The sequence below is a fragment of the Peromyscus eremicus genome, chromosome 7 (genome assembly GCF_949786415.1).
Source record: "Peromyscus eremicus chromosome 7, PerEre_H2_v1, whole genome shotgun sequence".
Lineage (NCBI taxonomy): Eukaryota > Metazoa > Chordata > Mammalia > Rodentia > Cricetidae > Peromyscus > Peromyscus eremicus.
Window position 1 is genome coordinate 91,061,478 of NC_081422.1, and position 135,321 is coordinate 91,196,798.

General features: G+C 47.7%; 1 protein-coding gene across 6 annotated transcripts; it reads right to left on the reverse strand.

Moving 5' to 3' along the window:
• Nucleotides 1-26,345: 26,345 nt before the first annotated feature.
• Nucleotides 26,346-93,070, reverse strand: Pxylp1 (2-phosphoxylose phosphatase 1). Of its 6 annotated transcripts, none has more exons than XM_059268406.1 (7): nucleotides 92,947-93,059; nucleotides 85,180-85,315; nucleotides 57,603-57,734; nucleotides 40,468-40,626; nucleotides 39,592-39,718; nucleotides 30,581-30,720; nucleotides 26,346-27,633 (listed from the first exon to the last, which is right to left on the reverse strand). In XM_059268406.1, the coding sequence occupies exons 3-7, from the start codon at nucleotides 57,679-57,681 to the stop codon at nucleotides 26,696-26,698; spliced, it is 1,443 nt and encodes a 480-aa protein (XP_059124389.1). In that variant the 5' UTR covers nucleotides 57,682-57,734; nucleotides 85,180-85,315; nucleotides 92,947-93,059; the 3' UTR covers nucleotides 26,346-26,695. The 6 variants fall into 6 exon arrangements, with proteins under 6 accessions (XP_059124389.1, XP_059124390.1, XP_059124388.1 ...); XM_059268407.1 differs by lacking the exons at nucleotides 85,180-85,315; nucleotides 92,947-93,059 and adding exons at nucleotides 69,051-69,154; nucleotides 69,266-69,462; XM_059268405.1 differs by lacking the exon at nucleotides 85,180-85,315 and having other exon boundaries at nucleotides 92,947-93,070.
• Nucleotides 93,071-135,321: the final 42,251 nt, after the last annotated feature.

Here is a 135,321-nt window from a genome sequence, read left to right on the forward strand (position 1 = left end):
AGTAAGCTAAGTACCATGCAAGAAGGATGAAGTGCATGCAAAGGACTGGCACTGTGATGACTGGGGTCCTGCATGCAAAGGACCCATGATGACTGGAGTCCTGCATGCAAAGGACTGGGACCCATGATGACTGGGGTCCTGCATGCAAAGGACTGGGACCCATGATGACTGGGGGCCTGCAAACCACAAGACATTGACCCTGCCTGAAAAGGTAGCTCATTCCCATGTGAAGAAAAGGTATGTGAGTCCCTAGAAGATGGGGACAGACAGAGGGACTGTTTTCTTGTGGGACACACATCCTTGGCAGGAAGGAAGGAGGCAGGGAGGGTGGGTGAGTGAGGGAGGGACTTACAGTTGGGGTATACCTCCATATTCTCATTTTGGGGATACCTGAGAGCAAGCCTTCATGTCTCTCAGTTATTGGGAATCTCTTCAGCACTGTAGTCCCCAAGGGACTGTCTGTCTAAGGGTTTCTCCTGAAGCATAGCCTGGAACAGCACTTCCTAACCCTTTTACACATTCAGTTATGTGATAGCCCCATTTTAAGAAGCCACGGCTCTGAATGCAAGACAGGAAATGTTGCTTGGTTTTCAAGAAAAGAATTATGGTCTGTTCTGGTGCTGAGGAAATGGCTGGGATGGACTTCCTGAGAGATCTAAGTATGTGTGTCTATTCTACCTCGCGGTGGTAGATGCCAAGCAGAGACAGGCAAAGAGAAATAGGAAAGCAGTTCTGAACTACCATGCCTATGAGCAACATCCCACTCAGAGTTTCTAGGCCTAGCCAACATGACTCCATGTCATAAGCCTCATTTTCCTCTTCCTCGACCCTAAGCCCAACTCCTTTTAGGAGCCAGATCGCACACAATTCTGTATCTAAATAAGACTTCACTAGACACCTGGCTGTACCCTATCATTGGAGTCCTCAGAGGCCCGTGGAGGCATGGGAAATAGAGACAAGTTTCTTACTGTGTAGAACTCCCTCTGAGCTGCATTCATGTGATTCTCATTTTGAGAATGTCCAGAAATAAGATGGTATTTCAGCACTTCCCGACCATAGGCTGGTTGTGTTTTGTTGGTGTTGTGTAGAACATCCACTCTGGTCCAAATTGTTCCTGGTCTGATGATTTTTCTGTGCTTCAAGTGCAATTGACAACTTGAACTATGAATTTCCTCCACCATCACATTTGCCATGGAAATAGTAGCAGTGGTCGCTGAATTTTCAGTAAAAATCTTTTTTATTACTATCAAATTAATGTTTTTGAAACTTCAATACAGAATAGATATGAGCGAGCCAACTTCTCTGACTTTCCTTTCCACATTCCCGCCACCACCCGGGACTCCTCCAGATGCCTGGGCCTTAGGGATGGCAGCAGACCCTCCATCCTTACTGAGGCAAACATCACAGAGCACTTGGTATATCTTATAGCCCCTCCCAAGCTCTGCAAATGTAGCAAAGTAGAAAGTATAAGCCCAACGTAAAGGATAGGTAGGCCAGATTGTAGAGAGCAGAGGAGGCCTTAGGTGAGTGACGTCCTGAGTGAACATGTATTTTGACATGGGTACAGCCATGTCTAGGACTCCAAGGCCTTGAACTCATGGTACACTTGGCAAACCTAGTTCCTTATATGAGCTAGGCTCTTATATGGCAAAGCTCTCCTCGGGAGTCCAGGGATGGGTGTTTACGGACAACTGATGGATGTGTGCAAAGACTAGCAACTGCACCTTCCTCCTCTCCCCTGAGCTTCTGGTCACTGCTGTTTGAGAACCCCACCTGATCCCAACTTTACTGTACAAGTGTCTGTCCTTTCTCATTCTCTCAAGGCCTCTGGCCAGGGTTCCAGGACCTAAGCTGCACAGGGCATGGCACTGGATAAGACACATACCAACATCAATCACAGCCCATGCCCAGCAAGGAGGGTATGGGGCTGAGAGAGAGAGAGAAGTGACAGGGGACTAGAGTGGCTGAGGCAGATGCCAGGGGAGCCGGGACAGGAGGAAGAATTTGCAAGCTTACACAAAAGGAGAAACAAAATTTGAGGAGTGTGGTGTAAGAGACAGAGCCAACATGGGAGGGAGTAAGAATTTGAATGGCAAGGGATTCCATGTTTTTTTCAAGAGACAATAAAAAATTTAACCAAGCAGGGGGATTTTCCACTAGGAAGAGGAAAAAAACAAAACTGTTGTTGGTTGGTTTTGCTCTTTTGGGGGGCCCACCGCACAGCTCCCAAATAAATCACACATTGAGGCTTATTCTTACTTATGAATGCCCGGCCTTAGCTTGGCTTATTTCTAGCTAGCTTTTCTTAAATTATCCCAATCTACCTTTTGCCTCTGGGCTTTTTCCTTTTCTTGCTTCTGTTATCTTACTTTCACTCTTACTCAGTGGCTGGCTATGTGGCTGGGTGGCTGGGTGGCTGGCCCCTTGCATCCTCCTCTCCTTCTCTTGCTCTTTCCTCATCTCCTCCCAGATTTCTCCTTCTATCAATTCTTTCTACCTGCCAGCCCTGCCTATCCTTTATCCTGCCTTGCCATTGGCTGTTCAGTTCTTTATTAGACCATCAGGTATTTTAGACAGGCACGGTAACACAGTTTCACAGAGTTAAACAAATGCAACCTAAACAAAAGTAACACACCTTAAAATAATATTCTACTACACAAAACAAACAAACAACAAAAAACCAAGAAGAAGCAATAATGAGACGCCAAGCCTCTGAGCTGCCCAAGTCAGCCATGAACCTACAGGGAAGCCTAGGGACAGCCAGCGGACATGGATGACTTCTCTGATGCTCACCTTCTTCCCAAAGGCTCACAGGCTACCAACCTCTGACAGTAAGCTGAATTATTTTCCATTTATTTGTCAGACGTCAAGAAGTATGGTGACTCATCTGAACTCACCCACTGAAGACTCCAGGGGCTCTTACTCAGGCCTTCCCGCAAGAATCCGCTCTGGGCAAGGTCACATGATCACTGGGCAGATGAGTGGTTTCCTGACCAGGCCAGAGTTTCTTGGAACTTTCTCTGGATACCCACACTCATAAGAGAAAAAGATGTAACCATTGCCACTGTGCCAGCATCCTATGACTCTCTTGTGGCCAAAGAGTACTCTAGCTGCTCCCAAACCATCAACATACACACACACACACACACACACACACACACACACACACACACACATACACACACACACGCTCAGATGCACAATCACCTGTAGTAGGTGTGTGCTTTGATGCTGAGCTGGGCCCTGTGGGGGCAAGGCAGTGTATGAAAGAGAGCAGACAACAGCGTTGGAAGATAATAATAGACGTCGTTGCCTTTTCAGACACCATAACATCAACACATTTGGGCTAGCCTGCTCTCCCTGACTTTGTTCAGTGACTACCTGGAGTGAAATGGATTCTCCTTGTGGGAACCAATGACAGTCTTTGTCTGTCACCCAGAACTCAGCTGCCAGTACATGATTATCTCTGTCACTATTGCTTGGACATACACACCAGTATAAAAGCAAAATGGACCTTAGGTTTCATGTCATAAGCAGTTAATCAAGTTGAGGTGGGGATAATTGTGAGCAAAAATTCAAAGAGACGCTGCCTCCAAGAGAGACTGGTTATAGCTGAAGGTACCCACTTCCTTCTTCTCTTCATCCTTACAAGAATCTGGGGACACAGGAAAGCACGTTGGTTGGCAAGCAGGGTAGGTCGGGGTGGATAAGGCATTAGGAACCCGAACGAGGGAGAGCATGGCCTTCTCAGGTCCTCGGGTTCCAAAGGCTGGGTGATTTCAAAGAACTATAGGAGGAGTTAGAAAAGGGGCAGAGAGAGGGCATGGACATCCAGGTGCAGGCATCCTGGCCAGGAAAGTGGCTCCACTCTATTGGGAAGGCTGTACTAACTTCCCAGACCCCATCTTCAAATTCCCAGCATTCGGAACTAGAGGCTCCAGGCTGAGGCCAAGGCATTCCGAGGCCTGGTAGTCAGGAGCGCTGGTCAGCTGAAGTGGCAGCCAGTGACTCAGCCCTGATGGGAAGACCACATCCCCTCCCTGGGGCCACGGGTACACTCAGCCCTGCGCCCCAGAGGAAGGAACTCTGGCAGGCAGTCCCAGCAGCCTATTCTCCATGATAAACACAGCACAGCCTCTGGAATGTTTGTCCAGCTAGCCTTTCTAATTAAAAAAAAAATCCACAATGAAAAGTATCAAAGATATTAAAAAAAAAATGGCCTCTGTATTGAATAAGATCAGGACTTTTCCTTGTCAGTATTTCCTTAGCAGTACATTTAGGAGCTATTTCCATGCTATTAACTAAAGGTACCAGTGTGTGATTTAAAGTGTATGGGAGGATATTAACCAGATCTATGCAAATACTGTACCCTTCTATTTTCAATTAGCATATGATAACGGTACCGAACAGTGGGCTTCACGGTGACATCTTCATATGTGTGTATGACGTATGTTAACGTATTTCCCTTCCCTGTTCTGTCATGTCTGTCCTCCCACTGGTCTCCTTCCTCTTCTGAAATAGCCTCTCTTCTAGTTCCATGTCTTAAGAAAGTCTATATTCGGCATGTGAGGGAAAACACTAACTTTGTCTTTCTGAGTCTGGCCTGTTTCGCTTAACAGGATGATGTCCATTTTCCTCAAATAGAGAGGGCAATTAGCGCTTCACATATGTATTGCTAAGTTTTGTTTTGTTTTGTTTTTTGTCAACTCAATACAAGCTAGAGTCATCTGAAAAGAAGGCACCCAATTGTGAAAACGCCTCCATCACGTTGGCCTGTAGACACAGCTGTGGGGCATATTTTTGATTAATGATTGATGTGGGTGTGCCTAGCCATCTCTGTGTAGGTGGCCCTGGGTTGAGGAAGAGAGCAAGTGGAGAGAGGCATGAGAGAAAAAGCAAGCCAGGCAGCAGCATTCCTCCAGGGCCGCTGCCTTGCCTTCTCCTGATTGAGGACTGTAAGCTATGAACAGGCATAGACCCCATTCTTCCCCAAGCTGCATTTGATCATAGTGTTTTCTCACAGCAATAGGAAGCAGACTAGAGCTGCAGATCTACTTCTGCCTCCACAAACCCCCACCCCCACCCCCGCTCCAGACTCTGGCCCCCTTATGTCTCTTTACATGGCAGTAGTACCTAGAGTTTTTGTATTCTGCTCTAGAAATATGTAGTCGTTTGTGCTTTGTCTATAGCTTGATTCTTTAAATCGGAGCAACCAGCATGTCTGACATGCTGGTTAGGGACATATTCTTCCCTGCAGAGGCAAGTAGAGCTCCTCAGTGAAGGATATGCAGCCATGTGTCATAGGGAACAGAGGAAGTCCTGAGGGAATGTGTATAATTGACATGAGCATGGCCATGTCAAGGACCTCATAACCTCAGACCCATGGGTATTGCCAAACTCATGGGTACTGGATCAAATTCAGAGGACTGGTAAAGCCTCCTTCCGGTCTGAGTATGAATATTGACAGTGTGAGCAGACACTACCAACGTAGCTTCCTCTTCTTAGATGACTACAGTCTGAGATTCCTACAGAGACCTCCTACCGAGATGAGTTAAGCTTGCCTCCTTCCTGTTCCACTGTATACCATAAACCTGCCTCAACTCACTTGCATATAACAAACCTGCCTCCTCGACTCCGATGTCCAAAATAAATATGCTGAGAGTCTGGGCTGCAGTGGGCGCCCTGCATCAGAGCAAGCGCCATGTCCCCAATCCCAGCATTCCTGTGGCTGTGCCTCATGTCTGTTCTTTCTTCCTTCCTCGTCACCACAGTTAGTTCAATCCCTGAAGCTGTGCAGAGCACCGCAAAATGTCAGTGTTACTAAATTCCTGCTGCTTGGAGGGCTGGGAATGTAGCTCAGTGACAGAGCAAGTGCTTAGCACACTTTAGAGCCTCGTGTTTTAATATGTGTACGTGTGTATATGTGGGCATGCATATGAATATGGGTGACTATGGAGGCCAGAGGCATCAGATACCCCTAGAGCTGGAGTCATAGGCAGATGTGGGTTCTGGGAACCAAACTTGAGTTAGAGAGAGAGAGAGAGAGAGAGAGAGAGAGAGAGAGAGAGAGAGAGCGAGCTAACTGAGCTAACTACACTGGACACTGGTAGACAGATTTAAGGCTGGGACGGAATAATTAATTGGTTACTTTTCCTCAACACATTGAAGGTATTTTTTTTAATCCCTGTCATTGAGTGGCTTGAAGAGGAGGACAAAAATCAAGACCTTTGTGTGTCTAGCTATACTTTACTGTGTGCTAAGCAGTATGCTGAAATCCTAATAAAAACTGTTCTTGCCTTCCAAGAGATCCAAAAATCAGACAGTGTGTGAAGAACAATATCCCAGGATGGCGGGGTCCCCACTCGTGTTCACTGTTGCATTTTTAGTATTTAGACTAGTCAACTATTGAATGCAATGCCAGCGTTAGGCATGACGGCAGGGTGGGGGAGGGGCACGCATAGGGACTCTGAGGAGGAGGTTTGAAGGACACCGATGTCAGTCAGGAGGCAAGGCTTCTGAAGAAGAAGTTGGGCTGAATATGAAGACTGAGGAGGAGTAGACCATGAAAGAAGCAGGGAAAGGGGGCTGAGGTGGGCTGGAAAACAGGGCAGGATGATGAGGATGATGGGAATAGCCACAGATTTGGTGTGCCAGGCTAAGCAGCCTAGATTCAATCCAGGGTGACCGAGAGTCTGAAGGGTATCAGCACAGGAGTATCATGGTCGGATCTTGTCTTGGAGACATCCCTGTACCTGCAGGGTTTGGGGGTGCTCATAGTTCAGCTATGGGGCTAAGGCCAACTCTGTGGAAGGGATGTGATAACCCAACAGCTAAGGTGCAGAGATTGGAGGGAAGGCCTAGATCCAGAAGACATTGAGACACAGAATCTGCATTCCTTGGTAGTGATTTTCTAAATTGATTTTAAGAGATGAGCAAAGAGTCCAAGGTAAATCCCTGATTTAGCAGATAGGGGTGAAGGCTTCATTCATTAGAATAGAGACTTTTTGTAGAATAGAGATTGTTAAAAATCTATTGGGTGGGCCAGAGTAGAATGTCTATGCTGAACATACATGAAGCCCTAGGTTGGATTCCTAAAACCTCCCTGCAAAAGAGGATGAGTTCAGCAAGGGTGGCAGTGGGGTTGTTCTAAGCACCCTTCCAGACTTGATTTTCATGTAGGTATCCCAGGGGAGGTGTCTTTCATCAGGTGGGTTTATTTATAGATCAAGCAGTTTCTGCAGGTAAACAAAGCAGTTATATGCAAGTGCATGAAGAAACCACCTTCAATGATGGATATGTGTAGGGCAGTCAGTGAAGGAGATGAGGAGGTGACCTGGGAGAAAAGGTGTCACTGTTTGGCCTGGGAGCAGGGGTGTATGAGTGTACATATATATGAACAAATGAATGAATGAACGAATGAATGAGATGATAGTGTGGAGAACTCTCATATAGCCGATATACAGTTTTCCCTACCATATAAATTCCCTTGATTACTTTTATTAGGTGGGAAATTTGCTTGACAAACCAATGCCAATGCATTATTTCTAGGCTTAAGCCTGAGCTTCAGTCTGTTTCCTTAATTTTAATTCAATTTCCTTTTTCTGTTCTACGAAAGTATCATGTGGTGACGTGCATGGAGCTGTCACTCTCCTTCAGGTTCCTTTGGGCTCAGATAGTTTTTCTCTACTCCCCTTGTTTTTGATGACCCAGACCAATGATGCTCAACCTGTGGGTCATGACTCCTTTGATTCCCGGCACCCACAGGGCAACTCACAATCATCTGTAACTTCGGTTCCAGGGGATCCAACCCCATCTTCTGGTCTCTGCAGGTATCAGGCATGCATGCAGTACATAGATATACATGCAGGCAAAACACTCATACACATAAAACTATTTTTAAAAAATATTTAAGTGGACCTAAGTGTGCATACCTTTAAAGCACTGTATGGCAAGATCCTAGCATGCAGGTCAGTTGGCTTTACTTCTGATCTGGAGGTCCTCTTGGTCCATCTATCTGCAAGCCTAGATAGATGTTGTTCAGGATCCCACTTGGTGGAAACTCAGGCCTCTCTATTTCATGCTAGTACCACGTGTGTGCCTGGCTTAACCACACAGTCAGGAGGAAGTGGCCTTCACCTTCCCCAAGAGGAAAGTATCATAGGAAGTATTTGAGAAGTAATGGTAGAGGGATCTTTTCATTATTTAACACAAAGTCCTGCTGTGTTCCCCAAAGAGCATTCACTCCTGCCAACCCCAAGTGTCCTTACAAAGACTCTGTCCGACCAAACATCACATGGCTACAGAAAGGAGCCAGGCAGAGCTCCACACTAAGACAGTGGTAAAGAGGATTATTCATTTTAAAAACTGGAACTCGTCGGGCAGTGGTGGCGCACGCCTTTAATCCCAGCACTCGGGAGGCAGAGCCAGGCGGATCTCTGTGAGTTCGAGGCCAGCCTGGGCTACCAAGTAAGTTCCAGGAAAAGGCGCAAAGCTACACAGAGAAACCCTGTCTCGAAAAACAAAAAAAAAAACAAAACAAAAACAAAAAAAAAAAAAACTGGAACTCCAACAAGAATAACTGTCGTAGGAGTCATGAAACACAGTACTTGCATTGTTTTGTAATAAAATTTTATAATTTAATAAAAAAATCATCGCACCCTGATAAGATAAGAACCTATCCCCCAACTTCAGTTTCCTTCAGTGGCTGGTCCTCCCCCTCTCCCCACAGTCCCCGGTCTCTTCACAGATAAACTGTTTCTCCCTCACTCTCGTCTCCTTATTGGCTGGACTTTGAAGTCCAGCGCCATGTAAACATTAACTTGCTTCTTAAATAAAACCACAAAGAGCAAACTGTAATCCGAGCAAATCCCAACATTTCCCACGAGCTCTGAGGAGTCTGACTTCTCTCCCAGGAGGTCTCAACTTCACAGAATTTATTTTGAAACAGTCCTCACCTATTTGTCACCAAAGTGCTTTGCAAACAATAGTTACTAGGGATGATTTATGGTGGTGCCACCCGCCATTTCCTTTTAAAAGTAGTTTAGTCCAAAGATTGTCGACTTAAAGAGAAAGCATGCTAAATGGCAGTACAAATAGTTTAAAAAAAAAACAAAAAGGAGAAAAAAAAAAAAAAAACCACCAGCCAAAGTGTGAAATTCATACGTGAAACAGACCGAACACTAGAACCTTAGCCATCCTTCTGGAATGACCCGTGCCGTCTACAGTGGCGCCCAATCTCTTCTGCTGGTCCCAAGCCAGTGACTACCCATATCACCAACAGTCATTTGCTTGTTTTTTTTGTTTTGTTTTGTTTTTTAGTACAGTTGTGATCATGAATCCGAATTCACTTGGCAAACTCTTCAATTCATCCCAGCACATGCTTTAGCATTATAATCTGTGGGAAACTGATCTCAAAGGGGAGGGTTTTTCCCTGTGTTTTCTACAGAGATGCTTTTTAGACTTTGTCATACATTATTTTGATTGCCCCCGTCCATGAGATAGTATGAAATTAGAGTGAATTTTCCGAACATGGGCACTTTAATATAAATTGCTATCTGGGTTGTTGAGGAAGCAATCTCAGCCTTGAGATTTTAGCTGTAAATATTATGTTTTCTTTTTTTTTGAGACAGGGTTTCTCTGTCCTGGAATTCACTCTGTAGACCAGGTTGGCCTCGAACTCACAGAGATCTGCCTGCCTCTGCCTCCTGAGTGCTGGGATTAAAGGCATGCGCCACCACCACCTGGCATGATAAGTTTCCATGACTCCCTTCTGCACCCAGCGTCCATCCTATTCAAAGTTGACTTGCTGGACCTGAATTGTGTAGCTGTTTGATCAAAAATATATGAAAGACTGATACTAAAAGGGAAAAAAACACATCAGATTTCCTTTATCTTCTTTTTTTTCTCCTGCACTGAGTTATTTTTCCTTGACGCATGATTAAACACACAGAACATTTGCCGAATTACTATGTGGTTAATCTTTCTCAATAGCCGGAAACTCAGTGAATTTCCTCAGCACACCGTTTCTGATTAGCTGACCTTTTCTAAATGCCAAATGGAACAGTTGTAGTCAATCCTCTCGCCTCCACCACCAGTTCCCGTTTATCCCCCAAACTCCTGTGTGCTGACCCGAAACAAAATCTTGTTATCTGACTTCCTTTTGAGAACTGGCACGGACACAGAACAAATGGACACAGAACAAATGGCTATCAGAGTTGGGAAGTTTTGGCTATATCTTGAAATATGATCACCACCGTTTACACATATGCACTAAAGAGTATATTTTGTTGTCATTCTGCTATTATTTTTATCTCTTATCGTTTTGCCAAGTGTTATTAGCATTAATTGTTCTGGGTATTAGTGATAACACACCTGACTGGTTTTGAAAACAAGACGGCCATCAACATGTCTTCCTGAACAGCTTTAGTGTTCTTTCTTTTCACATCCGTCCTTCCTTCCGCCCCTTCTTCTTTCTCTCCCAAACGTTTTTTGAGCACCAGTGCGTCAGACAAGCACCGCTCCAGATGCTGATGAATTGATAAACTCTTGGACTCTATGAAGCTTAGGCTATTGATGTAAAAATCTTTCCTTCTCGCCCGTTCTAAAACTCATTTAGAGAAAAGACGCTATTGGCATTTCTGGAAAAGACAGCCAACACGGACAGCTTTTCCTGAGCTACAGCGATGTCACCAACCTCGATCTGTTGTCGCACATCATCTTCTGGGACTCTGGCTATGGCAACGTTCTTCTTTTCTCCAAGAACCAGATCTGGGGAAGTTATTCTTCCTCCTTAGTATCTACAGCCTCAGGTAGGAGTGTTTGGATGGACAGCGATGGGACGAGACCCAGGAAAGCCAGAGAAGCTTTCTAGAAAACTCAAGTGCCACTCTCATCTGATGTAGCTGCCTGAGGCCCCGGCTGCAGAGCCCCAGCAGAAACCACAAATGCACAGGAAATTGAGGAAAATCAGATAAAGGTAAACCATTACATGACACATGTACGGAAGGGAAACAGTTAAGAATTAACTCGAATTAACTTAAGGTTACAAGAATGAGTGGCGCAATGGTTTAGTTAATAAGAAGCTGGGCACGAGGAGCAAGTGACACAGTGTTCTCAGGGCTACCGAGGTGCAGGTGGTTAAACAGAGAGACCTATCGCCAAGATAAATCCCCGTGGAAACCAGGAGTGCACATGGCATGATGGGTGGGGAAGGATTTGTTTGTACGTCCATCTACCCATATGTACATCTGAGCATATACCTTTGCAGATTCATTTGCCAAATGCTTGCTGAATACCACTGCTCCAGGTGATAGCATTGGGGATGCTAAAGCAATTGGAAATGCATGCCTTTATGGAACTTAAAACTCATCAGCATGCTGAGTGCTTGTTGAAAAGTCAGGTGGAATATGGGTAGGGATTATGATAAAAAGGTGGCGCTGAAATCTGATGGCTGTGACTAGCTTCTATGGACTACCAAAGCTGAGTGGAATGAGCTGTCTCCCACTCCTTCATCTTTTTCCTAGTCTGTACACTTCCACATTTTAGGTTCATGACCCCACGTTACCCTTGACTGTCTGCACTTGTCTGTGAATGAGCTTCTTGAAATGCTGATTTCCTCACTGTTTTGATCTCTACGAATCCAGTTTACAGCCATAGGTTTACTCAACATTTACTCAATGTTCTCTGCCTAATTGATACCCATAAATTCATAAGACTCCCCTGAAATCCCTAACCTCACCCTGGGGAATTAGGCTCACCTGCTAGGCTGTGGTAGCCTATTTAGAATGCCTAGAGAGTAGTCAATGGACAGAGGTGAGCAAATGCGAATTTGAGATGTGTTAAATACCTAGAGCTCATGTCAGGCTACAGTACAGGCCAGAGGTGTAAACAGGAAACCTGCTGCTTCTAAAAGACTCAGAGTGGGCCAGGCTATGGCGCCTGCCTTTAATCCCAGCACATGGGAGGCAGAGGCAGGCAGATCTCTGAGTTCAAGGCCAGCCTGGTCTACAGAGTGAATTCCAGGACAGCAGGACTACACAGAGAAACCTAGTCTCAACAGACAAAAAGACTCAGAGAGAATTCAGGCTAGATTATGACTTAGAAATAGTTTGCTGGTGAGAGTAAGGGACTCTTTGTAAATAAAAACAGAGAAAAGAGCATTTAATTCAGTTAAGTAGGAATAGAATAGATAACTACTCAGAAGAGCTAAGGGGCAGATTTATCATTATGTATTAGCTAGCTTTCCGTTGCTATGACAAAATACCCAAGGAAATCAACTTAAAGGAGGAAGGAATGGCATTGGCTCCTGATCTCGGCAGTTCCAGTCTGGGTCACTTCCTCCATCGTTTGTGGGCCTGTCTGGAAGCAGACCGTCACAGTAGGGAACACATGGTGGAGTCGGTACTCCTCCTCACGGTAGTCAGGACGTAGAAGGAGAAAGGGAAGTGGCCAGAATCCTACCACATGCTCAAGGGCATGCCCCGATAACCAGCTTCTTCCAGTTAGACCCCCGCTTCCTAAAAGCTCCAGTCGCTCTGGGACCCCGTCTTCAACACATGAGCCTCTGGGGCACATTTAAAATTCAAACCATAATATCCCCAGTGCTGTGCAGACTGAGAGAGGAATGGCTGTTCTTCTGGCCTGTGTGGGATGAATATCCCACAGACTAGACGTGTGGTGTGACTTCCTTGGCTCCCAGATTTTTGTTTGTTTTTGATCACATACTGTAATCTAGAAGTATTGACGAGAAACTGATAAGTGAGACACAAGCCATTTCCTTTTGGATCTCACAACTACAAGCTCATGAAAAACAAATCAAAACACCAGGTTGGGAGTTTCTGACAAAGGATTCCTTGGGACCTCAGAGCAGGGTAAAAACCCAGTGTTTTCCAGGAAACTAAGGGAAAACACTACCAATGAAAATGAATTCGGAGAACAAGAGTCTTTCCAAGTTGGGAGTGAGCGGGTGAGAGGGCATTTGGCTCTTCTTAGTGGAAAAAAAAAAGGCTCAGGCTAGTCTGCCGTGAATGTTTCAGTCTGGTTGGCAAACATCACTCTCATTGTTAACCAGCGAATTCCTACAGCTAGGATTACAGGCATGTGCCACCGTGCTTGGCTTTGTGTTGGCATTCTTTTAAAGGAAGTAGAGGACCCAGTAGCTACTGGCTTTCTCTGTGGTTCATGTAGTTTCCATGGAGTAAGAGAACACCCAGAGAGCATGATTCTGCAGGGAGGGTTGTTATAGAATGAATAGTACCATCCCAAAATGTGTATGTTGGAGCTCTCTTGGTCTTCCTGAATGTGCCTATATTTGGAATAGAGCCTTCAAAGAGATGGCCAAACTAAAATGTTGCTATTAAGGTGGGTCCTAATACAGTAGGAAGGGAGAGAGGATTAATTCTAAGGAGAGAAACATGGAGTTGGCATGTTAGGCCTCATTCCCTTTCCCCCTCTCTCCCTTATACTTCACCTTCCCATTTTCCCCCAGTAACCTTCAGGCCCTCTCATGTAGCTCCCTCTTAGTCCACTCCATTCCCGGTTCTCTTCCTCCAAATGCCCCATTTCAACCTTCAGTTATTCTGCCTTTTTTTTGGGGGGGGGGCCAGAGGATTGGGGGCACAGGGGTGGGAGTTGGGGAGTCGTAAGTGTTGACTTGCTGACTTGTTTTGGAGGAAACTAATGAAAAAAGAAATAAAGAGAACAGGCAAAAGAATCAGAGACACCCCCACTCCCACTGTTAGGAGCCCCACAGATATCCCAGGCTAAACAACCACAGCATGTATACAGAGGGCCCAGTGCAGACCCTTCAGACTCTGTGAGCCCCTATGAGCCCTGCTTAGTTGATTCTGTAGGCCGTGTTCTCCTGGTGTCCCTACCCCTCGGGCTCCTAAAATCCTTCCTCCCCTCTTTAACATGGTTTCCCAACTCTGCCTAATGTTTGGCTGTAGGTCTCTGCATCTGCTCCCATCAGCTGCTGGAGGAAGCCTCTCTGATTGGGCTAGGCATTGATCTATGCGTGTATCAGAATATAGGTAGGAATCATTTCATTTACTTTTCTTTTTGTTTGTTTGTCAGCCATGTTTGGTTCTACCCTAGGTTTCTGAACCACCCAGCTTCCAGTTCCTGGCCATTCAGGCAGGGTCTGACGTGGTCTCCCTCTCGTGGCTTGGGCCTCAAGTCAGACCAGTGGTTGACCACTCTGATACGCTCCAAGCCACCATTGCCCAGGCACATCCTGCAGGCAGGACAGATGTGTGTGGAAGGTTTTGTGGCTGGGTTGATGTCCCAGTCCCCTCACTGGAAGCCTTGCCTGGTTACAGCAGATGTGGCCAGTTCAGGCTCCATATCCTCTATTACTCAGAGTCATTAGGGTCACCCTCATAGGTCCCATGAAGTTCCCACCGCAGTTTCCACATCGCCTAAGCCCTAAATGCCCCCCACATCTATATCATCTCTCCCTGTACTATCTCCCCCTGTCTCTCTCTCCCCCACTTGATCCCTCCTATTCCTGTCCCTGCCTGTCCCAAATCCACATGCAAAATCTATTGTATTTCCCCTTCCCAGAGGCAGCCTCATCCAGCCTTGTCTTATTGTATCTTGTTATGCTGCGTTCGGTTGATATCACGGGGAGACGTATTCTTTTCTGAAGGGAAACAGAGGAACAGAGGATCTGGGAGATAGGAGAGGTGGGTGTGGGGCTGAGAAGAGTAGAGGGAGGGGGAGGATTCGGTCTCATAGTACTGTATGAGAGAAGAATAAATACAAAGAAAAAAGTGGGGGAAACCGCAGCAAACTATTCTGGGGGCCCAAATAGGTTGGAGTCTGAGGAATGACAGGGAGTGGAGGGTCTTAGCAAGGAGACCATCGACCTCCAGAACCCAAGTATTCACCGGTATGAGCTGGACAGGCAGGGCCACAGGAAAACATGGTCAGGAGCCACGGATAATTCCCCAATCGGTACTGTTCACACTTGTTCCTACAGCCTGCAGCCCCAGCGGAAGCTGCAAGAGAACTGTGGAATTCACAGGTGACAGCCTACGGATTATGTCCAGAGGTTCCAGACTGTCACATCTTTCCCGAGGGAGCCTGGCTAGGGATAAAGAGGAGCAGAAACCATGCATCCACAGGCCTGTCTCCTAGAGACGCTTGGAGACCAGCAGGGAATAAGGAATCCACCCTGAGCCGATGGTAGAGCCCTGTCAGGCCGTCCTAACAAAGCCTGGCTTTCTGTGGCTCACAACCGACCCCTGGAGGCTAACACCCAGCGAAGGCCCCAGAGGAACCGCCCTACAGTAAGGCTCTTAACCAAGGGGGGGGGGGGGGCGAGATTTGGGAGGGGGCGCGAAGCTTTCTGGGAAATTCAGCCCTTGTCAAGAGCTTCTGGGAGTTGTAGTTCCTATAGGTCCCTGTACGCAGGCTTGTTTCTGTTTTTCGGGTTGAGGCCTCTATTGCTCCAGAACACTGGAAAAGGGCATGGGTTCTAGTTCCTGGCGGCATCCGACCTGATAGATTCATAGCAGAAAATGTACTTATGATATAAGTAATATAATACTACATATATGTCTTTTAATGGACATGTAATGCGCTACTGTGCTCTGCTTTCCTGCATCATGCCTAACTCACGTTCTCACCTATGTATTTTTAAAAATGTCTTTCTTTATGACTTTCAAGAAGTCTGATATGCAACATGATGGAGAAATGTCAGAAACTTTTTTCTGGTTGTTAGATTTTCTTTTTTTAAATGCAAACACATGTAATTCTTTGTATGACAGAAGTTTCTAGGTTGTCAAAACCCATTATGTAAAAACAATTTGGAGGAAAAAAAACCTTAAGACTTTTCATGGGATGATAATTTTTAATGGCTATATAATGCTTACATTTATTAGTGGCATCTATAATTGTACTATAGATATGAATTTATATAAATAATCAGAAAATACCTATGATTGTCATTATTGAAGCATTTAAAAAGGAAAAATCAGATAATTTAAAGGGTTCTGATGGCATATATACAATTTTTTACTTTGGACATAACATTTTATAACAATCTATGAATTGTTTCTTAAAATCTAGGTGAGTTATGAAAGTTTTATATAGTTACAAGAGGCTTTTAAAAATAAATCTTATAGGATTGATAGATAATTAGGTTAGCTGTAGTTTAAATGTTGTTTATATGATTTCCTACATGATATATTCATGATATGTATATGTGTGTGCCTGCATGAGTTCGTGTGCTCTGTGTGTGTAGGAGCTTCAGGGAGCCAGAAGAAGATGTCAGGTACCTGGGGCTGGAGTTGTGAGCTTCTAGATGCCTTTGAAGTGAGGACAGTGTCCTGTAGTGACAATTCAAAATGCTTTACCAGGCTGGAGTCACATAAAAGTGTTCATACTAACCTTTTGGATACATGTGCACTCCCGTTACGAGACTCATTTCTGGGCAGTGGCATGACTCTTTGCATTCTAAGCAGAGCCACTTTATAAAGAGGGAGTACACATGGATCACACGGAAAGTCCTGCTGTTGTGCTGTAGACGGTGGAGATAACTAAACCGTTTTGTCTTGTCATTTGCCAACCTTTCTGAAAGATCCTAACTCTAAAATCTGCTCTTGTTGGTTGTGTTTTGTATTTTCCTTGACATTCTTTATAGCTGTTATCTGTTGATATTCTACTCCCTAAGAAGAAGAGGAGGGAGGAAGAGGAAGAGGAAGCAAAGCAGAAGCAAAAGCCTCGCCAGTTTCAATGACAAAATGAGTGCATTTACCAGACACCGCGGGAGGCTGAACTTAAAGTCGACCTTTAAAGAGAAAGAAAAGGAAAAGCTTCCAGCCTACAAAGGCACAAAAATGAACCTGGAAACGAAGAGCTCTGCTGGATGCACAAAGAACTGGGAATAGTGCCCAGGGAAACTCAGCCTGATCTTTCTCTTTAGACCTCCCAGATGCTTAAATTTGGCTAGCAAAAGGAACTTTTGACACTGGCTCCCCTACTGGCCACGGACCCACAAGTGGGATCTGATCAATCTGGGAGAAAAAAGCAGTTTCCTGGTGACAAGGGACAATCCAAGCCAAACCCCAAGATGATTTATCAATTGTCTTCAGAGAAAATGATTCCGTGATAAAGGGGGGAATTGTCATAGTCAAAATGGAATTATTTATGCCAATCCTACCCAAAGGAACAGTATCAGTTCCTTTCCTGTTGCTATTATAAAACACCATGGCCAAAGCAACTTAAGAAAGAGAGAGTTTATTGAGACTAAGAAAGAGAGAGTTTATTGAGTTCCAGAGGGATTAGAGTCCATGGTGGCGGGAGGAGGCGTGGCAACAAGAAGCAGGCATGCTAGCAGGAGCAGATAGTTGGGGGCTCACATCTGGAACCAAAGCAGGAAGCAGAGAACCGTGAACTGAAGTGGTAGGAGAATTTTAGCTCTCAAAGCCTGCCCCCAGGGACACACTTCCTCCAGTAAGACTGCACCTCCTAAACCTCCCCAAACAACTCCACCAACTGGGGACCACATGTTCAAATGCCTGAGGCTGGGGGACGTTTCTCATTCAAACCACCACAGGAACTAAAGTCAAAATGCAATAGGAGTAAAGGTAGTCTAAAGAAGGACATGCACGCTCCTCCCGTGGCTGCTGGGTTACTGTGCTAGGAGAAGGAAAAGGCTGAATCCTGCTGCCAGCTAGAGAGTGGGTGTGTGTCCTGCAAGAGACCTCACCAATTCTGACCACTTTCCAGAAGACCTTGTAGGAGACACTGGGACTGAGTGAGGAAGGAGTAAATGATATATGGGACCACATTTCACTGTTGTCTAATTGAGCCAAGTTGTTGGGGGCAGCCAGGGCCCAGGCTCTGATCCTAGCAGCTATTAACAGAGGTTACAGAAAAGAGAATCTTGGGGCTGGAGAGATGGCTCATCAGTTAAGAACACTTGCTGCCCTTGCAGAGGACCTGTGTTTGGTTTCTAGCATCCATATGGTGGCTCATATCACCTGTAACTCCATTCTTCTGGCCTCCGTAGGCCTGTGGATGCTTGTGGTGGACAAACATACACTCAGGCTCACACATGTACATATAAAATAAATCTTTTTTTTTTTAAAGGAACATTATGCATCGTTACATAATACTAGCTTGATGTAGGTAAGAACTAAGAATGTAGTGTCAGAGTCTAGGTGCTGTTTTACAGTAATTCCCCTGCAGCAGCTCTTTCTACCTTACAAATACTGACAACCATCCTGCTGGGACATTGCAGCCAAGATTTCTCACCTGGGAAGTGAATTAACATCAAAGGGCACTCAAAGGGCATGGGACCACACTCATTCCACTCCCCCCCCCTTCTCGGCCTCCTGCCTGGGAATCAGAGCCTCATACTCAAAAGGTGGAAGACTCCCTCATCTGCCAAGTGGGCTCTGATTCTCTTCGGAGACCCCACCATGCTGTCTGTCTCTAGTGCTAGGACCCGATTTCTCCTCAGAATCCCCACCATGCTATTGCCCTCTGTCTGTCTGTCTGTCCGTGGCATTAATAACTTTTCTAATAAACCCCTTAGTTGTCTTAGTGTCACTATTGCTGTGATTAACACCAGAACCAAAGCAACTTGGGGAGAAAAGGGTTTATTTGACTTACACTTCCACATGGCTGTTCACCACTGAAGGAAATCAGGACAGGAACTCAAGCAGGGCAGGATCCTGGAGGCAGGAGCTGATGTAGAGGCCATGGAGGGTGCTGCTTACTGGGTTGCTCCTTGTGGTTTGCTCAGCCTGCTTTCTTATAGAACCCAGGACCACCAACCCAGGGATAACACCACCCACAATGGGCTGGACCCTCCTCCATCAATCACTAATTAAGAAAACTCCCTATAGCTGGATTTTACGGAGGCATTTTCTCAATCAAGTTTCCCTCTTTGCAGATGACTATACCTTGTGTCAAGTTTACATAAAATTAGCCAGTACATTAATCCCCAGAAATCCATGCCAACCTCATCCAAACCTAATAGTTGACTTCTAGAAGTATTCTACTAATGTTGATGTCGGGGTTCGTGGGCACCCCCAAATGTCTTTCATGTTCTTGAACAAGGAACTGAGCAAACAGAGACACACAGTTGGAGCAGCAGAGGTTTATTAAGATACACTTACAAAGCTGGGTGGTGGTGGCACATGCCTTTAATACCAGCACTTGGGAGCAGAGGCAGGCAGATCTCTGTGAGTTCAAGGCCAGCCTTGTCTACAAAGCAAGTTCCAGGACATCCAGGGCTATTACACAGAGAAACCCTGTCTCGAAAAACCGAGGGAGGAAGCAGGAAGGAGGGTTCAGTAGTTCACTGAACACTGCTGCACAAAGAATTGTGACTCTTATGTCAAAGCATGGGCTTTGGGGGTCATTTGCACAACACAGGCTTTTCTGCATATGCTTTTGATGCCATCTAGGGGTGAAGGAACAGGTTCATTTTTCTCTGCAGATTAAAGAATTAAAAGGCTCACTAGTGGTTACACATTTGAAGATAATGATCTCCCCCCCTTCCCTAGGATCCTTCAGTCGCCAATAGGGAAGGGAAGAGTAGGGCCCCAGGAGCCTCTCCCCAGTCCGGGATTGGTTATTGACGTCCAGCCTTGTGTGGGTCTAGGTCAGGCATCCACAGCTGCTGGGGGCCTGTGGTTTCAATGCTCTGTCGTACACAGTACACACTTCACCACCTTTCTCTGTAGCTTCTGGCTCTTGTACCCTTTCCATTTCTTCTTTTGCCCTTAGTGAGGGTATAAATGTCCTCTCCAGGGACTACCACCTCCCTAACTAGGGTTTTTCTTTTTGACTGAGTTTACAGTATCAGACTTGAGTCCCATCAGAGAGCAGTTGGTTGTGCCCACAACAGTCATGCCACAATTGTACCAGTGGGCACAACTTACCCTGTGGGTTAGTATTATAATTCATTGGGTTCACAGCTGAAAAAGACAGCTGATACCTTATAGCATTATGAACGCTAGCCAGCTTCTCACTCAGTTCCAATTTGGTTTCTCTATATCTTCTAAACAGGGTGGATGGTGTCTTCAGCAACAGGATCTTACATCTAGCTCTTCTGGGAAACCAAGAGCAATGACAAAAGCCTGTGGTTTTATTGTTTTTGTTTGTTTATTTTGTATTTTTGAGACAGAGTCTTTCTGGGTAGCCCGGGCTATCCTGAACTTCACTATACAGACCAGGCTGGCTTTGAATTCACAGATTCTTCTCCCTCTGCCTTCCCAGTGCTGGGATTAAAGGAATGCTCCACCATGTCTGGCTAAACCTGTGTTTTTTGTTATTGTTATTGTTATTGTTTTGGTTGTCTATGGGGCCTCCCTAACTAACAAGTTATAAGGAGAGATCCCACACCTAGCACTGAGTTTTTGTTTAAGAGCCCATGGCTTCTGGGAGCAGTGCTATCCAGCTAAGCAAGACACCTCCCTTCTAAGTCTTGTAGGCTTCAATATGGCGTTGTCGTGTACCTTTTTTTTTTTTTTTTGTTTAACTCTCCCTCTCTACCCTTCATCGCCCTGTTCCTCTACCCCCACCCCTGCTTAAACCTCTCTACTCTCCATATTCTCCCCCTCCACTTTCATATTACCTATGTGTCACCCGCCCCTCCCTTAAGACACCCCTCCTCCTTCCTTTCTGTTTTTTGGTTTCTATAGGTACTCCAAGTTAAACATATGGATCTAAAGACTGGAGTCTAGGATCCGTATATGAGAAAGAACATTTAACGTTGTCCTGAGTCTTACCACAGTAAGTGTACTTTCTCTAGTGCCATCCATTTACTTGCAAATTTTGTAATTTTATTTTTTACAGCTGAATAAAATTCCATTGTGTATATGTACCATATTTTGATGGTCTATTCATCTGTTAATGGATATCTAGGCTGATTACACTTTTTAGCTAATGTGAATGGAACAGCAAGAAACACGGATTAGCGAGTATCTTTGCGGTATTATAGTCTTTGGATATATGCCCCAGAGTAGTAGAGCTGGATCTAATGGTAGTTCCAGTTGTGGTGTCTTGAGTAGCCTCCTCACCGATGTCCACAGTGACTACACCAACTTACACCCTCACTATCAGAGAGTACGGGCTCCCCGTTCCTCGTCTTTTCACCGGTATTTATCATCATTTCTTTTCTCCGTGACAGTGAGTCTGACGGATTCTTTTCTGTCTGGAATGCTAAGCCTGCAATAAACCCCTCCTTGTATAAGATGCTTTGGTCATGGTGTTTTATCACTGCAATAGAAAAATAACCAATGGATTGAGAAAGTGGCTTTGTTTGGAACAGCAAGGTGCCTAATAAAGTCCCTGCCTTCTTAGGATCCTCTGAGTGAGCAGTGGGTCAAGGAGCCCCTGTTCTGGCCATGTGACGTCAGTGGGCATCTGAGTTCCTAACAGCACCCTGGACCCATCTGAGAAGATGGAAGCCTTTATTTGCTTAAGTCATGGTGATCAGGTTTGGGTTGCGTGGAACCTAACACAGACCCAAATTGTTCAGCGGTGTTATCAGGTATCCTGTTAAGAACATGGTCCTTTAAATGACGGGACATGGTTGGCAACCCAGCCGACTCTGTGACACTGTGGACAAGTCATCCAGTCAAGCTTTTCTGTAAAATGGGAATGGTCCAATACATTTGTTCTAATGTGTACCTCTAGCGTGACTGGCTTGTTTTAGTTTGTCTTAGGCGTTCTCAGTTGTTAGCACTGAAAAACTGGCCTGTGGAAACTCCTCTATGCCAGCTAAACAGGGACAGTTGGTCAATTTCTTAAAACACAATCTAACCTACTGTCTATGCCAGACCAAAAGTTTATTTGATGCTGCCCCCTAGTGGTTGAGCATACTATCGCTCACTGCAAAGAAGTAGGATTTTCTTTTAAGAAAAACAGCGAGCCAGGAGGGTTGGACTAGTCCCTGACCATTTAGATTTCAATTTGTAACTGTTGTGACTCCATGTTTTATTAATTTACTGACATCCTTCAGCAAATATGACATTGGGTAGGACTGCCACAGAGACCGTAGGGAAAGCCTCTTGTCTTTGGCATCTCAGCCTTCTCCTGGGTATATTGTAGCCCTTGAAACGTGTTGTACCAATCTGTGCTAGATTCAGGACAAATTCTATTTAGAGAAGCACCCACCCGCCTCTACTGGAGAAATAGGGTTTTCCTCAGGCCTGCAAAGACTCCTGGAGACTATGTAGGGAGGCAGGACTCAGTCTGTTGACACATCGGAAGCTAACTCCGAGGGCATCCTCTGCTGAGGGCACTGCAGCTCTGAGGAGTTCTCCTCTTGGTGACACTTTCCTCACCAAGGCGGGTCAGTCTCAGCTGTCGGCCAGCTTCTGTGGCCAGGAGGGCCTGATCATAACTAAGCATTCAGTGGATTCCTCGAGCAGACTCTTCCTACTGAGCTAGCTCCTGGGCAGGCACTAACACAGGATTACAGTCCTAATACTCAGTTCATTAGTCCTGAGCAATGGGGATCCAGGCCAGCACCCCACTAGCCAGTTGAAGCCCAGATGCTTTATTTACACTGTGTGTTTTTGGTTGCATTGTATCTAACACACTAGGGCAAGCCACACAGCCTAGGATGCTGAACCTGTTTTGGGTGGAGGGGTGTTCCTGAAGATTCAGAGATGCATCTCTCCCTACCTTTCCTGCAACAGTTCTTGAGTTCTGGAGAAAGGACTTACCTAAATCTTCTCCAAGTCTAATTCTGTTGTGCCTACAGAGACCTTCAAATAAGTATAGCAGTCTAGTAGTTTTCTTGGTAGGCCATTTATTATTACTAATTATTATCACCAGGCCAGTAGCACAGGCCTGTACTCGGGAGGCTAAGGCGGGAAGACCAATATCAATAATATCAAGGCCTGATAGGGGACTAAAGAGTAAGTTCAAGGCCAGCCTGGGCAACTTACTGAGACCCTCTCTTAAAAAAGAAAAAGGGTTGGGATCTAGCTCAGTGGTAGAGTGCTTTGCCTAGCATGTGTGATGTCCTGGGTTCAATTCCTGGCACTACAACAAACTCCAATAGCCTATAATTAAGATCTTTCATTCTGTTCAAAGTGAAGCTTGACCAAGAGGGCTCAGCCCACTGGTGTGTGGTCACGCCCACTTGCAGCTCCAGCACTGGCACTGAGACAGGAGGACCGAAAATTTGACAGTAGCCTGGCCAGTACACTGAGGCTACATGAGAGAAGGTAGGGAGGAGGAGGGAGGGGAGCAGAGAGAGAGGGAGAGAGAGGGAAGGATGAATGGGGCAAGAGAAGCAGAGAGAAAGGGGTTGGGGGGGTAGGGAGGTGAGAATGGATCTGGGGTGGGCTGGAGGATGGGGCTGCATATGACTAAAATATCTTATGTAAAATTCTCAAATAAAAACGTTTTTAAAAAGGCTAAAAAGTCTGCATGCCATGACACTCTTGAATCTGTACTCACACAAATGCACACGTGCGCGCGCACACACACACACATCACACACAAAAAGATACAATGAAATGTATTTTTAAAGAGAATATCTATGTTCTATAAAATTTAATTTTTATATTGTCTCTCTATAAAATATACTAGTCTAACCTGTATTCTATAAAGAGCTGTCTGTCTCCAGCTACACATCTCAAGAAGGAAATCTCTCCAAGACATACTGCTGAAGGAGGTAATGAGAAAAACTTGCAAGTTGTTGCTAAAGGAAGCAATTTTAAATACATATTATTTTAAAAAATTTATTAGATTTATCAATTTTAGTGTGTTTCACCAGTATGTATGTGCACCAACTGTGTGCCTGGTGCCCACCCACGGAGGTCAGAAGACATCAGATCCCCAGAACCAGAGTTGTGAACTACTATGTGGGTGCTTGGAATTGAGTCTAGGTCCTCTGGAAGAGCAACAAGTGCTTTTACTCTGAACTATCTATCCATCCCCCAAAACTATACCCTTAAAAGCAAGTTCTGGAACAATAGATTTTGTTTCTATTTTTAAATTATCCATATCTGTGCATCTCCGTGGAAAATTTCCAGGCAATGTTTGTCCAACAGCTCACAGTGGTGCCTCCAGGGGATGTGACATTGTGAACATATTTGACATTTGTCCGTTTCCCTATTAAATCCTTAGGATTTCAAAATGATTTCTTTTTTGCCTCCCTAATGCAGGTGGCCTCAGGTAGCTCCAAGATGAAGGCTGTCCAGTGGACAGACCAAGGCATAATCAGGGGTGGAACTTTCAGCCCCATCTCCCAACCTTCAGAGATGGGAAGGGCCAAAAGTCATATTGATCACCAACAGCCAAAGACATAATCAATTACGTCCACACAATGAAATCGTCATCAAAACCCAATGGACAGGGTTTGGAGAACTGGGCAGCTGGATACAGGAAATAAATGGACCGTGGCCCAGCAGGACAGTAGTGGAAGCTCTGTACCCTTCCTCCACACCACATGCATCTCTTCTTCTGCACTATCCCCGGCAATAAACGGGTGTTTCCCTGAAGCAGCCCAAGGGATGGCCGGGTAGACCCCAATTTACGGCTGGTTGGTCAGAGGCACAGGTAAATCCTGCTGGCAAGTGGAGGGCAGTTATGCGGGACAGTTTTGGGTGCTCCACCGAGGGGTATGACACCATAGGGGTGTATCTCAGGACAGAACTGGAATGCCTCCAGCTGCAGAATCGTATGCTCCCATTGTGTGGTGGAAAAGCCTACACACACCCGCTGTCTGAAGTATGTGGAGAGAGCACAGTGGGGGAGACTGAGTCCGAAGCTGCAGCTGAGACTTCTTCCTTATAAGGGAACTCCACCTCGGAAGTTGTCGCCCAGTACTGTTTTCCAGAATGTATTAATTTTGATATAAAGATATGAAGCTAAATATATACATGTACAGTCCAGGCCTGTCATGAGTGACGCCATTAGATCATGTCTAAGAATACAAGGTCTAGGAATGTCTTTGTATACATTTAGCTTCATATTTTGTATTAAAATTAACCCGCTGTGGAGTGAAGGCTTTCAGAATTCTGTCCTTTGCATTGCCCATGTCTTAGGAGGTAAGACCTTCACCTATACATTTTGATGTTGGTTCTTACACCAAACACTCTGACCAAGAGATACCATGAATTGGTGTTTTTAAAATTCCCTCTTTCATTTTCAAATCTTCAAGCTGTGTTTAGCAGTTCTAAATCCGACAGCTTGTGAGTGGGGAAAAGAAACCCGAACAGGCTTTAAATAAGAGAAAGAGAGGAGAAAAAAAAAATGAGCTCACAATTTCCAGCACTAAATAAAGTAAAAAGTAAAAACATTGTTTCTCTCTTGTAAAGAACTCAAGTGACTCACAGATACACACCGTGAGTTGTATAGGCTAAGAATTCTCCAAAATTTTTATTTCTACAAACAAAACATTTTCAAATGCAACACCAGACAGAAGAGAAAGGGCAGGAATGCAAGATGCTGGAGAATCCCACGTGCATGGGCCAGGTCTGGGGACAAACTAGCACCGTTATCCTAGAAATCATGGACTTAGTTGTAATCGCGCTTGATATAGAAAATACTCTAGAAAGATTATTTAACTACCAAGTAATAAAGTTTTTTTTTCCCCTAGAAACCTCTTTAAAAATCAATTGGAATTTGGCATTTGAAATTGATGAAAATGGTCTAAAAATGGACCCGATTCTACAGCTTGTCAAAGGAAGTGAGTCATTAGTTATTTATTTTTGGAGGGGGAGAAAGTGTCCCAATTCAGTGTTTGGCCTCCTTCCAACCACCGAGCAGGTGCAGCGAACTGGATATTTCTATAGGGAGAAGAACACATCTAAAACTGGTCTCAGAAAATATTTTCCTAGACTATAAAAATACGAAGTGGAATACAAAAATTCCAGCCTATGAAGCCAATAGCCCACAGCAGACAAACATCTAGAACACACTTAAAGCTAGTTTGTGCCATGGTCATGAGCATCAAGTATTGTAACCGCTTCCTGGAGCCTTCTGACCCGATGTTTACTTCCCCTTGAGTCTGTCACCACATCAGACAGAGACTCCATTCTGTGTTTCTAGCAGAAGCTACCGAAGGGCCGGCTAAAGAACTTGGCATTCAGCTGGCTCTCAAAGTGCCGGAAGGGCAGCGGTAACAGGCTGTTTCTAAAGATCAGGGGTCAGCAAACACAGCCCGTGGGCCAGAGCGGGCTGCCACCTATTTAGTTTGGTCTGTGGAACACAGTGACACGCAGCTGTTTATGTGTTACCACGTCACCAGAGCACAGCTGTGAAGATGTGACCGAGACTCCGTGTGACCTTTAGGTCTGCAGAGTCTAAGATACTGACCTTCTGGTCCCTTCACAAAAAGGCTGCCAACCTGCTTTGAACCCATCACTTTGGGAAAATCTCCACTCAACAAGGTTAAGGTAAATATTCCGGGATTAAGAAAATGTTGGCAGGGCTTTGCTGGTTCCATGGCAGGCCCAATCACATATAAGCTTGGATTGGCAACTTTGAGTACTGAATCTGATGCTGGCATTCTAAGCTGCACACAGCTATAATAATGGACCTTTTTTTCTCTGTGAACGGCTATTTTGTACCAAGTAACATACTGTTGTGTGCTTCCTGTTTGTCCGAAACCACGGGCATGATCACCCAACTTAATCTGCAGCCATTAGAACTCCACACCATGATTTAGCAACGGACAGAACCAGCAAGAAAACAGCGCTGTGCTAAACACCTTTTAGGCCCCTTCCCCATGACACGCATCATAATAATTAGTGCTACTGCCATCCAGGGCTACAAACATATCCCTTTTGACAAAGCGAACCAAGTTCTCAAGAGGACACATGGGCTTGGGAGAATGCTTGTGGAAGTCATGGCAGAAAGAGGTGTGGAAGGTGACGTCAGCCCCATTATAAAGAATCCGGACAGAATGTTCACTGGGCTTTTGACGGTCTTGCCAGAGCTCAAAGATCAGCCTGGCGGCGAACCTTGGGAACCTGGCTTCCAAAAGCCCCAAGGCACTGAGGACTGGGGACAGAGTGACGTCGTGAGCAGAATAGAGGGTGAACAGCTCGTCCTTCCAGCCTGCAGCAGCACGCTGCATCCGGTTGACCGTCTGATTCAGGATGGGGTGTGCCCCGAGTAGCGAATACCCAAAGTACAGGGGCTTCTCATGCCTCTCGCGCTCATCCTCTATCTGGTGCGTCTTGATCACCTTGAAGTGCTCCATGCCAAGGCAGCCGCTTCTGCTGCAGGGGAAGCTGACGTTGTGGCAAAAGTGGCAGAGCATGGAGTCAATGGGGTTGGCCGCCCGGAGCTGCTTGGTGGGGATGTCCACAATCTTGGCCATCTCCCCGTAGGTCCTCTCCAGCTCACTGTTCTTCAGACGGAGGAGGTACTGCCGTCGCTGCTCCTTCTCCAGATACTGGTTTCTCAGTGGGCAGTAGCAGCTTCCAGAACAGAACAGGGCACTTGGCTGGTGCTTGAAATAAACCTTCTTCCAGTCAAAGTCTGGGAGGAAGCCGTAGAGCAAGGCTAGCCCACTCTGGAGGGTGCGGCTCTTCCCAGTGGTCTCTAGGTAAAGCTGTTCTGAGGACCAGTCATTTGGCAGGAGTTTGTGTTTCCTCAGGTAGATGTCCCTCAGCAGCTGGCCATTCTGCAGATGCTGCACGACTCCTACAACACCGGGGGACACACAATCCTTACTACGAGGTTAGCAAAAGGGCCAAGAAGGACCAGCACCCATCTCTGGTGTGCTGGAGAGCAGTGGAAGTTAAGGGGATGAGGCCTGTTTCCCCCAGGGAAGGGGAAGTTATGAGAACGGGTTTGTGTCAACTAGTGTAGGCACGGGGTGTGGAGGACAGCCTTTGTCACAAGCCTCCCTATCCACAGCCTGTCATTTGCATGTACCCAAGGGCAGGTGGATGCATACTGCCCAGAGACACGGACGTCCTCAGGCAGGGATGGCTACATGAAATCTGTCTTACCATCTACTTACTGTTGAGACACTCCCTCCTTGACGCTGTTTCCTTTATAATGCCCAACTGAAGGCCTTCTGTTAACCTCTGCCACCTTCTGTCTGGCCCCGCAGGGACTTTCCAGGCTCATCTAACTAGCTCATTCTCTGCAATTTCAGATATCCAGACAGTAGTGTAAGGAGCAAAAGGAAGACAGTATGTTTGCTATGCTCCTTTTAAATGAAAAAGAAGGAAAAGCAAGAACGTGCGTTCACAGTTGCTTGCATTTTGCATAAAGCAGCTTTGGATGGACGTACGAGAAGCCAGTGGGGATTGCTTCCAGAGAAGGAGGGCACAGAAGGGAGACGGGTGGGAAGTGGGTAGAAGCAAGACCTACACTCCCTTTAATACTGTCTTGGCTTTGGACCACTGGAGGACAACAATGAGCGGATTTTTTTAAAGAAATGAGAAAGCTTTATCTGTAAGCAGGAAAGGGCAACTCAAAAGAAAAAAAGCAGGCTTGCCCTCCAGCTTGCAGAAAGGGAGGGAACGCCATCTCAGCAGTGGGTGGGAATCCTCCGAGGACGTGAGTGACCCACAGGCAGTGTGACCAGTTATGCCATTTTTGTCCAGGGGTCCAAACAGTTTGGAGAGTTCCATCCCCAGATGGGGCAGGCACTTTTACCTGATGGGCTATCTTGTCTACCTCCCGATACATTCCTATGCAAGAAGATGGGACAGGGAAGCGTGGCTTCACTAAGATACCACCACATGCGCACAGAAGGAGAGGTTAGCATTCAGGGTCTGTTTCTTTTTAAATCCTTTTTTTCAAAAATGTATTCTTATTTTATACGTTCGTATTTGCCTGCATGTATGTATGTGCACCATCTGTGTGCCTAATGTCAAAGGAAGTCAGAAGAAGGTGTCGGATCCCCTGGAACTGGAGTGGTAGATGGTTGTGAGCCTGCATGTGAGTTCTGGAAACCAAACTGAACCTAGGTCCTCTGCAAGAGCAGTCAGTGCTCTTAACCTCTGAGCCATCTCCCCGGCCCCTAGTCTGTTTCTTAGGTAGGACTGTGGTACTTTCTTCTGATTTATAGTCTTTTATAATTTATACTCATGAACATGGATGCTTCTGTAGCAAGAAAGCTTACTTTCTTTTTTATTTTGTGTGCACGTGTGTGCGCACGGGCACCAACCACAGTGTGCACATGGAGGTCAGAAGACAGCCTGCAGGAGCTGGTCCTCTCCTTCCACCATGGGGGACCCAGGGACTGAACGCAAGCCACCAGGCTTGGCAGTGGACCCAGCTTACCCATGACAGCCATCTAGCCTGTAAAGTTATTTTTAATTTGAAGAAAGCAGATGTTTCACTAGATACCTTAGGGACTCTGAGTTCCTTGAGGTGTCAGTCCATATGAGATAGATCAGAGGACCAACCTCTCCCTCAGGCACTGAGGCAGGAGTTCCAGCACTATTGTGCAATGTTAAATGCCATCAAATGCTATTAAAATTGTTTAGTTCTGTGTTGAGTTTTTGTTAAGTCTTGGTTAAATTTGTTCCAAACATTCTTTTAATGCTCGCTGTGAATGATTACAAATCAGGACCAGGCTGTCTGATAGGCTCTTCCTCTGTGCCTGGCAGCCTTGAGCAGGGGACTGCCAGCCAAGCACCCCCTTCCTGGTGACTGGCCAGATGGCCCTCATGGCAGCCTGGCTGCTTTGGACACTTTACAGTCGCCCTGAAGACACTCCAGCGGCTTCAGAGGACCACTACAAACACAGCTGAGGACAGTTTGCTCCAGCCTTGGAAAGCAGCATTCTAAGCTTGGTGGAATCTAACAACCCCGCAGCCATTTTCTCAGGATAGAAGGGGCAAACGTTTGCCATACCCCTTTGCTGGCTGTTCAGCTTGATTTTCCAGTCAGCTGGGGCAGCCCCTTTATGCTGCCACATTAGGCTTAAACAAATGCCTCTGAACAGTCTTCCCATGTCCACTTGGACTTTATTGGTGCAGAAGGAGCAGCAGCAGCGGCCAAGGTGGCAGCTGAGGGACAACAGCCGAGGAACAGATAGCAGGTAAGAGAGGGGTGGAGGGCTAAAGAAACAGACTGTAGGAGTCGTGGGCTAGGAACTGTGGGCAGAGGTTGATGGGAAGTTTCAGGGAGCCGCCAAAGCTTAAGGGCCTAGGGTTTCAGACACCCCAGGCATGACAGCTGTTACACTGTGACTGTAGGGCGGGAGTCCCAGCACCCCAAGTGGTTTGTGGGTTCTAACACTGGAAGGCATTATTTGCAGCTGCTCTGTCTGCTGCTGCTGCTGCTGCTGGAAGCCGAGGACTACAGTGCCCGCCAAGCGCTGGGACCGCGAGCGATTAAGCCCACCGCAGTAAATTCTTAGTTTTTAAGGCTTTGGGATAAAAACAGCTGTGTTTGCCACACCAGTCCATGGGCTCTGGGCACTGAGGGCCCAGGACTACCAGCCCTGGAAAAGCTTCCCACCTACTCACGACTTTTATCCATCTGGGTATTGCCAGGCCCCTACACGGCTAACTGGTAATGTGCATGTCCTCTGTGTCCCACCACACGTGGCTTATCCTCTCCTAATGTTCACGAACGAACAGAGGGGCGTGGGCAGGGGGGGCAGTGACCAGGTGGTTGTGCTTACCTGTCTGCGTGAGCTCTCCCATCTCACACAGAGGATGGTTAGGGTAAAGAGGTAGGGAATTTAAGGGGCTTTCAAAAGAGGCTCCGGATCCTTTTGACATGTGACTAACAAAAGCTTCCAGTTTAGGATGATAGGGTTTCCTAAAGGGACAACACAGAGAAGCAGTGGTTAGAACACTCCGAAGCGGTCCAGCTTCAACATGTATAACCCGTGTGTGTCGTGGTCTCCGCTGCCCACAACTTCAACATGTATAACCCGTGTGTGTCATGGCCTCCGCTGCCTACAGGAACAGGTTCTGGGACTCAGTAACTTTAAAGTTCCAGTTTCAGGGCCAGACAGAGGGCTCAGTGGTTAAGCGTAGTGGCAGCTCTTCCAGAGGATCTGGGTTTGATTCCCAGCACCCATGTGGCAGCTCACAATCATCTGTGACTCCAGTCCCAGGGGATCCAATGACCTCTTCTGGGCTCTATGGTGCACAGGCATACATGCACACAGAATACCCAAAATAAATAAAAATAAAGGAAAAAACTTTTTTTCCCTAAAGGTTACAATTTCATTCTGACTTGACCATGGGTACCTATCAACACAATGGAGGTCAGCTTGAGTCCCCAACCTCTGCTGAATACAACTCCCTGGGATTCGTCATTGCCTTCCACCAGCAGGTCCCACTGTTCTGGGTCACATGACCCAGAAGCTGCCCTGGTTTCTTCCTTTCCGACCCTGACACGTGCCCCGTCCTGTAGCTCCCCCATCTACTGTTTCTTTATCTTTTCTCCATCCTCACACAGCCACTCCCTGGGTTCTGACCTTAGACGGCCTTGCGGGGATGGCTGTGGGACCCTTACTGACCTTCCTCAGTTTACCTGGCCCTCCTCTCACCTTGCTTTCTCCACAGCCAGAAGAACCAGCATCAAAGGCGTCAACTCTCACCTATCACTGCCTTTTCACGTTGCCACCTTCTGGGAAGGGCTGTGCACAGCTGGTCACTTCGCTTTGGGCCCCCTCACAGAGACCCCCTTCCTCCTGACATGGTGTTCTGGCCACACAGAGCTGGCCACCTTCCTTTCCCCCAGCACACAACACACTCCTTCTTTCCCATCTCCACCCCTTTTATATATCCTCATGGGATATGTGCCTAATCTTTACTGTTTCTAACCTCTGGAAAAACCTCTCTTAGAAAACCATTAACTGAACAAGATAACCAATGCCTATCTCTACAGCCCTTTACAGATCACTATGCATTTTGCACGTAAAATATCTCACTGAATGCTAGGTGGTAATAAATGCCTAGAAAAGGTGATGAGATCTGAGAGTATCTGCTTCTGTCACAGAGTATATATGGTAAAGACAAGCACACTTTATATATCCCATCACTAATAGACAATTTTCCTAGATAATGATAGGACCTATAAGTAGCACATCTTTTCCCTGTATAACTTAATGACCTGTGAACACACACACCTTTTCTCTGAATAGTAAAATGGCCTACGAGTGTGTCTACATTTTCCAGCTGCACAGACGTGGACAGACAGGGCCATTGGCAAGAAAACTGCATGCCAATTGGCATGAAGCAGCAGATAAACTGTTCTCACGGCCAACCCCCGCTGTCTGAAAGCCCAATTAACTTTGGAAATATTTTAAAAACGGATGCCAAGATGGATTTACATCGTTCAAAAGCAGAAAGCTGAAAAAAAAAATCCATCTTTTAAAAACAATGTTTTAGAATTCGAGTTTGCTAATCTACACATGCAATGGAGTCTAACGGAGCCCCGGGAGAGCTGCAGGGAATTGTCTCTCATAAAACAGAGCATATTTTATTCTGCCTGAGGCTGAGCACATAAATGTTTATAAACTAGGAAATAAAATGTGCAGACCCACAACACGGCTGTCAACACGAATCCACATCAACACAGGCTCTCCATCAACGCGACTCAAGTCTCCTGTCCTGGGCCATTATTTCAGATCGGTGACTTCTGAGGCTCTGAAAACACTTGGCTGACAATTTTAGAAATGGATTTTCACTACTGAATGTGTTTGCTGAGATGTTCCAGGTTCCCGGGGCATCTGACTGTTTAATGACGCTGTGCTATCTAATGGTATTCATTACAACTTCCTTTTTTTTTCTATGTTGCAGCATTGGAAATTGCACCCTGAGCCTTGACTATGCTAAGCACGTCACACATGCTGGCTCTACTACCAAATCACATCCCAGTCCCTTCATTACAACTTTTTTCACGGAAAAGAAAAATGAAGATTCGTGGAAGAAAAACACGTACAGGACAGATAACTAATGGCTGTATCGTTTTCATAGTAGGAGGACTAGGTAGCTGAGTCTTTGGGACCTGACCTGAATCCCACTGCTCAGGCCTGCATGCCTCATCCCTAGCTCCATCCCTATAGCCCAGAGTTTATCTGGTAGATGCTCCAAAGACATGTGGGAATGAATTCAACTGTGACATGTTCTGTTCTTAGATGTATTGTGAAAACACCATGTCCACATCTTCCTTAACCCAGAATAATGAATATTATGTCACCACAGCAGTTATTAAAATATTAAAATACGGAATATTAAAAACAAAGGCTGGTGTGAGGTGAGGCTATAGTTACATGTCAAATTCTATTATTTCTTCTTGGTAACTTGTTCAGCACCCACTCCCAGGTTTCAGCACCTTCCTGCTCGGTTCTTTCCTCTGGCAGCTGATTAGATACAGCAGCATCCCGGGTCAGCTGTGGAGACATCTCTAGAGAGTAGAGGAAGCAACAACCTAGAAGGAACCTCCCCCTGAATGGCTAGATGGGGCTGGGTGTCATGAGTCTACCTTCACATAAGGAAGAGGTAGATGTTTAGGGCAAGGCATCTCTGAGTCTCTCCGTTACAATGCCTGGACTTGCCCTGACTACCCGAGGATGCATTTCTCCTCAGCATAACTCATATGACGGTGGCCTCCTTGGGAATCTGCTTTCGTGCTGACAACTGAGACAATAAAAAATATTACTTCAAGTTCTTACCCTTTTCTTATACACATGTTTATATGCACCGTTCAAGTATACTTGTCCTACAGTGCTCAAGGCAGAATCCTGTGGTCAGTCACACACAAGAGAAACCAGACTGTTTCAGCTGTGATCTGGGTTTGGCGGGGATGGTTACCTAAGCCAAGACACCAACGCTACTACTAGACAGCATCATTTGAAATGCTCACCTGGCTGGGAACCAGAAGGAATTCATACCACATCTAAAAACATAAGCCTACTAAGGAATGGATGGTTTCCAATGTCAACAAAACAAGCTTATAAAAAGATAAGCCCGGTGTACTTTCTTCAGGGCACTTTTCTGGGTCTTTCTGTAACTTGATATGACCAACTGTCTGCTTTCCTCATGCCACAGGTTCAGCCTGAGCCCATTCTCATCTCATCTGCTGCCCACATGCTAAAGACGCTCAAATAAACCAGCATGCCAATGCCCCAAGCCCAAACCAGACAGCCCCGCCCAGCAGACATTCCCCTGTGCATCTGGAGGAAGCTCAGAGGCAATGCTGGAGCCAAGGCCATAACTTCTCTCCAGTGCCCTTGGCTCCTGGGAGGGACAGCACCATCAGCGATGTGCCTCTTCTTTCTCACCCCACCTAACCCGCCATGCAGCCCACCCATCCCACCTGACCTTCTTCATGGTCACACCTCCATCTCTGATGCCATTCTCTGCCAAGTTCTCATTTAATAACAAATACTTGTCCTTGGTACTTGGGTGGTAACAGAAATGGACAAGAATAAGAGGAATCCCTGACTCAGGGAGGGAGCTTCCATTTCAGCCTGGGGCAACACACCACACAAGAAACACTGTGTGTGTGTGTGTGTGTGTGTGTCTGTGTGTGTGTAAGAGAGAGGGGGAGAGAGAGAGAGAGAGGAGCGAATGAATGGGAATAACAGATGCTATGGCAAAAGAAGGTCGGAGAGGAGGCCGGAGACGGGGAGGAGCACTCTGCCATTTTAAGTGTTCTAAGCAGAACTTACAGAGGTGACGACTGAGCCAATGGGAAATGGCCATAAGGCTGTCTGTGTAAGCATCTCCTGGAGAGAGGAGACAGTCGGGCAGCAGTGTGCCCAAGCAGGGAAAGTAAGCTGGAAGCAGTACACCCAAGGGTGAGGAGAGTGGCTTCCCTTCTCATCTCTTCCCTACTTGTGGTAGCCTGAATGAAAATGGCCCCCACAGACCCAGAGTTGTGGGTCTAGTAGGAGGTATGGCCTTGTTGGAGTAGGTGTGGCTTGTTGGAGGAAGTGTGTCACTGGAGGAGGGCTTTGAGGTTTCAGAAGCTCAAGCCAGGCCTAGTGGCTCACTCTCTCTTCCTGCTGCCTGCTGATCCAGATGTAGAACTCTTGGCTCCTTCTCCAGCACCGTGTCTGCCTATATGCTGCCATGCATGCCATGATGATAACAGACTAAAGCTTGGAACTTGTAAGCCAGCCCCAATTAAATGTTTTCCTGATTAAGAGCTGCTGTGGTCATGGTGTCTCTTCACAGCAGTAGAACCCTAACTAAGACACCACCCTAAGCTGAGTTGAGTTGCTCAACCAAAGCCTCTTCCATTCTAGTTTTTCTTCCATTTTCTTCTTTTCTTTCTCTGCTAAAATGGTCACCTGTGCTGGCTTCCACTTGCTGAGGACTGACCCAGCACCAGATGAGACCTGGCGTCCCAGATGTAAGTGGCTCCCTGAGGGCAGGATAGCCCGCCTGCTGTGATACCTCAGATGCTCACTCACTCTGTTCCTTCTCCAGGCCAGTCACACTGGCCCTAGTGTTACTCATGCATGCCCAGCTCTGGAAGCTGCAGGTCCTTTGCACTTTCTGGTCCCTCCATCTAGAACATTCTCTCCTCAGGTCTTCACAGGACTGGCTCCTCCACTACATTTATATGTCTGCTAGTGTGCTACCATGCAACCTGGCCCAGGAAAGGAGCATAAATCTAAAAATTGTCATGTACATGCTTGAAAGAACTATCTTTCTTCTAGGATGTAGAAAAACATGTTCATCTTTACAAATGCAAAAAGGGCATCTAAAAACACGGCACTCACATGGTTAATACCTTTAGTGCTGACTAACTAAATACTCAGAGAGTGCACACAGCACTCATGGAGAGGGAGCTTCCACTACAGTTACTATGGGGCACAACACTGTGCATAGGCACTCTGAGGCAACAGACTTCCACGGGCACATGGAGCTCCCACCACTGGACCAGACATCCCCTACAATGGACTAGAGTAATGGGTACCTTCCAGGCCTACTGCCTAGCGGGAAACCACAAAATTACCAATTTATCGGCCCAAGCAGCAGCTGGGAAGGCAGTCCACAGTGCGGGGCCCAGAGCAGGTCCACACACTGCACGCCTGCTCACTCCTCCTCTAAGCACACGTTTACAGTGATAAGCCAACTCTTACTGTGTTTAAAGATGGAATTAATTAAACCATGTTAAGTAGAGTAGTGACTTCTTTTATCTGAGGGAGGTGCTGGAGCCACAGATAGCCCGGACCCGTGCCTCTGTGGTGCTCTTTCCTGTGCAAACAACAGCCACAACAAGGCTTCATTTCTAAGCCAGGCACGGTGAGGGATTACATGCCCAGTGAGAAGACAGAGCAGGTTCCACAACACGCGGCAATTACGTGACCGGAGTTTTCCACTTGCTGTGGCTAGACTTTAGAGGCAGCTGAGTCGGAGGGGAGGTCCGAAGGAGGAGGAGGGCCGCTCTAGTTAAACGTGCACTGTGCCTCTTCCATAAGGACTTAGGACAGCTCCCGCAAACAGCAGATGAACACCACAAGAAGTGGGGAGTGAGGCTGCATGGTGGCAGCTCCCGGGGACTGAAAAGCTCTGGAGATGACCCCACAGAGGGAAAGAGCCTAGGCCCAGGTGGCCTCTAGGCTGCTGGAGGCAATGCCATGTCTCCGTGGATGGAGCTTCTGTGTGGACTAGGCCACTGGGCGTGGCTTTATTTAGACACATAAGGTTGATAAAGGAAGGCAGGACTGTCCCTTGTCCCAGGATGGAGTGCAGTGAGTGGGAAAGTGATCTGCCCAATGCCAAACAGGTCGCAAAGGGCTACAATGGTCAAGGCTCAAATCTGTCACCCAGAGGGTGGTGACAGGAACATACAACTGGCAATGTGTCCTGTGATCCCCCACAGAGGTTATGGATTTATTCTGCAGCTACCAAGGCCAAAAGCTGTCATCGGACGGGCTGTGGGCTGGGCTGGGCTGGGTGATTTGGGAGCAGTCAGGCCTAGGGAGACAAGCTGCAGGGTGCCCCCAGGGGGCGCTGACAACAGGTCCCTTCTTTGGGGACAGCCATAGTGACCCAATAGTGACTTTCTAGCAAGACTGAATTGGTCTGAGCTGAAGCATGTGATGTCCACAAAGCCCCGAGGCTACACTGAACCCACCTAGCACAGAGGCCCAGCGGCCCACCTGTCCCCGGGCTGTTTGAAGGGCTGACATCCAGCTAGTACATGAGAGCAGAGCTGTACCAGCTTTAAACACCACACCACCCTTCCGTACCCAATGGGAAAGAGGGATGCCTCTGAGCTTCTTTCCCTGCTCTGCAGTCCACAGGGTTAGAGTGTGGCGTTAACAAGCAGTCTCCATCACTGCCCAGCCCTAAGCCAGCGGGGATGGCTTCTAAACTCGACGTCCCTTGCCTGTTCTGACACCTTTCCTGCATGTCCCCAGCCCTCTGTAGTGAGATCTGGGCACTGTCAGGTCCCCATACAGCCACAGACCCACCCCAGTGTTCCACACATAGGAACTGCTTCCTGGGGGGGGCTGCTTCCTGGAAGAAGGATGTCTTAGTTAGGGTTTTATTGCTGTGAAGAGATACCATGACCATGGTAACTCTTTTTTTTTGTTTGTTTGTTTTTGTTTTGTTGTTTGTTTGTTTGGTTTTTTTTTTTTTTTTTTTGGAGACAGGGTTTCTCTGTGTAGTTTTGTGCCTTTCCTGGATCTCGCTCTGTAGACCAGGCTGGCCTCGAACGCACAAAGATCCGCCTGCCTCTGCCTCCCGAGTGCTGGGATTAAAGGCGTGCGCCACCACCGCCCGGCGACCATGGTAACTCTTATAAATGAAAACATTTAATTGAGGGACTGGCTTACTGTTTCAGAGGTTCAGTCCATTTTCATCATGGTGGAACATGGTGGCATGCAGACAGACGTGGGGCTGGAGCTAAGAATCTTATATTCTGATTGGCAGGCAACAGAAAGTGAACTGAGATATTGGGTGTGGCTTGAGCACGTATGAGAACTTAAAGCCCGCCCCCACAGTGACACACTTCCTCCAACAAGGCCACACCTCCTAATAGTGCCACTCCCTTTGGGGGCCATTTTCTTTCAACCCACCACAAGGGAACCTCTGAGGAGGTCTTGAAGACACTGTGGAGGTGGGATGGATGAACAGGGAGGGATAAGTACAGCAGGGAGGCCCAGCCAGCACAAACCATGAAGGGCGTAGGTGCTACAAGAAGTAGGGTGCTGGGAAGCAGAGAATCTTAGTGGAAGGTCTAAACACCAGGCTGAGTGAGGGCTCAGTCCAGAAGGGGAGAGCCAGTGTCCCCTAACAGGTGACCCTAGGCACACAGCTTGTTTACTCAACGCAGCAGAGAGGACACGCATCCCCAGACTGCAGCACCGTTGTCTCTAGCTTGAGAGAAAAGAATGCACAAAACCCCCATGGCCTTTCTACCTAAATACTTATCCCCCAAACTCCAGCCCATAAAGAGACGGGACATCTAGAGTTATCTGAAACCCCCAGATCCTTGTCTTCAAAGAACAGCCCTGGCTGCAGGAAGCAATCCATGGTGCCACCGGACTGGTCCTGCCTAGGCAGGCTGGCACCCCAGGACCATTCCATCAAAATAATGTCTTCCCCACTGGGTACTTCCCTAGGTGTCCTGATCTCACTCAGTAAGGATAGATGCTATGTGCCCCCAGACACACTGGCTATGGCCAAGCCATCATTTATTGCTAACTGTGCTAATTTCCATACACGCAATTTCCATTCTCTGTTCAATTATTTCTCATCCTAAGGGCTTTCAACTATGACAGCGCTGTCTCTAATGCTGTGAAAAATTAAAAGGCTGAAATACTACCTATCCTACATTCACGGCCTCTGCAGCTGTGAGCACTCCCTCTTGTGAATCATCCCACTCCTCACCCCAACCCTGCGTGGTGAGCATCACCGTTTCCATTTCAGAGGTGGGAGGCTGAGCTCCAGGAGACTAAGGGACTTGCCTGCCGCCTCCATGAAACAGTTCTGGGATGGATGACTCCTAACCCAGTGCTCACCGTATCTTATGTTTCCTAAACTGATGAACACAAGAGACCGAACTGGGCTCAGTGTATTTTCTGAGTTGTCTGAGGTGCCCTCTCTGCTCTGGGCCTGTCTCTGCTCTCTTCTCCCAATTCAGACACTCCCTCCTGCAGGGAGGAGGGAGGAAGAGTCAGGAAGCCACATGAAACTTAAAAGACATACAAACTTAAGACTCGGCAGCTCAGAAAGTTACATGACTCACAAGGCTCCCATCCTGAGGTTTGAACAGCAGTAAATAAGCACTGGGGGGGTGAGGGGGGACAAAGTGTGATGGAGCTGTCTGCATGTTGTACTGGAGGCCACAGGAATGAAGCTTTCTGAGTCGCCACCCATGCTGGGGTGGGGGGGCTTTTCAGTGAGGCAGCGGCCTTTGAATCACCCGTGATCCTCTAGGTAAGCCCAATAAAATCACTGGCCCACAAAGCTGGATTTGGGTGGAGTCTTTTTTTTTTTTTTAATCTGTCCTCAGTGCCCTATCTGGGTTGAACAGAGGTTTGTTCGTGTCTCCCAAAGGAGTCACACAACAGCATGCCATGCAAGATGGCAACTACTTTGAACAGTTCACAATCACCAAAGCACAGTTCACTCCTCCCTCCCATAATGCTCCGCTGTACAGAACACAGCAGAGTGCTCAAACATGACTCTTATAAAAAGTGCAATTTACCTGCTAGCCACTAGAGTGCAGTCAATTTCTGGTCGCTTTGTTTTGGGAATGGCATACAGTGGGTACCTGTCCCCGTGGCGAATGAACACGTGAACCGAGACCAGCTTGTAATGATGCGGGGCGTGACCTGTGAGGGAGACACATCTTCCAGTTACCACACAACAGTGTTTTAGCAAGGGGCGGCTCGTGCCCAGACTGAGGGACTGAGGAGCCGGTACCTAAAGCAACCCAGAAATGGCAGAACTGCTTCTAACGGGCCTGAACTGGAGGAAGGCCTACTGTGCTGGGTGGGCGGATGATGTTACAGAACCACTAAAGACGGCAGAGGTTCATGAGAGGGCTTGACATGCCCCAGAACCCCCAAAGTAACCGGCTGAAGATCGGTGAGATCCGGTGAGATGTGCACATGACTGACGACTAATGTCTCATACACAGAGACTGGGGAAGGCCTACAAAAATCCTAGCAACAGACTTCTGCTCTCAATCCTCAGGAAACACAGTAGGACACAAATACGTGCATCCCACACCACCCTTTGATACACTTGAAGTGAAACTTGATGGGGACCCTATTTCACACTCCTTTAGAGCAACACTAGGTCCTGTGGACATTCACACTGAGCAGCTGAGTCACCAAGGGGACAGGCCAGCTTCAACCCCCGTCTGCCTTGCTCATATCTCACCAGACACCAGTCACCTCCACTACTCAGTAGAGTACACTAAAACCTAAGAGCCCATCCCTGGGCACGGCATAGTGACTGCTGCAGGATTTCAGCCTAAGCTGGCCAGCTTCTTGTAACTGCATGATGCTGCTTAGAGAACTTAGTCCCCAGGACGTCTACTTGGGTACAGAGGCCCAGGCTTCCACAGCAGGTCTACCTTCCATGCTGCGCTCGGCCACACTCGGAATGTTGCAGTACAGAAGAGCTTCATAAACCGGGTCTACTGTGGGGGGCTCCGTCACTGGGTCAGGCATGATCCTCTTCCGACTCTTGCTGCTTCCTCCATTCTTGGTTGTGGACACTGGGATCAGGTGGACTGCAAGGAAAGAAGACTAGATAAAGCGGATGCTACGTCAGCTGCCGTGGCCCAAGGAGGGCTGAATGCCACTGCAAGCATTCTCTCCTTCAGTTAGGGCTGACCTTAGTGGAACAAGAAGCCAGCCTCCCGCTCCAGAAGTGCACCTGGGACTTCCTGAATAACAGACCTCCCTCAGCATAGGCGAGAAGAACTTACTCCCCATTCTTAAGTTCCCAGAACTAAAAGTGCTTGAGGACACAGCCCCTCTTCACAATAAGCTTTCAGCTCCTGTAACTGTATCGGGGGGAAATCATTGTCCACTGGCGCCTGTTAAGTGCTAAAGGCGTGTGTGTGTGTGTGTGTGTGTGTGTGTGTGTGTGTGTGTGTGTGTCACACCTCGATTAATATCATCCTATCACACTCTGTGGTCCCTAGAGCCCTATCTCGGCAATCTGCTCACCAGTCCTCATGAGATTACTTCACAGAGGAGAGTCTGAGCCTACGGCACACGTGTGCAGTGAATAAACTCATTCTCATCTGTCTGCCTGGGCTGGCTCTCCCCACCAAGTGCAGGTCATGTAATATGCAATGCTTTGTCTATCTGGCATCCATCTTTCTATCAGTGAGCCCTAAGCCCCATGGGAGACTGACTGGCTGAGCTGACAGCACTCCTGTCCCTTGGCAGGGTGGACATATGGCCAGAACCAGTGAAGGTGATGACAGGGGAACCATAATCCTCTTCCTGGTGGGCTAGAGGCTCTCCCCGTTCTTTGAATGGCAGGTTGGGGCTACCCAGCCATCTGTCTGTCTGTCCACGGACAGGCTGTCTCAGTATTCCCAGTCCTTCCATGACGGGGCAATGTTTCTGCAGTTTCACAGTTTCACAGTAGCAGTCATGTTTTCATCTACAGTGAAGGGCATGCTTGTAAGCGAGGGAGCCTGCAAATCTAGTTGACTTCTAAGAGGCTTACCAACCACCACAAAAATAATAAAAACATATTTACTTATATTTATGTATACATACATACCCAAACAATAGCTGAAACTACATCAGCTTAAATTCTCTAATTTCTTCTGCATAAATATCTAAAATTTCCCCTTGCCAAACATATGTTATTAGCAAAGATAAAGACAATGAATACACTTACAGAAAGACATTTGCAACATGCATAACAGACAAGTGCCTGATGTCCCAAGTACAGAAGAACACTACAGCCAAGGTTCAGTGACGGATACAAACAGGCTAAGTGCAAAAACCAACAGCCAGCAAAACAGGAATACAAAAGAAAGCCACTTGGGGCTGGAGAGATGGCTCAGAGGTTAAGAACACCGGCTGTTCTTCCAGAGGTCCTGAGTTCAATTCCCAGCAACCACATGGTGGCTCACAACCATCTGTAATGAGATCTGGCTCCCTTTTCTGACCTGTAGGAATAAATGTTCTGACACTGTATACATAATAAATAAATAAATCTTTTTTTTAAAAAAAAAAAAAGAAAGAAAAAGAAAAAAGAAAGCCACTGATGAGATACATTTCCCCGGGTTGGAAAATCACACTTCAATAGTAACACTGACATTGGCAAGGGGTGACCCTTCCACACACTGGACACGAGGGTGGAAAATGGAACCTTCCAGAAAGAGTGACTTTGACCCCATGCTATTCCTTGGAATTTATTCTAAAAGCATCTGTCCCCAGACTCAAAGATGGCCAAAGACATTCACTGCAGTGCCACTGGCAATGAAACCAGAGAACAATCTAAAAATTCATCATTGGATGAAGAGAATACTATATCCAGAGAGTAGACTGTTCTATCTGAATTAAAAGAATGCAAAAGAATCAAAGATAAGGGAAGTCAATGAACCAAGTCACCAGGCAATAATACAATCCCCTTTGTGGAGAGAGAGAGAGAGAGAGAGAGAGAGAGAGAGAGAGAGAGAGAGAGAGAGAGAGAGAGAAGAAAGAAAGCATGCAGGAAGGAAGAAAGGAAAAGAAGGAAGGAGGAAACACACACACAGCCTATAAATGAACTAGCATCAAGAACAGATTACTTTGGCTCACAGTTTAAAGAGAATCAGTCCATCATGGAAGACATGATGAGGCGAGAGCTCACATTCCAATTCAAGTGTCAGGAAGCAGAGAGCCATACACGTGCTCATCTAGCTTTCTCCTTTGTACTTGGCTCAGGACCTCAGCCCACAGAAAGGTCTATCCACATTTAGGATGGCTCTTCCCACCCCAATTAACCTAATTTAGATAATCCCTCACAAACATCCCCCAAAATTTGTTTCCATGGTGATTCTAAATTCCATCAAACGGACAACCAAGATTAACCCTTACAACTCTACCCCTAGTCAACCTGACACCCAAACACACCCTCTTTATTAAGTCTAAACCTCTCATTCCTTATCCCTATAGACCCACTGCCATCTCATAACGCAAAATACATTCAGTCCAACTTCCAAAGTCCCCATAATCTTTCATAGTTCCAACACTGTTTGAAAGTTCAAAGTCCACGTAGCACCTGGAACTCAAGGCAATCTCTCAGTTGTGCGTGCCTATAAAAGAAAAAGTTATATATTACAATACACAACAGCACAGCCAAGTTCCACTGCCAGCTCAGGATGGAGCCTGGCCCCACTGGACTACAGCAGCATCAGCCTCTGTGTATTGGTCCCGAGGAAACACTTTCCTAGGCAGGTGCTTGAGAAGCAGGGAACCCCCTCAGCATCTTCTCAGTGTAAGTTCTCTCCTTTCAAATGCATCTGCATTTGCACAAGGTGGAGCCTTGCCCTCAGGACACCTCCCCTGCTGTCCCAGTCACAGCAAGAGGTCACTCTTCATAGATGATAATCCCCTTAACAATTAAAGCTGCTTCTCACCACCTGTCTCTCTACAGCTTTCAACTCCCTCCCTCCCTGGCACTCATTTCATCTCTCCCCTCCACTTGCTGCTTCCTTACCAGAGAACTCGACAAAAGCAATGTCCAGGACATAGCCCGATTGCTACCCCATCTTGAAATTTCTTCTGTCAAACAAGTTACTTTTAAATTCAGCTCTACCAGAGGTCTCAGGACACGTCAGAGTACAGCCAGATTCTTTGCCAGAATATAACATGAATGGACCCTGTGGTGGTTTGAATTAAAATGGCCCCATAAGCTCATAGGGACTGGCACTATTGGGGAGTGTGGCCTTGTTGGAGGAAGTGTCACTGGGGGAGGATGGGTGAGCTTTGAGGTCTCAGAAGCTCAAGTCTGGCCAGTGGTTCACTGTTATCTCCTGCTGCCTGTGGACCCAGATGTAGAACTCTCAGCTCCTTCTCCAGCACCATGTCTGCCTGCATGCCGCCATGCTTCCTGCCATGATGATAATCGATGAAACATCTGAAACTGTAAGCCAGCGCCAACTAAATGTTTTCCTTTATAAGAGTCGCCGTGGTCATGGAGTCTCTTCGCAGCAACAGAAACTGTAACTAAGAAACACCACCCCCAAAGACAGCCCCTACTCCAGTTTCTCACAGTCTTTGTTCCCCTCTGAGACCTCATGCGCCAAGCCACCACTCTCTGCATCCGGTCTTAAGCTCTCACCAAAAGGGCACATCAAGAACCCTTATGTATTCAAGGACTCTTCTAACCCAAACTCTTCCACAAAGCAGTTCCAAAGGCCACAGGGTCAGATTTATCCCAGCAATGACCCCACATCTCAGCACCAATCTTGTGTATTAGTTACGTATCTCATGGCTATGGCATAACATCCGAAAGAAACAAATTATGAAGGAGTAATCTATTTTGGCTCACAGTCAAAGGAGACACATTCCATCATGGCAGAGAAGGTGTGGTGGCAAGAGTGGGGACCAGCTGGCCACATTGCATCCACAGTCCGGAAACAGAGGACAATACATACTTGTACCTGTCATCCTCGGCCTTTTATTCTGCCAGGATCCCAGACCATGGAATTAGGGACCACCTACATTTAGGGTGGGTCATTACACCTCAATTCTAGATAGTAGCCCCTCACAGACATGCCCTGAGATTTGATCCCATGGTGACTTTAAATTCTATCAAGTTGACAAGATTAACCATCACACAGAGTATTCAGGCATTTCTTCCCTATGTGAGAGCCCAGCAACTCTCAGGAGATGTGCTGCAATGTGCTATCATCTGGGGAATGGAGGGAATGAATGTGGACAAGCATTTTATTTGTTTTCTGAGAAATACCTGTGTCAATTTAACATAGATAGATTTATAGTAGTCACATATTACATGCATTCTATATGCATAAAAAATATTTATTACTAGATCTTAACATACATGAACATATTTACAACAATAAAAAAACTTCTGGAGTTGGCCATTCCCTAGTTCAGAATTTGGCTGTAGCTGGAGCCTTTGTCTTTCCTCGGCTGGTAGATGTCAGAGAGGCCAATGCACAGCTCGGGTGCCTGGAGCTAACTTACTGTGGGGAGACTGGCAGCAGAGCAGACGTCCCACAGTGGTATCTTAATGGCTGGCCCTTCTGGCTGGGTAGCCCTTTCAGTTCTTTGCTTTCTATGGAATCTATCGAATTCTGGATCTGTGGCTAGCTTGTAGCTCACTTGCTCTGAGCCTAGGCCAAGGCATAGGACAGTTAAGTAGACATTTGAGTGGTGTGAGGACAGACAGTGTAGAATCCTGGATTATCCCAAAGCACAAACCGTGAGGTCTGGGGAGGTCAACTGGGAAGCCCAGTGGTTGGGAGCAAGTGACTCATCCACGACTCAAAGAAGCAGCCGTTTGAAAACCACAAATGAAAATTAGGTCATGATCTAGAAAGATCTTTGCTGCTTCCTCTGGCACTGGGGCTCCTTCACCTTGTCCATTATTCAGTTTGCCGAGGTGAGCCTGTGCTGTTTGTGACTCAGAGTCATCCAGACAAGATTTCCATCCACAAGGAGTTCTCTGAAGACTCTTCCAGACACCAGGCACTCACAGAAGCTCTCAGGCACTGTGTGTGTGTGTGTGTGTGTGTGTGTGTGTGTGTGTGTGTGTGTGTACATGTGATGTCTCCTCGACTCCATCTTCACCCCGTCGGCATTATGCTGCTCAGAGCCCACCCCCTAGCATGTCTCAGTCATGGTCCTGCTTGCTTGTAACTCCCCACAACAAATTGCTGTTGCCTGAATCTGCCAGGAGCTGCCTCCTACTGAGTTTATAAGTAGTTTCCACATCCCTCTCCCATAAGGCTATCCAGCTTCTGCAATTAGGCTTATACAAGAGTACATGCAAGCAGGGGTGCCCCAGTTTGCTAACCCACCACCCCAAATGCCTCTTTCATGTTGATAGACCCTAATGGCTAGCAGAGGACAGCACTCCAAAAATGCTTGCTGAGCTGAAGGTCTGCTCTGAGTCACACACAGTGCTCTGCTTTGATCCTGTTTCACTGACTTCTCTGGAGAATCTTAAGGTTACCCAAGCAGCCTGGGGGGCTGGGGGGGGGATGGCTAGAGACAGGCTTTTCTGGTTCTGAGAGGCTGATGTGTAGTGGGCTGCTGTGGTCAGCAACCTGGCTCAAGACTTGCTTCAGATCTCTGAGAGACCTGGTCCAACTGACCCATAAGGGGTGACACACAGAGAGTTCTTTTTGAGGGGGGCTGGCTGGGGAGGAGGCCTGGAGGGGCAGGTCCTTGAGGCTGGAGGATGCTGCCCCTTCCATTGTGCCACATGCGCTCTTGGGGGCTAGCTCTTCTGGACTGGACACAGTGAGTTGTGGGACAGGCTCAGAGGCTGGGAACACACAAACTATCTGGAGCCTGGGATCTGAGACGGCACCTATCCCATCAACCCTTGCCCGGGTCTCCTGTAATTCAGCTGCCTCACCAGCCCCTCTCCGGGACCACTAGAAAGATTGTTGTTGCAAAGCCAAGTGGTGATGGCACACGCCTTTAATCCCAGCACTCAGGAGGCAGAAGCAGGTGGATCTCCATGAGTTCAAGATCAGCCTGATTTATAGAGCGAGTTCCAGGACAGCCAGGGTGGTTACACAAAGAAACCCTGTCGGGAAAAACCAAACCAAACCAAACCCACTGCTGTCCCAAAGCAGATGACAGCAGCTTAGACGAAAAGGAGAAAGGGACAGTGGGGGTGGCATTGGAGTGAGAGTGGGCAGACAGATGGAAGGATCACGAGTCCCTCTGCGTAGGTGGAAAAATCCTTGAGTCTCAGCGTGTGCCCTGGGTCTACAGTGCCACTATGAGTAACATGCGTGACAGAGTAAGTGCTGCCTGACCGCCCCCAGGCACGCACTTTCTCTGTTGTGTGATCAGTAAGCGGAAAGAAGATTTATTAACCACCTCGTCTCCTCCATCACCTATTCATCCCGTCCACACCCCCACACTGCTTGAATAAAGATGCTGACAGGGTCTCAAAGAAACGACAGAGAACATTCCCCTTCAGGCAGGCTTCTGCTTAGGTCCCGGTGGTGGTTTGAATAAGACTGGCCCTTGCAGGCTCGTAGAGTTGAATGCTTGGTCATTAGGGAGTGGTGTTACTTGACAGGGATTAGGAGGTGTGGCCTTGTTGGAGGAATTGCTTCACTCGGGGTGGGCTTGGGGGTTTCAGATGCTCAAGCCAGGCCCAGCGTCTCTGTCTTCCTGCTGTCTGCCGATCCGGATTCCAGATGCAGAACTCTCAGCTCCTCTCCAGCACCGTGTCTGAGTGCCACTACGCTTCCCACCATGGCAATAACGGACTGAGAACCTCTGAGAACTGTTAAGCCAGCGCCAATTAAATGTTTCCTTTTATAAGAGTTGCCATGGCCATGGTGTCTCTTCACAGCAACAGGAACCCTAACACAGACAGTCCTATTCTCAGAAGCAAACAGCAGACTTCCTCGAAGCAGGATGACAAAATGCTCCCTGCAAGCCCTCCCCCATTCCCCCCTCCACCCTGGCTCCAGGCTTTACCAGCGGGTAGTGCTGTGACCCCAGTCCTGGCAGAGTACTAGCAGCCCAGAAGTGCACCATTGGTGGTAAGTGGAGAGGGAGTCAAAGAGCTTCCTGAAGGCCACATGCCGGGCTCTAACTCCTCAGGCTGATGCCTAGGCCTCTGTGCACCTTCATTACTAAATAAGAAAAGGGAACGAAAAGCACTTGAACCTTAAGGGAAGTGGGGCAGGGACTTCTCAGTCATGACACCTCCTGTGGCCCCTTGGTCCCTGGTTTGGGAGGACAGGGAAGACACAGTGGAGACTGAGCTATGGAGGAAATGCTGAGATGTGCCATGAATGGTCATTACCATCTCCAGACACACCCTAGCTAACAAGAACCTGGCCCAACCGCCAGAGCTTTGAACTTCTTCTGCATCTGATGATTACGTTTTGACTTTTGTTGATTCTATTCCTGGACCCATAGGATGGAAAAAAAATGGCCCAGAGTCAGAGCCATTACAACTTCCCAGACAGTCCATTAGCTACCAGCTTCTGGCTGGCCCGCGGTAATGCATGGGTCAGCGGGTATGTTACAGCCAAGCGTCTGGGGCCTGCTCACTACTGGGAATCTCTCCAACTTCACAGACACAGCCAGAGTCCCTCCTCCAGAGTGCCAAGCCAGTGTCTCTGGTGTCAGCTCATCTCCCCATACCAAGGCCTTGACCCAGAGAGGAAGACACAAATCTACTGATCCCTAGCTGTTACGGTTTGCATCGGAAATGTCCCCACAAGCTCACATTTGAGCACTTGTTGCCTGGCTGATGGCAGTGTTCTGGGAGGCTGTGGAACCTTTAAGAGGTGGAGCCTGGCTAGAGGAAACAGAGCTAGGGCAGTCCTTTGAGGTGACAGTCAGCCTCTGTTCCCATCTAGCCCTCTGCCTCCTGGTCTGCCACCTCGTGAACACATTCCCACACCCCCACCATCTCAGTCTCAGCCTCAAACTGCCATGATTTCCCCTTTATGGTGAACCAAAATCTCTCAGAAACCGGGAGCCAAAATGAAACTTTCCCCATAAGTGGTTTCTGTCGGGTACTTCGAGCAGTGACCCCGGCCCTCTTCTACATGTTGCAGCCTTAGACTCTGGTGCAAGCTCCTCACACGTGCCTCATGCCGACTCTAACGGGGCTCCGCACAGGCAGAAGCTACTGCACCAACGCGACAACTCCTTTCCTCCTGTGGAGAAGCCCCACATCCGGTGACAGCCATGTGCGGCTGGTTTTTGGTCAACTCTACACAAGTGAGAGTCATCGGAGAGGAGAGACCTCAACTGAGGAAAATGCCTCCATCAGATTGGCCTGTAGGCAAGCCTGTGGGGACACTGTCTTGATTAGTGATATGACAGGGCCCTGCCCACTGTGGACAGTGCCACCCTCGGGCTGATGGGCCTCTGATGTACAAGAAAGCAGGCTGAGCAAGTCACAGGGAGCAAGCCCGCAGGCAGCATTCCTCCATGACTTCTTCCTTGAGTTCCTGCCTCCAGGTTCCTGCCCTGACTTCCCTTCATGTTGGACTACAACTGTAAGCTGAAATAAACCCTTTCCTGTCCAGGTTGCTTTTGGTCATGGTGTTTTATCACAGCAACAGAAACCCTAGCTAAGATAAGCAGCTCCCCCCTCACCCCCCCACCCCCCCCCCCCCCCGCCACACACACACTCCCTACCAACACTATGGTCCAGTTGGGTATCCATGTGATTCCTCCGTGCCCTGTTCTCGCCATGCTAACTAACACAGGAAGGAACCTGACTCTAAGCAGGTCTAACAAGGTCCTTTCCAGAAAAGACAGGCTGCCCCAAAGGAAGACACTGGTGCAGTTGGAGCGGTGGCTTTCACGGCCCAGTCTCCCCCCACGCCCTTAGCATGTGTGACCGGTCTGCTCTTCCTCCACTGTACGGACACCTGGCAGACTAAAGCTCCATGCCGGGAACCACGCGTATCCATCTCAGTGACTGTAAACACCGTCAGGACACAGTGTCATTTCAGCTTTGTCTCTGGGCTCAGCTGCTCCACAAGCCTCTAGTGACAGTACCAGCCAAGAATCAGTTGAGGCCAAGGTCTAGCCAGCTGCATTTTACCTTACTAACTCAGGCCCGCCTTGCCCTGGCTGGGACCTCAGCCTGGGCTGGTCACCTCCTCAGGGACTACAGTCAGATGGGACTCCACTTAAGTCTGTCCATGGTTCTTACTGCTGAGAAGTAGCCTGGGCTGGGCAGCGCAAGGGTTCAGAAAGCAAAGAGTCGGGTCTGGTCCTGGCCCTGGGCAGACATCGCTGTCTAACCTCCATTTGTAAAACGAAGTTGACAATACCGACATCCGGATGTGGTGAACGACTTGAGGTCACCTGTGCATAGAGTATGGTAAAGGATCAAGACATTTCCACACTGGTCCTCCAAATGTTTATTCCTGTTCCTTACAAGTTCTTTAAAAATTATTTTTTTATTTATGCATAAGTATATGTGCCTGTATGAGTTAATGTGCACCAACATGCACACAGGTGCCCATGGAGGCCAGAAGATGTCGGGTCCCCTGGAATTGGAGTTCCAGGTGGCCGTGAGCGGCTTGATAGGGTGAACTTGGGTCCACTGAGAGAACAGTGGGGGCTCTCAACCACAGAGTCTTCTCTCCAGACACCTCCTACCCCCTGCCTTACAATTTCTTACCAGGTGTTCCTTCAGCGTGGGATCAGGAGGAGTCACTGGGTCCGGTGGTCCACACCCCAGAAGCACAGTGGGCCAGTCTCCCTCCCTCCCCCTCCTCAACAGCAGCAGCTTTTCTAACTCTTGCAAGCCTTCAGTTCACCTGAGTCAGCACCTTTCCTGAGGGGCAGCACCCCTTTCCTGAGGGGCAGCACCCCTTTCCTGAGGGGCAGCACCCCTTTCCGTCTGCCTCCACACTGCTCCAGTTTGTCCCTGTCACCTAAAGGACTCTGGAGTTCTCTCTCTTTCATCCGTCTGCCAAGGAGTAATGATTTGCTCTAACAGCCAGTTCCCACAATTCCTCAGCACTCCTCAGTCCACAAAATTATCTTAAATGCTCACCCTGTCTCCACACTGTACTGGATCAAAAAAAAAAAAAAAAAAAAAAAAGTCTGCTGTAATTGCCCATGAAAACCAGAACCACAAGACAGAGCTGCAGTTCTGTTATCTATCTGCCTTCGGTCACTTGTGTTAATGCTGGGCTGGGCCTTGTTTTACCAGAGGGCTGGGGAAGGCCAAAACCACAGCTGAAGACGCAGGCGCTTGATTTTATACAGACAAGACCGATCCAACAGTTGAACCTCAAGTTCCTTTGTGAACTTACTGAGCCAGCATATGCTGCCTTTCATGTTTCCCCCATTTTAATGTTGCCTCATCATGAGCCAACATTATGTAGTAGTAAGTGATGTAGCAAGTCACTAAGTGTCTGCTGAGCTGGCTGCCTGCGTGAGCCAGTGGACCATGGCAGAGCACGGGGACTCCGCGGGTCCCATCAGGCTGGAGGCCATTTACAAGCTAGCTGTCTCGACTTCTTTCCCCAGCATTTGCCACGGGGACCTAAGTTTATCAACTGGAGTGTGAGGGGTCCCTCAGTGGACCTAGCTTGGGTCCCACATGAAGCCTCGGAGAGAGGTCCAGAAACGACATTCCTCAGAGGGACACAGGCTGGCTGCTACCCAACAGGCCCGTTGTGGTGTGAAGACCGAAGACCCCAAGTCACAATGGAAATAGTAATTAGAGACGGCCAGAGAGGGCATGGGGAAGAACTATGAAAGGGACCTGGCTCCCCTTCACCCCCAACTCTGAGAGCCGGAGGATAACCCTGTTCTCTCCTTCCACCGTGTGGGATCTGGGAATCAAATTCAGGTTGTCTTGGTATCTACTGAGCCACCCCGCCAGCCTGGACTCCTTGACCATGGAAACACACATGGTTTCCGTCTCTAACCCTTGACCATGGAAACACACAAAGGTCTTCCAAACACCCCAGTTCACGCACACTGCTAGAGTTCATGCCTTCCTTCATAAAATGTACACAAGAGAAAGAACAGAGGATGGTCCAGTCCCCTGCCTGGGTACAGGCTCCATACTGTTCTGTAGCCAACAGGCTTACGTAATCTCGACTCCCTTTATCCTACACCTACCTGTATTGTGATCAGTAAGACTATGTGTGTCATACACAACAGGCCTTCAGAGACCGCCAGGCTGTACACACCGACGGCTGTCTATAAAGAGCACATGAGGTCGAGGAAGCGAAATCTAAACACGGGCTGGAGAAATGGCTCAGAGGCCCATCTGTAATGAGATCTGGGGCCCTCTTCTAGCCTTCAGGCAGAATACTGCATACATAATAAATAAAATATTAAAAAAAAAAGAATCTAAACAATCAAGACGGCGTCACTGCTGCTTCCTCTGCTCCTCTGTGCAGAGGCCACTTGAATTCACAGGCTCTACCAAATGTTGTTCTTCTCTTTCCCAGTTGACCTGGGATCCAAAGCACACAGGGCAGGGACAGAGCATGGGGTCCGGGGACTGCAGGAAGACGCTGGCTCCGCTGACAAAAGGTGCCAACAGAACCACACCACACACACACTCCACTCTCTCCACGGACTCCTAGTCTGCCCACCTGAGACCTTCGCGAAGGTCCCCTCCCTCCCTCCCCGGCTTCTGAACTGCTCCTGTCTAAGCAGCCCCACCCAGCTGGAGCTGTCTTGTCGCCCTCCACCCTCTCTTGCTGCCTCCCCAGGATCTCATCTTTGGCCCACCTTCCTTTCTTTTCCCAGGGAAAAATACAGCTGTCGCAGAGACTGAGCAGGATGGAGCCAGAGGTCTCAGATGCCAGGGAGAATGACTTTTCAAACAAGAGCTGAAAGTTTATTGACGTGAAACTGGTAAACAATTTTTAAAACCTGAAAACATTGGCTGGGCCAAACCAAACAAGTTCACAGCCTCTACACGGTCAGGTTCTTCCCAGCCCAGACTGCATGATGGTCAACACAAACCACAGACAGTGGCTGCAGACTCGCTCTTCCCTAGGCCTTCCGCCGAGATCCACTTTGGACAGGGCCCTGCATCCATGCAGCCCTCACATGCCTCCAGCCATCCTGTGTACCACACTGACCCCCGGCCCCACCGCCCTTCTCTGAGCTCTGCACACTTCTTGTCCAGAGCACTCTTCCGCTCTCCATGTCTGTCTGGATGTTTCATTTCCCTCAGCTTGTCTCTTCCTTCCGAGTAGATTACAGCAGGGGACCTCTGAATGAATATGTGGATGAGCAAGGCATCCAGAGACTGCCTGAGCCAGACTCCTGGGTGTCAAGGTAGCGTCCCTCCATCCCATCATACCTCCCGAGTCGTTATACAGCCCCATGCACACGGTGACATGCCAGGCTTTGCTCTTTCCTTCCGAGGCTAACGCCTGCATCTGAGCCACCCCCAGTCTTTGCGTAACTGAAACAGCCTCTGAGTTGCGTCACCCGGTGTCACCCTCCCACCAGTTCACACTATACATGAGCCACACCCGGGGACTGCTGATTCCTAACACAGATTTCTGGGCTCGGTTCCCACCACGAGTCAGATTCTGTAGGGAGGACCACAGACATTTTTGTTTGCTTGTTTAGGAGTGTGCATTTGAGACAAGAGCCCAGAGCAGCGCCAACCCCAGCACTCAGATGTTTACATTCTGGAACAAACAGAAGTGGGCTTTGCGCTCTCCAATATGCTGACTGCACAGCGGTGTCTCTGCCGCTGCGGCTCCCACTTGCTCTGCCTCTGCACAGCCTCCATCTGCCAGGGACACTCTTCTCTAGTGTCCTCCCCAGACAACTCCTACTCTCCCTCAAGCATGACCTCAGATGCCCCCGTCCTATACTCTCTCAAGCATGACCTCAGATGCCCCCTGTCCTATACTCTCTCAAGCATGACCTCAGATGCCCCCCATCCTACTCTCCCTCAAGCATGACCTCAGATGCCCCCCATCCTACTCTCCCTCAAGCATGACCTCAGATGTCCCCCGATTCCCCAGACTGGACAGCGTTCTCGTCCTCTATCCTGCCACACCACTCTGCCGTACATACATGATCTTAATTCACTTAACACACATCAGGGTTACCATGTGCCAAGCACTGCACTGCAGGTTACAGAGTCCTTTACCAACTCTATCGGTCACTATCTCACTTGACAGAGAGGAAACTGAGGCACGGAGAAGGCAAACAGCTTCTCTAAGCTCGGAAAGCTGGTCAGTGGCAGGACAGGGCTTTGGTCCGCGTCAGGCTCCAGACTCGGTGCTCTATCCATCCCACCATGCCCCACCCCTTGCCTGCCCAGCACTACACTGCATTCCGAGTCGCTGCTCCTGATATACCCGCACTGGTCAGAGAGGGGTCTGCGGCTGCACAGGGACTGAACTCCCAGCCCAGCAACAACTCAGAAATATTAGCTAAAGAACAAAGCTGCACGTACTCCCAGCACTGGATCAATAAGGAAAGATAAAATTAATAAAATTTTACAGTTTAGAGTTTAAAGATACAAAATGTCCAGCCTGGCACTCTACTCCTTAGAGTGACCTTCCAGAGTGTGCCGACTCCTGTGAGGAGAATACACCACCCACGCCACCTTGACACAACACTGACTCCTCAGAAGCTTTATGCCTAATGCAAACATGTCTCAGTGTCCATCCGGGTCATATAGAACAGGCCAACGCTGCTTGCAGAAAGGACGCTTCAGACACTGAAGACAATACTAGCTTTCACTACTGCAGATGAACACTGCTGTGGTCAACTGAGGTTCTGCCCAAGAGGATGCTCCCTGATGAGTGCCATATGCACCATATAGATTAACTGTCAGCCAATGTGCTCTGATTAAAAGCAAATAAATGGATGGCAAATCTCAAGTTTTCTTTCACCAAAAAGCTGAAGTCACATAAGCTCTGACCGCCTTCTGGGATGCCAGAATACCATGAGATCGCACTCTGGTGGGACTCTGGTTTGCCCACAGACTTACGGTTAGTGTGCTTCTGTGGCCAAGGGTTTTCCCAAAAGCTCTCAGCTCTCAACCAGTCTTGCAAAACCATAATGATTAGCTCCATTTTACAGAAGAAACAGCAGCTGCCACGAGCCAGGGGCTTTCCTACATTCTTATACCAGCTTTGCAAGGGAGCAGTAGGTAACTAAGAGGCTTGCGCCAGCCGAGGGGTTTCCACACGTGTCCATTCTCATGCCAACCTTGCAAAATCACGATGATTAACACTCTTACGAAGGAAGGCCCAGAGTACAGCTGCTCAATGAGGAAGCTAACATTCAAATCAAGGCCACAATTTCAGAGCCTGAGTGTGCCCGTCACACCGCCATTTGGGGAATGCTGATGAGAACACAGAGAAGTGAGCACAAAATACACATTGAAGAAATGTGGCAAACAGGAAAAACGAGTGATTAGAAATGGGCAGAAAAAGCGGAAAGGAATGATTCAGATGTCTTTGGATCCTAACAGTTTTCCAGGTCGAAACAAAGGATCCTTGAACTTGAGAAGTTATTTTCCCACTGTATACATTTCAACATTAAGGAACTGAAAATATAAAAACAAAAAGTAACTTTGTTAAGGACCTTCAGCACAGGCAAGTATTATTGAAGATGGACGTGTTGAGAAGCTATGCACAGTACCTTGTGCTGTCTGGGCCCTTCCCGACCCCCTCCACAACGCTGAGCACCCAAGCTCTTAACAGATGTGTGTGGCTTGACTATTCACGTTCTCTGTCCACCCAGAGACATGCTTGTTTAAATAATCCATGTTAAACAATCCCATTTCTACATCCTAACCTGCGTCAAAATGTTTCCATATCCAAAATATCAACAAGAAAATTAATCTACCAACAAGATATAATAAGATACACAATAGTTTCAGAAAATGAAACCATAATTTTTAATTAAAGCACACAAAAAGTTATAGTTGATAACCTCAACTATATTGTTTCAAATAATAATACTGCCAACATGGTATTCAAAAACTTTGTCAAAGAGAGCAATAAGGAAAAAACACATGTATGTTTTAGGGTAAGAACGAAAGCCTGAGTCAGTCTTTGTTTTATGAATCAATAAAGCTTCTTATACTATAGTAATAAGCAAGCAATAAAGCAATCAAATAAATAAAGCAACTAAGTGTCATTTCTACAGAAACAGGCAGGTTCCAAAGATGCAGTTTACCTAGAAGGAGAAGAGCAGCACGGACGTCCATTTCTTAAGCTTTCTGAACTGCAAGGTACTCCGGAATAAAGAGCTCAAGTCCAGCCAGGCCAATTTATTCCGCAAAATTTCCCTTAAAAAAGTGTGGCTGAAAAGTGGCCCCCCTAACAGACGAACATTCAGAAGCGTTGTACAAGCAAGACACACAGGGCCATTCAGTGCCACCCAGGCCAGCTCATGCGAGATGCCTGAGGAACCCAAGCGAGCCACATTTCCCTCTCACAACCCGCCCAGGCTGACTGCAGGTCCCACCTCCTTCACCGAAGGGTGGAAAATTTCCAATGAAAAGCTACAAACAACGAAACCACTGAAAGCCAAACCCCCTTTTTGGAAAGGATTTCTATTTTTTGCAGGCCACTGGCCATCTGGGGTATTTTTGCACGTCTATGGCCACCTTCTCTTGAGCACTTCCAATACTGGAAGGACGAGGTAAGCATTCCGAAGCCTCTCCACTGTTAGAATGGCCTGTCGCGTGCACAGAGGTGAGCCCGTACCACTCTGGTGGTAAATCGGGCACGCCTGCTCAGGGCTTCCTTTCATCACCACCCACTCGTGATGCCGAGTCCCCCACATCCCTCTGCACTCACCACCTCCCACTCACCGAGCCACCTGCTCCTCTTTCTGCCACTCAGAGTGAAACAGAAATGCCACCTCCCCATAGAGCTCCTGGGGGTGACAAACACTTGCCTCCCACCCATCGGGGTGAGGTGGTAAACAGAGAAGCCAGCAAACACACCAGCTCTCAGCACTGTGCCAGCACCGCCTCAGTTTCCAGTACACAGACTCCGAAGGACAGGGAGATGCTTTCAGAGTAGACAGAGTCATTCATCAATAGACACTCAGGAGATACCCACTCTGTGCTGGGCAGGTGGGGCCCTGAGATACACGGGGAAACGGCACAGCGAGACTTCATGACTAGTGAAAGGGAGCTGGCTCAGGGAATCCTGATGTACATCACAGAAGCCTCAAACCCTTGGAGCAGTGGAGGGTATCTAGAGGGGAAGAGGCAAGGGCTGACAGGATGGAAGGAAGATGGGGAACAGCTGGCCCACGCTGGGTGGCAGCAGTAAGCACAGGGAAAGGCCGATTCTTTGGAGAAGGCCAAGCAGGGGGCACACAGGGGAAGCGGGCCAGCACTGAAGGGCTACAATCAATGAGAAACTGAGGCAGGATTGGAGCCCTAGGATAGCCCCTCTCATGGAAAGTGTGGGGAGCACAGATTTGGGGTAGAGTATGAGCATAAGGATCCAGTGGAAGATGATGGATGGGAGGCCCACAGACAAGCTTCCCCAGAGTCCTTATTTTGCTACCTGGGACCTCCCATGAGCGGCCTCTGTCACCCAGGGGCCAGGTTTCATAGCAGCAACCTAATTCTCCCCACCCTGTCCTGAGCTACTCCAGCCCCATCAGTGACTGAACATAAAATGGCCACTTGGTCTTTAAGGAATCAAGGGTCAAATGCCTCTGCTCAGCATGAGAAATCAGGATGGCCCCTCTGTACCTTGGGGATGGATGTCAATGAGAATAAGCAAGCAGTTTAGGAATGTATGTACAAGTTCAAAGACTGTATCATGAGTCTGGGTGTGAGTGTGGAGGCACAGGCCTAGGAGGCTGAGGAAGGCGGAGCATTAGTTTGGGACTAGTTTGGGCTGCAGAGTGAGACCTGGACTCAAAGAAAGAAGAGATGTCAGTTTAGGACTCTTGCTTGCAACCATTCTCCATGAGCACCGGCAATGAAAAAGCCCCACGTTTCCTCGCTCCCCACAAGCCCAGGCCCTGAGTTTCCCAGCAAAGCCACCCTCCTGCGGTCCTCAACGCCCTCTGTACTCACAAAACTGCAGGCTGAGGCTCAGGAAGGCCAGCAGCCCAGCCAGGGCCAGCAGCACCAGGAAGCGATTGCGGTAAAGCATTATTATCTGTTCTACTTTCTCTTCATGGTTTCACCTCCAATCCGGAACCCGTCCTGTGGAGAAAACAAAGGCAAGGAACAAAATGTTGCAGAAGAAAGAGAGGTCTGTCACCTGGAAGTAATCCAGTTAGCCCACCCCCCTGATAGGGGGGCAGGGATCCCAGCTGGAGGACACTTGCTCTACAAGTCTTTGCCCCCAGAGAAACCCAAGTGAGAACGCTCTGCCAGGTGAAGAGAGTTCACTAGTTCTCACCTTATCTGCCATCAATAGATGAGGAGACCGTTTAGAAACATCACATTCCAGAGAGAAATGCAAAGAATATTCATTGAGCACGTACAAGCCATAGACAACAAACCCGGCACATGGACCAGCTCACCCCATTCTGACCTCGAGCCTTTAAATCTTCAACTTTTTGATGAACCGTCTGTCTGCCAAGATGACCTTGACCTTGCATCATAATTTCGACATCAGCCATTGCAATGTGTCCCACAATATTGCTTTCAGGGATGCTGGGTGTGCTTCTATACAAACAGGCCCCTCAGCTTGTCAGAGGAACGGCCCATTCCAGACCACTGAGCCTGCAGCTCCCTCTCCTCCATTCTAATTTCTTGAAACATTAGAAGTGTGCAACAGAAATTTTACTGTTTAAATATTGAGTAAGATCCTTAATTTTCCATCCATGGAAAAACAGCGTACTCTAATTTATTCTAGAAGCCTTACATATGAGTTCTGTTTATTATTGTGTGTGTGTGTGTGTGTGTGTGTGTGTGTGTGTGTGTGTGTGTGCCATAGTGACCTGTGCAGATTAAAGGACAACTTCATGTGGTCAGTTCTTCCCTTCCATTTTCACACGGGTCCTGAGACTTGAACCCGGGCCCCCAGGCTTGCCTTCACCTGCTGAGCCATCTCACCAGCATACTGGGTTTATTTCTAGTTCTCACTGGAAACCATATTTTTCTTAGAAAACATTCTTTTCTTTTTTTTTTTTTTTTTTTTTTTTCGAGACAGGGTTTCTCTGTGTAGCTTTGCGCCTTTCCTGGGACTCACTTGGTAGCCCAGGCTGGCCTCGAACTCACAGAGATCTGCCTGGCTCTGCCTCCCGAGTGCTGGGATTAAAGGCGTGCGCCACCACCGCCCGGCCAGAAAACATTCTTAAGATTACAATAATAAGCCAAGTGGTGGTGGTGGTAGTGGCGGTGGTGGTGGCGGCGGCGGCGGCGGCAGCGCACACCTTTAATCCCAGCACTTGGGAGGCAGAGGCAGGTGGATCTCTGTGAGTTCGAGGCCAGCTTAAGTCTATATACAGAGTGAGTTCCAGGACAGCCAGGGCAACACAGAGAAACCATCTTGAAAAACAACAAACAAACAAACAAACTATTATAACAACAACATTATAACAGCTACTACAAACCCGAGTCTTTACCCATTTCAAATTCGATTGAATTTGAATATCCAGAGCCTGGATAGACAAAATCAGACAGTTCACCTGCTAGTGTGAAGATGGCGTGACTGATGTACCAGGAGCCACCAAACTGCTCACTAGGGTGAGGTGGGAGCATGACACGTGGACGGGGTCAATAAGCTACTTATGAGGAAGTTTATCTGCTGGGCGTGAGGCAAGAGCCAAAGCCCTGCACCCCTTGCTCCCCATCCTCTCCCCTCCTTTAGGAAGGGACATGCCAGGATTTGGGGGTGGGGGTGGGGGGGTACTTTTTCTAAAAACAAATGAAAACACACTGCCACCTCCCAGTGGAGTGGACCACCAGCAGCACCTCTCCTCTGTGGGAACCACCTTGGCGGCCCCTTGCTAGGCAGCAACCAACCTTCATTCCATTCTTCCAGGTGCCAGGGACTCCTAACTGCTCACAACCATCCATTTCCAGAGGTTTCTAATCACCAAGCACAGTGTAAGCTGGTGCCACATGTGCCCCAACTGTCACCTTGCTCACAGGCTGCTAGGTTGGTGCGTGCATTTCTGATGCACACACGGGAAAGTGAAGCTTGCCTGTCACCTTGTTCACAGGCTGCTAGGTTGGTGCGTGCATTTCTGATGCACACACGGGAAACTGAAGCTTGCCTGTGAGAAGTTACTCAGTGGTGCCCGGGTGTGGAGGGAGGTCTCTGCGGCTCTGGAGTTCTTACTTGTGGGCTGCAATGTCTCCTTCAACATCTACACAGATTCTAGTCAAACACAGGCCAAGCTCACTCGCGGTAGGTCAGAACAGCCACCTTCTTTCTGTGGCCATGGGTCTCAGAGGCCCTTAGTGCCTAATCTTTCCTGATTGGGTTTATTCTCTCAATGATCTAATACAATGATTCTGAGGGGTTTTGTTGGTTTGGTTTGGTTTTTTTTTTTTGTTTTTTTTTTTTGTTTTTTTTTTTTGTTTTTTTTTTTTTTGATCAAGGGTATCACCGTGTAGCCCAGGCTGACCTCAAACTCACAATCCGCTGGTTTCATTCTCCTGGATAACAGGAGAACTCCACTCAAGCCTTGGTGATCCTTTCAATTTGGGGATGGGAGGCAAATAAAGACTGTGGAATGGGAAGAAAGGTTTAGAGAAAAGTTTGGTATCTTTGTACTATCAAGTGAACTGGGGCTGTTCTTCATGGTTTCCTCTGCCATCTTCTTTTGTGACTGATACCATCTTTGAACATTCTGTTCCTCTACATGGCCATCTTCTAGAGCTTCTGCGGAGGCAGCACTGGGGGTCTTCCTACTGTCAGAAGGGTCCTACAGGCCTGACTGCCCAATGATGCTGTCTTATGTGACGTCAGCAGCAGCCTGGTGCAGAGAAAGGGCTCCGTGCTGGGGGGCCAGACACATAACAAGCTTGCTGACCGATGCCAATGACTTACTCTCCCCAAGGTAGTTTCTCATCTGGAAATGGGGACTCATTGCCTCAGGGAATTGTGTGGACCAAATTCAAGGCTAAATACAATCCCCGGCATGCAAGAGACATTCCAGAGAATATGGTTGTTGTAGCTATCTTGCCTACTCACTTTGCCATTGAATTCTTCTTCTAAGGAAACCCAGCTTAGGATGGAGTTTCTTCACCCATTTTTTGGCTCCTGCTGGATAGATGAATACCCAACATTCTTGTGTTCTTATCCTCACAGCTCCCTCTGTAGCTCTGCTTCAAATCTGGTCTTGGGTCTCTCACTCGGGCCGGTGCTGGCCCAGGGAAATTGTCCTTGATTCTTGGATCCAGATGGCACCTCCTGCTTGTAGCTAGAGTTTTCCTGCCTGGCCCACAGTCAGGACAAATCTCTCTTACCCGCCAGTCCCACAGCCGCTCAGATCCAACCAAGTAAACACACAGAGACTTTTATATTGCTTACAAACTGTATGGCCGTGGCAGGCTTCTTGTTATCTACTTCTTCTATCTTAAATTAATTTCTATTAATCTATAAGTTGCCACGTGGCTCGTGGCTTACTAGTACCTTACATCTTGCTTGTCATGGCAGGCTGGCAGGTCTCTCCCTCTGCCTTCCTGTTCCCTCAATTCTCCTCTCTGTTAGTCCCGCCTATACTTCCTGTCTGGCTACTGGCCAATCAGTGTTTTATTTATTAACCAATCAGAGCAACACATTTGCCATACAGAACATCCCACAGCACCTGCTCCAGTACCTCCCAGCCTAGACCTAGCCTGGTTGCCCTGTGCTTGCACATAGGAGGCAATGAATGGCTTTCTTTGGCTGCTAGGGTCCATCTGGCCCTTCATTAACTTTCTGCCTCCAGCCTCTTGGTGGATTTCCCAGAAGAGGCTGCTAGATCTGCTGCACAGGTCCTGCTGTTTTCCTTGACATGGACTTTTCCTAAGGAATTCACCACAGTGTGGCTCAGAGCTGTCTGCAGGTGGGCGTCAGGTAGTGACAACTGCTACTTGCTGAGCTAACTCCAGGTTTACAGCATGATGCGATTCTTACAGTAATGGTTCCCAATTCACGCCTTTTCTGTATCCATGGACTATGTATAAGCTCCCAAACTGACTCCAAATTTAGCCCAGAGACTTGCTTTGGCTAATGGGAAAATAGCAGATGGGTTGCACGCAGGGGCTCCAAACGCACCGGGGCTGAACTATGAGAGGACTTTCAGGCTTGTCTGCCAGAGGATGAGAAACGACGTGGAACCAACAAAAACAGCCCCCACTGAGGCTTTCTCCAAACAACCAGCCTTCTAATCATTATACATGAATGAGGGTACCCTAGACCACCCAGCTCAGCCAAGCCTGGAGACTTCTATCAGCGGAATCAGTCCAGACCAGAGGAAACGCAGGGCCAATCCACAAACTCACACACAAATGTAATGACTGCTGTTTTAAGCCGGTGAGCTTTGAAAACTTGATACACAGCAAAAGTTAACTGGCAGGAAAAAGAATAAAGGTCTTGCATCTTTACCAGAAAACACAAGCCAGGATTGGCATCCCACAATGCCATTCTCTGTCTTGTCCACATTCCTCAACTTGTTGAGTACTTATGGAGAAAGGGACTGTATTTAGGCTCAGATGTAAAACACAAAGGGTATGTGGGGTTGACCAGATGGCTGAGTTCATGCAGCTTCTAATCTCTCGATTGCTGTCATTTCTGCCTACCCTGACTTTTCAGTGGGAACATTCCCCGTTCCTCTTCCATTCCCTCTGGGTTTCTGTGCCCTATCTGACTCTCCAGTGAGGTTAAATTTCCACCTACACTGGGTCATATCCTCCAGCTCTGCACACAGCCCAGCCCAAGGGTGACTAAACTGTAATGTAAGACACATGGCATCTTCTGGGGTCCACTTCATTTTCTGGAGTCCACTTCAGCAGAGAACATGGGAATGGAGACCATGCTTTGTTCTTAGTTTTAAAATGGCTCAATAGTGTTGACAGAATCCAAAATCTGCAGGGATTTGAAGACAATGGTTTACAGCTGAAGCTAAGATGCCCAAGGGTCGGTGAGTGCTTGCTGATGGGAAACGACGGCACAGTTCTGCCACTGTAGGTATTCCCTGCCCCGCGGGGACACTCCTTCCATGAAAGGGGACCTAATTGAGTGGCAAGGATGAGGCTCCAGAGGCCCATAGAACTATGCACCATTCCCAGTTCTGTGCTTATTTCCCGCACACTCTCAAGACAAGAGACTGACTCTGTTTCTGAGTCGTGAGATCATAACTTCAGTAAGCCTGGGGGTAAGAACACGAGCAAGGAGACACTGTGAATAGTAAACACTCTGCAGAGGCAGAGCAGCTGGTGCACAGCAGAGATGCACCACATCTGACTCTCCGGCTCTGGTGGAGTTACACAGACGCCATGCCTACCTAAACCAAAACATTCACTCTTTCTCCAGAACTGCTGTTCCTGCTTCATGTTGTGCTTTCTTCTCAAAATCCTGGCCACTGGACACTTCCCTAGCCGCTGGCCCATATCCCTAGCCTCAGGGCAGACAGCCAGATCTGTAGCCACGTTCATGGCTCCTCTTCCATGGTGAGACTTCAGCTCAATTGCTGTGGCCAGCCTTGCCCAAGGGTTTCCAACCTGGAACATATGCCTCAACTTGTAAGTTCCCTTAGCAAAAAGTCAAAGATCACCAAGTGGCCTCTGTTCCCTCTGTAGTCCAGGATGCAGCCTTGATTATCCAGAGCTCTCTTCCCCTTTTGCTATGTCAGCCAAGAGGCTAAGAGAGGCACTTGGTAAGTCATGCTGTCCTTGGGTTTCCTTCCTGCCTTCTTCATGCGTGTACCTTCACAGGAGCTCTGTGCTTACTACTGTCCTCAGACAACCCCACCACACCAACACAGGTCACAACAGCCAGGGCTCTAAGACTAGAGGGAAGCCCCACAGCTGCTACTCACAGCACAGAAAATCAAATCCACGGGACGGCTCACTGCTGTGCTGGCTGGGTGAAGGATTCTGAGGGACTATAGCTCCCTCATTTCCTATTCCCCAACATCTCTCAGGTCCCATCACCTTCCATGGAAAGACGGTCTTGGTCCAACATGCATCATAACCAAACCCAACTCCCTAAAATATTCCTGTGGACACAACTGTTCCATGTTCTGGCTGAACGTAAGATAACGTTACCTGTTGTGAGGTGTCCAATGGACATAGCTCCAGTCCCTGGTTAAAACTACCTTAAACCCAGAATTATTACATTGAATTTCTGATCACAGGAAAGTCCCACTAATTCCCTTCGACTCAACCATAAATCTGAGCAGCAGAAGAAAATGCAGAGCTGAACCAGCACAAGATAATAAGCAGATCCCCTTACACTATGGTAACTACCGTTCCTGAATTAAAAGGGAAAGAAACATGTCGAAGGCATCTTTCCAAGCTACTATTCCATCATTAGAGGCTTCCAGAACCCAGCCCTGTACTATTTTTTACCTTGTAAAAACCAAGAATGCCATATGAGGCAACAGGCTCTGCTTTCCCCTTTAAAGCATGCAGAATTTAGGATTTTAACTGTGACCATGGCTACTCCAAAGAAAATATGCATTCAATTATCTCCCATCTGTGCAGCTAAAGTACTTTTACCAGGAATAGAAAGATAGACTTAAATAAAGAAAATACTTGGGATAGATTCTATACTCTGATTGGTTTCGGTCATAATCATTTTGGCCTAAGTGAAATACATAATCATTGGCCTAAGATAAAAAGAAATCATGTAACTGTAAAGTAAACACGAACCAAGCACAGGTTAAGGCTGCATCTGAAGAACCCTCCTTCTGAGGTCGCCTCAAAGAGGAGCTTAATTGCAAAATCAAAGCTGCCTGGCTAAGAATAAACCAGCCTTGGTGACTGATGAAGATGGATGAATTCTGGAGCCGCCAGGAAAGCCCAGGAGAACAGACTGGAATGCAGTACTGGACAGGGTGCTCAGAGCCCACAGCGGTTAGTCTGGGTCCAAAGCTCTCCAGCTCTAATTTGTAAGCTTGCTTCTAAGTGGAAGCCAACTGGTTCATTCATTCATTCACTCGCTCAGAGTATTTCCTGACATCAACAGGTGCCATGCTAAAGGACAAAGACCTCAGGCACAGGACAGAGAATACTTCTGGGGGGTAAAAGGAAGCATCTTGAAACTTAACTGAAATGCACTACAGATTTACAGAAGAAAAGATATGAGACCAGGAATTGCTGTAAAAATACTCAGGTTGCGGGGCTGAAGAGATGGCTCAGCACTGCTATCCCAAAGGACCTGAGTTCAATTCCCAGCACCCACATGGTAGCTCAAAAGCATGAGTAACTCCAGTTCCAGGGGATCTAATGCCCTCTTCTGGCCTCTGCAGGCGCTGCCTGCATGTAGAGCACATACCAAAACACCCAGACACATGAAATACAAATAAATAAATCTCAAAAACAAACAAACAAAACAAAAGACCCTCTGGGGTTTGAGGAAGGGTAAGGAGGCTGGCAGATGCTGCTGAAGCTGGTGGTGGACTGGGTAAGGGCTGGTTCAAGAGGCTACTTTAATCTGGCTGTGTGTTGTTTTTACTTGTGAGTTCAGCACAATAAAGCAAGTTTATTTAATAATAATCTTCAAAGTAAGTCTAATTAGTCAAGCCATGAGTAGGCAAACATTAGGAACATGCAGGAAACCAGAACCTCCAGGGAGGGAGAGGGCAGCACAGAGGTTGATTATGCCCAGACTAGGAGACAGCAGGTCGGCTCCCTGGAAGAGGCAATTTTTTTTTTAAATTTATTATCTGTCTGCATGTATCCCTGCAGGCCAGAAGAGGGCACCAGATCTCATTACAGATGGCTATGAGCCACCAAGTGGTTGCTGAGAATTGAACTCAGGACCTCTGGAGGAGCAGCCAGTGCTCTTAACCTCTGAGCCATCTCTCCAGCCTCTGGAAAAGGCAATTTTGAAACAGTTCTAAAGAGTGGATTGGAGCTGGTACATTTGCGGTTGTAATTTACAAAACATGCCACCAAGCAGTGCCAGCTTGCGTGGCCAGGCTCACTTCATGGATTGGTCCTTGTTTCCCAGGCTAAGGTTCCATCTCCTGCCAACATGTGTTCTCCTCCAGGAGCAAGCTCAGAACGCCCCCTGTCCCCTGTGCGGCAGAACCCTCTCACACGCCACCCGGGAGCACTGAGGTGTGACTGCCCTGAACGCCTGTGCTCTGCCTACACCTGGCTTTCCCAGACACTTCTCTCACCTAGGGTACCTGGAAAGGTGACATAACCCATGACAGTACTAGGTTCAGATGTGGCATCTGCTACCGCACAGTCAGCAGGGGGACAGGAAGAAGGATACTGTAGATCAATCCCCAAGCATGTCCTGGCCACATGGGTTCTGTTTGTTTGTTTGTTTGTTTGTTTGTTTGTTTTTCAAGACAGGGTTTCTCTGTGTAGTTTTGGTGCCTGTCTTGGATCTCGCTCTGTAGACCAGGCTGGCCTCGAACTCACAGAGATCCGCCTGGCTCTGCCTCCCGAGTGCTGGGATTAAAGGCGTGTGCCACCACTGCCTGGTGGCCTAGGGTTCTTCACCCCATTTTTCAGACTTGCAATGATCTGGCAATACCCCTAGATTCCACCTCATTTTCAGTCTCTTCCACACGGTCAGGACTCAGGGTCAGGTGCCTAAGTCTAGCTCACTGTTTCAACCCTTTGTGAGCCACGGTTTTCCCCATGAGGAAATGGAGCCGGGGTTGTGAAGGAGCTGCTGATAAGCTCTAGCCCCTTGACTCTCAGAAGTTCACACGAGGTACTTACTCTGCTTCTTCCCTGCCTCTGTTCACTCTCCATCCCCAGCAAGAGACTGCCCACTGGGAACAGCAAAGAAAGTCAGAGTCTGAAGAGGTTTTAAATGCCAAGGTCAGGGCAGAGCAGACCTGGTATGAGGCCCCAGAGCGTTCAAAGAACTTGACCTACGAGGCTCCCACCCTGCTTCACGTTCAGAGTGGTACCAACACTCACTCTGCCCTTGTGTCCTGGCTGTGCACCCCACCAGACACACTATGCGACAGGTGCCTCCAGCTGGACCCCCCCACGATCAGACTTCTTGGGCTTAATGGGACACATGGCCAGAGAGAATATTTTCCAAACTCCTTTGCAACTAGTTGTAAGCAGGGACTCCAGTTCTGGCCCGTGACCTTTGAGTGAGCGAGTCTGGTAATTTCACTTCAAAAGGAGGTTGCCCGCCCAAGCCAGTCTTCTCCCACACCTTCCAGGGCTCCAAACTGCAGGATGATAATGAGCCATTTCCACATGTGGAGGAGAAACAGCACCCTAGCAGATGAAGAGAACCCTAGGTGACCTCCAGGGGCAAAGCTACCCATTTCCTTGATTGCTTATCAGGTCAAATTGTTTTAAAAGTCTCTTCCCAACTCCCGTCACTTTCACAACCTCTTAAAGCCATCATTATTTTACTTCTGTTAAAGTAGGTAAACAAATATCCCACCACTGGCACTACAAAACACTGAGACCTTGCAAGGGACTCCCCTCTGGGGACTATGATGACTACACACCCACTGTGTGTGAAGCAAAAAACTCATTACTGATCAGGCTCTGTCACTTCTGGACACAAAAGGAGACATGATATAACCTCATGGTTTTTTTTTGGTTTTTCTAGACAGGGTTTCTCTGTGTAGCTTTGCGCCTTTCCTGGATCTCTCTCTGTAGACCAGGCTGGCCTCGAACTCACAAAGATCCACCTGCCTCTGCCTCCCAAGTGCTGGGATTAAAGGCGTGCGCCACCACTGCCCGGCATAACCTCATGTTTTGTTTTAACCCTAAACTACCCGTGTAGTCACGAAGGTGGGTTGGCTGCAGGCAGCAGAAAGCCCTAGCTAACCCAACAAGACACAGCGACATTGCCAGCAAACTGTCACAGCACTGGGACAACAGTTTAAAAGCATTTACGGGAGGCAGAGGCAGGCGGATCTCCATGAGTTCGAGGCCAGCCTGGGCTACAGAGTGAGTTCCAGGGAAGGCACAAAGCTACCCAAAGAAACCCTGTCTCAAAAAAACAAAAAAAAATTTACCACTGGAGGCCAAGATCTTTCTGTACTTCATGTCCTTAGCAACCTTTCCTGTTTGTCTTCTCCCAAAGCTGGCTTCTCTTAGTGTCAGAAACTGATGCCATATTCCCAAGCATCACAGCCATATCTGGTAGTGGGCAGAGATGAGCATCTCTACTCTACCAGAGCAGTTCAGCCTCTCCTAGCCCCTCCAACAGACTTCCCCTCTCCTCCCTAGAATTGAGTCACATGTCCAAGCCCAAACCAATGACCTAAGAATGGATTGTGACAACTGGGTGAGACCAGTGAGGATTCACTTTTTGGCAAAGGTACGGACCTGAACAGAAGGAGGGAGCCAGGGGATTCTGTTACAACCCACACCTGGAGAAGGTTTGACAACACACACAATTATCCCAAGCAGTGATTCCTAAGCTCACTCGGCTGATGACAGCACCTGTACTTTTCAGATCTAGCCATCAAAGCACATCCCGTCATAATTACAGGCTTTCAAAGCTTCAGCGCAGGCTTGCTCAGGTGAAATCCAGCAGCGACAAACAGCACAGCGTCTCCTGCAGCCTGCACGTCCTACCAACAAGACCTTTTATTCCAAAGTCTGTGTTTCTCAAATCTGCAGCATGAATTATTTATCTATGATTTCTTTCCAAGAAGGTTCTAAAGCTGGCAACTTACAGAGTTGGTATCTTTAAAAGCATGAACTATTTTAAGATTTTTTTTTTCTTTTTTTAAAGATTTTATTGTGCCTGTGTGTGTCTGTGGGAGTGTATGTCACGAACGTGTGGGTGCCTGTGGAGGCCATGAGCATCAGATCCTCTGGAGCTGGAGTTACAGATGGTCGTGAGCTGTCTGATACAGGCGCTAGAAACCGTAACTGGGTCTCTGGGAGAACAAGCAGAGCGTATTCTTCACTGCTGAGCCATTGCTCCAAGCCCAAGGTCCAGTGACTCTCTCTCTCTCTTAGAAACCAACCCACCCACCCACCTCCACCCCCAGCTACATTATTGTGCCTGTGTGGTGGGTCATTTCTCAAGACTGAAACAAGGAATTCAGCAAGCTAGGGGGTCATTTGGTTTTGGTTTTTGTTTTTTAAGACAGGTTTTCTCTGTGTAACAGCCCTGCCTGTCCTGGAACTCACTCTGTAGACCAGGTTGGCCTCGAACTCACAGAGATCTGCCTGCCTCTGCCTCCCGAGTGCTGGGATTAAAGGTGTGCACCACCACTGCCCGGTGGCTTTCACTTTTTATGTGTGCTCCAGCTATCTTTTTCTGACATTCTGGGAGACGTCTGCTTCTTCCAACTGTGTCCTCCTGAAGTGTGGGGAGCAGCCACCTCTAAAGCCAGCATGCCTGTTTTAGAGTGTCAACCACACCTTGGGAGAAAGGACAAGTGCTTGGCACAGCTAACTCACCAAAGCTGCTTCAAAAATAAAGTTGTATTTTGCAAGCAAACCACATCAGTTAAAAGTCGGACTGTCGAGGGAAGCTGGAGAGTGTAGAACGGGCAGCTGGAAAACTGGAATTGCAAGTGGTGCACAAAGAAGGGCCAGATGAGAAAAGTCACATTTTCCGAGCAATAAACACACAAACAAAACAAAACAAAACCTTCCCAGATCTTGAGACTCACAGATGTGCACAGTGCACAGACACACAGGGAAGTCAGCGGCCAAACAAACGGTGTTTCTTGATACTTGCATTTTCCAGGGTTTTGCTCTGCGTGGACACATGGGCCAGAGCATGCAAGCTGACTACAGAAAGATGTTTTTTCTCATGAGGCCTTTTTCAAGCTGAAAGCACACTCCAGACTTCTGGCAAACTCTGGCCTCACTGCCAGCCCATCTGTACCCTAATCAAGACAAGGATGAGCCACCAGGTACACCACGGATCACTGCTAGTACTCGTGGGTAGTTACTCAACGGCCTTAGGCTATGCTTCAGAAGGCTGCAGCCTCACCCCGCAGGACACTGGCAGCACAGAATGAGCCTTCCAGTCCGGCAATTTGTCCAAGGGTGGAGAGACATTCCTAGGTGCCCTCGGTAGTGACCTCAAAGTCGGCTCAAGATACCCCAACACCAACTTCTCAAAGGAGATTTATTTGCCCCAAAGGGCGAGAACAAGAGTCAAAGACAAGAGACAGAGGAAAAAGGGAGAGAGGAAGGGAATAAGGAAGAGGGAGAAGGGATAAAGGACCGGCTCTGGATAGAGGAGACATGCGTGACCCATAGGCAAACGGCAGTTTATAAAGGTAAAAGGACGCGTTGGTTAATTTTGATTGGGCATGCTAATTAAGGTGGGGAAAGGGGGCTTTTGATTTCTGGACTTCAATACTTTGATAGCTGGACCTTGGTGTCAGCCCAGGAGGAAGTGGCCAAAGAAGGGCATGGAATGTGGGGGCTAGCCTTAGGAATGTAATCTAACGGTTTTTAGCAAGGCAGAAGGAATGGGGGAGGGCAAGGCCTGCCAGAGCCACATCTGTCACGCTGAAGCTGGCTACAGCCCTTCACCCTCTGTGTAGAACTCAAGGATTCCTTGATTCGGAACTCTAAAAAAAATGGTTCTCAAAAACATTTCTTGCGTCCTTTACATTTTAAATTCTGCTAAAGCGCTGTGACACAGACTCACAAAGGGCAAGTTTGGGAAGGAACACAAACTGTTACTCGGTCTCAGGCCCTAGGCCAGAAAGTAGGAACTGGCCCTGCTGGACATCCTGATAGCTCCATCAGTGTCTCGGTTACTTTTCTGATGCTGTGACAAAATGCCAGGACCAAAAGCAACTAAAGAAGAAAGAGTTTACTTTAGCTTACGATTCCAGAGGGACGCAGTCCTCCATGGCAGGGAAGAGAATAGAAAGCTGGCTGATCACACTTTGGTTTCACACACAGGAAGCAGAAACAGACAGAGACACACAGACAGAGACACACAGACACACAGACAGACAGACAGATAGAACAAGAAGTGGGGCAAGGCTAGAACTCCTCAAAGGCCTCCCCAAATGATGTACGTCCTCTAGCAAGGCTCCATCTTCTAATGTTTTGTAACCTCTCCAAACAGCGCCGACAACTGGGGACCAGGTGTTCCAATACATGAGCCTACGGGGCATTTCTTTTTTTTTTTCTTTCTTTAAAAGTTTTTGCTTTTTCATTTTACATACCAACCACAGTTCCCCCCATCCCCTCCTCCCACTCACCCCCTCATCCATTCCTCAGAGAGGGTAAGGCCTCCCATGGGGAGTCAACAAAATCTGGCACACCAAGTTGAGGCAGGGCCAAGCCCCTCCTGCCTGTATCGAGGCTGAACAAGGTATCCCTCCATAGGGAATGGACTCCAAAAAGCCAGTTCATGCAGTCGGGATAAATCCTGGTCCCACTGTTAGTGGTCCCACATACTGCCCAAGCCACACAACCATCACCCACATTCAGAGGGCCTAGTTTGGTCCCATGCATGTTCCCCAGCTGTCGGTCCAGAGTCAGTGAGAGGATGCCTGAACAACCTTCTCCTGTAATCAGATTGGTGACTACCCTAATTGTCATCATAGAACCTTCATCCAGTAATTGATGGAAGCAGATGCAGAGATCCACAGCCAAGCACTGGCCTGAGCTCCCGGAGTCCAGTCAAAGAGAGGGAGGAGGGATTATATGAGCAAGGGGTCAAGATCATGATGGGGAAACCCACAGAGACCGCTGACCCGATCTAGCTGGCATTTCTTATTCAAATCACCACAATCAGCCTGGCTTAACATTGTGGATATGACACAAGGCTTAAGGTCAATGGTAAGAAACCTTAGGGGAAGAGGCTGTTGGCATAGGTAGTTTGGAGAATGTAAAGCCACGTGGTTAGGCCAATATCCTTTTTACTTATCTTCCATAAACTTGAACCAAAATAAGGAAGTTGGTAGTGTTTACCATCACTGGAAGTTGAGTTTCTAGGTATGCACATTATATGGGCAAAGAAGGCTTCTGTGGTAGGCAGAGCCCTGGTTTACAAACCATGCTCCCAAGCTCTGCTGAGCTAAGCCCGGGCAGCACTGTGTGTGGTGGACTAGCAGGAGGAGCATTTGTGAGGAGTGTGTCTAGTCATTTACTCTTCTGCACACACCTCATCACAGAAGCTGGCTCTGCGCACTATCACAGTGAAAACTGACCACAGAGTGCCCTTTCACTGACCTTGGCGTAAGTGATTCAATGAAGACAAAAATCTATGCTGCTTCTCTCTGACCTCACAACAGACCGAAAGCCTCCTTTTGTGAGACAAATCATTTGAACACACTGGCTTAAAACGCAACACAAAGTCCTTTTCTCCCAAGAACTATCTCCTTTGGACCTCTAGCTATTTCCTATGATGCTCTAGGACTACTAGCCGACCACTGTCCATGAACTACAAGGCCCCACCGTCTGACTCAGCCCCATACTGGGTCCCTCCCATTCTCCACATCTTTTAGTTCACAGAAGAGTCTTGCTTCTTGGAGACTTGGAGACTGTGACCATGTAATAAACCCAGCTAGGGCAGCTAGGCGGTATCTAGGGTTACAAACCCACAGGGACATCCTCCCCACCTCCAAGGAAGAACATGGGATAGGGAAGCCAGGTCTCCCTGGAGCTGCCTGGGAAGGAGAGGTGAAACTCTCAAAACACAATCTGGACCTACCCACATAAGGTCCTGAAATCACCTTCTTGGAAGGTTCTGGACAGTTGAGTCAGGTAGCACAATCCGTTACTTTGAGTTTACTATAGTAACAGAAAAACTTGCTTTGGTTCATGGTTCAGAGTTTGCCCTGTGGTCTGCCTGGCCCCATGCACTTAGAACAGCTCAGGGTTGGCACTGTATGGTGGAGGAAGGTCCTACCATAGGGTGGACAGGAAGGAGGGAGAATGAGCAGAGAAAGTACTAGAGAGGGCCCAGGACAAGATAGAGTGCACAACGACTCACCCAAGTGACCGTTTCTCTGGTAGACTCTGCCTTCTCAGGGTTTTAGAAGCCTGACCCCAGATAGAGACACTACCTCAGGCCAAGCAAGGATCCACCACATGAGCCAGTGGAGACATCTGGTATTCAAACTGTAACAAGTAGGGAGCTTTGGGGCCGAAATGGCCAGAGAGAGAAAGTGTGGTGGTTTCAACCCTTATCTACAACCTGTCATATCTTCCTGCAGAAAGGTTTCTAAGTCCCCTGAGTGGACCATGAGGGCTCTCTTGTTTAACAGAATGTGACAGCATAGATAAGTTTCCGGAGGCTAAGTCACAAAAGTCTACGCAGACACTGCCTGGCTGCTCACCTGCTTCAGAGCTCTGACAACGCTGTGCTGGAGGACCACAGCAGAGGTTAGACTCCTCCAGGAAGACGCTCCCCCATGCAAACAGTGCTTTAGAAGTTACTACGAGACTCTGGGAACAACTGCCCCCTTGCTGTCTGTGGGAGAATAGGTAAAAGATGACAAAAGGTTCCAGTACAAACTGGAACAGGACTCAGCTGTAAAAAAGAAAGGACTGGGCTGAAGTGTGGAAGTTGAGCGCACAAGAAACACCGCCAAGTGAAAAACAAGAGAGGCAGAGGGCTCCCGAGGACCCGCCCCCAGCTGAGGAGCTCTGGCAGCGGATGGCTGGCGGGGAAGGGGGAGTCAGTCCTCTTCAGGGATGTAGCCCCTGGTGGGTCATCGATGTTCCAGTGGATGGCCCTGTACCCATGTACATATGCACAGCAGTCATTGGACTCTGGATTCTTTTTTTAAAGGACGTAAAGTTGGGAGGGAGGAGTAATGGTGGGAACTGGCAGGGGTTGGAGATTGCGGTGGGGGTGGATATGATCAAAATACATTGTGTGTCTGGTGAAATTCTCAAAGAATAAATAATTTTTAAAATGAACAGAATTGAAAGAGTAAGAGCATTAAAGAGAACCAAAATATATACAGCACTACTTCATGTGGGACGTTCCTCATTAATGTCTGGTGTTGACATTGGCACGGCCATGTCAAGGACCCCAGTGCCGCCGCCATACCATCATGGCCTGGTCTCTCTCACTCTGTTTTCCATCCCCTGCTCAGAAGTGGCCTTTTGATGTCTGTTGCATGCTGTGATTTTTGTGGCATTCCTTGGCCACATCGATCATCAAAGTATTCTTTCGCTGCAAAACCCTTTAACCACGGACACTGGCAAAGCCTTCCCCAGGTGGGGCTCAGGGACTTGGGAAAGCCTATCCACGGTCCATATGCAGATGTTGACAGTAATGTGCAAAAGCAGCAAGCAGCGTCCTCCTCCGGGATAACTGAATTGGAGACTGCTCCCCCAGGAGACCTCCCAGCTAATCCCTCCTCCTGTGCGGTACATAATAACGTGCTGAGCTTCAGGTGGCTGCACAGTAGGTGCCCTCCATTAGAGGGAGCACAGCCCATCCTATCCCAGGTTTTCTGTATGTATGTCTGTCCTTTCTCCATCCCCTTGTTGCCCCAATCAGGTTTCCAGGACCAAGCCACACAGGACACAGCAACTTCACTTAGGCAAATCTTAACATTTGCACACCTTGACATGATTACGCAAATTTCCAGAAGACACGTGAAACTTACAGGAAACACCATGGCAGAAGGGAGCCTCTAGGAGAGCTGTCATTTCTGCTGTAGAGGAGGAGGGACTTCCCAGAGCTTACTCACATACATTATGATTTATATGTTGTAAATATAATATATATAATTCACAACTTCTATAATAGTTACGAATAATTAACAAAACCACCAATAACAGGGAAATGTTATTGCTAAACCAAAAAGTAAGACCATAAGGCGAGCTACAGCGTGATGTGTCTAGTTTGATCTCAAGAACATCATAAAGATAAAGGCTGTATTACAAAGGCTGGGCAGAAAGTTTGGGGATTTTTTAAGGCCAAGACAGGAGTGGGACTTTTTATTTGTATACTACACAGAATTCAGAACCTAGTTGCTACTTTAAAAGATAAATTTGCAGGGCAGTAGTGGCACATGCCTTTAATCACAGCACTCGGGAGGCAGAGTAGATGGATCTCTGTGAGTTTGAGGCCAGCCTGATCTACAAAGTGAGTTTCGGGACAACTATGGCTACATAAAGAAATTCTGTCTCAAAAAACCAAGGGAAAAAAAAGGATGAATTTAAGAGCTGGAGAGATGGTTCGGTGTGTAAGAGTACTGGCTGCTCTTCCAGAGGACCCAGGTTTGAACCCCAGCATCTGCATGGCAGCTCAAAACTGCCTATAACTCAAGTTCCAGAAAATCTGCTGATCTTCTGGCCTTCCTGGCACCAGGCACTCGTGTGGTACACAGACATACATGCAGAAAAATCACCCTCACAAATTAAGTAAATGTGTGTGTGTGTGTGTGTGTGTGTGTGTGTGTGTGTGTTTAAAGATGAATTTTATATAATTGCTACTGTGAGAAGTGGTCTTTTTCTATCAAAAGTAGTTAACCCAACAGGGGCTTGTATGCCCTGAACCTACCCACTCGCCTTCACACCCGTCTGCCAATCATATCAAGTTGTGAACTCAAATTCCAACCATTGAGATGAGAAACAGTCACTATCTGAATTAGGGATAAGACAGTGGTCATTTTGGCCATGCATGCTCACTAGCCCAGTTTGGATTCTGGTGTACCCTTTTTGCAAAAAGGAACTGTGGGCTAGAGAGAAGGCTCAGCAGTTAAGAGTACTTGCTCACCGGGCGGTGGTGGCGCATGCCTTTAATCCCAGCACTGGGAGGCAGAGCAAGGCAGATCTCTGTGAGTTTGAGGCCAGCCTGGGCTACCAAGTGAGTTCCAGGAAAGACGCAAAGCTACACAGAGAAACCCTGTCTCGAAAAACCAAAAAAAGAAAAAAAAAAAAAAAAAAAAAAAAAAAAAAAGAAAGAAAGAGTACTTGCTCTTGCACAGAACCCAGGTTTGATTCCTAGCATCCATATGGCAGCTAAGAACTGTCTGTAACTCCAGTTCCAGAGAATCCAACACCCTCTTCTGGCCTCTATCGGCACTGCATGTATGAGGTGCACAGATAATAATAAATGCAAACAAAACATCCATGTGCATAAAATAAAAACAAATTTTAAAAAATTTCTTTGCTGAGTTATTTTCAATTTGTGTGTTCCTTCATGCAACACCAAGATTATTCTTTCCCATCAATTTGAGGTCTTGTGTTGGATTTCAAATCCATCTGGCAGAGTGTTTGGATGCCCTCCCTTGGGCTCCCAGTATCTTAGGTGACTTTTTGGATCAGTACTAATCTCAGAATGGAGAGTCTCTCAGCAAAGCAGGGAGAGCCCAGGGAACTATCTCAGTGGCCAGGGAACCCTTGTGCACCAGACAGAGGTAGGAAACACCAAGAACAGTAACATACTCCTTGGTGGTTGGGCATGCTGGAGTTTGGATAGGAGAGTGATGGAGATGTGTTCCTGACATGAAGTGACTATGGAATCCTGATCCACAGCTTCAGATGCGTCCTTGGTGACTTCTGCTAAGCATATTGATAAGAACACCTAACACAGGACACCACCCTACGAGGGAAGCAGTCAGAGACTAAGGAAGCATTGCAAACTGGGGTGCGAGAAACTTCCTTTAGGTTGAGGCTCTCAGGGGTTAACTCTTGTGGAACCAGGATGGGAAATAACTTAGGTAAAAAGAGCTCTAGGAAAATAGATTCCCCCAGACAGATGAGAACCAGCTCCTCTGGAGGACCTAGAGACTTTCCACCCCTGTTCACCACACTGCTCCCTACCTGATGAGTACGGAACACCGTGAAAGAGACCACCATAAGGCTATTAATGTATTAGAACAGGATTAGCTGCTTTTAACAAGTTGGATCTTAAATTCCAGCCAACACAGAGGATCACAGATCCATCTAACCTCAGCCCATGCCATGCTTGGGTGGGGCAAAAAATAGCACCAAGGTCATTTTGGTCATTTTGGTCATCCCAGTTTCTCCATGTGCTTCCCATAGCAACAGCGCCACCTATGGGCACTGGGCACATCTTCCATTCAGTTCTCTTCGTTCAGGGGTTCCCTTCTGAAGCAACAGCTTGTATCTGGGAACAATGGGGAAATCAAATGGGATCCAGATGGCACTGCCTGGCATTCGCAGTTACAATTTGTGGTAAGACATATGGATGCCCTTTGCTTGGGTTGCATGATGGTTTGAAAAAGAACTGTACCTCTAGGTACTTGAACACCTGGTCCCATTTGTTGGTGCTGTTTAGGGAGGTTTAGGAGGTGCAGACTTGCTGGAGGAAGTGTGTCACTCGCGGGGGAGGGCTTGGTGAAAAGTACCAGGCTGGTATAGCTGACCTTGTGGGTGTTCAGTAGCCATTATGTGGTGCTTTGAGTACGAATGGCCCCCGTCAGCTCATATATTTGAATGCTTAGTCATCAAGGAGTGGCACTACTTGAGAAGGATTGGGTGTGGCCTTGTTGAAGGAAATGTGTCACTGGGGGTGGGCTCTGAGGTTTCAAAAGCTCAAGCCAGGCTGTGTGTCTCTCTCTTCCTGCTGCTTTTGGATCTGGATAGAGAGCTCTCAGCTCCTTCTCCAGCACCTTGTCTGCCTGCATGCCACCATGCTCCCCGCCATGATGGTAATGGACTAGACCTCTGAAACTGTAAGCCAGCGCCAATTAAATACTTTCCTTTATAAAAAGTTGCTGTGGTCATGGTGTCTCTTCACAGCAACAGAACACTAAGATACCTTACTGGAGGCCTATACTGCTGTGGTTGGAGGGAATGAAAGGGGAGAATATTTTCCCCTTGTTCTCCAAGGACAACCATGTCCCAGGGGACTGTGGGCCATCTCTAAAATTTCCTGTATGCTGTGGGTAGTCACCTGTTCTCTTGTTCAAGAAGGTCATGAAGGACCTACCTAGTGGACTCTAACCATGTCCAGTCTACAAAGAAGAGGGTCAACACAGAGGAAAAATTCCCTCTGTGCCTTCAAGTGAAGCTGTGGTCAAGGAAGGTCTTTAATTCATCCTCATATAGATGGAACAACCGGTAAAAGAAAGGCCAGAGGAGCTGGAGGCTCCCCTGAAGCCCGAGTCCTGAGAACCAGATCCTAAACCTGCCTTAACAGTTTTTTAAAAAAGCGATTAATTTTGGCCACCTGTGTGGTCATAGCCACCCGGCAGGAAAGCGTACCGAAGGACCGCAACTCCTGGTGTGTTTCCTGCACACTGCAGGGCTCACATCCCTCAAATATTAGGCTGGAATCCATACTGAATGTTGCTTTGACAACTATTTCTCATGATTTCCTTCTTGATAAGAAAAATGCTGCCCAGATGTGGCTTCAGACCTCGGCTCCCTGCAGCAGCTGCTGACAGGCGGGTGAGACAGGTCCGCTATTGTTTTAACCTTTTTAGAGTAAATGAGAGCTATGATTATTATTCTTTTCCTCTCCCCACCTAGAATCCATCTGGGAGGGAACTCATGCTGATCCTAGCCACTCCAACAGCAATCAAAGGGCCTGAAAGCAGATCCTGGGACCATCACTCTGGAGACCAGTCATGGGGGCCAAAGGGAGGTCAATGGAGAAGAACCGTGCAGGAGATGGGGGCCCCTGTAAGCCCGCAGAGACTTTGGACTTCAAAAATTATCCTGTGTTGTGGCTTCTGGTGTGTTGTCGTCCCGTTCCCCGTCCATGCCCCCCACCTCCTGTCTCTCCCTGTCTCCCCACAACCTGAAATGCTAATAACCCTTGGCTTCAATCCTCCCTCACATCTCCTTCCAGACCCCAGGCAAGGCCTTCCCTTCCTACCGACACCTGGCTGTGAGACAAATGAAACCACCAATGCACTTTGGAGTTTTAATAGGCCACGGAAGGGTATTTTGACTGCCATGCCTGATGCCACCGCTCAGCTGGAAGAAGACAGATCCGTCGTCACTGTTAGCATTCAGGCATTCACGCTGGCCTGCTCTCGGTCCTAGCAGGACACATCAGCAGCTGCATCCAAGATGGGACACTGTAGCTACTATGGCCACTAAGTAGAGCACTCTCCCTATGCGCATGCGCTATGTCCCCTTCTAAAGGCAAGCCCTTCTCGTGCCTCTCTTTCCTTCTGCTCTCTCAGAGGCTGCCTCTGCACCTCTCCCAATAACCCTCCCACGTGAGCCTGTTGCATGGTGTGACTTTGTGGTACCCCTTGGCTCCAACCTGCCAAGGTTGCCTTCCATCATTAAGCCATTACAATCACCTCATTTCCATAGTGGCACTTAGGGTTACCTTTGGGGGGGGGGCAGTTTAGACAGTTCAGGGTAAAGACTCCAAAGAAATGTAACTATTTTCTCTGGTGCCTAAAAGTCAAAACTATTCCTAGGGTCTCTCGGCAGCTTCCTCCTTGTCATAGGTCAGAGATGCCAAAAGCGTTTTGTGAGCCCTGGTCTCTGCCCTGCCTCCTTAGCAATGCCAGGGTCACCCCTTCAGAGCAGAGGCTAGAAGACAGCAGAGAGGCCAGGTGAGAGGGGACTCCTGGTGAGGAGAGCAGACTCTGTGGCCAGGGTGAAAACCTAACATTCTAGTTGGGCAGGTCAGCCGCTCAGTCAAAGGAGCACCCCTAGGCAGGCAGAACTCAGGGCACGCTTCAGCCCTAGCTCATCCCAACAATAATTCATGGTTACCAGTCACAAAGTCAGCACGTGCTGGCTAAGTCTGAAGGAAAAAAGTGTGTGTGTGTGTGTGTGTGTGTGTGTGTGTGTGTGTGTGTGTGTAAAATAAAGAGGGAAGTTGTGAAAGTTGTGTGTTTGTTTGTTTTTTTTCTTTTCTATTAAAAGTGGTTAGCCTGACCAGGGCCCATATTTTTTTAACTTCCCACTTCACGCTTATTAGCCAATCATGTCAGGTTGTGATGGTGAACTCTCGCCGTGAGTTGGGACACAGTCACCACCTGTGTTAGGGACAAAGCCAACAGAGAGGCTCTTGGCCACGCTACTAGCAGGGTTTGGGTCCTCTCATACCCCTTTTGTTGAGTTAGTTTTTGTGGTGGTATTTGTATCTAAGAAATAAAGTTTGCCTGAAGATCAGAGGACAGTTAAACACAGAAGTCAGGTAGTGGTGGCACACACCTTTAACCCTAGCACTGGGGAGGCAGAGATCCGTCTGGATCTCTGTGAGTTCAAAGCCACCCTGGACTACACAAGAGTAATCCACTTTAAAAGAGAAACAGAGCCAGGCAGTAGTGGCACACACCTTTAACCCTAGCCTGTGCTAGGGAGATCCAGACGGATCTCTGTGAGTTCAAGGCCACACTGGGCTATATGAGATTAATCCAGTCTAGGAGAGAAACAGAGCCAGGCAGTGGTGGCACACACCTTTAACCCCAGTTTTGGGAAGCAAACATGCCATTAATCCCAGCACTAGGAAAGTTGAGATAAGAAGTGAATTGGCTCGGCGGAGAAAGGTGTATAAGGCCTGAGGAGACAGGAACTAGAGACCCTTTCAGCTGAGGACTCGGAGGCATTCAGTCTGAGGATTGGTGAAGACAGGATCGGCTGAGGAGTTGGTGAGGTGAGAAGTGGCTGTGGCTTGTTTCCTCTGGTCTTTCAGCATTTCCCCCAATATCTGGCTCCGGGTTTTTATTATAAGACCATTTAGGATTCGGGCACCAACTCTTGCTTTTTGTCCCTTTGAGCCACACTGCCACTGTTCTCTTCCAACACTACTGTAAACGTAACAATTTGAAAAATAAAAACCCCCAGAAAGAGGAAAGAGATGTCCTAAATGTTACGAGTGGGCGTGTCTATGACTACAGGTAACTTCAATGTTCTTTAACAACACATTGCAAATTGCAGCCTGGTGTCACAGACTCCTGAAGCAGCAGCCATCCTAGAAAACATTCTCCTCTTACCTGTTCTAGTTCTCTCTTCCTCTCTCTCATTGCTTTTCAAATTTGTAATCCACCTGCCTCAGCTCCCCAAGTGCTGGGATTTACAGGCATACTTTCCCATGCCTAGCTTCCAATCAAAATAATAGTAATAAAATAACAATAAACATGTATTGCTTTTTTTGGGGTAACTGCTGCCTTGCTTGCTGACCTTGACCTTGATATCCTCCCTATGCTAATTCCCTGCCGGGTTCCACCCTCCTGAATGCTTAAGGGAAGTTCCTTGTCTGTGTATCCTGCATAATGGGCATTAACAGCTTAGATGCAAGATTGTAAAACATCCGTAGCGAACTTCTGCCCTCTGGGGTTCTCCCATTGTGCTTTAAGCCTGTATTTAAGACCTCCTCCCTCCTTCAATAAAGGACATTCGGCAAAAAATTAAATTAAAAAAAAAATCTCCGCCCGGGCGGTGGTGGCGCGCACCTTTAATCCCAGCACTCGGGAGGCAGAAACAGGTGGATCTCTGTGAGTTCAAGGCCAGCCTGGGCTACCAAGTGAGTTCCAGGAAAGGTGCAAAGCTGCACAGAGAAGAAACCCTGTCTCGAGAAAAAAAAAAAAAAAATCTCCAAATACTTGAATTTATGTTTAAAAAAAAAAAAACTTAAGGGGGGAATTGCTATAAATTTACTTAAATTATTTGCCTCTTTTTTTAAACAACACAATAAAGCAAGATCTCAAAGGCAGGTACATCGTACATTGCAGAAGACCAACGGTCTGCAGACAGTAAGGAAGTGGGGACCTAAGTGTGCTTCAGACAAGAGCAGAGCTGCTGTGGCTTACACTGAGTACCCCAACACTGACAGAAGCTGGGGTCCCTGGAGCGCCAGGTAAAATGCAAAATGTACTGTACAGACTAAGACCACAGCAGCGGGGGGAGTGGGGGGGGGGGTGGTCGTGTGTGTGTGTGTGTGTGTGTGTGTGTGTGTGTGTGTGTGTGTGCACTGTGGGCTACAGAGGCCCAGAGGGGGGGGACACTGTGACCTACGGGGGGGGGACACTGTGACCTATGGGGGGGACGCTGTGACCTATGGGGGGAACACTGACCTATGGGGGGATGCTGTGACCTATGGGGGGACACTGTGACCTATGGGGGGACACTGTGACCTATGGGGGGATGCTGTGACCTATGTATGGGGGGACGCTGTGACCTATGGGGGGTACTGTGACCTATGGGGGACACTGTGACCTATGGGGGGGACGCTGTGACCTATGGGGGGGATGCTGTGACCTATGGGGGGACGCTGTGACCTATGGGGGGACACTGTGACCTATGGGGGGACACTGACCTATGGGGGGACGCTGTGACCTATGGGGGGACGCTGTGACCTATGGGGGGACGCTGTCACCTATGGGGGGGACGCTGTCACCTATGGGGGGGACACTGGACAACAGAGTGGGGACACTGAGCTGCACTGGCGCAGAGGTGGGGAGGAGGGAGTTCTCTGGGTTCCTGGGGCCGAGGAGGAGCAGGGAATAGAGAGCATGGGGGGCTGGGGTTGCTGAGGTGGGCACTGTGGGAAGGTCAACAGTGGGGCAGGACAGGGGCCTCCACCGGCACTGACGGGCACAGTGGGCAGAGGGTCTGAAGCTGACCCCTTCTCTGCTGATTACCAGCTTTGAGCAGTGGCTCATCAGGGAACGGAGAAGAGGACAGATGGGCCCAGACAAGACTCCCACAGGAGCAGGAGAGCCGCTGGGCACTTCTGAGAGCATGCCTCACAGGATGGGAGGGAAGCTATAGGAAAGCCACACTAAAGCTGCTGAGGGGAATTGAACTTGAAAACACCAGCTGCTAGAAGGACTTCTCCAGTCTTCTGGGCCCTCTATCTTCCAAGTGGTCCAAGACACAGGGATGGGGGGGGAGGGGGAATGCAGTGGGATCTCCTGATAGCGGGGATCTCACTCAGTCACACAACACCTACCTCCTGAGCAGTTGCGCCCTGCCGATTAAAGGTGCAGGAATGGAGATCAGCAGCTCTAGTGCTCCAGAATGGGCATTCGTGCCTAGGGCTGGTGCAGGAGTCGCTAGCTAGACGCACCCCACAGAGCCCCAGGACAGTGACTACCTCTTCCTCGTTATCACAAACTCTGAACCACAGGCCAGAGACTCCATCCACGGAGTCACACCAACCTCCCTTGAGGCAAAGGGGAAAGCTGTTCATTCAGCCGTGTGACGGCTGCGCTCTCTGCCCCACCCCCATCAAATCCGCGGCAATAAACAAGGCTGGGAGGGAGACTGAAGGAAACTGCCCCTGGGGCCATCCATCACAATGAGGGCAGCTGACAGCTTTCAGATCAGCCCTCAGTTCCCTAAGGAGAAGCAGTGCGAAGCTATGCGGGCAGTATCGCTGAGGGCCCAAGCTCCCCAGGCTGAGCTGACCGCACACCCGCCTGGCAGACTAGGGTCTCACATGTGGGTGGTGGAGGCACCTGAAAGAATACCGGGTGGCAGCTAATGGCCCCAGGGAGAAGACTCGACTTCTCAGACCACGCCAGCACGTGGCAAGGTGAAGCCCATCTGGCGGGTTTTGGAGGTAGCGTGCGGTTATGAGCCTGAGGTTGGGGTAGCTATTAACCACAACCAGATCGCGTCTGAGTAAAGTGGCACAGAGAACTGGTAGGAATCCAAGAGAAGAAAGTGTCAACGTTAGAACCTCATCCCCAGAGCTCTAGGAAAGCCCTGCATCAAAACCCTCAAGGTTAAGCGTCCTGGTAGGTGATGACAGCCACAGTTTTCCTCACCAACTTCTCGCTGGCGCTCTGGTGCCAGACCCTATTTTTACAACCTGAGTAATGCCTGGGCAAAGGACCAGCCGGGAACCGGAGACAGGGACAGGGCATGAGAGGTGACAGCACAAAGCGACGGAGCCACATCCTCCTCTGCCTCCAGCAACAAACCCTCCAGAGCAGAATTCAGAACGGCAGCCCAGCCCCGCTCCAACTCGGACCTGAACTTCCGCAGCCCCACCATGTCACCTCCAGGCCCTGCGTGCTACCCGGGCTGGCCCTCACCTGTCTTCTGCACTGCCTCCCGCCACCTCCGGCGCTGATGGCCCCACTGCCCCACCCCCACTTTGGCACACTGGACTACAAGAACCTCAAGCAGCCCTTTGTGTAACTTAAGTGTCTGGGACCATGTCACTGTCTTGGCCATGACATCTCCTTGACTCGGTTTATTCCTTAAACTCAGCGCTGATGTCCCCTTCCTCAGATGGCTTCCCTGAGTCCAAGGCTGGGTGATATCCTTCAATACTGGGCAACCTCAGTGCCCAGAGCCAACCCTCCCACGGTGCCCATCAATGTTAAGGGCTCCTGTCAGATTCCTCCCTGAATCTGGCAAGGAGCATTCCCAGGCTCCTCTGGTCTTGGGGAACTGGAGGTCATTTCCCCTGGGGTAACCTCCAACCAGGAGCTATCCCACCAGGCTGAGAACATGGCATGGGCCAAGGAACAGGGGGAACAAGGACCTTCCATCCACCCAAGTCATCTGGTAATTCCTAATGGAGGCAAAGAAGCAGCAATTTAAAACAGACATCTCCTAAGACAGACCTCACTTCCAGCTGGAGCCTTCCTGGCACCTTCCCTTCCATGGAACCCCTCCCCCCCCCAAACAGCCCCTCAATAGTCATTCCCTCTTCCTTGCTAACAGAGCCCCGACTCTGGAGGAGACAGTATCACTAATCATAAACCATTTCCTCCTCCTCCTAAGTATGCAGCAGACAACACTTACCAGCCTTCCTTGTAAAAAGCGTGCAAGTTCTCGGGCCGAACCCCGGCCAATGGAATGCTAGAGGCAGTAGTTCACCCTGACCCTGGCCCATAAAGCACTGCGACACTGCCCTCCACGTTCCTACCTCTACCGCTGATAGGTACAAATGGGTGTGGCTGCCTACAGAACATGGGTCCCTAAGTCTCCTCCTTGAGGAGAGTCACCTCACCATCAGGAACAGCCAGTGTTGGACTTGTGTACAAAAAGTAATATTCCTAAGCCAGGCAGTGATGGTGCACGCCTTAGTTCCAGCACTCAGGAGGCAGGGGCAGAAGGATCTCTGTGAGTTCAAGGCCAGCCTGGTCTACTGAATGAGCTGCAGGACAGACGCACACAGAGAAACCCTGTCTCAAAAAAAAAACAGAAGAAAAAGTATATTCCTATCACTCTGGAGCTATGAAAGTTATCTGATTTGTGTTAACATAACCTTTCTTTAGTGTACCCTGCTAAATATCCACAGGACCCCTGACGCCTTTAACTGGGAGCAACCATGTGATCACCTCCTGACCAAGTGTCAGGGAAGTCTGCTCAGGCCCTCGGGGAAAATGTCTGCTTTCCTGATAAAAGTTACCAAATGTGGCTGGTCCCTCCTCCTTTCTGAAGCGGACAATGTTCCCAAGGATGGGCGATTCGCCCTGTACTGAGCAACCTCAGCACCCAGGGCCTTACCCTTCCACAGTTCCCGTCAACACTCAGGCCCACATCAGGTTCCTTGCCAGCCATCCCCCGAGGCAGAGGGGCTTGGAGCTGAGTGAGCAGCAGTGCTCAACAGATGTGCATGAAGAAAGGAAGAGAGGAAAGACGCTGCAGATGAGCCCATCCCTGTAGCCTGCAATAAACTGAGGAATGGGGGCGGGGCATGAGAACAGAAGCATCCCAGCAGCTGCTGCAAACAGCAGCCTCCTACCTTCAGGCGTGATTCCGTAGACCACTGAGGCAGGATTCCTTGCTACTCGCAGTCAAGGACACTCATCAAAGCATGCTTTGCACCACTCACCACCACCTAGTCCCTCGGTTTGTATTGAGCCCTCTTTCCTGACAGCCTGTGAAGAGTGAAAGCCTCTGAGATGGGCTGGGTGCAGCCTCCACTCTCCACTCCCCGGACACCGTGGGGAGACGGGCCCCTGGGCAGTCAATGTGCATACATGAGGGGCAGATGCTGAGAGCACACACAATGTCCTGGGGGGCTGTGAGCACGGAGCAGTGGACTGGGACCAAGGGGAGAAGTTCTCAACTCCTTCCTGGCATCCTGCCCCCAGTGTTAGGACTTCCCAAGCTGAGAGCGAGTAAAAAGAATGCACCATCCTTAGCTGAGCCGACTGCAATTTACCCACTGTAAGCAGTCGTTAAATACCATCAATTAATGCAGCTGCTCCAGGATAATCATCAGTCATTAGATCAAGAATGCACAAGAGGAGAAAATCAAAACTCAAATGCCGTGAACTCAGAAACGCCGGAGACAGTGGGGGGAAGCCTGGCTCCTTCTGCCTGCTGCATTAGTCAGCTTCTAAAATATACTTTCTCTAGAAGTCAGTCATTTTTCAGCTTGACGACAAAGCCAAAAAAATGAACCATCTAGGCCGTGACCTTGGATCATTAAAGTCCAAGCTTTGATTTTTTTCAGGTCTGAGTTTCCATTAAGAACTGGGATAGAGACAGACAGAATGGCGGCAAAAGAGGGCCCGGCTGGGAGACCACGAGGAAAACCAGAGAAGTCAGGGCTCCGGGCCAGAGAAGGTGCTCCTTTTTAACTCAATTCCCTGGACATGAATGAAATCATTTGCCATTTCTGCTGTCCAAGTATGAGGCAAGATCTTTTTTTTTTTTTTTTAAAGACAAAACCTCATTCCTTCCAAATTTAAGTAGTTTGAAAAAGAACAGAAACAAACAGGCTGCTCAGAAAGAGATATGGTTACCAGTTTCGCAGCAGAGAAGGTGTGCTAACCACACGCAGAGCCATCTAGGAAGCGGAGATTCCTGAAGAGTCATCAGCGGTTTCCCAGTGCACAGCCCATGTCCGGAGGTCCCGTATTAGCTCTGGCAAGGCCCAGAGTAGACAGGCCAGCTGCAGCCTGAGCAGGATGGAGCAGTTCCTAACCCCAAACCTATCAACAGTCTGTCAGGTTAAGAAGGCTTGGCTACGGCCGATGTAAGAGACCCAGTGGTCGGACTCCCTCCCTGCCTCTGGCTAGTCCACTGCCTGTTTCCAGAGCAGCTACTCACTCTGAGTGAGAAGTGGGTCTCCATTGGTTTGGAGGCTTCTAGGGCAGCTGAGGAGCCAATCTGGAACAGGAGTAGGGATAGCAGTCTGTCAACTGGGAGCAAGACTAATGCTGGGAATACTAGTAAGTGAGCAAATACTGGGCTTAAAGGTCTCTTGTCCCACTTCTCGCTAACGACATGCATCCAAGAATGAGTTAACATATTAACCACAAGCCTGCGTCAGACACAGGGCAATCAAAATGAGTTTTTAGTTTATTTAAACAGCTGGCAAGGTCATCACATGACACCAGCGTATACCAGCTGCAGATCACCAGCCTCTCCCTTTTTTCCATCCTAATTACTCAGCTGCTCATAGCCATGACAGGTGGTCATGAGCCAGGTAAGAGCCTGAGATGGCTCTTCACTGCCATACTAGTTCTTCACTGTGAACACAACCTTAGAACCCTTTCTTCCATTAAGACATACATATTTTGTCCATTATCCTATATCTATCCTCCTGGGCAAGGGGTATAGCTCAGTGGAAGAATGCTTACCTAGCACGCCCCGAGTTCAATCTCCAGCACCCACCTAAATATTTTAAAAGCTATTTCTATATCCATCATCTAAACAGTGAATGAACAGCAACAGCAGTTAATACTTGTTAAGTATCATGTACTGGACCCTTGGCATATATATTATCAAAGCTCCATAATACAACAAAGTAGGCATTCTCATCACCTCAATTTTATGAATAGGGAAACTGAGGCACAGAAGTTAAATAGCTTACTCAAGGATACAAGGTTAATGAGGGCACACCCAGGGTTCAAAGCCACTCTGGGCTTGGAGTCTCCATTCCTATCCACTGCACTGTGCTGAATTCCACAACCAGACCCAGCTCCTCAAGGAGAAGGAAGTCATCCACTGAGAACCTGACAGCCACAAATGTGGGGAGTTGTTCCAGGAAGTTAACAATACATAGGCTGTTTTGTTTGTCTTGCAGAATGGCCTGAGGAAAGCCAAAGCCCACTCACACCTGATGTAAGCAGTCCCCTGCAATTTCCAAAGGGCTGTGTCATCACAGCCGATTCTCCAGCAACTGTAGCAAGATTAGTCAAATCAATAAAGTATTCTCTGCTGAAGAGAGCTGAATTCCAAGGGAAGACTTTAATTGTGTGTGTGGGTGTGTGTGTGCGTGTGTTTGCCACCGCACTCAGTTCTAAGGGGAGGAAGACTTTTAACCAGCCTGAAGTCCCATTCCTCCTATATTCATTACTCCCCTTGCTATGACCAAATACTTGACAAGAAGCAGTTTAAGGGACGAGGGTGCACATGGGCTCACTGGTCCAGGAGATGCAGTCCATCGTGGCATCAGAAGCAGAGAGCTGTGAACGTTAGTGATCAGCTTACTGCCCTCTTTCGTTCAGTCCAGGACCCCAGCCCATACAGCCACACTGCACAGGAAGTGGGTCTTCCCAGGTCAACTAAGATCATCTAATAATCTCACACTGGGGTGCCCAGACGCTTGTCTCTTAGGCTTCTAGATCCTGTCAACTTGACAATCAAAACTAACCATCACACCCCATTTCAACACATATCAGACTTTCAGGGGTCCTAATGAGATTGTGGACATACAAATAGAGGCCTATTTGTATGGTACTAAAAACTTCTGTACTTGCCCAAATGTCTAATTTTTTTTGGTCTATATTTTTAAGGCAGTTCAAATTTATATCTCCCTAAATGTTACTTTAGTAGTAACATTTAAAGCATACGAGTTTACTTCTAAGCTTTTAAACAATTCTGCTACAACTTCAATGACTTTAGTGAGACTCAACTCTGATTTTAGAAGCAGTATTTTTATTCTATCTTCAGACTCTTCTGTGTTTGCAAATAATAAAATTAGCAAGATATTCATTTTATTTTATAGTTAAAATGCTCAAGATAATAACATTGTATCTCTAAAGATGTTGGATCCAAGAATGAGGTCAGCTTAGGGAAGCAAGCTGCCGTTCGTTCTTTGGAAAGATGGGTCTGTAAAAATCAAAGGGGGCAGAGATAAACAGCATTCAAACTCTGTGTAAATGGGATATAAATGATGCCTTTCCCCACAAGCAAAGGTGAAGAGAAGGGGAGAGGGGAGGTCAAAACCAAGCCCAGGAATCCTGCTCTTAGTCTGTTTTTTCAAGGCCTGGTTTCCATGCTATTGGCCACAGCTCTCTCTAAGGAAGTTGGTCACACATCATGACAGAGGGTGAAAGGAGATGACAAAAAGGTGCCTTGCAAACAGAAACGTGAATGTGAATGTTGGGGAGGTGACTGCAAGTATTAAATGAATTTCTAAGTTTCTACGGTTCCCTACCACCTGGAGGGTGCCGAAGAAAGGGCTGGAGAATATTTCAAGTCCTAAAACTCCAGAAGCGGGGAATTCGCCCCACAAACTGAAGATTGTGCTCTACTTTAGGGGTACCCCCAGCTCCCACCTGTTATGAGGTATCTGAGTTCCCCCAAACTCTCCTCCAACTCAGAGCTCCCGACACTGTATAGGGGCCACCAGCGTCCAATGGGGAAAGGGATGGAGGGATTCACCCATGGACGGAATACTTGTGTGGAGGGGTGTCCTACCCGAAAGGAAGCAATAGAGGCTGCCTCTTTGTTACAGGAACTACCCCACTAGGCTCATTCATGGGTATGCATGTGCGTGTGCGTGTGCGTGGTTTTTAATGTTAAATTCTTCCACACTATTGGGTCTTCCCTCCCTTCATAAGAGACTAGACTTTGGCCACAGTCAGAGGCTTCCCCATCTGAGACGGGTTAGAGAAGCCTCTGGCTCTAAGGATGAAGAAACACAGACTAGATTCTGGTTTTGGGGTGGGGGTCTTCTGGACCCCGAGCAGGCCCTGTGGCACATCCTTGGCTCACAGGCGCCTCCTTCCGGGCTGACTGGCACCACTGGACCCTGTGTACCAATCAGGTCCAAGGCTGCCTGGCAGGTCCAAGATGGATGCCTGGGAGGCCTCCTCCCTCCTACTAGAAGACTATTCTCTCCTTTGATCACTGAAGGCAGGAGCACAGCTGCTCTTCTAGACAATTCCCACAGCGTCTCTGGAGTGAGGTGGCTCCCCCCGGCCAGACCACAGACCAACCTTGCTCAGTGGACCACATCCCCAGGGGCATACTCCTGACACAAAAGCTTACAACAGTCAACTCTTTTCCCATCTGGCCATGTCCATTTCTTAGATGGCTTCCCAGGCCTTCTAAGAACCAGAACAGTGAGCCCAGCACACCTTTCTTTAGATCAATGGCTCATTTTTATTTATTTATTTTTTTTAAATCTCAGTGACTTTACTTGTAGTGGTAACCCCCACACCAGAATATGGGCACATTTCTTACCTACCAACCAGAGTCCTGTCTGGGACAGGGCTTGGAGCTGAAATCCCTTTACTGGATTGTCAGGACTCTGCTACTGTCCCATCGTCTCTCCTGCCCCCTCCACATAGCAGCCTCTCTCTCTCTCTCTCTCTCTCTCTCTCTCTCTCTCTCTCTCTCTCTCTCTCCTTCTCCCATTCTCACTCACGAACTGCAAGCATTAATTAAACCTCTTCTAGAAAACAGATTTTTACCAGCTGCAGGAATTCTGGGTAAGAGCCAAACCTGAAGACAGAGGCAGTCTGGGTGAGAAAGATAAGCTAACGACAACCAGGTGGTATTCTGAATTCTAGCTGTTCCCAGCTTCCGAAGCAAAGAGGACAGAGGCCTTGCAGTCCAGACCCTAGGTGTGCTCTTCCTCAAATCGGCCTTTCACAAGAACACAAGAGCTGAACTTTGTGTTCTCTGCCTAGGGCAAAGCCACCCTTGACAGACCAAAGCACATCCCCCAACACTGGAGTCCCTCCCCCAGCAGAACCATAAAACGCATTGCCAGAAATGTGCACAAAGGACCACTCCTAGGCTGCCACAGGAACCAGTTCTGGAGTGAAGAGCACCCACCAGAGTGAGAACATCACAACCTAAAGTGGCAGGCGGGGCTCTGCAAGGGACCCTATCTCCCCAGCAGCTTCCTCCATCAGCAGGCAGGGGCCACCAGAAAGCATGGTGCAGGTCTTTAATCCCAGCACTTGGGGCACAGAGGTAGGTGGGTCTGTATGAGTTAGAGGCCAGCCTAGTCTACATAGAGTTCCAGGTCAGCCAGAATAAATAAAACAAATAAGAATAATATGAAGAAGCCAAGGCCACAGCCCAGGGCCTGCAGGATACGCCTTGGTGGCATTCCAGAGTGTCCATTACTTTCCCATTCCCACCTCTGGGAGGAAGATATTTCCTCCTTCCTTAAAAGTCTGGTGTCTTCACTGAGGGACAGGACCAGCTGTCAGAGCCTGACTTAGAAACTGGACTTTCTATCCTTTCTCTGCCCCTTCATATCCCCTGTCCCACCAACACACAGTGAATCTGCCTACAGCAAGAAAGACTTGAACATTTATATACATACATATTCAGATCTGTTGATGAGAGAGTTTTGAAAACTGCAGCGCAGTGGAGAGCAAGGGCTGTGGACTCAAGACGGATGCAAGACGGGGGGGGGGGGTTTATTTTTTTTTTTCCTTGACTTTTCAAGACAGGGTTTCTCTGGGTAGCCCTGCCTGTCCTGGAACTCACTCTGTAGACCAGGCTGGTCTTGAACTCACAGAGATCCACCTGCTTCTGTCTCCTGAATGCTGGGCTTAAACAAAGGCACGCACCCGACTTTTTTTTTTTTTAAACAAACACTGAGTATCAGGCAGGGGGCACCTGGCCAGGTCCTAAGGTCACAAGGATATGTCCACCCCAATCCTGCAGGTGTTCCTGGCCAGATGAACTCCTGACAACGACCTATCACCGTGAGGACAAGAAGTTGTGAACATCGAAAGGGGCCTACTGAGCCCCACTGTGTCTTTGGCTGGTTATCTATTCAATGGCAAAGGAATATTGAATTAATAATGGAGCCACCAAATGAAAAACCAGGGATTCAGATAGGGCAGTTGGACAGTTCAGAGTGCTGTGCTCCAGGTGGTCCACTCTGTCACCCGTATCCCAAGGTATCTGTGACGGTGGGCTGGCCAAGAGCCAACCCTAAAAGAGAACTACCATTCACACGTTCTTTTTCTGAACAGACAATTAATTTAATCAAAGATTTAATGAAAGACCCCAGAAGGAAAGGGGTGAATGCACACACTGGCTTTCAGGCTGTCATCATGCCATCTCTGCCTCTCTCCAGGGACCGGGAGGCTTTCCAAGCCATCTGCTTTAAATCTTCTTCCCACAAACGTCCCGACAGGGCACCAACACCTCTGAGGAGGGGGCTGCCGCCAAGCCCGACCGACAGTTCCAGAGGGTAGGCTGGGCTCAGCACTGTCCACTCCACAGTTGGGGTCCACCCCCGGCCGGCTGCAAAGAGCAACAACTGTCCCTAAAGTGGTGGAACTCTTCCAGGGTGGACGTTCTTGGTCATTCACCCCTCACTTCCCTATCCACGCCAGATCTGATTCCAAATTCTCAACTGGTTTTACCTGTTGAATGTTTAGAAAACATCCTTGCCTTTCCACAAGACAGGGGCCACCCAGCAGAGGACAGTCACAATCCCCTGTGCTTCCCAGAGCCCAAGCGGGTGAGAGTTGGGATATGGCCCCCTTTTGCCCCTGCATCGCTAATCCTGCCTCATTCACAGGTACAACTGAAAGCCAGCCGCAGCCGCAAAGAAAACCTGCTCCATATTTGTGTGTGACAAAGCCGGCTTCTTTTTAGAAACAGCGACCTATCCAAGTTCACCAAGCAAAAGCAAGCAACGAAGTAACCACGTAGTCCTAAGCAGAGCATTGAGCAAGCTTAACCTGAACGCGCGGAATAGCCCTCGGCTGGGCCCAGGGCTCCGGCGCCGCGGGCTGCAGGTAGCCGGGGAAGAAGCAGCCCCACCCCCGGGGCAGGCCGTGAAGTTGCGGTCGCCTTTTACCTGGACACCGTAGCTTCAGGACAGCCGGGAGAAGGGGGATCCCAGAGCTCAGATTCCCGCTGCAATCGCGCGGTAGGGGCACGGGGGGGGGGGGTAGAAAGGGAGCCCGCTGGGGTGGCGGCGGGGACCGTAGGAGCAAAGCTGGAAGGGAGAGGCAGGCGACAGGCACCCGGGAGGAGGTAGGCGTGGGAGGACTTGCTGGAGAAAGGGGGTGTGCAGGCAGGCTTCTAGGGCGCGGGGCTGTAAAAGGGGAGGCAGGTCGGTTGGAGGGCGGGGACCCCCGGCTCGGGGAGGGGTATGGGGAGAGGTGGAAACTGGGGAGCGGGTAGAGAAGGGAAAGAGCTTGGTGGTGGGGTTCAGACCCGCTGCTTGGAAGCCCGCCCCTGCCTCCCGATCCCGGCATCGCGGACACCCCTCCGGGGTCGCCACCCGAGACCCTAGACCCAAGCCCACCCAGCCGGGAGCCTCAGAAGCGCCGCGAGCCTCACTCACCGCCTACGGTCCCGGCCTCCGTGGCTGCGCGGAGGGTTCTCCACGGCGGCCAGCTCCTCCTGGCGGGAGTGCAGGCGACGGTGGCGCGCGCAGGCCGCCGGGGCGCTGGGCGCTGGGATCCGCAGCGCCCCCTGCCGGGACCGCTACGCCCCTGCCCGGCCCGACGCGCTCAGTGCGCCCGGGAGCTCCGCCCCCGCAGGCGGCCGTGCGGGACCAGCAGGCTGCGGCGTCGGGCGCCCAGGGCCTCGGAAGTGGACACGGCCTCGGAGTGTCCAAACGGCCATCCGGACAGGCTCGGGCCGCGCAGCCCGGGGCGTGGACATCACGCGCACTCGGAGCGCCCAGGGCCTGGGCGCCTCCCTTTGCAGGACTTAGGCGGGGAGCCAGGGCCCCGGATACGGCTCTAGACCCGCTCCGGCCCTGGCGTGGGTGCTTTGGGACTGCGTGCCTAACCCTGCACCGCAGATCTAGTCGCCGGCGTGGGTCCCCGGGTGCCGCGTGGGTCAAACTGTCAAGATCCTAGCCTCCGAACCACCTCCAACCCCGCGCCTGTCCCGCGCTTGTCTTCCGGCGCGGGCCACATCCGGCCTGTGTCTACTCTAGACCGCGCGCTGTAGTTTTGTCCCTAAAGGCCTGCAGGCACCCTGGAGAGGTCGCGACCTGTGCAATCTCCGGAGGGCAGTTCCTGCATGGCCACAGGGCCTGCCGCTGAAGATCTGGGCAGCAACTAGTTCTGTAATGTTGTCAGAATCTGAAAACAGCCCCGTAGTTTTATTTGATCTGGGGTGTGTAGGTCATTTTTTGCAAATGTTGGAGAGAGGGATCTCACCCACAGCAATTGTCAAGCTTTTGTTGTCAGTTCCAGGTCTCCTGTGACTCCCCTGTGTGCCTCTTTCAACTGACCCCGGGCAAAACAGGTGCGATGAGCCACTATTTCCTGTGAGGTGTGGTTTGGAGGGAGCACATCGCTTGACTTTCCCTAACTCTTTCAGTAATAAATAAATCCAAACACTTTATATGTTACCCATGTTTCTCTCAACCTCCGATTTTCCACCTCAAATCAGCCCGTCTCACTAGATTCTGCTTCCCTGGTCTCAATTCCACTTACCCTGTGGTCCAGCCATCTGGAATGCCTTCTTCATCTGAAGCCTTGATGGCCAGCGGGCACTTGCCTGAGGACACTAGCTAATGCTATCCCTCTTACGTTATTACCCTGAAGCAGCACACCCTCCACCTGCCTATGCCTTGAATACTATTGACAGCCTTCCCCAATACATGAACACACACACACACACACACACACACACACACACTCCCCTTAAAAATCCTATCTGGGCAGGTCCTCAAGGGCTTCCACAATCCAAGCATCCTACCCAACATTCTCTTCCTTCCCTCTACAGACTCTGACAGTTCTGTACTAATTCAAATTCCGCTCCTTCACAAGTCACACAGGGCACTTTCTGCTGCAAATGTCAGACAGCCCTGTCCACACTAGCTCAACCCAACAAAAAAAATCAGAAACGAAAAGCTTGGGGCATGTCAGCTGCAGGCCTGGAACTTGACCCCAGACTCTAAAGGGACTGTAAGTCTCAGTTTCACTTTCTCTCAGGACCACGAGGCTTTCAGGACCACAGGAGGCTCCAGCAGACCCAGGCTCACAATTCTGCTTCCAGCACAAACCCAGCCTTTCTACCAAGCACCCAGGCAAGCCTCAGGCCTGGCTTTGTTCTTCCGGATTGGGCCCTCTGTCGGTCCTGTCTCAGAACCACGCTAACCCAGTTCCCTCTCTTGGCTGCTTTCTCACCCTTCACATGGAGTATGTGGGCACTCCTAGATCCAGTCCCATCACAGGGGGATTGAGAGGTGACTCAGGCACCACTTCTCTCTGAAATTTGCCACTATCCCACTTGACTGTGGCATTCTTCTGGAAGCGCACTGACTGGAGCGGATGCAGGCCTCCTCTGCTTGGATCTTCCTCCACGAAGCACTTGGGATTTCGTCCTCGCACCATCCTGCATCCCAAGTTAACTTGATGCCATGATCGCCTTGGCATCACACTCTCAGGATCGCTGGCCTCTTTCCTTCGTCCTCTAGTCCCTGAAGACTAAGACGTCCTCGCCATTCTGGAGGAAGCATCCCACCTCCTTTCCTGGGGACTTTGGAGGGTGGAAAGATTTATAGGGGAAGGGAAAAGGGAAGGTTCCTGTAGGAAAATATATACAGCCCACTAATCACATGAAATCTCCTCCCTCTGTGGTGATGAAATGGGGTACCTGTCTGAGGCAGCTGGAGCCACTTGGCTAACAGCTGGCGAGGCTGTGCCAAAAAGTGTAGCTCCCAGATACCCTCAGGCAGAATGGAGGAGCAGATTTCTCTCACGCTGGACACCAACAGAACACTGGTTATCCAACTACATGTTCCAAATATCCTCTACCTTCCTCCAAGTGAAGTAGAAATTCTGTGGCTCTGGCCCCGGCAACCAAGAGAGTCCTGACTAGGACAAGCCACCGGCGCGCAGTGTCACACTTACTCCTGCAAAACAGTAACTGTCATCATCATTGCTCATCTGCCAGAGCAGCAAACTGTGACAAGCAAGGTACCACTGACCCACAGCCTCACCCTCGGCTTTCAGTGGACTCCTTTGTCCTTGTCACACTCACCAGCCATCGAATGAACGCTGAGCCTGCCTATCTTGTGAAAATGGCGGGTCGTGCCTCCAAGTCATGAATATTCTGCAAGGCAGCACTCCTTCGCCCTAACCACCCCTGCTTGAATTCAAGCAGCTATCGGGCGGCAGATGATCACCTTCACGTCAATCTCGACTCTGGAGCGAAAAGCCTGCAAATATTTGCACAGCCTCCTTTGTCTGTGGACTTATAAGGACTGCTTTCTGTGTGTCCCCCCCCCCCCCCCCGCCATGGGGTGCCTAGTCTAGGGCAGGGCCTGAGCTAACAAATGTCCTCGCCAGGGGGGGTCTTCCTAGGGAGAGACAGGCTGCTTTATTGGAACCAGTTTCTACAATGCAAAGGCCTGGAGTGCCCACAATTTTGCCTTACAGCCAAATATATTCACCCCACAAAATATTTCTGTGTTGCTCACTAAAATGTTTAGAGGAGCAATATTATTTCAAAATTCTCCTCACCGTGGCTTTTGTTTCTCTGGTTAGAGCAAGGATGTTCACTTATTACAGGAATTTGGAGAAATACTAAGTGCTCAAAAATAAAGGTTAAGTTAGAAATTATTCAGGATAGATTGCTGTCGATTCATATAGCAGAGAACATTAGACTGACTGACATATTTATATTAAAACAGAAATTGTCCTGTTTCCCCCACATCTGCAACCCCAGCACCTTGGAGACACAAATATCTTGCAAAAGGTTCAAGGCCCTGTCTTAGGGGCCTGCAGAGCTGCCCTTCCTAACACAAGCCCATGTTTTAGACAGGCAGTCCTCTCCCGGCTCCAGGGTGGTCTGTTCTCATTTATGCATGCATGACTCCTTCCCCTACTGCGGCTCTGAGCCCTTCCCCCACCCCCAACAGGCTTATTACAAAAGCCCCTTCCCACTCCTGAGAGCAACCAGGGAGGGCGAACTCATTTTCCCATCTATCTGGGTGAAATTTAATTATAAAGTCAAATCTAGAAGAACAGAACACAAAATAACCACATTAAATAAAAATAAAAAGAGGACTCTGAAGCTGACCTTGAGCCAAAAGAAAAAAAAATCACAAAAAAATCAGAGTAATTCAATGAATCATAGATCTAAATATTCATTTTTGTCCTCTAAACTCAGGCCAACAGAAAGATGTTTCTAAGGACAAAAGAAACAAGCATTAGAGGAACTCACACAAATCGCATTTAGAAATCATAAAAGGACGAGGGCTGCATAAGCCTTTGATCTAAAACAGTGCCTAGAATAGAGTAAGCAGCACTTTATAAACGCTGGGTGAGGGGACAGATGGACCAAGGGTCCAGCCTTCTTATTGTACAGTAAGAAGCAAGTCAGAAAGGAGATGAGAAGAGATGAGGGACCCAGCAGGGATTTCCGCAGTTGATGGTGACGTGAACTCTAGCAACTAACTGGAGTTGAGGGTCCGTGAGAAAGGGTCGTGGGTAGGACTATAGACTTTCTCTTAGGGCCCACAGTAGCAAGATGGAAGCTAAAACAGAATTAAAATTCTGAAAGTCTTTGCCAATTCATGCAGAAGTCTGTGGCCAAAGAAGAGCACAGGCTTGCCCCCAAGTCACCCACAAAGTGAGATACTAAGGTAGTGAGGGCTAGAATCCAGGTCCTCTAGACATTCCAGGGCCCTTTCAGGGAACCACCAGGGCTTCTAGAATGAGAGCAAAGCAAAGCAACCCAGCAGCAGCTAGAGGACCCAAGCAAATTTGAGTTGAAACTTTATAAACCCGCATTCAAAGCCACTGTGTGTCCAGGTCATTGCATGCATGAGCATTGGCTGAGTTGTGTTCTGACATCCTTTGACTCCAGCCCAGGCTTCTCTGCTGAGCAATGGACCAGAACGTGCGATTGTTCATTCAGCGACTGCATTAGATCGTAAAGCACCACAGACCCTCATGTCCAGAGCTGCATTGGTGTTCCCTGTCTGGTGGGATAGCATCCCTGTCACCTTCCGTGGTCTGTATACTAGAAACGTGTGTCATGGTTGGATTATGAAGTATTGCCACAAAGGGCTCATGTGCTCATGTCCCCAGTTGGTATTGACGGGTGATAACATCACAGGGGTCTAATGTTATCAATGATTAACCCGCTGATGAGTCCATAATTGAATGGGCTACTAGGAGGTGGGCCTTAGTTGAATGAAATATGCTGCTGAGGTGTGACTTTGAAAGATGTATCTTTTCCTCAGACTGTTCTTGCTCTCTTTGCTTCCTGGCCACCATGAGGTAAGCAACTTGATTCTGCTCTGTCCTTCTGCCCTGACCTTCACTCCTGGCCATGACCCAGAAACGATGACCCGCCAACCATGGGCTGAATTCTCAAACCTGGGAACCCATGCGCATCTCTCCCCTTAAGTTCTTTAAAATTTCTTCCCTTAAGTTTTTTAAAAATCACATCTCCCCAGGAACAGAGTCACACAAAAGGAGCTTAATGGATAATTCTAGTAGCATCAGTTATTAGAAAAGTGAGAAACCTCCCCCGCCCCACGGTCAAAAGTAGTTAACCCAAAAAGGGTCCACATTCCCTAAACCTCTCCAATTTGTGACATGACTCTGCCCAACCCCTAGACATTCCTGAGCCCCACTGGCCAATCACATGGCCTGGTGAGGTTGAGCTCCCGCAAATGAGAAACAGTTGCCAGCTGTGCTAGGATGAAAAGACAGAGGCCATCTTGGCCAAGCATGTTCGCCAGCTCTGTTGGTGTTCTAACACACTCCCTTTGCAAAAAGAAGTTGCCTTGCTCGAGGGACCTTCACTTTGTGTGTTCTCTTGTGCCACGTGGAAATTACTCTTTTCCAACAATTACGAGGGCTCGTCCTGGATTTCAGATCCCTCTGGCAGAGTGTTTGGATCCCGTCCCTTAGTGTCCCAGGCCTTGTTGTCCTGGCTCCCAGGTGAATTATACTCTTTTAGATCAGTGATGATCCCAGGATTGAATGTTTTTCTACAACAACAGAAAAAAGGGCCCCAAGAAATACCAAGGAGACAGGGTAAGTCTTGTGGACAAGGCCAAGAACAGCAAAGTCCTCCTTGGTTGTCTAGTCACCCTAGAAGAAAGGGAATGACATGTCACTCACAAAGCAAATGTAGAAGCTCAGTCAGTGTCTTTCTTTGGTGACTTCTGATAAGCTCGTTCCCAGAAGTACCTAACACAGGCCACCACCCCACAAAGGAATCCATCAGAGATTGACTAAGCATTGGAAGGTGGAGTGAGGGAACCCTTCATTATGGGGATTGAGATTCTCTGATTGGTTACTGCTCATGAAACCAGGATGGGAAACAATTTAGCGAAAAAGAGAAGCAGGTTCTTTTGGCTAGAGGGGAACCAATTTCTCTGGCTGGCCCAGAGGCTTCCCCAACCTGTTGACTATACACACCACTCCTGCTTTTAAGGAGAGATTGAGCAATGCGGGAGAGACCTCCAAATCCCAAACTCAACACCTTGTCTATCTCAACATCACTCTCGGGACACGGATTCTCTCTTCTTGCCCTCTCCACCCGGTTCCCTTAGAGAGCCTGGGACACTTTCAATCGAGTTTAGAGGAAGAGAGAACAACCACGCCCTTGGTATGGTTAGGACCTACACTGCGGTAGAGCGTATGGCACCGTGGCAGTTACCTTTCATGTTACACAAAAGCACCATACAAGGCTACCAATGTTTTAAATCAGGGTTAACTACTTTTAACAAGTTGGTTTATAAGGGTCTAAAAATCCTGCCAATACAGAAGGCCACAGATTTGTCTGGTCTCAGCCCTTCCCACCTTTGGGTGGGACAAAATGATACCAAGGTCACGTCCCCATTGTCTTAATGTGTTTCCAGAGCAACAGCGCCACCTATGGGCAGCAGGTACACGATGGGTTTCATTCCTTTCGTTTTTTCCTTGGGTTCCCTTTCCTAGCAACTGCCTGTATCTATGGGAGGAGAGAACAAAACCAGATCTTGGCATTCACTATTTACAATTTGTGGTAAGACATATGGATTCCCTTTTTGGAGGTTGAAATCCTGGAATTCCTTCCTCTGTTTGTTTTGCTCTTGTTCAGTCCAAAACACCGAAGCCACATGGACTATCTCCTCCTAGATCCATGCTAACCTAACACAGGTGTTTATTTTAAAGGAGGGGAGGGGGGCAAATGTCCATAATCTGTGAGACGAGCAGATACCGTAGGGACTTGTTTCCTGGTAGGGGGTGGGCCCTTTTATCATGACTCTGAGTTTGTCACGATCAAAAAGTAACCATGTGGCTTTGTGACCATCTTAACTGGTGACTTCACCAAGGTGGAGACAGCCCTGTGGTTTGGCTGCCATCTTGGCGAGTGATGCCATCAAGATGGCAATAACCATGTCAGTTGACCCCCATCTTGATAGCATCATCAAAATGCAGATGACCAAATGATTTCAGCATACATAAAACTTCCCACTACTACTGAGCCCTCAGGCAGTCACCTCCATCCCTAGAATTTCTTGTGCCATGTCCCAGTCCTCTTCTCCTTTTTTTCCCCACCTTCCTGGATGCCTAACGGAATCAAGGAAATGGGAGACACAGAGTCGACGCCAGCTTGGACTCTCTTGCCAGTGGCAAGGTCAATGCATTTTAAAGTCACTAGGGAGGTGATACTAGACCTCCAGAGTGGGTCGTTTGGACTTGGTCTGATTTTGACACATTATTTTGCATTGACACATTTACTGGTTTGGGGAGGAGATGTAAGAGTTTCCCCGGCTATGTGCCCCTGACACTAGCCAGCTACCAAAGAGAGCTGACCCTGAAATGGCTGGACTTGGAAAGCTCCTGTGAATTTGCGTCAGTCCAGGAAGAACATGGGAAAGCACAGATCCCAACTGGCACCCAAAGGGTAGATTGCCAGGTGCCAGACAAGCTGCTGCCAGCGGGCAGCTCCCACAGCTGGAGGCGCAGAGAATCCAGCCTGTTGGACGGGAGGCTGGAGATGCGGATGGACGGTGGTGGGTACCAATGCCTGCTCTTCCTGCCTGGCAGCTCCAAGCCTACTTTCCTGACTGAGATTAGATATTCTTTTTTCCTAGAGACTCCTTTGCTCCATGTTTGCTGTCTGCTTCTGTTTCTCCACACCAGGCCCTGGGCACCTCACTTTTGTTTTGCCTTTCCACTTACAATGGCATGGAGGGGCTAAGGAGGAAAGGTTGACACCATCCATCCCTCTCCAAGAACTCCAGTGCCACCGTTTTAACGGGGCCTCGTTAGCTGAGCTCTGCTGGAGGTTGCAGACATCAACTGGATGATGGTTTACCGTGCATTTCTACCTCTTCTGTCTGCTACTTGCATTCATTCAAAACCAACAGCGCACCATTCTCTGGACTTGCAAGGCACAGAGATTTTCGACTGTCCTATGTTTTAAGGTGGTATTGCACCCTCTAAGCCTCTAAGCCAGTGGTTCTCAACCTTCCTAATGTTGTGACCCTTTAGTGACAGTTCCTCATGTGGTGGTGACCCCAAGCATAAAGTTATTTTCGTTGTTACTTCATAACTGTAATTTTGCTACTGCTACAAATTGTCACGTAAATGTTTTTGGAGATAGAGGGTTGCGACACACAGGCTGAGAACCACTGCAAATCCAACCAATCACCACCTCACAACACCAGCTGTGCCTGCTTATAGACCATCATCACAGCTGGCCTTGACCACAACCTCAACTGGCCTTAACAGTAAAAGCAAAGTGATTAATTTTGGCCACCTGGCCACCATAGTCCTAAACACTCAGCAGGAAATTATAACCAGTGGCTAAAATGTTGAGTGTGTTTTCTTAAACATTAGGCTTAAATCCATATGAAGTATTGTCTAAACAGCTACTTCTCAGCATAAACAAATGTAACACATCTTTGCCCAGTTAATATTCCACAATAGAGCAGTGCACTTTTAAAATTGCATTTATTATTATTATTATTACTATTATTGTTATTATTTTTTTTTTGTGTGTGTGTGTGTGTGTGTGTGTAGGTCAGAGGACAACTTTGTGGAGTCAGTTCTTCCTTTCCACCTTTTTGTGGGTTCAAAGGATTTGAACTTGGGTCATTAGGATGGCTCAGCAAGCATCTTACCCACTGAGCTATTTGGAGGCTCAATATTGTTTGAAATACTCAATGGATTATTGAAGAAATCAATGGGGATTTTTTAAACTCCTAGATTAAAAGGAAAATGGAAATTCAACATATCAAAAAAATCAACGAAATGTAATTTTTTTCTTTAGAACACGTTAGCATAAAGTTAAAATGGAAGCCTCAGGCTTGAAGGATATATTTATATCTGACAGACATGCCTGATGGAGAGCATACAAGGACTACTCAGAACTCATTAGCATAGTAAACAAGCCAATGAAACAGAAAGCAGAGTTGAGCAGACACTTCATCCAGGAGGATAAACAGATGGCAGAGAAGCACACAAGAAGACACTCCCCTCATTAAGCATTGATGAAATGCAAACCAGAACAATAATGAGATATTGCTCTCTACCTACCAGAACAGCTAAAATTAAAAATGCCATTCACGCCAGCCAGGGAGGATATAAGGGAAGGGAATTCCCCCCATTGATAATGGCATCATAAAATAGGATAAGCAGCCAGGAAAAGAGTCGGGTTTCTTAGAAAGATGAGCATATGCCTATGGTGATTGTTAATCTGTATTGTCAACTTGACTCAATTTCAAATCACCTAGGAGATGTCAACAATGTCACCAACTAGGGACCAGTCTTCAACATACATGCTTTATCACGTCCTTTCATGGCTCTAGGAATGGACCTGATTGGGGCATCGAGGGAATGAAGAAACACACACACACACACACACACACACACACACACACACACACACTGAAGTACTGGGATCAGTGGTCTGGGTTCTTGGATGGGGAAAGCACAGCACTCTGGAAGTTCGGTGTGTTTATCATATGGACTAAGCTGAACAGAGAGGTGGGGTTATCACATACAGCTGAACAAGGAGCGGGGCTATCACATACCAATAAACAAGGAGACAGAGTTTATGGTATACACATACATATGCATATATACATACATACATATATATGTATATATATATATATATAGCTATTCTTGGTAGGCACTGTCTCTTTGGGGAATGGGCAGTCTTCAGGCTATAAACATACTTACTTACTTTGTTCCTGTGCTAACCTTTTCATCACTGTGACCAATACCCAAAGGATGTGATTATTTATTTATTTATTTATTTATTTATTTATTTATTTATTGGTTTTTTGAGACAGGGCATCATTAATTGGACTCAGTGAGTTTACATAAATATACAAAATTATAAAAGGAGGATATGAAGTTGGGACGCAGATGTGCTGAGTAGTGGGTATGATCAAGACACATTGTATACATGTATGAATTTTTCAAAGAATAAAGAAATTGTAAAAACAAACAAAAACTACATTGAGAGTCTTGATCTTACCCACACTGGCATGTATACTAATTAGGGTATCTATTGCTGTGAAGAGACACCATGACCAGGGCAACTCTTACAAATGAAAACATTTCGTTGGGGTGGCTTGCTTACCATTTCAGAGTTTCAGTCCATTATCATCATGACAGGGAACACAGCAGTGTGCAGGCGGACGTGGTGCTGGAGAAGTAGCTGGGAGTCCTACACCTTGCAGGCTACAGAAAGTCAACTGAGACACTGGACAGTATCCTAAGCATTGGAAACCTCAAAGCCCGCCCCTACAGTGACTCACTTCCTCTAACAAGACCAAACCCATTCCAACAAAGCCACACCTCCTATTAGTGCCACTCCCTATGAGATTATGGGAGCCAGTTACATTCAAATTGCTGCAGAATGTTGTCAAGAAAACAAACAACAGATGCTAGCGAGGACCAGAAGACAGAGAATCCTTACACACTGTGGGAATGTAAATCAGTCCAGTCACTACGGCAACCCATATGGAGGTTTCCCAAAACTCTAAAAACAGAACTACCATATGATCCAGCTATACTGTATATTCCCAACTAAACCACCATATCACAGAGACGCTTACATATTGCATTTATTATGGCAATGTCCCAGTGTGTTTCTGTTTCTGTGATTTAAAAAAAAAATGACTAAAAACAATTTGATCAGGAAAAGGTTTATTTCATTACAGTCCACCATAAAGGGAAGTCAGGGTATTCAAGGCAGGAACAGAGGCAGAAACCATGGAAGAAAATGACTTACTGGCTTGATCTCCATGGTTTGCTCAGCTGCTTTTTTATACAACTGGGGACTGTCCGATCATGAGTGTCATTGTCCACAGTGGGGTGAACCTTTACATATCAATCACCAATCAAGAAATTGCTTATGCCCACAGGCCAATCTGATGGAGGCACTTTCTCAACTGAGGTTCCCTCTTCTCAGATGACTCTAGCTTGTGTCAAATTGTCAAAAACAAACAAACCCACACACACAAAAAAACCCAAACAACTAACCAGCACAGGTCATATTCACAATAGCTGAGTTATGGAATCGGACCACATGTCCATCAAGAGATGAAAGACAAAGGAAATGTGATGGATACATCCAGAGTTTTATCTAGAAATAAATAAGAATGAAATTGTGTCATTTCTGGGAAAATGAACGGAACTGGAGACCACGAGATTAAATGAAATAACCCAGACTCAGAAAGACAAATATGTGTGTTCTCTCACATGCAGAGTCTGGATTTAGAAAACAAAACATGGCCGGGCGGTGGTGGCGCACGCCTTTAATCCCAGCACTCGGGAGGCAGAGCCAGGCGGATCTCTGTGAGTTAGAGGCCAGCCTGGACTACAGAGTGAGTTCCAGGAAAGGCACAACACTACACAGAGAAACCCTGTCTCGAAAAAGCAAACAAACAAACAAACAAAAAACATGAACGTAGAAAGGGGACTGACTATCTGGGAAGAGGAAGGGTCCAGCAAGGCAGGGGTGAGGCAGCAAGACGAGGTAGTGGGGATTTGGACAAAGCACATGGTACTCAAGTATATGCTCAGAAATAAAAAAGAAAACTAAACAAATATAAAAAGACCCTCAGAGAATTTCCTTGTCCCTTCTGTCATGAAGGGACATGGTGAGAACACGTGTGCCATAAGCATAAAAATTTCAAAGACTAAACACCTAAAAACAAACAAAAACTATATTGAGATTCCTGACCTCACCTCAGTTAGGATGAGAACCATCTGGAAAACAAACAATTAGATACTAGTGAGGATGTGGGAACAAGGGAACCAGTTATACACTGGGGGAATGTAAATTAGTCCAGCCACATGGCGAATCTGCTAGCCACTTGATCCTGGACTTCCCAGCCTATGGAACCGTGGAATAAATTGGGTATATGCCAACCAAGACATATATTTGCTATTCTTGGTATATCTATACTCTTGTGCAGATCTGAATTTCTATCTTGTATCATTTTCTTCCACCTAAAGGGCTCTATTGAATGCTTCTTGTATTGATTGGTTAAAAGAATGACAGTATGAGGTCCCTCAATGCTGAGCCTGTTTTAACCCCTGCCTCTCCTCTCTCCTGCTTTGACAGACTGCATCAGTGCAGGACCATGGGTTACCAGTTCTGCTCGGGCACTAACCAGGCTGGTTCCCACCCCAGACCACTGGCTGAAACATACGTTTCATGCCCATGCAGAGATTTGTTTTCAGAAGTTAAACTGAGACACAGGTAAGGAAAGAGAGGAGTCTTTTGAGCACGATTTAAGTAACCCTCTTTCTCAGACCATGCCGGGGTGGGCTTTGGTGATGAGGGTGTCTTTGAATCATTTCTGTCCTGTAAGTAAACCCAATAAAACGCATTGCTTCACCAAGTTGGACTTCGTTGGTTGCTGTACTTTGGTCTGTGGTAGGCTCTCTGTCTGGGATGAGGAGACATGTACGTGGTATCTGCCCAGGAAAAGTCTTGTCATGCACGAGGAAATCTTCATCTCATTTCATGTAAGGGAGAATAGTAAAGGCTAAACTGGGTGACTAAACTGGGGGGTGGTGGTGCCGCACACTTTTAATCCCAGCACTCTAGAGGCAGAGGCAGATGGATCTCTGAGTTCAAGGACAGCCTGGTCTACAAAGCGAGTTCCACGACAGCCAGAACTACACACAGAAACCCTGTTTTGAAAAAAAAAAGTAGCCGGGCGGTGGTGGCTCACACCTTTAATCCCAGCACTCGGGAGGCAGAGCCAGGCGGATCTCTGTGAGTTCGAGGCCAGCCTGGACTACCAAGTGAGTCCCAGGAAAGGCGCAAAGCTACACAGAGAAACCCTGTCTCGAAAAACCAAAAAAAAAAAAAAGGAAAGGCTAAAGAAGCTGAGTGACATGCCTAAGGTGACCCAGCAATTTGTTGATTGAATTTATGTAAAATTGAGACCAACTGTGGTTTCCTGGTCCTGTCTGGGACGGATTGCCAGTACAGCCATTAGAAATCAGAATCATGAAGCCTATGCACTATGTGTCATGATTCTTCACCAGGGACCTTTGTGCAGGTCTCAGGTCCCCTGTGCAGGCTGACTCTATGTGACTCTTGCTGCTCAGAGTGGCTATGAGTTGTCATGGTAATGGGCTTGTCAGCTTCCCAGACAGTGGTGCCCAAGTGCCCAGAGTGCCTTGTACATGCTGAGGATCAGTGCGTGTCTTCGAATCGAGTTTCTGTTAATGAATGGCGACAGCACCATCATGAATATTGATGGATTGAGACTCCAGCTCAGTCTGGACACGAAGCCAGGACTTCTGCCAAGGAAGGCAAAGAAGAATTCCCAATAAGCTGGATGCATTTGAACCCCTATGTACACAAATCTGTGATTGATTCGGGGCATGGGGTACCTCTCTGTTGTCATGGTGACTCTTAGGGGTAAAATGATTGTTCTTTAAAAGCATCCCAGACATCAGGACTCTGAAGTAATAGCCCTTTTAAAAATTGAATCATATTAATAAGCTCTACCCAAATGCACAGTGCCTCTTTTTTTCTTTAGATGCATTATTAACTTGGCTAGCAATAAGACCTCATAAATGCAAAGTGGCCATCCAGTAAGAACTCTGCTTCCAGTGTGGGATAGTAAAGATACATGCCGGTCACTAACTCAGCAGTCCTGGTTCATAAAGAGAGACCAAGGAAAGCAGATGTGCATGAATCGTCCCCTGCCCCTTGACGGGCGTCTTTTGAAGTTTCAAAGAGACCTCACCTCTCCCTGAGGTGGTGTGGTATATTCACCAGAGAAGTCTGCTGAGACACGGGTTTAAGCCAATAGAAAATCTTTGTTAGCCAGCTGGCAACTACGCTGGGTGTTTGGGATGCCAGTGCAAGTCCTAAGCCTTTCTCAGGATGAACTTTTAAGCACAAAAACCATGTTCTGGACTGACATACTTCAGCTAACAAGAACAGTTAGTCAGAAGCAGGACAGAACTATAGAAGCCGAAAAGCAACATTACTATGTTTTGCGACTTTCCCAGAACTATATGGACTTCTATGGGTTAAATCTTTGTTTTGGTTTTGGTAGGTGATGTTTTCTACATGCTAGGTTTTACAGCCCATATGGTACTTCCATTATGGAGTCAGTTGTGCTAAGGTCTGGGGGCCTGCTAAGGTCTGGGGCCCAGTTACAGAGGGACTATCAACAGCCAATGGTTGCTTGGGGGAAGGGTTCTAATTTTCTTTGGTAGTGTAACCACTGATAAGTTGCCTATGCTCCAGGAAATAATGTCCCACCAGGATCATGCAAGCAGGCCTCACTAAATTCAATGCATCACACACAGAGAGAGGTGAGAAAGTGCGAGAAGAGTGTTGGGAGGAAGAGGAGGGTAATGAGATTTGATGTGAAGATGACAAAAATTCATTATATATGTACAAAATTGTCAACAAGCAACAAAAAAAAAATCACAAAAAAGAAAACTCACCATGATCTCCACTCATCTCCTCTTCTACTCATTCATCTATTTATTCATTTGCCCATTCATCAAACAATCCATGTTTACCAGGCATCAAACATGACCAGATTCTGTAGTAGAAAACCATAGACAATTCGGTATAATGTCTGTCCTTATAGAGTCTAACCTTGGTTCTGCACACAAAGTTTGGTTCCTGTATTAGTCACGGTTTGCTAGAGGAACAGAACTTATAGAATGTGTGTGTGTTTGTGTTTGTGTGTGTGTATATATACATATGGGAGTTACTCTGTATATGTATACATATATACACATATGTATATATAATACACACACATATATATATACATATATACATGTACATATATAAAGTTATTAGAATGGCTTACAGGCTATGGTCCAGCTAATCCAACAATGGCTGTCTTGGAACAATGGCAAGTCCAAGAATCTAGGAGTTGTTCAGTCCACAAGGCTGATGTCTCAGCTGGTCTTGAGTACACACGGAATCCCAAAGAAGTGGGCTCTAATGCCAGTGAAGGAATGGACTTGCCAGTGAGAGTAAGAGCAAGCAGGCAAAGAGAACAGCAAGCTTCCTTCTTCCGGGTCCTTTCTATAGGCTTCCAGCAGAAGGTGTGGCCCAGATTAAAGGTGGATCTTCCCACCTCAGAAGGTCCAGACTAAAACTGGGTTGTCCTACTTCAAGTGATTTAATTAAGAAAAAAAATCCCTCACAGCTATACCCAGCTGCTTGGGTTTTGATTAATTCTAGATGTAGTCAAGCTGACAACTAAGAATAGCCATCCTTCCCTCACTTCTCATGAACCTGGTTAAGGCAGTGGCACACAGAGGCAGGCTGTCCAGGCAGAGAGCTTGCTCTTCATTCTGGAGCGGAATCCCAGATTCCTCAAAGCATGCCCCTTTTACAGGGCCCGCCTTCACATCTGAGATGGATAGCATTGCAGTTGATAAACCCAAATCTCTATGTCTGATCTAAAGTCTCGCACAGCTGAGCCAAAGCCTTTCCACCATATATTTCACAGGGAACTCTCTGAGGCACCCATGCTCGTAGCCAAAGGCTTCTGGAGCAAACTTCAAATGTGCTGAACAGTGACTACACGTTAGAAGGATTCATGACTATGCTGTTTCCAGAACTATGTTGTTGGGTATGGGGAGGGGCTTCAGGTGGTAAAATGCTGAACACGGGGAGCCAAGTTTGATTCCTAGAACCCATGCAAAAAGGTGGGTACCAAGCTGGGCAGTGGTGGCACACGCCTTTAATCCCAGCACTCTGGAGGCAGAGGCAGGCAGGTCTCTGTGAGTTCGAGGCCAGCCAGGTCTACAGAGTGAGTTTGAGGCCAGCCTGGTTTACAGAGTCTCGAAAAGCCTGAAAAAAAAAAAAAAAAAGGTGAAAAAGGTGGATATAATGGCATGTGCTTAAAATCTGAGCACTGGAGAAGCAGAGGCAGGTAAATCCCCCGGACTCATTGGCAAGCTAGTTTACCATACTTGGTGAGCTGCAGGCCAGTGAGAGACCATGGTCCAAAATTTAAAAAGAAAAGGAAAAATTGTGGATGGCATCTGAGGACCAACACCCAAGGTTGTCTGCTGGCCTCTACATGAACATGCACACTCATGCACCTGCCTGCTCATGAACATGCACATGCACACGTGCGCGTGCGCGAGTGCGAGACACACACACACGGTTCTCTCTAGATTTTGTTCCTCCACTCCTGCCCCAAATTATGATGTTGCCCAAGGATGACTCTATACCGCCAGTGAGTGCATCTATTCGGCTACCACCCTGGAATCCTGGTCCAACCTGATCTCCTCAGAGCTCTCCCTTTGCTTTTGTTTTCCTGCTGGACTCCAATGTCCCAAAGCGGGTGTGCGGACTGAACATTTGTAGCCTCTCCAAATACATATATAGAAACCCACCCTTGGGAACTGATCAGCCAACAAGGCCCACATGAATGGATTAGAGCCCTGACTGGAACTAAAGAGATCTAGTGAGGACACAAGAGAAAGATGTATGACCAGGACACAGGCAGCCAAGCTGCTGAAGCCTGATTCTGGATGTCCCAGTTCTAGAACTGACTTAGTCCTTGTCATTTATAAGCCAGACAGTATACAGTAATGTGTCACAGCAGCTCAGGGACTAAGATCATGTAAAGAAACTCAGTTTATCCGAAGTCAAACTCTTAGGTTTGGGCGAGGTCCCCAGAACTCTATGCTCCAGTGGCCGAGACTCCTGGTGTGGCTGGAACTACATGGAGATCGTAGCTGGTTCAGGGACATGAACCCAGAAGGAAAGCGGGCTGTGAAGAGCACTTGGACTTCAGAAAGATGCTATAGCTTGAGGAAGAACAGCCCGGTCTGAGGTCTTGCCGCTACAGAGGCATTTCTGCCATGGGTGGGAAGTCATCTTAGGACCGTCTGGTTCTAGGCTAGGCTTCCAAAGCGGCTGAATGAGCAAGGCTTCACCTTCCTCCCATATCGTCCCTAGGGAAGGGGCTAGTTGAGAAGGACAAAAAGACTCTCTGGCTGTGAGTCAGGCCCCCCACTGAAGTGACTGTGTGTAGAATGAGGCAACCACCAAAATGCATCATTGTGAGGGAGCTGAACCCTCTGCCCCTGGTCAGGCACTGGTGACTCTGAAAGGCACGGTCTGTTTTCTTTTTTAAAAAATGTTTATTTTTTACTTTTATTTATGTGTCTGTGTGAGTGTGTACCACACGGGTGGAGTTGCTCAAGAGGTACAGAGAGGGTGCTGGATCCCCTGGAGCTAGAGTTGCAAGCTGTTGTGAGATCCCCAACATCAGTGCTGGGAACTGAACTCAGGTCCTCTGCAGGAGCAGCAGGTGCCTTTTACCTCTGAGCCGTCTCGTGAGCCCCTGGGTACTGTCCATTTGAGGTAGCCTGGATGACATCCACTCGATCCATATTCACGCTGGGTTGGCCAGATCCCCTTCTCACTGCAATCTCCGGGCGTGAGAAACTGGCCTTTCCTTCACACACTCAATAATAAAGGAAAGTTCACTTCTCGTGGGAGATGTCACTCCTATAGGTAAGGCTCCCATGTCATTTAGCGTTATTTACAAATTAAGTAAAAGTGGAATAATTTTTGAAAACTCAGTATTTATGAAAGTCAAACTGTGTGATTCAGAAATTCAATTTCTAGGTATATAATCATGAGAAGCAAGTAGATACATATATATATATATATATATATGTATATATGGCAAAAGACTGGTTTTTAATTTCATCGAAACCTTTCCCACTATAGCCCCAAACGGACAGCAACCCAATGTCCATCAGGAGAGAACAGATTTTTGAAAGGAGAGATAAAGTAGTAAGATACGCAGCAGCATGGACCAATCTTCCAGATTTATGATCAGTGAGAAGTCGGACCCAAACAGCTACATATAAACAATATACATATCATCCCACCCACATGAAGAACAGGCTCAAATAACAGGGTCAAAGGTCAGAGTACAAGTGAATTAACTGAATGTGGACTGGGAAGGGACATTCGAGACACATCCTGAGGCTGGGGACAGCCTGTACCATGATCCGGACAGCAACCACTTAAAGATGGTCATGTGATTGGCAGCTTGTTTATCCAGTGCTGGGGACAGAATCCAGAGCCTCGTACATGGCAGAAAGTGTCTATCCATGAGCTGGATCCTCAGTCCAAAGGGTCACATTTAATATTCATGTACTTTTTTTTTTGCAGTTTACTGCAAGTTACACTTTTTCAGCATTAAAAAAGAAATTAAAATAGGAAAGAGTTTAAAATGCATTTAACCCTGACCAGGAAATAGCTCTAATCCAGGAGATCAAGTGTGTTTAATTTTTCATACAGCCTTACACAGATGGGCTGAATACGAAAGAACCCAGGGGAAGCCCAGTGGAGCCTGCTGAGAAGTATGGATGCCAGAAGATTCTGTGCCCTTTGCTGTTCCTGCTCAGGATTCATTTCCCAGACCACGGCCTGAAATCCTTGGTGCATCTGACCAAACTGAGTTGGTTTCTGGCCCATCCAACCGTCCAGAGAAGCCGTATTACCTGCTGCACACAGGATCTGCTCCACAGCAGTCCCTGCTCAAATGTGTCCATGGGCTCCTTCCCTTTAGGCGGAGACCCTGATACCACCTTTGCTTTGGCAAAGTGGTTCTCAACCTGTGGATCATGACCCCTACAAGGGTCAAATGACCCTTTCACAGGGGTTGCATATCAGATATTTACGTTAGGATTCATAACAGCAAAATTACAGTTATGAGGTAGCAACAAAAATAATTTTATGGTTGGGGGGGTCACCACAACATGAGGAACTGTACTGAAGTGTGACAACATTAGGAGGTTTGAGGACCTGCTCTAGCTGGTCTCCAACAAAGTCCTTCATTCTTTGGATTCCAGCCCACATTATTCATTGCTTCTTCCACGGAGTTCTGATTCATCCAACCCATAGTTCTTTCCGGTACTGCTATAACATTTGCTGCTAACCATCTACCCACCCATCTGCTCATCTATTCAACCACCCACCCACTTACCTGTTCATTCATCCACCCACTCACCCATCCATCTACCCACCCATTCACCCACCAGTTCATTCAACCATCCACCTACCCACTCTCCTGCTCATTCATACACTCACCCACCCATCCATCTACCCAACTATTCACCCACCAGTTCATTCAACCATCCACCTACCCACTCTCCTGCTCATTCATAACTCACCCACCCATCCACCCATCCATCTACCCACCAGTTCATTCAACCATCCACCTACCCACTCTCCTGCTCATTCATAACTCACCCCCCATCCATCTACCCAACCATTCACCCACCAGTTCATTCAACCATCCACCTACCCACTCTCCTGCTCATTCATACACTCACCCATCCACCCATCCCTTTACTCACCCACTGATTTGCATATCCATCTCTAGTCTGCTGTGTCTTAACCACAGGAGCAGAGGTCACTCCTGAAAGTCAAGTTCAGCTCTGGAACATTGTCTTCCCTGCACTGGGAATAGCTTAACAATTCCTTTGACCATTCTCCAAGCCCTGTGCCCTAATCCATCAGAATTTTATTTTCTCTGAAACTTAGTAATTCAGTTTGTGATAACTTAATCATATTCAGTGTAATTTTTATCTTGTGAGAGAGGAGGAGGTCTACTCTGATGGAGGTGCTTTAGATCCGTTATCTCATTCACAGTAAAACTTCGAAATGGATATATGCCCATTTACCCATGAGAAAACTAGCATTTGAGGACGTTAAGCTAGTGAATGCTGGACTGGGGAGTGAGGTCCAGCCATGACAGTTTAAGCCATTTCCTAAGCACGCACTCCTTTTCTGGTCTGCAAAATGCTAGCGGAAGTCACTAGATGGCATTGCGAAGTAACCGCTAGCCTGGCTTCCTTGCTGGGATGCTCGTGGACCGCTGAGTCTACAATCCCCATATTCACCACCAGGGGGCAGGCGAGGGAAATAAATGGCTCGGTGCCATCACAGACCAGAAAGGAGCCTCGCCTCGTTCACCTGGAGGCTGAAGAAGACTGCGACCACTCTCTGATTCTAAACACTACAGATTCCAGACACCGTTACTGAACTCTTCTTCACATGTACTAAAACACTGAACCTCAACTTTGGATCTTTCCTGTGACTTAATAAAGAATATCAGCATGGTTGGTAGAAAACACAGAATTCAGTTTCTGGCTTGGGCAACAAAGACCACTCCATTACTTCTGGCTGGACAGGTGCTCTGCGTGCATTGGCTCATTTCACCCTTGGGGTCTTAAGAGATTCAGACAGTGAAGTAACTCACTCACATTTACAAAGGGAGCTAGGAAGTCGGTCCAATCTGCCCGACTTCAAACAGGCTCTTCAACAGCCTCTACTGTTAAATGGTCTTAGTCAAGATAGCCTCTCCCAGGGTTGACCTTGTACAAGTTTGGAGAGTGGCGCGATCGTGGAGGAGGACGGCATGCTAGCTCCCTGAGGTCTGTTACAGTGAAGTGCGATGCAGGTCCCCAAGCACTGTCCCTTCTCCAGCACCGACAGCATTTTCAGTCCCAGTGGCATGTGTTTTCATGTCTGTTTTCCACAGGGAAACATTTAGGTCCATAAAGGGGGAAAGGATTGGGTTGAGCTCTAAACTCCCTAATTCATGAACTAAACAAATCCATCTGCTGCCTGTGGTCACGGATCAGTCCTGTGCTAGGCACCGTAACACAGGTGACTCAAGCATTGTCATTACCTTTAGGTGCTTGCTAATTAGGGAAAGGACAGTGCCCTTATTTACCAGTGCCATCCATGTACTCACAAACTCGCCTATGAATCCATCTGTCCACCATACACACATCTATCCACCCACCTATCAGTTTACATATCCATCCATTCACCCTCCCACCTATCATTTATCTATTCACAAGCTGTGTAGGCCCGCCATCCTGCAGGGGGCCCTCCATCCTGCAGGGAGGCCTTCCTTCCTGTGGGGCCCCCTCCTTCCTTCCTGTAGGGCCCCCTCCTCCTTCCTATGGGGCCCCCTCCTCCTTCCTATGGGGCCCCCTCCTCCTTCCTGTGGGGCCCCCTCCTCCTTCCTGCCAGGAGGTCCTGTCTTAGGGCTTCATTGTCATCTGTACTTCCCCAGATCACACTGCTGATTCCTCTGTTCATGGTGCTCAGTCCTCTTTTCTACATCTCCATCTCACAGAGAGATCCTGTCATGTGACAAAGCCTTTTCTTGGGGAGACACAACACACACGCCTACTCATCCCACATAGGGAACCATGACAGACAAAACACAGATACCACCCAAGTCCAACTTGGTGAATCAGTGAGTTTTACTGGGGTTATACTTACAGGAGTGTGAGTGAGGGGTTATTTACAGGAGCAGAAATGACTCAAAGACAGGTGTATCACCAAAGCCCACCCCAGCACGGGTGACAGCTCACAAAAGCTGCGATCCTGGAGCACACGGCACAGCCTGCAGACAGCTCGGCAGGTTGGAGATGGACCTCCCCAAGTGACAAATCTCTTCAGGCAGCTCTGTAAGTTTTTGCTTCTTCAAGGTCGTTGGTCTGTTCTCAGAGTCTTCTTTGCAGCTCAGCTTCCCTCAGTCAGAGGGGAACTCTCAGCTTTCACTCCTTGTTCTGTCCGGGAGGGGCCGAGTGAATCTGGTCAGTTTCAGGGACTTCCTGAAGCTATTCTGAGTTGTTTACCTTCCTGCTTAAGGAGCTTCCCTGAAGCATGGAATGTTTCCATCTCTGAGGAAACTGTTACACAACAGCTCCCTGTGAGAAGGAGACCAGTGCATGGGACGCACTTAGTAAATGCTTGTTGATGAAGAAGCAGAGCCCCAAGTGGGTGCTGTATGCTTCAGTATTCTGTAAAACAAGTCACCAGGATGCTGGGGGATGCTTTTAAGAGCATTTCTTGTCCTTAATTTTTAATTATATAACAAGCACATAATTATCCTTTTCTGCTATTTAATATTCAGAATGATAATGGCAGAGCATGTTGTAAATCCTGCGTTGGCCTGGCTCCCAATGGCTCTTGAGGAAAGGGTGGAGCTCTAGGCTGTGGAGGGACCATCTTGGCCCCCATTCTTGTCTGCTGACTTCCATCAGCAACTGCAGAATGTCACTGATGTCAATTTTGCAAAAATCAGATTTTCAGACATCAGAATCGTTGTGTAACTTTGTTAGCAGATACCCAGTGATAAAAGTTGTTACTTAATTGGTGGTGATGTACATTTAATATCATCCTCTGAACTGAATATCAAATGACACGACCGAGTGTTTTATTTAGCCAGACAAGAGGGGCAAAGCACAGAGGAAGGCAAGGGACTTCAGATATTGGGTACCCAGCCATCCTGCAGGCCAGGAGGCTGCTGGGCATCAGGCCCAGAGGCAGCTAGTTCAGATGGGCTGATGGAGGGAGGGCAGAGGTTGACTTGTTAGCTGGCCTGACTAGTCAGAACACATCAGTTAAAGCATGTCAGAATTGTTTGGCATGGTGATTTGAATGTGAATGGCTTCAAAGGCTCAGGTTTGAATACTTGATCCCCACTTGGTGGAGCTGTTTGGGAAGGATGAGGAGGTGTGGCTTTGTTGGAGGACGTATGTCACTGGGGAAGGCTTTGAGGTTCCAAAAGCCCACCCTAGCCATTCCCAGTTAGCTCTCTTTCACTGCCTCCCACTTCTGGATCAGGATGTAAGCTCTCAGCTACTGCTCCAGCACCATCCTTCCTGCCTGCTGTCATGCTCCTTGCCATAGACTCGCTTTCTGAAACAGTAAGCTCCCAGCAGCTCTTTCTCCTGTAAGTTGCCTTGATCATGGTGTTCTGGGCACAGCAATAGAAAAGTTAATTGAGACAGTTGTTAGAGAGCAGTGAACCTGAGCTGCCCTTCTCTCGGACTTTGCTTTGATCCACATTTTGACAAGGAGCACAGCAGTGCTGAAGCTGACTGTAAGCTACTATGAATCAGCTTCATGCACTGACTCAAGTTGGATTGGCCGGTGAGTGTTTTTAGTCTTGTGTAGCTGTTTCTTCCAAATTGGGACATTTCCTCCTGGAGGGAGATGAGATGCTCACAAAACTCAAGAAGCTCACCAAATTTGCAAGACTTACGAGCCCCTCCCTGAGGTTAGAAGAGCAGTAACCAGCTGTTGGGGGACTCTTCAGTGGAGTTACCTGCAAGGTACTCAGACAACTCCCGTCCTGTGACTTTCGTGAATGGCCACCCACGCTAAAGGAGGCTTTGTTTTGCTTTGTTTTTTGGAGACAAGGTTTCTCTGTGTAACAACCTTGGCTCTTCTGGAACTTTCTTAATAGACTAGGCTGGCCTCGAACTCACAGAGATCTGCCTGCATCTGCCTCCCAAGTGCTGGGATTAAAGACATGCGCCACCACTGCCCGGCTAAGGTAAGTTTTTGGCTACTGTTGCCTAAGTCACCCACACTCCTGTGAGTAACCCCAATGAACTAGACTTGGAGTCATTGAACTCTTTCGGTCGCCTGTCACCAGTTCCCTGTCTGGTGTGAAAGGACAGGTATCCGGTCACATCTCTGCAGGAAAAGCAAGCGGCACCTGTTTTGTTCGACTGGCGTTATGAAGAGCTAGAAAACAAAAGGATGGTACAATGTAAGCAAATAGGACAAAAGGGAAGGCAAACAGAAACTTCAGAAGAAACGAAAAGCTTACAAGAGAGGCGTTTGCCCACAGCACATTACAGTAGCTGACTGAGCGGCCATGAATATTGGTCAGAGCCACTACACACTACTTTCCTTCTTTTTATTTATTCCTCTCTCATATATCACATCCTGACGGAAGTTTCCCCTCCATCCTCTCCTCTCAGTCTTTCCCCCACCTCCCTCTCCTCTTCCTCCTCCTCTTCCTTTCAGAAAAGAGCAGGCCTCCCAGGGAAATCCACTGAATATGGCATAACAAGTTACAATAAGACTAGACCCAAACTCTTATATCAAGGCTGGATGAGACAATCCAGTAGGAGGAAAAGAGTCCCAAGCACAGACAAAAGAGTCAGAGACACCCCTGCTCCCACTGTTAGGAGTCCCACAAGAACCTCAAGCTACACAACCATAAGGAATATGCAAAGGACCTACTCTGACATAACAGGGTCCCTGGTTGCCGCTTCAGCCTCTGTGAACCCCTTCGAGCCCTGCTTAGCTGATTCTGTGGGCCATGTTCTTGTGGTATCCTTGACCCCTCTGGCTCTTACAATCCTTCTTCCCCATCACTTGGAAGATTCTCCGAGCTCTGCCTCATGCTGGCTGGCACACTGCTTCTTGACCCTCAGCTGTTATACCCAGCCTACAAACAGAAAGCAGAAACTGATGCAGTGGTCCACTCATTGTTTCCAAAACATAAAGTAAAGCTAGCGAGCATTTGGAAGAAGGGAGAGAAATAGTCTATTTTGACTAAGGGAGTCGAGAGCCCCGTGAGAGGATGGCAGGCCTGGGAGTAGACGTGAAAAGGGTCACATTTACATTTCTGAAGATACATTTTAATAATGTGCGGGATTATCTGGATTCAAACTAAGCGGGAAACTAACCGATGAAAATCATCAAGTCTAGGACGTGTTAAACTCCTGTTGTTTGGAGCAACGACCAGAGGAACAGAGGACATTGATCCAGAGTGGCCCTGCTGCCTCTGTGGGGAAGGGGAAGTGATGGGAATGTCTTTCTGTATGCTGTGAATATGTTCAGCTACAGGGAAGCCAGGCCTTGTCCCGTTAGCTGTCCTTTGCCCAGACTTTCTAATTAGCCGTGGGCATGCGCTTAAACCTCAAAACCAAGAATGGTTTACTGGATTCAAGTGAATGAGGCAGAGACTGACAGCACTCTGCCTGCAGGCCGCTCCTGGGATCTTCTGGAAACTCAGAACCCAAGGGGCAGGAAGGACAGAGACAGGTACACAGGGGGATGAGCCACACAGAGTGCTCCTGTAGGGCAGGGTTGCACAGGCCAGAGGACCAGGCGAGAGGGGGGTGGTTTAGTCCGTGGGAGAGAAACGCTTCTCTAGAGATGGTGCTGCCTAACCGGAGTTCTGAGGAGGTCGGGTGGGTGGAAAGGCTGCTCTAGATGAAGCTAACGGCATTGTAACAGGCAAACACTGAAGGAATTGGCACACCACACTATCGTGAAACCAGAGGCTGCAGGAGCAAGGAGAGAGGCTGACTTCTGCCACCCAAAGGTGGCTAGAGTGTTGACTGAAGGCCAAATGGGCGGTTTTCCTGTTCCCACTGGGCAGCCTCCTCTTGGCTGATTCCTCAAATCTCATCTCTTGTGGCTTTCAGGCATTCTGACTTCTGCTATTAGACGCCCCATCCCTCCCCAGCACTGGGGTCAGGGATCCAGTTTGGATGCTGATAGTTCTACTTGCTAGCTTCCTTCTTATATCTGACTCTGAGCTTGGGAACAGGGACGGCCCCGAGCCCGTGAAGTGGCTTTGTGTTTCTCTGTAAGAAGACAACATCTGCTGGAATTCACATAAATATGTGTTGGCTGGCCTCAGTGGTGGCCTTTGTGTGGCGCTCAACCTCCACAGCCACTCAGGGTGACCCTGATGATATGCTCAGAGGGTCCTTAAGAGCAGGGACGGCACCGTACTCATCCGTAACAGTTTAGGTCACTCAGTGGGGTGGATGGATCCCTCACACTCATACATCCACCCCAAATGACAAAGAGAAAAGGACCCAGGAGCTACAAACTTGGCTTGCTCTACAGCACCAGGGACTCAGGCTGTTTCAGATCTGGGTACTCCTCAGCACTGGCTCAGGCCACTGACTACCCCATCTCTGCCCTCAGGTGAGACTCAGCATGGTCAAGTCTCTGAGGGTAGAGAGGGAGTAGACCTGTCAGATCCTTCTAGTCAAAGGAAGATCAAGTAATGTGTTGGGGGTGTGTGGGAGGGGGCTCAATCGGGATTAGGCTTACCAAGGGAACAAATAATGAATAATGCAAACATGTAGATCACTTCAGGGCCAGACCGCACAGTTGAGCTTCCCAAATCCACCATGAGCGTGCCCACCAAGCTTCTACTGAGGCCCCTGGGAGTCTCGGGGAGCCTCAGATGCCTGCTACAAGCTTGAGGGCTCTTTGAAATTACCTGCTTCAACTTAAAAATTCATGAGAACTCTGCACTGTACTTCTGGACTCATTTCAATGTAACATTGATGTGTTAAATTACTTTCTGCTGAGACGCCTGGGTTTGCCTGGCTTCTGCATCCTGCTGCCAGGGCCGAGGGAGGAGAACGCTGCTCTCTTGTTTTTCCCTGCCCAGCCTCCATTCCCTTTCTCATTGCTGGCCTCAGTTTCCCTTTGGGGGAAGCAGTTTTTCCCCCGCTCTGTATCCACTGACAGTCATAATGTTGGTTCCTTTTGTCTGAGCACAGTGGCACCTCTAGGAATGGGCACATGGTCCAGGCAGAAACTGAACATCAGCTAGGACTTTTCTTGCTCCTGGAGCAGAGAAGACCTACTCAGCTGAGATGCTGGGAATCCCAAGGCCTTCTGGGAGAGAAAAGCTGCTTGAGAATAAACTGACCCAGACGAAGCCGAGCTGGAAGAGGGAAAGAGGCAAAACCGCATGGCACTGGCTTTCCCTGGATTCTACGACACCTAGGGCAGTAGCCCTGAGGACGAAACCAGACACTGGACTGGACGTGCCTTATTCTCCTGGGGACTGACAGCAAGCTGACAATTCACTAGTGGACGTGGGCCCAGCTTGGAGCACGCACTTAGTGGAAGGGGTTTGGGTTTTGCCCTGGAGTTGGCCGGCTGGATGGGGGTGTCGCTCCACCAGATGCTCCACATCTCACTGTGTGGTTTTAGGGGTTGCATTAGGTGATCTTCAGGGTCTCTTTCGGCTTTAAGACTCTCCGCCTGTAAGTTTTATAGAGACGTAAGGAAGGTTAAGTTTCCTGTTGGTGTAGAGAGAGATTCCGAGCTGCCCGTCCGAAGGGTCCCTGTAGGGCAGATGTGGGGATCTGTAGTTTGAATGCAGCAGCATGATGACTTTGATACACAGCCAGGTGTGGGTATGTATATTCTCCAGCTCGCCTTCCAACGTCAGCCACTCAAGAAGTCACGACAGGAATTTACTGATCACCTATTATGAGTCAGTGACACCTACCTTCTGACAAAAACCTCCTTGTAGGGTAGAGAGAGTGACCTCCAGCCCATGCCAGACTTCCTGTCAAGTCCCAACTGCCAGCTCTGAGGAAAAACACACATTCCTGCAACTTCCTCTCACCATTCGATGGCCCCATAAGCGGTGTTTCAAACTTTTATTGATGAATAAGCTATTCAGCATCCAGTCGGTTCCCTTATAAACAGAGCGTAGATGAACGCCAGCCTTTATGTGGCGGTAACCGTTGATGTCTCATTTAGAGCCTTAACAAGGCCGTGCCATGGTAACCGTAACTCACACATTGCCAGAATTCAAATGGCTTATTATCTAGATAAACATTTATGATATTAAGGTATGTGATATTAGTGTCATATTTTCTACGTGCCTGCTTGTGGCATAGTTCAGCTTGGGGCTAACACCATATTGAATTATTTAAGCCATCTCTCCCAGGCTTATTAAAAAGTTCAGTAAAATATATATTAGGATATAAAAGTTTAATACAGAGTTCACATTGCAGTGTTTGCAAGCTCTTGGCCTTTGGAAGGGAAAGCCAGGGCAGCGTAGCTGCAAACAGATCGTGTCTTGGGAAAGGCAAGTGTGTGGGGGAAGACACCACACGCCCCTTCCCCGGGCCTCAGCAGTCACTTCTCTCATTCCGTTCGTTACAGAATGAGGAGACTCGAGGGCCCTTCAGCCCAGTCAGTAATTGGACTCCTGGGCACAGAGATGGTGTGGGACAATGGCCTTTGCTCTCTAGGACCCCGTGTGGATTACTCTCTCAGTTACTGTTCTCATCACGGTGACAGAAATACCACGAGGAACAACACAGGGGAGAAAAGGCTTATTTTGGCTTAGGATCTCAGAGACTAAAGTCCTTCGTGGAGGGGAGCTCTTCCACCATGGGAGATGAAGCATGTGTGAAGCCACGTGGTAGATGGTGAGTCAGAAGGTAGCAAGAACTTGCTGAGAGGCTCCCCCATCATGGGGGGCCAGGGTTCAGAGAGCTCCAGCTAGAACCCAATCCCGACCCTACTGACCTACTTCCACAAGCCAGGCCCCACCTCCTAAGAGCTACACAGCCTCCCTGGCACAAACACGGCCTTGGTGGGGTGGGGTGTTCAGATCCGACTCAGGAAAGCAGTTCATCTGAAGGGTCTCACACTGTTATCAACCCATTTCTCTTTTTAAAAAATATTTATTTTTTATGTGTAAGGGTTTTTGCTTGTATGTCTGCCTGTGGCACCGTATGTGGGCAGTGCCTGTGTAGGCCAGAAAAGGGCTTTGGATCTCCTGGAATTGCAATCACAGATGGTTGTGAGCTGCCATGGGGGTGCTGGGACTTGAACCCTGGTCCTCTGAAAGAGCGGCCAGTGCTCTTAACTGCTGAGCCATCTCCCCAGCTCCTCAATCCATTTCTTGAGTGTCCATCTTTCTTCTCCAGACTATTCTTGCCCTGGAGGGGCTGGGTGGAGCTGCAGTACATAGATTTAAACATCCTAGCTGAGTTAGGGACACCTTGCTTCAGACCTCCCAGATGTGAGCTCTAGCCAAGTCACCTCCCAGATACCTAGAGCTCCCACAGAAGGGTGACCTTGCTGGCTGGTGATTGGTCACACAAAAGTTGCACTATGACCTTAATCTGGAATAAGTTACTACATTCCTATTTCCCTGCACCAAGTACCTGAGGCTTATGAATGAGATATGTGGATCCAACTAGGTTCCCCAAGGGCTCATTCCCACACCCTGGATGCTGGCTTCATTTCCTGGGACCTGGATCAGCATCAGCTCCCTACCCCCAACCCCTGCTCCATCTCCTTAAAGGTTAAGATCAGGCTGGACTTTGGGAAGAACAGATGGAGGGATGTCTCATGCCGCTCCTTTCTCTTCTTGTAAGGAGATTCTGGGAAGGAGGAAAAGGTCATTTTTTTTTTCTGGGTCTGGACTCCTTGGCCTCTAGAGATACTGATAGTTTGGGGGTCTCAGCACCCGGGAATGGATGCCTCTGGGAATCCTTCTGTGTCATAGTCCTTAGAGCAGGTTCTAGGTTGAGCATTTGGGTCCTCTGAGATGTCACCCTGAAGGCTCAGGTAGGGGAGAAGTGAGGTGATTGGGAGGGAGGAATTTCAGGTGGATAACATGGGCAATGAAAGTCTGAGTGATGAAGACCAGAGATGCTCTCCCAAGGTTCAAGACTGCAGGTCGCACTGGCTGCCTGGAATACAAGCGCATCTTTAACCACGAGTTAAACTGACCACTGCCTTGGTACACCAGATTGACCTTGACTCTGGGAGGAAGCAATGCGAGCTTCTTGAGGTTCTGTTGTGGAGCAAATACTAACCCAGTTCTGCAGGTGGAGATCACAGGACAGTTCTTAGCATACACAAAGGGACCCTGAAATGTGGGTACAACCCTGGAAGTGAGCTGCCCTCTGGAAGTCCTGACATTGAAAAAACAGGAATCATCTCTGCAGCAAGGGGAGAGAGGAGCAAGGGAGAGGGTGAGGGTGAGGGTGCATCAGAGGGTATTTTTGTTTTGGGGTTGTTGTTGTCATTACAGTGTGAGACAGACTTTCTCTCTGTAGCCCAGGCTGGCCTTGAACTCAGAGATCTACCTGCCTCTCTGCTTCTCGAGTGCTGGGATTAAAAGTATGCACCATCACTGCTATCCAGCCAGAGGGTGGTTTTTAAAGTCACAATAACAGAAAGAAAACAAAATATTTTTCTTCTACCCCCAAAGACAGGGAGTGTGTGAAATCATAGGAAGGTGGAAAGTCGGACTGGGATCTGGCGACAGGATCGAGACACGTACAGCAACTTTCAGACACAGAGCCAGAAATCTCTGTTCCTCCAGGGCCCTTGTCACTTAGAGCACAAGGCTGGGGATGGAGACAAGTGTGAGACTGTCTAGGAGGCCTTCACCGTTAGCAAAGGCAGCGTGTTGATTCAGGAGGAGCAGGTTTAAGGAGTCCATCTTTGAGGAAGGCCCTTGCTCTTTCAGAAGCACCACAGTCAGGGGGTCTATGAAAGGGAGATCACTGTGCCCTGGGTGTCCAGAGCTAAGTACTGCCGAGTGTGCAGTAGGAGATATGGAAAACACACAGCTGGTTAACTCAGATGTCTGCACTGGGCCTCGCATGAGTGGCACCCCTGAAGCTCTTTTTTCCTCAAATACACGGTCCACTGGGGTAAATGAAGGTACTCCTGGAGAATGTCCACCTGGTATGTGACAATAAATTTGTCAGTCTGTCAGGGACTCTGATTTATTAGCTTGTCAGACACAAGTCTGTGTCTCAGCTAGCCCTGAGCTAACACGTTAACTCTTGCGTGGCAGAGGTGGTCTGATGCACCTTTACAGAAGCAGATTCTTGGTGAGAATAGAGAGGACAGGGGGTGGAATCCTTCCCCAGAGACAGAGGCGAGGTGAGGGATCATGCACTTGCCGGGGCGCATTGCCTTGCTGTCTGGTAGAGGGTTCTCTTTATTCCACCCATACATCATGGTCTGGATATGGAGAGGCCCCCACAAACTGCTGGACTTGAACACTTGGTCCCAGCTGATGGTTATGGGACTTGGAGGACTCAGGGCCTAACTAGAAGAAGTGGGTCACTAGGGGAGGACCTGGAAGGTCATACTTTGGGCGTTACTCCATCGGGGTCAGCCATGATGTAAGAACAGAACCCTCCTGCTCCCACCACCATGGGTGGAGCCTCTTCACTTTGCTTTCCCTGCCCTAATGGACTGTGACCCTCTCCTAAATGGCTTCTGCCAGGTCTTTTGTCACAGTGTGAGGAAAGGAACTAAGATTGGGCAGTTCATTTCTTCCAGAGGAAACAATGAAGGGCAAGCATTGAGCACAATCTTAATCCTGGGTGCTCAGCTCCATTTCTCAGTGACTCTGAGCCTTGCCAAACTTCTAAACCTCCGTTTCACCGTGTGACAAGACTCCAGGCATCTGTCTGTAGAGACTGTGAAGGATCAATAAGGTGACTGTGTACTTAGTGCCCGGCTCCTGACGGGCACCCAGCACCCAGCAGCAGCTCTCATTGGAACAGTGGGAGAACATTAGGTTTGTAGGGTGGGGGAGGGCAATACCGGTGCGAGGGGGCTATAGGCCTGAGCACTCCTTCCTGAGGGTCTTCCTTGGTGTCAATTGGGCACACCATCTGGACACAGAAGTTCCCTCCTGCCCATTTCTTCTTCGTTTCCACAGCTGAGGAGAGTCTGTGGACACCTTGATCCAGGTGCCTACAAGCAGTGATGTTATTTCAGAATCTCAGGTTGCAGTGGATCTCGGTTCATTATTAAATCATGAAGTGTTGGCTGGCTCCTAGCATTTCCTCAAAGGTTGCAACAATCCACAGCGCTCTAAATGAACAGGAATTATTAAAAAACGACCCCGATTGCTAAGGTTTTTTTTTTTTTTTTTTTTTTTGGTTTTTTGAGACAAGGTTTCTCTGTGTAGCTTTGCACCTTTCCTGGATCTTGCTTTGTAGACCAGGCTGGCCTTGAACTCACAAAGATCCGCCTGGCTCTGCCTCCCGGGATTAAAGGCATGCGCCACCATTGCCCAGCTTCGATTGCTAAGTTTTAAAGAGAGCTACTATCATTTTTGCTGTCATCTGTTCACTTGTATTCAAAGAAACAGGCTTCTAACCTATGGTAAAAGAAGGTTCAAGAAACCTGAGAGCATAGGATCAAGAAACAGCTGGGGCATCTGTCTACACAAATGGTGAGAATTCACCTCTTTCCATGATCGGGCAGAGGCTGGGCCTATCTTTGTGAGAGCAGAGAATCCCTAAAACACAAACTTGAGAAACACTTGGATATCCTACAGAAACCTTGGCTCTGGCTCAGGACCTGTGTGTTGCATCCCTTGCAGCTACACTCAAAGGGCAAAGTAGTCTGGTGGTTAAGAACCAATCTCCACTCCCACTCACTCACTGCACATGACCTTAGGCAGGCTCTCTAATCTCCCAAGGTTTCTAATTCCTCATCTTCAAAATGAGGATGGACATGGCATCTGTTTCATGGGGTTATTGTGGGGGTCAAATAGAAATGAGAGACATTTAGAATTGCTCTTGGAGTATAGCAAGTCCTCATCAGATATCAACCATCCCTGCCACCACCACCACTACTACCATCATCAAGGCTGCTTCTGCCACCACCACCATCACCATTGCCACCACTGCCATCACCATCAGCCCCACCATCGTCATCATCTTCCCCTGATGCCATGGAATATGACTACACCACCAATGCCTGCTGGCTCTGAATGACAGGGCTAAGGCATTTCTTTCATTCATCCATTTGTTCTTCAGCATCTTCGTAGATATGGGCCTCTTGTATACTGGTTCTGTCTGAGATGATGTATTCCAAGAAGTTCCTAATGGAAGAGAAAGAAATGAAACGTTTAGGGAGAGTTGGCTTAGAGCCTTCTACATTTTTATCTTGCAATTAGTTGAGGCATTGGTTAGACATTTGTAGTTTTGGCTGTCCATCAGCAGAATTCCCTCCCTGGCTATAGAGAATCCTCTACCAGCGATACTTGGTAGGAAGAGCTTCCTTCAGCCTCAAAATCTGCAAGGATTGGATACTCTTGTCTGCCCACTGCATTCTTGAGCAAGAACCCTGAACGAAGCTCAGTTACTTGGATATTCCCACAAAGAATTTTGAATCTTAGGAAATAAGGACAAGATACAGGGATGAGCTTGGCATCCAGGAGCTGGTGGCACTGATATTAATATTGACTGTGTTTAATGTTACCTGAACTCAGCCTCAATCTAGGTTTTCCCTGTAACAACTGGGGAGTCAGTAGGGGATGGAGCTCTTAGTGCTAAGAGCTCTAAGGTGTGTCAGTTTCAACATTGTGTTCATTGTGGACAGAGCTGTACAAATGATGTCAGAGAAGCCAATAGGGTAGAGGGCAGAGAAGTGCTCCAGGACCAGGCAGGAAGTATGGGCACAAGCACTTCTGGGCACCTGGAAGCTTCAGTCCCAAGATTCAGTGGCATTGGCACACAGACAAGGTCAAATCACAGTGGGCCTTCTAAGCAGGTTGACTCATAATGTATCACTCACACGGTTTCAGTTAAACTGAAGATTTGTGTGCAGTTGTAAGAAGTAATGGAGAAGGCCTGTGCTTCCTGGAACCACTTGGGAAACTGAAGTCTTCTGTCACCATCAACCTGACACAATACATTCAAGAGACGGAGCATCCCATCACACAGGATGCTGGATCGCACCTTCTGCAGCCACATACACACACACACACCCATTACCTACCTTCACCTTACCTCTCTCCTCTTTCTTTTATTTCTTACTTGTAATGCTGAAGATTGACCCAGGGCCTCCAACACCCTAAGAAAGGGCCGAGATGCCTCCCTGCTCTTGCTTTTGTTCTGTTTGTTTTGAGACCAGGCTTTGCTATGTGGCTCAGGCAGGTCTAGAACTTACAGGCCTCCAGCTCCTGCCTCCTTCCTGCTGGGGTCACAGACGTGCACCATCATGTCAAGCCATGATCTTGTCACTTAACAATGTTGTATAAATGGAACTATGTGTTACAGGGCATTTAGGACAGCTGCTCCCACAGAGAGAATTCTCTGGAGAGTCATTCAGGTTGCTGCAAGTGGTGGTGTTCATTCCTGGTTTTATTGCTTGGTAGTGTTCTAGGCATGTGCCACAGTTTGTTAAACCATTCAGCACCATAGGACCCCGGCTTACTTTCTCAACTAAAGCTGGTCTAATGTTCACATACAGGGTTTTTTGTTTGCTTGTTTGTTTTGTTTGTGTTTTTTGTCAGTGTTCATCTTTATTTCTCTGGACTTAATAGTGCAGTTGCAATGCATTATGGAAGCTTTAGACATGTTTTTTGAGAGACTGCTAAATTGCAAAGAACTTTCATTTTATATTCAAGTTCCTCTGCCTTCTTTTTTTTTTAAAAAAGGATTTATTTTTATTTTCTGTGTATGAGTTCTTGTCTGCACATGTATATGTGCATTATGTGTGTGCTTGGTGCCACAGAAGCCACAAGAGGGCGTTAGATTCCCTGGAAGTAAGTTTAGGGATGGTTGGGAGACACCACGTGGGTGCTGAGAACTGGAATTGGATCCTCTGCAAGAGCAGCCAATGCTCTTGCTGAGTATTCCTCCAGCCTCAGTTTCTCTTAATTATTATCAGCATTTGATACTGTTTGAATTTTTTTAAGTTGTAGCCATTTTGACAGCTGTGTGGAGAGATCTCACTGTGATTTTTACTTCACATGTCCCTCCTGGCTGGTGTTGTGAACATCTTACCATGTGTATTTACTCACTTCAGTATAATTCTTGATTAATCTTTGTTACTATTGAATTTTTAGAGCTTTATATATATTTCCAAACATGAATCCTCTTCGTGTAATCTTCGAATGTTCTCACTCTGGAGTCTCCTTTGATCCTTGAAACAGGGTCTTTAATAGAGTAAAAGTATTTCCATCTACAGATCCCACTTCATCATTAAGACTATTTGCTTTCCACTGGAGCCAACCAAGACACCCCGAGAACAAATAGGAAAAATTAGGGACAAATCACCCTGTGAGGGCAAATCAAGACATGTGATTACATATCCAGAAGTCACACTTATTGGCTGGTCCTGGGGTGTGAGGTAATGGGAAGTCCTAGAGGGAGATCTATATAAAATAAACCTGGGGAAAGGAGCCTGTTGAGGAAAGGGGAGTTCTTCTTCAGAGAGCTACAGAACACCAGAGAGCTACAGAGTGTTGAAGGAGGCCTAAGAAACGGCCTGTTTCTCCCTCCCCAGTTTACTGATAAAATATTGAGATCCTAGCCATTTGGTGGCTCAGCACGCAGTCAACTTTCATATTCGTTGTACACTTGAAACAGATGTGAAGCTGGTATTCAGTCTCAGCTCCTATGCATGTGTCCATGTGTGCAGATGCCAGCAGAGACCAGAAGAGGGCGTCTGCTCTCCTGGAGCTAGAGTTACAGGCAGTTGTGAGCGGTCCAACGTGAATGCTGGGAACTTGGGTCCTCTGCAAGAGCAGCAATAGCTCTTAACTGCTGAGTTTTCTCTCCAGCCCCCAAATCCTTCCAAGTAGGGTAGGAAAAGAAACGAAACAAAACAAAACAAAAACCTCCAAAACTGACAATTGAGTTCATTTTGTATTGGCCATCTACTACTGGGCATGGGGCATGCCCTTAGGAGTGATTGTATACCTGGTCAGATTCCACTGGGGAAAACTAGTTTTTCATCTGTGAGCAGTGGAGACAGCTTCAGGGTTAGGGATGTGAACTTCTGTCCACTTCCACTCTCAGCACTGGGACCACATCAGGCCCAGACTGTGCAGGTCCTGTGCATGCTGCCACAGTCTCTGAGAGTTCATATGGGCATTGGTCCTGCAGTTTTTAGAAGGCCCTGTTTTCTTGGTGTTCTCTGTCCCACATTCTTATCAACTGGCTTGTCTTCCTGTGCCTCACAAGGAGATGGCTGACATTTCTCCAAGTGACCATGGATTTGCCGGCTCCTCTTTCCAGATCTCCAGTGTGCCCTCCTGTCTTTCAAAGGCCTGGCATCAGGTATACACACATTGAGAGAATATCACGTGCAGATGGATTTTTCTTTGGGCCGCCAGCTCACAAATAATGACACAGAGACTTATTATTAATTATGAAACTTGGCCTATAGCGTAGGCCTGTCCCATTAGCCCTTATAACTTAAATTAACCATTTCTATTCATCTCCGTGCTGCCACGTAACTCGTGGCTTTTACCTCCCCTCCTGCATGTCTTGCTCCCTCTGCGTCTTGCTGGTGATTCTGCCTTTCTTCTTCCCCAAGGTCTCTCTGTCCCCAGAAGTCCCACTTAACCTCTTCCTGTCTAGCTATTGGCCATTCAGCCCTTTATTAAACCAAGCACAGAGACACATCTTCACACAGTCTAAAAGAATATTCCACAACATTCACATCTTTCTGATAAATGGCTTATTTTCCTCTAGGAAATATTCATATTTATCTCTGGTCACACACTTTGGTCAGAGACTTGTTTTGCATGATATTGCCATATTTGTTTCCCTGTTTGTTTCAAAAATTTATATTTATTAATTATTTCGGAAGGGGTGTGCATGCACAACACAAATGTGTGAGTCAGGAGATGACTTGCAGGCGTCAGTTCTCTGCGTCCACCATGTGGGTTCCAGGGATCAAATTCGGCTTATCAGGCCTCATGGCGAGTCCCTTTACCCACAGAGCTGTCTCAAGACTCTCCAACCTTATGTTTGCTGTATGTGTGGCCTGCGTTCTATTTTTAGTTTCAATCTGTTTCTTCAAAGTGTGGATTTGGTTCTAGAAAATAACTAAATTGCCGTAAAGTCCCTTTCTTTTCTTTTTACTTTGAAAGTCCATTTGCTTTACTTTATGCCTGCTCCCTTTGTTCCCGTGTGTTTCCTTCTGGCAGGCCCTTTTCATCTTGGCTAGATGTTATCATTTCTGTATAAAACTTTATACACTGTTTTGGTTCCATTCTTTATCTGATTTGTTCTGGAGAGTGGGTTTCAGGTTTTCCCAGAGTCCTAGATCTTACTTTTTAATTAGAGGATTTGGCTCTTGTACTTTCCTATACCACGGATGAAAATGAAGATCCCAGGAAGGTTAGAGATTTTTCTTAATTGGCTCTGTTTGAGTCTATCACAATCAGGTGGGTCCATTTGAAGCACACACACATAGATTAAACCAGCACCTTGATCGAGACCCCGAGTATGTATGCCCCCACCCCGACAACCCCACACTTCCTGGCAATGTACCCACCAGGCCCAGGCAATGGCCACAACTGTTTTTTTGTCATTGTGGATTACTTTACATTTTCTATTAATCTCATGTTGCTGGAACAATACAAAATGATTTCCTTTATGTGTGTTTATGTGCATGATCCATGTACGTATTGTGTATTTGTATGGTATATGTATGCATGCACTCATGTGTGTGAGTGTGGTTACACAATGTGTGGAGTTTAGAGACATCTTGGGTGTTGGCCCTTGGCTTCTGTCTCGAGACAGGTTCTCTTTGTTACTCACAGCTGTGTATGTCAGGCTAACTGGCTGGAAAGCTTCCAGAATGATCCTGTCTTCACACTCCATCTCAAGCATGGTGTTGGGAGCATACACACACATTCACTATATCACATGGTGTTGGGAACGTACACACACCCAGCTTTATGAGGATGCTGAGATTCAAACTCAGATCCTCACACTTGGGCAGCAGATGCTTTACTCACTGAGACATCTTCCCATCTCCAGAATGACTTCCTGAAGTGTAATTTTCTTCATTCCACATTTTCTTGCATCGCATTACTTTTCCATCTTTATAGCTGAATAATAAAATTGAGGTTCACCAATGTTGTCATATGTTATGAATAGTTTATTCATTTTTATTGCTGAGTAAAAATACATTCTATGGAAATATTTTATGTATTTCTTGATTGATTAGCTTTTAGATTATTTCCATTTGAGACAAATTTTAATTAAAGCTTATATTTGTAAAATCTTTCATTTTTCATTTCTCTTGGGAAAATACCTGGAAATTTGTATTAGTCAGTATTCGCTAGGGACAGAATTGACCAAATGAATATGTACTATAAAAGAGGATTTATTAGACTGGCTTACACAGTCAGGGCTCAGTAGTCCCACAATGGATCTCTGCACACCAGAGAGGCTGAGGATCCACTCGTTAAGTTGGATGCCTCAGCAGTTGCAATCAGTCAGTGATGGCCTAGAGCGCTTCAGTGGTCTTTAGTCCACGTCGGAAGCTGAAGAAGATGGGTTCTGATATCTGTGGAGGATGGCCGCAGCAGAGGCAGAAACAGAACAGATGCACTTGCCAGTAAGGAGTGAAGGCAGGCCAGCAAAAGCAATGTTGTTTCTCCTCATCTCTCGTTATATCTCCTCCACAGCTGGACAGTGGCACCCATTCTGTGGGAGGACCTTCTCTCTCAGCTAATCCTTCCTGGGAATGGCCCTGCAGCATCTGCTCGGAGACTGGTCTCTTACTCCCAACTCCACATTTAATCACATTGACAATTAAGAGTAACAACTACAGAGTTGAATAACTGGATTGTATACATCTACATATACTTCTCACCAGTAGAGCTTAAGAATTTCAAATGTTCCCCACCTTCCCAATGCTAACTGGTTTTTGTAAGCATTCAAATTTTAGCCTTCCACACTGTGGTTTTAATGTACATTCCCCAGGGACTAAAAATTAAAGTCCCTGTCACTGTGTTGATCAGGGTTTTCCTGTGATGTAAAGACAGGAGAGAACTGACTCCACAAAAATTGTGCTCTGACTTCTACATATATACCACAGCATGCTTATCCCCATGTCAACAATAATACACAGTGAAAAGCTTAATCATTCTGAAGGGCTTATTTCGGCACACGATTTCAGAGGTTTCAGTCCATCCAGAGAAAGCAGAGAGGCTCTCATAGTTGAAGTGTGGGGTGGGTGGTGGGTGATGGAGGGAATGGGAATGAGGGAGGAGAGGGGAGGAGGGGGAGACTAGGAACCTGAGAGAGGTCTACCACATTGCATTCTGTTTAAGAAAGTCTGAAACAGGAACTGAAGGTTTTTTTTTTTTTTTTTTTCTGTGCATTCTGGGACTTTTGTTGTTTCTGCTTGCCTATTGTGTTTAGGTTTATAGACAATTTCAATTTAATTTTTGTCTGTGATGTAAGAGTGAAGGCTCATTTTCCCCCCTGTGTGGATATTCAGTGAACCTAGCAATATTTCCTGAGAACATCTTTCCCCACTGAACTGCAGTGGTACCGGTAACTGAGCATCCAAGCACAGGGCTGTGTTTGGCCTCTGTCCTAGTCTCTGGACTGTTCATTTTTGTTGAAGCCAATATTGAAGTATCTCAATTATCATGTCTTTATTAGTGTTTGGTGTCTGGGAATGTGGGCCTTTATTTTCTTCTTATTTTCTAAGATGGCCAGAGCTATTTTAATTCTTTTGCATTTCCAGATGAATTGAAAATCGATTTCCACAGCAAAACATTTTCCTGCATCAACATCACTTTCCCATCTTTATAGCTGAATAATCTTCATCTTCATACACACACACACACACACACACACACACACACACACGTATGCACATGCACGTATACACACGCGAATGAACGCACACATATACTCACCCACAGATGAATATATCAGCTGATTTTTTTAGGTGACCGCTGTATACAGTGCTACCATAAACAAGGATGTGGCTGATGACATCCCATTTGCCAACTCTTGCTATTGTTTCGTGAGCTGTCGGGGTTGTATTCAGGAAGTCATTGCTTCTGCCCGTGTCCTGAAGCATTTCCTCTATGTTTTCCTGTCTGCTCAGTTTAACATCTTTCATTGAGGTCTTTGATCCTCTGGGAGTTAACTGGTTTTTTTTTTTTTTTTTTTTTTTCTGGCTTAAAAGAGTCATCAATCTTTGTAACCTTTTCATTCATCTCTCTTGCCTTACTGCTCTGATTCAAATGTCAAGGACTATGAATGATAATCATGAGTGTGGACGTCTTTGTCCCACTTCTGATTTTTAAAAAAATAATTTCAGTTATTCCCCAACTTAGTCTGATGTTAGCTATGGGTCTGTTGCATACAGCCTTTCCTGTGTTGAAGTATGATCCTTCTATGCCTAGATAGTCATGTGATCTTCGTTTTTTGATTCTATTTGAGTGCCCCATTAGGTTTATATATTTGTGAGGATTGATCATCCTTGGATCTCTGGTATGAAATCAAGTTGGTCACATGATGTATGATCTTTGTAAATGAGCTGTTGGATTCAGTTTACAAATAGTTCATTCAAAATCATTGCCTCTATGTTTATCAGGGAAATTATTCTACAAGGGTATTTTTTGTGAATTTTCTGTTTTTGCTTTATCTCTCTGTCTCTGTTGCTGTCTCTGTCTCTCTGTCTGTGTGTGTGTGTGTGTGTGCGTGCGTGCGTGTGTGTGTGTGTGTGTGTGTGTGAATGCAACAACCAGAACAGGTTGTCCGATCCTCCAGAGCTGGAGTCACAGGCAGTTTGTAAGCTGCCTGTCTGGATGCTGGGAACTAAACTCAGGTCTTGTCCAAGAATGGCCTGAGCTGTTAACTGCCAAGTCATCTCCCCAACTCCTTATTGAGTGTTGGTAACAGGGCAGTGATGACTTCATGGAATGACTTCCTTCCTGTTTTGAGGAATTGTTTGAGAAGCACTAGTGTTTACTCTTTCTTAAAGACCTGGCAAAACTCAGCTGAGAATCGATCCAGTCCTGGGCTCTTCTCTGTTGGGAGATGGTTTATTACTACATCAATCTCATCATTAGTTATTGATTGCTTCAGGTTGTTCATATCCTCTTGCTTCAACTTTGGTAAGCTGTATGTTTTAGAGATTAACTGAATTATTTTTGATTTTCCAATGGTTTACATTCTGTTTGGTATATATTGAAGTTTAACACTGTAGTTTCTTTTTGAAAAAAGATTTGTCTCTCTGTCTGTTGAGTGGGGGAGTGTGTGTGTGTGTGTGTGTGTGTGTGTGTGTGTGTGTGTGTGTATGTACATGCACACATATGGAGGCCACAAGAGAACATCAGTTCCTTCTCTATCATACTCTACCTTTTTCCCTTGAGGCTGGGTCTCTCTCTAAACCTTGGGCTCATGTTTTTTTGGCAAGCCCCAATGATCCTCCTGTTTCTTCCTATGTAGGAGGCATTTGTGACAACACTCAACTTACTACATAGGCACTAGGTTCTTAACTCCAGTCCTGATGATTCTGGCTCAAGTGCTCTTCACCACCAAGCCATAATCTCTCTAGGCCAACACTGATGTTTGTTTACTGATATTTTGCTTGGATGGTGTTGGGATATTGAAGTCTGATGCTTGTTTATTGGTAGTTTGCTTGGATAGTGTTGGGATATTGAAGTCTGATGTTTGTTTATTGGTAGTTTGCTTGGATGGTGTTGGGATATTGAAGTCTGATGTTTGTTTACTGATATTTTGCTTGGATGGTGTTGGGATATTGAAGTCTATCCTAGTTTCATCTCCACTGTTATGATAAACACCATGACTAAAAGCAACTTGGGTTTATTTCATCTTACACCTCCAAGTAACAGCCCATCCCTGAGGGAAGTCAGGGCAGGAACGAAAGGCGGGAACCTGGAGGCAGGGTGTGAAACAGAAGACATGGCGGAATGATGCTTACTGACTTGTTTTCCATGGCTTGCACAGCCTGTTTTTTACACAACCCAGGATCACCCGCCCCAGAGTGAGACTGCCCACAGAAAGCTGTCGTTAAGCAAGAAAATGCCCCCAAAGACTCGCTTAGAAGCCAGTCTGATGGGCACACCTTCTTAATTACAATTTCTTCTTCCCAAATGACTCTAATTTGTTTCAAACTGACAAAAACTAACCAGCACAAAATCATTCACTAATATTGTATATTGATTTTCTCTTAATTGAAATATGTCCTCCTGGAGAGAGGAGGGAGACTTGGTAAGACTCAGGAAGTTAATAAAACTTACAAGCCTCAAGAAACTAATGGGATTTACAGAGAAAGTCCCAAGAATTCCAAGGCCCTCTGCAAGGTCGAAAAGCAGTGAACAGTTGCTGGGGGCAGGGGAGCTCTCCAATTGGTGAAGCTAACCACAGGTTTTTCAAGGAGTTCTGTGGATGCAGCTCTAGTGAGTTGTTGACCACACTGGGAGGGATTTTCAATGATGCAATTACCTTTAAAGTCCCCCATGCTCTTGTAAGTAACCACTCACCTAGAACCTTTTTTTTGTTTGTTTGTTTGTTTGTTTTTGTTTTTTGAGACAGGGTTTCTCTGTGTAGCTTTGCGCCTTTCCTGGAACTCGCTTTGGAGACCAGGCTGGCCTCGAACTCACAGAGATCCGCCTGCCTCTGCCTCCCAAGTGCTGGGACTAAAGGCGTGCGCCACCACCGCCTGGCCACCTAGAACCTTTTAAATAATTCCAATAAACTCACTGGTTCACTAAGCTGGACTGGGGTGGAATCATTTCTTTGGTCTATAGTCAGTACCCCTGTAGGGTGAGTGGATATTTGTTCTTGTCTCCCCAGGAAAAGTAACACACCACCAACTGGTGCCTGAATAGAGACCAACAGAACCAAAGACGAGTTGAGGA

Bases quoted from the DNA above. Each gene is read 5' to 3' on its own strand.
- Pxylp1 (XM_059268405.1), bottom strand. From the start codon at position 57,681: ATGCTTTACCGCAATCGCTTCCTGGTGCTGCTGGCCCTGGCTGGGCTG. The intron at 39,719-40,467 runs GTAGACCTGCTG...TCTCCCTCACAG, and splicing joins GGCCGAGCGCAGCATGGAAG to GTCACGCCCCGCATCATTAC. The intron at 27,634-30,580 runs GTAAGCACAACC...CCGGTGTTGTAG, and splicing joins GGGAGAGCTCACGCAGACAG to GAGTCGTGCAGCATCTGCAG.